Source organism: Lycium barbarum, chromosome 3 (assembly GCF_019175385.1).
Source record: "Lycium barbarum isolate Lr01 chromosome 3, ASM1917538v2, whole genome shotgun sequence".
In the NCBI taxonomy this organism is placed as follows: Eukaryota; Viridiplantae; Streptophyta; class Magnoliopsida; order Solanales; family Solanaceae; genus Lycium; species Lycium barbarum.
This window is the reverse complement of record NC_083339.1, coordinates 139,959,082-140,103,260: the sequence shown is the minus strand read 5'-3', so window position 1 is coordinate 140,103,260 and position 144,179 is coordinate 139,959,082. Positions and strand designations below refer to the sequence as shown.

At 35.5% G+C, this 144,179-nt stretch overlaps 9 protein-coding genes and 1 pseudogene across 17 annotated transcripts; 6 read left to right on the top strand and 4 right to left on the bottom strand.

Moving 5' to 3' along the window:
* The first annotated feature begins 36,304 nt into the window (after positions 1–36,304).
* Positions 36,305–39,807, top strand: LOC132633008 (PX domain-containing protein EREX-like). Of its 4 annotated transcripts, none has more exons than XR_009579522.1 (3): positions 36,305–36,485; positions 37,143–38,531; positions 39,386–39,807. XR_009579522.1 is itself a non-coding variant. In XM_060349184.1 (2 exons), the coding sequence occupies exons 1-2, from the start codon at positions 36,468–36,470 to the stop codon at positions 39,620–39,622; spliced, it is 255 nt and encodes an 84-aa protein (XP_060205167.1). In that variant the 5' UTR covers positions 36,324–36,467; the 3' UTR covers positions 39,623–39,807. The 4 variants fall into 4 exon arrangements, 1 of the variants encoding a protein (XP_060205167.1); XR_009579524.1 differs by having other exon boundaries at positions 36,308–36,485; positions 38,051–38,531; XR_009579523.1 differs by having other exon boundaries at positions 36,308–36,485; positions 37,965–38,531.
* A 413-nt stretch (positions 39,808–40,220) lies between these two features.
* Positions 40,221–45,377, bottom strand: LOC132633006 (signal recognition particle subunit SRP54 1-like). Its single transcript, XM_060349182.1, has 9 exons — positions 45,043–45,377; positions 44,082–44,181; positions 43,747–43,900; positions 42,631–42,781; positions 42,419–42,567; positions 41,528–41,628; positions 41,276–41,433; positions 40,852–40,966; positions 40,221–40,750 (listed from the first exon to the last, which is right to left on the bottom strand). The coding sequence occupies exons 1-9, from the start codon at positions 45,271–45,273 to the stop codon at positions 40,413–40,415; spliced, it is 1,497 nt and encodes a 498-aa protein (XP_060205165.1). The 5' UTR covers positions 45,274–45,377; the 3' UTR covers positions 40,221–40,412.
* Positions 45,378–48,870: 3,493 nt separating this feature from the next.
* LOC132633007 (uncharacterized) lies at positions 48,871–49,754 on the top strand. Its single transcript, XM_060349183.1, has 2 exons — positions 48,871–49,193; positions 49,302–49,754. The coding sequence occupies exons 1-2, from the start codon at positions 48,972–48,974 to the stop codon at positions 49,485–49,487; spliced, it is 408 nt and encodes a 135-aa protein (XP_060205166.1). The 5' UTR covers positions 48,871–48,971; the 3' UTR covers positions 49,488–49,754.
* Positions 49,755–50,177: 423 nt separating this feature from the next.
* LOC132633005 (uncharacterized) lies at positions 50,178–63,679 on the bottom strand. Its single transcript, XM_060349181.1, has 11 exons — positions 63,148–63,679; positions 60,506–60,574; positions 60,014–60,112; positions 58,751–58,869; positions 57,788–57,983; positions 55,157–55,332; positions 53,444–53,573; positions 52,659–52,819; positions 51,973–52,067; positions 50,938–51,043; positions 50,178–50,539 (listed from the first exon to the last, which is right to left on the bottom strand). Exons 1-11 carry the CDS (start codon positions 63,427–63,429, stop codon positions 50,494–50,496), a joined length of 1,479 nt encoding a protein of 492 aa, XP_060205164.1. The 5' UTR covers positions 63,430–63,679; the 3' UTR covers positions 50,178–50,493.
* Positions 63,680–65,473: 1,794 nt separating this feature from the next.
* Positions 65,474–69,575, bottom strand: LOC132633004 (uncharacterized). The gene is made up of 5 exons (XM_060349180.1): positions 69,200–69,575; positions 68,154–68,274; positions 67,173–67,393; positions 66,893–67,066; positions 65,474–65,878 (listed from the first exon to the last, which is right to left on the bottom strand). Exons 1-5 carry the CDS (start codon positions 69,368–69,370, stop codon positions 65,792–65,794), a joined length of 774 nt encoding a protein of 257 aa, XP_060205163.1. The 5' UTR covers positions 69,371–69,575; the 3' UTR covers positions 65,474–65,791.
* Positions 69,576–72,446: 2,871 nt separating this feature from the next.
* Positions 72,447–74,173, bottom strand: LOC132631476 (uncharacterized). Its single transcript, XM_060347052.1, has 3 exons — positions 74,145–74,173; positions 73,890–74,047; positions 72,447–73,350 (listed from the first exon to the last, which is right to left on the bottom strand). Exons 1-3 carry the CDS (start codon positions 74,171–74,173, stop codon positions 72,629–72,631), a joined length of 909 nt encoding a protein of 302 aa, XP_060203035.1. The 3' UTR covers positions 72,447–72,628.
* Positions 74,174–93,561: 19,388 nt separating this feature from the next.
* On the top strand, positions 93,562–98,539 carry LOC132633003 (PTI1-like tyrosine-protein kinase At3g15890). 2 transcript variants are annotated; one of them, XM_060349179.1, is made up of 5 exons: positions 93,562–93,834; positions 93,941–94,032; positions 94,327–94,474; positions 97,318–97,580; positions 97,654–98,539. In XM_060349179.1, the coding sequence occupies exons 2-5, from the start codon at positions 93,989–93,991 to the stop codon at positions 98,294–98,296; spliced, it is 1,098 nt and encodes a 365-aa protein (XP_060205162.1). In that variant the 5' UTR covers positions 93,562–93,834; positions 93,941–93,988; the 3' UTR covers positions 98,297–98,539. The 2 variants fall into 2 exon arrangements, with proteins under 2 accessions (XP_060205162.1, XP_060205161.1); XM_060349178.1 differs by having other exon boundaries at positions 93,562–94,032.
* Positions 98,540–101,002: 2,463 nt separating this feature from the next.
* LOC132633002 (amino acid permease 6-like) lies at positions 101,003–106,317 on the top strand (annotated as a pseudogene).
* Positions 106,318–122,481: 16,164 nt separating this feature from the next.
* On the top strand, positions 122,482–131,828 carry LOC132633000 (topless-related protein 4). 5 transcript variants are annotated; one of them, XM_060349175.1, is made up of 26 exons: positions 122,482–122,638; positions 122,761–122,898; positions 123,027–123,206; positions 123,301–123,414; positions 124,808–124,966; positions 125,121–125,298; positions 125,432–125,552; positions 125,762–125,832; positions 126,079–126,247; positions 126,349–126,458; positions 126,547–126,616; positions 127,028–127,101; positions 127,190–127,285; positions 127,370–127,465; positions 128,022–128,149; positions 128,235–128,469; positions 128,556–128,720; positions 128,791–128,889; positions 129,072–129,215; positions 129,476–129,586; positions 129,717–129,896; positions 129,997–130,125; positions 130,231–130,326; positions 130,599–130,787; positions 131,036–131,196; positions 131,292–131,828. In XM_060349175.1, the coding sequence occupies exons 2-26, from the start codon at positions 122,819–122,821 to the stop codon at positions 131,491–131,493; spliced, it is 3,357 nt and encodes a 1,118-aa protein (XP_060205158.1). In that variant the 5' UTR covers positions 122,482–122,638; positions 122,761–122,818; the 3' UTR covers positions 131,494–131,828. The 5 variants fall into 5 exon arrangements, with proteins under 5 accessions (XP_060205158.1, XP_060205157.1, XP_060205155.1 ...); XM_060349174.1 differs by having other exon boundaries at positions 125,717–125,832; positions 131,298–131,828; XM_060349172.1 differs by having other exon boundaries at positions 125,717–125,832.
* A 3,817-nt stretch (positions 131,829–135,645) lies between these two features.
* Positions 135,646–137,606, top strand: LOC132632999 (phosphatidylcholine:diacylglycerol cholinephosphotransferase 1-like). The gene is made up of 3 exons (XM_060349171.1): positions 135,646–136,154; positions 136,621–136,758; positions 137,009–137,606. The coding sequence occupies exons 1-3, from the start codon at positions 135,822–135,824 to the stop codon at positions 137,366–137,368; spliced, it is 831 nt and encodes a 276-aa protein (XP_060205154.1). The 5' UTR covers positions 135,646–135,821; the 3' UTR covers positions 137,369–137,606.
* The last annotated feature ends 6,573 nt before the right edge of the window (positions 137,607–144,179 follow it).

Here is a 144,179-nt window from a genome sequence, read left to right as displayed (position 1 = left end):
TGACCTTTCTCAGCATCCAACTTCAATGAATGTTGTATCACTTACTCCGAGCATGACAGTTGAAAAGACACAAACACAGCCATGCAACAAAACAAAGACACTAAAGAAGAAGAGGATACAAAATGATACACAAATTTTGACACCTAGTGCATTGATTGATCAAATAGAAGTTGGCGTTTTATTCAAAGACAAATATACCATGAAAAAGTGCATGAATAACATTGCAATTACTCGTCATCAACAGTACAAGGTAGAAAAGTCATGCACGCAACGGTATTACATCAGATGTGTTGACCCAACCTGCATTTGGCGTTTCCACTGTTCAAGGTTCAGATGATCAGAACTTTTCAAAGTAGTTAACTTTGAAAAGAGACATAGTTGTTCAATAAATTTCATCACCTCTGACATGAGGAATGCAACTTCAAAAGTCATAGCGGAATACATTACAGACCTAGTACGCCATGTTGACACCCAATTTTGTCCCGTCTCTCTGCCAAAATACCTATTTTTAAGCTTCTAATATTTTGAAAAAAAATAAAAAAAATACATTCTGGTTACTATAATTATTAGCCTCTTATCAATACCGACATTTTATTATTCTATTATAATAATAATAATAATAATAATTATTATTATTATCATTATTATTATTATTATTATTATTATTTATTAATATTATTATAATTCACAATTCTTATCATTTCGGCATTTTACCAGCTTACGCATTTATCTTTGCATAAATAAATAATAGTATTTATTTAGTGCGGATTTTCAAAGAAAAGTAACATATATTATTACACGGCTATTATAACACCATATGATTTTATTACCCGAGTCTAGTAATCACATATTTTTTGGTATTAAGTAATATTTTGTCACCCTCGGTATGTTCATTAATTAAAATGGGTCTCTTATTCAAATTTAGAAGTCAAACTGTTTCTTGCACTCAGTCCGTGTTTTGACTTACCGGGCTCCAAATCAAATCCCGATTGACTCCTAATATTTTTTGGACTAGTCCATATCTCTTATCTCAATTTTTAGAATAATTCGTGTTTTAATTTATTAGCCTATTCTCTTAATACCCGGTCTAAAAATTGACCCAGTCCACAAATGGACCGGGTCTGACTCGTTTACTCAAAATAAGGGGAACCCTTTTAGGGTTTCCCCTCATTTTTCTCTTCCGCCTCATCATCGCCTCTTCTCCATCATCCTCCGCCTCTCCACCTCTCCACCTTCCCGTCAATTATCACCACCATCACCACCATCACCACCATCGTCACCTCTACACCACCATCTCCCCATCGTTCTCTTCCTCCCCTTTACCCTAAACCCTAGCCGCCGCACACCCCCCCCCACTGATTTTCCCTACCACGTTACATCACACGCCTCCACTACTCTGACACCTCCACTACCTCCATCACACCCCACTCGATCCTGTTCCCTCCACGCTCACTGTCACCCCACTTAATTTTGTCTCCCCCCGCTCCTCTCAAACAAACCCTAGTTCGCCCTATAAATATTTGTTTTTTTTAAGTCAGAAGGGGGGATTTTGGGGGATTCGAATAATTCCCCATACCGGATTGTTTTTTTTAGATTGAAGAAACCCCCAAGAATTGAAACCAGAAAATCAAGAAAATCCCTTGAAAAACGATATCTTGACAGATCGGAAAGAAAATTTCGAAGGAGCAAAACCTTTGGATTCGAAAATCCCCTGAAAATAATAAGTTCTTCAGTAGCAGAAATTCCCTCTTAAAAAATATCATTTCTTTTAACAGTGTTGTTGGTATCGAGTCAAAATCCACATCGTTTTGTTCTGTTCTTCCCTTGATATCTGTTTGGACTCAGTGGTATATAAATTCGGGGTTCGTAGTGTTTCGCAGTATATTTGAAGTGTTCGAGTAGATATCGAGACCTTCGCCTCACTTCGCCGCTCCCGAAAAAGGTCGAGGAACCCTCTTCATTTTATTTATTTATAGTATTTTGCGTATTTTAGTTTAAGTTGTGTTTGTGTGTTAGCTAACATCTGTGTTGGTGGTTGTTTAGTTTTGTTTGAGTTTAGTCTTTGTTAATATGGCACAGCATCAATTAATCATGTATTTAACTTAAGAATCATACATGTCAGATTTGTTCGTTTGTCAACTTGTTCTATGTGTTAGTATGGTCTTAAATCTAGTTAGCAACTGTTAAACGTGGGTTGAGGGAGTTTATCTAGTCATTATCATGTCCATAAAGTGGTTCGTTTGACTATTAACTGATCAGTGTTGGTCCGTGAAATTTAAGTTGTTCATGTGTATTTTGCTCAGACTATCTCGCATCTGCTAGGATGGCTCCTGATTCATTCGAGTATAATACATTTCTCTGTATGTGAATGGTTAGCTATACCCAGTGTATCCCACTAGCTATGATTAGTGTAATATGATTAAGACCATAATCTGCCCGTAATTTTGAACATCAGTAATCTTGCTCGTAAAACAATTTGTGGATGAGATCCCTAACGTTAAGAAAATCTTAACCAAGTCAAATGCTCATTGTTGTTCTAAAAAGGAGAGAGCCAGTATGAAATATAGGGAACACTTGATATTCTCTCAAAATGTTGTAATATTGGGGTCACTGGTGCGAGTAACAACAATTTAGTGAACATTATATGTTGGCTTTGCCTGATTTGATGCCCTTTAAGACATTTAAAATCACTCCTGACATAGTAACTAATGTGAGTGCTGATTTAGCATGAATATGATACTAATGACTGAGATTAGCTAACAGGATAAGTTGGATAATTAAATAAAATTTAGAAGGGAAGGCAAATGACCTATGTACCTCTTCTGGAATAGGCACTGCAATCATAGTTCGGTCCGAAACTGGTCCATCTTTCAATGAGTTAAAGCATGAGTAATGGTAACCATGTGATTCACGGTTGGAATCATCTTTTGATTCTCTTTTGATCCTGTACCTTTTATGATGTGTTTTGATTTTGTAAAGAGGAAGATGGTTACACTTTGAATGTCTAGACCAAAATGGGTTAAATGTTGTCCTGTTTGCTCCTCTATGTGGTTGGATGTACATCGTCTAAATAGATCTGGGTTCTCAGAATGAGATCTCCCTGAGTACTGCTTCCCTAAATACATATGTGATGGGGTTTCCTTCTGTCTCCCATTTAGACCCAGAGTAAAGTATTTATTGAATCTTAACTTGCTTGGATTTTGCACAAATTGGTTCGAGTGTCAAATAGCCCCCTGTACATCATGAAACGTGACCCCATTCCGTCTCTCTTTGATCATTGTTCTGTGTGTATAGATTTATTTAAATACAAACCACTAGAATGTTTAAACATGATACTCTCATTGAGCTGCATTCATAGTTAATTTAAGACCATCCTGTTTTTGAAAAATGACCAGCGATTTATATGTGTGGGACTAGCTATTTTACTGAGTGTTACTTTTGAATTGTAGAGGAGTCTCTTGCCCTTATAAGACAATATATGTGTATATATCCGGTATATTGACATTGAATTGATGTGGAACCCTTCTACTCTCCCTCTCCCTCTTTGCTATTATGCTACTGTTATGTGATATACATAGGATATACACAATATATACAATCTATTGGTCTGTTTTTTTAGATTTACACTTCATATGTTTAACCCTATTCATTGACAATATACTAATTCTTCCTTCCCTTTCATTTTATGCATGAACATCGCATACGAGTCTGAGAGACTCGTTCTTCTTCCATACTCGGTGTTGGGCCAAAAGCCCAACGACATCCGTCATCTCTGTCCAGTTGCGTTCACAGCAGATACAATATTTGGGCCGAAGCCCACATAGCAGGAACAGTGTTCGCAGCAGTGGCCCAAATGGGCCAGATCCATTTAACAGCAGCCCGTTTTTGAAATATGGGCTGAGCCCATTTTTAATTATCTCTCCTTTATTTATTTTATGCATTTAATTTGTATACTAACTATTTTGTTTATTTTTTATTTAGTTCATATAAACCTTAATGAGTTAATAGATTTAGTAATGGGTAGTTAGTTCAAAGAAGACTAATAATTAATCCCATAAGTTTTATTTTCTTCTTTTACATTACAGTTATTTATAGAATTTATAATATTTACTTCTAAAAAATAATTGATAGTATAGATTAATATTTTTTTTAGTTAAAGGAATCATATTTTATCCCTCGTTATCTTAATTTCAAAAACACCACTAAGACGCAATTGTAAATTCAAACATATTTTAAACAACTCTTCGAATTTTGAGTCAATCAGGCATTTTTTTAATTAAGCATAGTAGATAAAGATAATAAAAACGGATAAAAGAATCTATTAACTCTTTCATGTTTTATTCGTATTTCTAAAATTTAAGTTATAATTAATATCTCATTGTTTAGTTCGTTCAAATATTTATCGTGTAAGTAAACATCTTCTTCTATTTTTATGTGAATCATCCCATTTTGCAAATTTCATCTTCATATCACTTCCTTTGAAACTGTTATTAACGATTATAAATTTTATTTAAAATAGCATCCTAAGATTCCCCTTTATACAAATATTAGTCTTGCTTTCAATAGTCTATTATGTAAAGTCTTAATAACCTTTATAAGTCTTATTCTAAAATGGCATTTAAAGTTTCTTTATACAAATTATTATCTCTTTCCTGTAAATATTACTTTAATTAACATGATTTTCTTCTTAAAACTTTAGCAATATTTTAAGGTCATTTCTAAAAAATTTAACCCTACATTTAATTTAATTAATCAACCTAAGTTGGTCGGATAACCGTAAGTTAACGGATTCTAAAGGATGCCTAACCCCTTCCCTTTAGGATAATATAGAGCCCTTACCTAGAATTACACTGGTTAAGCAGACTATTAATTGAGGTTTAGCTTTAACTTTGCCTTAGTTAACCCTTTAGGTGTCCTAATTCACCGTTAAATTAATTAGGTGGCGACTCCTTAAAACAAATAAACAGGAATCACCAATACGTCATACTCCCTAAATCAACCCGGTTAAAATGGGGTGTGACAGCTTGGCGACTCCGCTGGGGATTTTAGGCTCTTAACCATAACAACTTAGGTTAATAAATCATTTGTTGGATGCTTTGTTTATTTTGCTTTATTTTGTCTATATTGTTGCTTTATATGCTTTTAAGTATTTTTATTCCTTATATGTATTTTCTGTGTAATATGTTATTACTGCTTTCCTTAAATTGACATTCCGTTCATATTTCCTCCACTTTTGGAAAATTCACACTATCACACGTACACGCGAGGTGTGCTTAGCGCACCCGCAAATTTCTTCATAGAATCCAAATTTTAAGGGAGTTGGCGCATGCGCGGGGGTGCCCGAATAACGGGGACCGCGTAGCCTTCTCACTCGAGCAGTCCGCTCGGGAACCTTGTGTCTAGCAAACCCATTCTTAGTCTACTTAGGGTAGAGCGAAGCCAAAACCTTGTAAGAACATGCATCATTTTAAACCTAGGAGGCTTAATACCCTTGGTGTATTAAGTTCATTAGTCAATCTTACCAAATGTCCAAAAGAGTCCATGACTCTAAGTGACACTACTCACTATCTATGTGCATTATTTGAAGGATAAATATGTGGAATATGTAGACCTAGTACTCTATAGATAAGTATTTCAAGAAAAACTGACCTTTTGTTGCAGGTTGACGTGGAGCATCTAAAATTAATGTCGGAGGTTGAAGACAATTAAAAGAAATTAGTGGAGATAAAGCGTTAGATATCCTAGATCAACTTTAAATTGTATTATTAAACTGGCATGTAATAAATTTTATTTTCTTGTAAATTAGTTGTAAGAAGAGTTATGGAATGATACATAAAAGACATGTTTGTCCTTCAATGTTCGTTAGGCCTACCTCTGGCATAAAGAGGTCCCTTGCATTATAAAACGCGATGTATTATGTGCAATAATGTGTTTATATGCAATAATATTATCCTTACCGTATACTGACTCATTTTCCTTTTCTTTTTCTTGTTTTTATCTTTTTTCTTTTTAAACTTATTTTCAAAACAAAAAAGGTTGACTTGTGCTAAAAGGGAACTGGCGGAGCATCCATATTTCACACGGTCTAAAGCCAAGAAATCAGATTCTGACTCATCACTAATCACCTGGTTAACTAAAAGGACTCGTTCTAAAATGGAGCAAAGTTTGATCAATGCAACCACTTCATCTGAGCCATCTCTTAGTTTACCAATCACGAGTGATCCCACATCCTCTAATGAACCAGAAACACATTTGGAGACCATTGCTCGTCTGGAGCGACGAGTTGCCGAACTAAGTCATATGGTACTTCATAACCGGTCATTTTCTCAAACACCGCCACATATGACTCCGTCCCAGGGAGTTCGTCAAACTTTGCCTGTGCCACATCCATTCCCAAATTTGGACGAATTTAACCAAGCAAATTATTTCACCACTTCTCAGCCAGTTCGTTCCGAACACCTCACTCAAAATGCTCCCTTTTTATTTACAACCACCTCTTCAAAAGCTCAATTCATACCGCCAGCACATGACACACATCAAGTTCCGCCGGTGTATACTTATACCACAGCTCCACCCATGACACAGATTCAAGGACAATGTCGCACAGATGTTGATCATTATGTCGAAGTTGAAAATGAGGCACGGTCAATTAATGACGAAATGATAAATAGAAAGCTCAAAAGTTTGGAAGATGCCATGAGAAGTTTGCGTGGACTTGGTAGTAACCAAAGCGTGAGATATGAAGAATTATGTGCATTTCCTGAGGTAGAATTGCCACCAGGTTACAAGATTCCAAAATTTGAGAAGTTTGATGGGTCAGGGAACCCTTTCTTCCATTTGAAGGTCTATTGTGAAAAGTTGATTGGTGTGGGGAAGAATGAAGGGATAAGAGTCAAGCTATTCAATCAGAGTTTGAGTGGAAAAGCCTTGGAGTGGTATTCTAAGCAAGATACAACCAAATGGCGTACTTGGGATGATTTGGCAAATGCTTTTGTGGATCACTACAAGTTTCATGTTGAGATCGCTCCTGACAGAATCTCAATTACAAAGTTGAAGAAGAAGTTCACCGAATCATTTCGAGAATATGCTATACGGTGGAGGGAAGAAGCATCTAGGGTACACCCACCCATGGAGGAGACCGAAATGGTTATTTTCTTCATTCAAGCACTAGAACCGGAATACTATGAACGTTTGGTGACAATGGGTGGAAAAACTTTTGCAGAAGTGATCAAAGCTGGGGACATGATCGAAGATGGCATTAAGACAGGGAGAATAACAAGTCTTGCGGCTTTGCAGTCTACTAGTAGGGCTATACAAACAGGTACTCTCGGAAACGGAAAGAAAAAAGAAAAGGAAGCAGCCTCGGTAATGGCTTTGGGAAACACCTCGTACCGCCATCAACGACCCCCACGATACCAGCCTAACGCTCCTCACTCACAATATTTCCAATATTCTCCATATCCATACGACCAAACTTTGTCATCTTACCAACCTCAATCACCACAAATATCCTACCCCGTTTACAACACACAACCAGCATATCGAGCTCCACGACCACCAACATATCCAGCTCCACCATCACAAACTCATCATCCAAACAATGCATCCGCACCTCGCCCAAATAAACCGTTCCGCAATTTCACACCATTGGGAGAACCACTGAGCGTTGTTTTCGAAAGACTGCAAGCTTCAGGCTTAGTATATCCCGTGGAAGGTAGAATTCCAGATCCATTACCCAGAAGCTTTGATCCCACTAAAACATGTGCATATCATTCGGGGGTAAAAGGCCATTCCACTGATCGTTGTTACGCATTGAAGCATAAGGTTGAGGATCTTATTGAAGCAAAACAGATCACGGTCAAACCACCAACACCAAATGTGGTTAACAATCCACTCCCGACCCATGATGGGGCCACGATAAATATGATTGGAATAGATGAAAATGTTGACGACCCAGCCGAATTTATAGTGCATGTGGATCGTGTGGAGGATCATGATTTTGTAGCCGTCGCTTCTCCGGCTGTAGTGATAAGGGGTTGTGTGCCTGTCGAGATATTAGGAGCTTCATCAACGCCTGTGGAAGTAGTTCAAGCACCAAATCAGTTACCAGTGCTCGATACAAAAGCCGTACCATGGAATTATCAACAAACTGTGATGGAATGTCGAGGAAAGGACACGATCACTGACAAGGTTAAGACGTCAGGAATGACAAGGTCTGGAAGATGCTATTCTCCAGAAGAGCTAGTTAGATTGGGGCAAGTTAAGGAAGCCAATGTACCTCCCAAAAGGGTCGTGACTGAAACCGAAGCAGAAGAATTTTTGAGGAAGATCAAGGCTAGTGAGTACTCAGTTGTGGATCAGTTGAAAAAGACCAATGCTCAAATTCCTATTCTCTCTTTGCTTTTGAGTTCAGATATGCACAGGAATGCATTGTTGAAGATCTTGAATGAAGCGTATGTTCCCAGCGAAACAACTAGTGAGGCGTTAGCTGGGATGATTGAGCGCGTACTTGACAGCCATCGAATCAGCTTCGATAATGAAGAACTGCCGCCAGAAGGATGTATGCATAACAAAGCACTCTATATAACCGTCAAGTGTCGTAACATGTTTGTGGCTAAAGTATTGATTGATGGGGGTTCTGGACTCAACATCTGTCCATTAGCAAGTCTGAAGAAGATCGGATATAATGTTAGTGAGCTCAAGACCAGTGATATGAATAATCGAGCATTTGATGGGGCTCAAAGGCGCCCTATTGGGGAAATAGAGTTGAAAGTGTTGATTGGCCCTGTTGAATTCATTATGGATTTTCAAGTACTTGATATTTCCACGACATACAACATGCTGTTAGGTAGACCGTGGATCCATTTGGCTAGGGCCGTACCATCTACTTTGCACCAAACTGTCAAATTCGAGTGGGATCAGCAACAAATATGTATACACGGAGAAGGAGATACGTCTTTCTATCTAGAGCAATCCACCCCATTCGTCGAGGCAGAAGGAGGGTTCGACGGAGCAGCTTACCACGCTTGGGAGGTTGTGAATGTCACTAAGGAGAGTGAAGTATGTCAAACTCAAGAGTTCAAAAGATCATGTGCCGCAATTATGGTTGCAAAAGAAATGGTGAGAAATGGGTACCAGCCTGGATTTGGGCTAGGGAAAACACTAAATGGGCGGGTTGAGCCAGTCGTTCTCCCTACGCAACAATTTACATTCGGTTTGGGATATGAGCCAACTGAGGAAGAAGTGAAGAAAGCACGAAAGAATAAAAGGAAGGAGATTGCATTGCCAAAACCTATTCCTACCATTGATCAAACTTTCTCAAAACCTTCAGATCTGATTGTTGAAGTTGCCTATGATGATATCGTGGAGGGAGTCAAGAACCTGTTCGTGGAAGATGAAAATGATCATGCTGCGATAATCAAAGACTTTGCTGAAATATTGACTTTATAGGCTGCTGAGCCAGGACCTGAGTTGCAAAATTGAACTTCTATCTTAGCCCCGGTTCGCCGGGAGTTTCAGTATTTTAAGTTTAAATTTCCTTTTGTAGTAGGCCGGAGGCATCAACTAGAACATTTAGTTCCTTTTGTCATGTTGCCTCTATGTTTTGTTACGGCCTTTTTAAATTAAGATTCTGTCATTTTGTTTGCAACGAACTACGTTTGGCCTGACTTCCTGTTGGATACGTAGGCAGCCCACATCGGGTTCGGCCACTTTTTCAAAATATTTCAGTGTTTTTGTTGTATGAGTGGAACTACGCATGGCCTGATTTCCTTTTGGATACGTAGGCAACCCACATAGGGTTCGGCCCCTTTATTAAAAAACAAAACAAACTCAAAAATCTTTATGTTCATAACGAACTACGTCTGGCCTGATTCCTTTGGGATACGTAGGCAACCCGAGGCGGGTTCGGCCCTTCTATTTTGAAATTTTTATCTTCGGTTTGGCCAAACATTTTTGGTTCGTATAAAATACATAAGGATTTTTAACAAGATTTTGGTCTTCCCACCATTTAAATTCATGTGTCTTAGTATCTTGAAACTGGGACAAATTTTAGAAATAGCATAAAGTGGTCTTAAATATTTAACCATTTTTTTTTAATAAGAATCTATCCATATTTCTAAAATACAAATAAATTCAAAAATCAAGACATTTTACATATTAGAGCCACTAAGTATTTCCTTTCAAAGTCATCCAAATCTCATTACTTTTATTTTCAAAATACATTTTTTTTATAACTGAAACTCCCCGGCAAAGCAAGATATGTGGTGAGACATCGAAGAACGTGGACGCGACCGAGACAAAAGTCAATTCAAGGGCCAAGTTCCCCGACATGCACAAGTCAACCAATTTTCTTTTAAACTCACAATTTTTCTTTGTTGAGACAGGTCCAATTAACATGAACACGGTGCATGTATTAAATTATGGGCGTGATCAAAAAGTTAACTTTCTTCAAAATGCAAACACTCTTCAGCGTGGATGCAAAGGTAGCTTATGCCGAACGGTGGGCGTCGTTCCACTCATCACGAAATTTCAATTGCAACAGTGGACACGAGTTCATCTTCTCAACCAAGGGCTGTAAGTATAATTCTTTTAGACCCAGCTATTGATTCTTATCACTAACAGTTGTTTTAGCTCGTGACATTCATCGATGGATCGAATACATATAATCATGGATACTGACCTTGATCACCTGTTATTGGTTAGAATTCCTCAATTTCGTCATCACTTCATACATGTTCAAATCATTATCAAATTCTTTTAGAATGAAGTATGTTAATAAGATAACAAGATCGAAATATTGCATCGTGGGGGTTAATTATATATTTAACTTCCGTCACAACGGGACATGGATTAAGATGTGGATATCTTTTTACAATACTATTTCTAAAGTGGACGTGGATTTACATTTACATTGTGGATGCGAGCATGGAAGTGGAAATAGAATTATATTACAAAAAATATACATATAATTGTAGAGAGTGGATACAGATTTATGTTTTTGAAAGTAAAAGTGAATTTATTTTTGCGCCGTATAATGCAGACGTGAAAGTAGATGTAAATTTACTGTTGTACCGTATAATACGGACGTCAAAGTCGACGTGGATTTATATTTTGTACCGTGAAATGCGGACGTAGATTTATATTTTGAACTGTGAAAGTGAACTTGGATTTATTTTTCTGCACCCTGAAAGTGGATGTGGATTTACATTTTTTGCACCATGGGAAGTGGACATGATATAGGCACCCACCTTAAAATGCGGGTATTTCAAAGTTCAAATTAGGCACCCACCTTAGAATGCGGGTATTTCAATGTTCAAATTAGGCACCCACCTTAGAATGCGGGTATTTCAAAACTTAATTCAGGCACCCACCTTAGAATGCGGGTATTTCAATGTTCAATTCAGGCACCCACCTTAGAATGCGGGTATTTCAATGTTCAAATTAGGCACCCACCTTAGAATGCGGGTATGTCAATTTCCAATTCAGGCACCCACCTTAGAATGCGGGTATTTCAATGTTCAATTCAGGCACCCACCTTAGAATGCGGGTATTTCAATGTTCAAATTAGGCACCCACCTTAGAATGCGGGTATGTCAATTTCCAATTTAGGCACCCACCTTAGAATGCGGGTATTTCAATGTTCAATTCAGGCACCCACCTTAGAATGCGGGTATGTCAATTTCAATCCAGGCACCCACCTTAGAATGCGGGTATTTCAATGTTCAATTCAGGCACCCACCTTAGAATGCGGGTATTTCAATGTTCAAATTAGGCGCCCACCTTAGAATGCGGGTATGTCAATTTCAATCTAGGCGCCCACCTTAGAATGCGGGTATGTCAATTTCAATCAAGGCACCCACCTTAGAATGCGGGTATGTCAATTTCAATCCAGGCGCCCACCTTAGAATGCGGGTATGTCAATTTCAATCCAGGCACCCACCTTAGAATGCGGGTATTTCAATGTTCAATTCAGGCACCCACCTTAGAATGCGGGTATTTCAATGTTCAATTTAGGCGCCCACCTTAGAATGCGGGTATTTCGATTTTTAATTTAGGCACCCACCTTAGAATGCGGGTATTTCAAAATTTAATTTAGGCACCCACCTTAGAATGCGGGTATGTCAATTTCAATCCAGGCACCCACCTTAGAATGCGGGTATTTCAATGTTCAATTCAGGCACCCACCTTAGAATGCGGGTATTTCAATGTTCAAATTAGGCACCCACCTTAGAATGCGGGTATGTCAATTTTCAATTTAGGCACCCACCTTAGAATGCGGGTATTTCAATGTTCAGTTCAGGCACCCACCTCCGAATGCGGGTATCTTATATTTCAAATTCAGGCACCCACCTCCGAATGCGGGTATCTCATATTTCAAGTTCAGGCACCCACCTCCGAATGCGGGTATCTTATATTTCAGTTCAGGCGCCCACCTCCGAATGCGGGTATCTTATATTTCAAGTTCAGGCGCCCACCTCCGAATGCGGGTATCTTATATTTCAGTTCAGGCACCCACCTCCGAATGCGGGTATTTTATATTTCAGTTCAGGCGCCCACCTCCGAATGCGGGTATTTTATATTCAAGTTCAGGCACCGACCTCCGAATGCGGGTATTTTATATTTCAATTCGGGCACCCACCTCCGAATGTGGACTCAACTTCCGAAACAGGGGTTGCAAGTGTAACTTCTCCAACTCTGTCTTATTTACACCTATATTTCTTTATTGCTAACAATTGTTTTTAGCTGGTGGCTTTGAACAAATATCGAAGTTGGCATCACACATCAAATCGTGGAACTATTTCTTCTGCAGCGAACTGGGGCAAGTTGTCGGGAAGGATAATCAGACTTCCCGACACGGGTCAAAGATCTACCTCGAACACTCGTCTCTAATTACAAGTATTCTCTTGCGTTCCAACAATTCAATTTTCAGAATTCTCAAGTTTCTATCATAATACCCAGTGTTATCATAATTCAGCACTGGGACAATATTTTGCAAGATTCGCGCTAATCGGGTTCAGGTGTCGTAATTGTTCCAGAACTACACTTGACCTGATTCTCGTGCAGCCCGAGATATGTAGGCAACTCAGAGACCGGAGTTCGGTCATAATCCTCTCAGATTTCCTTTAGCCGGGACAAAATAGGCTATTGAGTCAACGTCTTTGCCCGACAACTCTTTTCATCATTACCGGGCAAAGAGGGACAAGTTGTTGACACCCAATTTTGTCCCGTCTCTCTGCCAAAATACCTATTTTTAAGCTTCTAATATTTTGAAAAAAAATAAAAAAAATACATTCTGGTTACTATAATTATTAGCCTCTTATCAATACCGACATTTTATTATTCTATTATAATAATAATAATTATTATTATTATTATTATCATTATTATTATTATTATTATTATTATTATTATTATTATTATTTATTAATATTATTATAATTCACAATTCTTATCATTTCGGCATTTTACCAGCTTACGCATTTATCTTTGCATAAATAAATAATAGTATTTATTTAGTGCGGATTTTCAAAGAAAAGTAACATATATTATTACACGGCTATTATAACACCATATGATTTTATTACCCGAGTCTAGTAATCACATATTTTTTGGTATTAAGTAATATTTTGTCACCCTCGGTATGTTCATTAATTAAAATGGGTCTCTTATTCAAATTTAGAAGTCAAACTGTTTCTTGCACTCAGTCCGTGTTTTGACTTACCGGGCTCCAAATCAAATCCCGATTGACTCCTAATATTTTTTGGACTAGTCCATATCTCTTATCTCAATTTTTAGAATAATTCGTGTTTTAATTTATTAGCCTATTCTCTTAATACCCGGTCTAAAAATTGACCCAGTCCACAAATGGACCGGGTCTGACTCGTTTACTCAAAATAAGGGGAACCCTTTTAGGGTTTCCCCTCATTTTTCTCTTCCGCCTCATCATCGCCTCTTCTCCATCATCCTCCGCCTCTCCACCTCTCCACCTTCCCGTCAATTATCACCACCATCACCACCATCACCACCATCACCACCATCACCACCATCGTCACCTCTACACCACCATCTCCCCATCGTTCTCTTCCTCCCCTTTACCCTAAACCCTAGCCGCCGCACACCCCCCCCCACTGATTTTCCCTACCACGTTACATCACACGCCTCCACTACTCTGACACCTCCACTACCTCCATCACACCCCACTCGATCCTGTTCCCTCCACGCTCACTGTCACCCCACTTAATTTTGTCTCCCCCCGCTCCTCTCAAACAAACCCTAGTTCGCCCTATAAATATTTGTTTTTTTTAAGTCAGAAGGGGGGATTTTGGGGGATTCGAATAATTCCCCATACCGGATTGTTTTTTTTAGATTGAAGAAACCCCCAAGAATTGAAACCAGAAAATCAAGAAAATCCCTTGAAAAACGATATCTTGACAGATCGGAAAGAAAATTTCGAAGGAGCAAAACCTTTGGATTCGAAAATCCCCTGAAAATAATAAGTTCTTCAGTAGCAGAAATTCCCTCTTAAAAAATATCATTTCTTTTAACAGTGTTGTTGGTATCGAGTCAAAATCCACATCGTTTTGTTCTGTTCTTCCCTTGATATCTGTTTGGACTCAGTGGTATATAAATTCGGGGTTCGTAGTGTTTCGCAGTATATTTGAAGTGTTCGAGTAGATATCGAGACCTTCGCCTCACTTCGCCGCTCCCGAAAAAGGTCGAGGAACCCTCTTCATTTTATTTATTTATAGTATTTTGCGTATTTTAGTTTAAGTTGTGTTTGTGTGTTAGCTAACATCTGTGTTGGTGGTTGTTTAGTTTTGTTTGAGTTTAGTCTTTGTTAATATGGCACAGCATCAATTAATCATGTATTTAACTTAAGAATCATACATGTCAGATTTGTTCGTTTGTCAACTTGTTCTATGTGTTAGTATGGTCTTAAATCTAGTTAGCAACTGTTAAACGTGGGTTGAGGGAGTTTATCTAGTCATTATCATGTCCATAAAGTGGTTCGTTTGACTATTAACTGATCAGTGTTGGTCCGTGAAATTTAAGTTGTTCATGTGTATTTTGCTCAGACTATCTCGCATCTGCTAGGATGGCTCCTGATTCATTCGAGTATAATACATTTCTCTGTATGTGAATGGTTAGCTATACCCAGTGTATCCCACTAGCTATGATTAGTGTAATATGATTAAGACCATAATCTGCCCGTAATTTTGAACATCAGTAATCTTGCTCGTAAAACAATTTGTGGATGAGATCCCTAACGTTAAGAAAATCTTAACCAAGTCAAATGCTCATTGTTGTTCTAAAAAGGAGAGAGCCAGTATGAAATATAGGGAACACTTGATATTCTCTCAAAATGTTGTAATATTGGGGTCACTGGTGCGAGTAACAACAATTTAGTGAACATTATATGTTGGCTTTGCCTGATTTGATGCCCTTTAAGACATTTAAAATCACTCCTGACATAGTAACTAATGTGAGTGCTGATTTAGCATGAATATGATACTAATGACTGAGATTAGCTAACAGGATAAGTTGGATAATTAAATAAAATTTAGAAGGGAAGGCAAATGACCTATGTACCTCTTCTGGAATAGGCACTGCAATCATAGTTCGGTCCGAAACTGGTCCATCTTTCAATGAGTTAAAGCATGAGTAATGGTAACCGTGTGATTCACGGTTGGAATCATCTTTTGATTCTCTTTTGATCATGTACCTTTTATGATGTGTTTTGATTTTGTAAAGAGGAAGATGGTTACACTTTGAATGTCTAGACCAAAATGGGTTAAATGTTGTCCTGTTTGCTCCTCTATGTGGTTGGATGTACATCGTCTAAATAGATCTGGGTTCTCAGAATGAGATCTCCCTGAGTACTGCTTCCCTAAATACATATGTGATGGGGTTTCCTTCTGTCTCCCATTTAGACCCAGAGTAAAGTATTTATTGAATCTTAACTTGCTTGGATTTTGCACAAATTGGTTCGAGTGTCAAATAGCCCCCTGTACATCATGAAACGTGACCCCATTCCGTCTCTCTTTGATCATTGTTCTGTGTGTATAGATTTATTTAAATACAAACCACTAGAATGTTTAAACATGATACTCTCATTGAGCTGCATTCATAGTTAATTTAAGACCATCCTGTTTTTGAAAAATGACCAGCGATTTATATGTGTGGGACTAGCTATTTTACTGAGTGTTACTTTTGAATTGTAGAGGAGTCTCTTGCCCTTATAAGACAATATATGTGTATATATCCGGTATATTGACATTGAATTGATGTGGAACCCTTCTACTCTCCCTCTCCCTCTTTGCTATTATGCTACTGTTATGTGATATACATAGGATATACACAATATATACAATCTATTGGTCTGTTTTTTTAGATTTACACTTCATATGTTTAACCCTATTCATTGACAATATACTAATTCTTCCTTCCCTTTCATTTTATGCATGAACATCGCATACGAGTCTGAGAGACTCGTTCTTCTTCCATACTCGGTGTTGGGCCAAAAGCCCAACGACATCCGTCATCTCTGTCCAGTTGCGTTCACAGCAGATACAATATTTGGGCCGAAGCCCACATAGCAGGAACAGTGTTCGCAGCAGTGGCCCAAATGGGCCAGATCCATTTAACAGCAGCCCGTTTTTGAAATATGGGCTGAGCCCATTTTTAATTATCTCTCCTTTATTTATTTTATGCATTTAATTTGTATACTAACTATTTTGTTTATTTTTTATTTAGTTCATATAAACCTTAATGAGTTAATAGATTTAGTAATGGGTAGTTAGTTCAAAGAAGACTAATAATTAATCCCATAAGTTTTATTTTCTTCTTTTACATTACAGTTATTTATAGAATTTATAATATTTACTTCTAAAAAATAATTGATAGTATAGATTAATATTTTTTTTAGTTAAAGGAATCATATTTTATCCCTCGTTATCTTAATTTCAAAAACACCACTAAGACGCAATTGTAAATTCAAACATATTTTAAACAACTCTTCGAATTTTGAGTCAATCAGGCATTTTTTTAATTAAGCATAGTAGATAAAGATAATAAAAACGGATAAAAGAATCTATTAACTCTTTCATGTTTTATTCGTATTTCTAAAATTTAAGTTATAATTAATATCTCATTGTTTAGTTCGTTCAAATATTTATCGTGTAAGTAAACATCTTCTTCTATTTTTATGTGAATCATCCCATTTTGCAAATTTCATCTTCATATCACTTCCTTTGAAACTGTTATTAACGATTATAAATTTTATTTAAAATAGCATCCTAAGATTCCCCTTTATACAAATATTAGTCTTGCTTTCAATAGTCTATTATGTAAAGTCTTAATAACCTTTATAAGTCTTATTCTAAAATGGCATTTAAAGTTTCTTTATACAAATTATTATCTCTTTCCTGTAAATATTACTTTAATTAACATGATTTTCTTCTTAAAACTTTAGCAATATTTTAAGGTCATTTCTAAAAAATTTAACCCTACATTTAATTTAATTAATCAACCTAAGTTGGTCGGATAACCGTAAGTTAACGGATTCTAAAGGATGCCTAACCCCTTCCCTTTAGGATAATATAGAGCCCTTACCTAGAATTACACTGGTTAAGCAGACTATTAATTGAGGTTTAGCTTTAACTTTGCCTTAGTTAACCCTTTAGGTGTCCTAATTCACCGTTAAATTAATTAGGTGGCGACTCCTTAAAACAAATAAACAGGAATCACCAATACGTCATACTCCCTAAATCAACCCGGTTAAAATGGGGTGTGACACGCCATACACTACAAGAGATAACACCCAAATTTGTCATTGAAGAAATGAGAAGCAGATATGGCTTGCACATTGGTTACCACAAAGCATGGCGTTCCCTCTAACACGTTTATAATGTCATAAGAGGAAGCCCAGAAAATAACTACACACTTCTACCGCAATATCTTCACATGATGAAATTAAGAAATCTTGAAACAGTTGCTAACATCAAATGGACCGCTGACAATAAGTGTAAGTATGCTTTTTTCGCGTATGGAGCATCAATTGAGGGTTGGAAACACTGCAGACCAGTAATGATGGTGGATGCAACCTTCTTGAAATCAAATACCGCGGTGTGCTCATGATAGTAGTAGAAAAAGATGGAAACGACAGCATATTTCCTCTCGCATTTGGTATTGCAGACTCTGAGAATAATGAATCCTACAGGTGGTTCTTCAGACACGTGAAAAAGGTGTTTGGCACGCGCAAAGACCTATCAATTCTTTCCGATCGCCACTCATCAATTGCAACTGTAATCAAAGAACTGTATCCAGATACCCAGCATGGAATATGCATCTACCACATGGAGAAGAACTTGCAGAAATATTTCCCATCCGAAGCGATCCTATCACTGTTCTACAATGCAGCAACTACCTACAAACAGGCAGAGTTTCGTACCTATATGTCACAGATACAACAAATCGACCCAAAAGCTGCAGAATACATAGAGCAAGAACCACCGGAAAGATGGGCACGTTCATTCCACACCAACAGGCGTTACAACATGCCCACACCAAACAATGTCGAGACAATGAATTCTGTATTGAGGAAAGCAAGGGAGTTGCCAATAATGACATGTATTGATTACATCCAGAACAAGCTGCAAAATTAGTTTTACCAGAGAAAATTGGACGCAACAGGACCGTCCCATGACCTGACATGTTGGGATGAAAAGATTCTGCTTGAAAAGATAAGTAGAGGCTTCATAATGAAAGTAAGTACATTTTACCAACACACACTTCAATATTAGTTTGGTGGTGCATAGTTTAATTTTAACCAAACACAAAAGTTATGCTAGATAAAAGAAGAACTATGATCCTATTTTTATACTTCGTTCTGCCGGAAGGGGCGGACTCTTATTTTAACTAGCATAGAATTATGCCGGTAAGGGCATAACTATGACACTGTTTTTATGCTCACAATGAAAGTAAGTAAATTTTACCAACACACACTTCAATCTTAGTTTTATGAGAAATGTATAGTTTAAAATTAACCAAACACAAAAGTTATGCTGGACAAAGGAATAACTATGACCCTATTTTATACTTAGTTCTGCCGGAAGGGGCAGACTCTTATTTTCACTGTACAGGAAGTATGCCGGAAAGGGCATAACTCTCATATAATCTGAAAATTGCCACAAAAAATATCACTCATTTATATTGTCAATTTCCACAGACCACAGGTAGAAAACATAACTCCCGTCAAATTTGTTGTGAAAGATGAAGGATATAAATACAATGTAGACCTGTAGAATATGACTTGTGAGTGCTTGGAGTTCCAAACTGACGAGTTACCGTGCACACATTCCATGGCAGTTATAGACAAAAGAAGTTTGTCAAAATCTACATATTGTGCGGACTGGTTCAAGAAACAAGCCTGCCAAGAGACATACAAAGGTGAAATACTATCAGTTGGAAATCAAGACTCATGGATTATTCCACAAAACATTATGGATATTAAAATAACGTCGCCTGATGTTAAAATAAGACCTGGAAGAAAACAAACAAAAAGATATCTCCCAAGAAGAGAATCGACAAAGTACACATACAGATGTGGTAGATGCAAGTTCTTTGGACACACTATGGCAACCTGTAACCACAGTCTAGCTCTCAATCCATATTCAAGAAGATACAGGAAGAGGAAATTGTCATCCTAACATCACACTCTTATATATGGTTTATATGAATTTATCTTATGATTTTTGACGCATAATGCACACTCTGCCTGAAAGAAATGGCAAAACTTTGGTATTACTAAGACTGAAACTTCAAGCATCTTATCACTCATTTATTCTTCTATCCATTCTTTCTTTTATTATTTTCTTTTATTAAGTTGTTATCTTCTTGTTGCTGATAATAAAAGACTATTTAATAGCAACAGATAAATGTCCCAACATGAAATCTACAATTCTCTACCATAAAACATTGAGGAAAAAGAAAAAAAATCATCAACTTTAATTATCCAGTTTTATAATTTATGCCTCCTGTGGCAGGTATAACAGTTTTTGCCGGGAAAACAAAATTGGTATCTCAAAGACTACATCCTGGAAAGTTTAATAGATGTATGCCTTGGGACATAACAATATTGTTTCTGTCTGATGTTTTCAAGTTTTACATTTATGCCGGAATCGGCAGGTCTTCCGCTTACAAAATAAATAAGTATGTCGTTAGGGGCATACTTATGTGCTTTGTTATTTATACAATATTTTAAAATGCTGGAAAATTGGATAAAACATTCAGCACAATACAATTAACACTAAGTAAAATATTTCATTCATTAATACTAAAATTTCATTCATACAAATTTTGGATTGGAAAAAAACAACAACAACAACATAGACTAAAAATAAAAATTCATTCATACTAAAATAACAATTATGGGGTCTCAACTAATCCCAATAAACTGCGTTCTGACTGGTGAAAAAAGTTAAATGGTTTTGTCTTTGTTGCTGGTTGTGGCAAGTTCTCTGAACTTAATTTCTGCCGGAAAGGGTGGAACTTCTATTCATAAAATGACAAACTATGCCGACCCCGACAAACTCCTATTACATAACCACCATAAAGTTGTGATGCAAAGGGCATAACTTTGGTTTTCAACAAAATAACAACTTTCCGTCACAAATAATCCCAATAAATGCATTTTGGCTACTCAATAACTTCAAAGGGTTTGTCTTTGTTGCTGGTTTTGGCAAGTTTTCTGAACTTAAATTATGCCGGAATGGGCAGAACTTATATTTACATAATGAGAAACTATGCCGATCCCGGCAAAATTCTATTACACAACAACCATGAAGTTGTGATGGAAAGGGCATAACTTGGATTTTCAACAAAATAACAACTTTTATGAACAGAGAAGTTGAGATTAAAAATGAACACCATCAAATTACAAAGGGGCTTAAAGTTGAAATTTATAACACAAACAAACTATACAATCTTATAACATTTACAAAAAACACAAGGACACACGAAAAAAAAAATTACATCGTGCAAAAATAACTAAAACAAACTATTTTTTCCCCTTTCTTCACAGATCTAGCTCAACTAAAACAAACTATTTTTTTGCTTTCTTCACAGATCTTGCTCTCTTTTTCAGCTCATACTCACACTCCATATCGTTATGCTCATGATAATCACTTCCAGCTGTATCTGGTGGCGTGTCATAACCCTTTTTCAGCTTATCTTTCCCATGACAAACCAAATTGATTGACCACTCTTTCATGTAGTCCATCAAACCAGAACCATCCCAATCAGCAGGATTTTCACCACTAATCAGCATATCAGCAAACTTGATAAAAAAACGACCACAATTATAATCTCTGAAAGTCATAAAAGAGAGATGTTATAGAACAACCGAAAAGCAAAAACAATAAAAAAAAATCAACAAAAAACAATGGAAAAAGCTAAAAAAGATAAGAATGAAACGTACGATCCTTGCTTTGGACAGGCAGCCCAGGTATATGCCAGATTACTGAAGTTATTGTATGATGGCCTGAATAATTGAAAATCATTGACCATCAACAACTTAGGGATCATACCACAGTAGGCCTCGACAATGCGAACCAAGCGATTATCATTATGATTGAGTGAGTTATAAACTACCAATTTAACGCTCATCAATCATGAAAACAGCAAGTACATAGTGAGAAATTGCTTTAGGATCATCAGATCCTGGGCGAATAGGAATTAATACCCTGTCGACATTCTCCCATGATATACCACATTTTCCTCTTTGCCCATACACAATATTACTCAGCAAAAATGTATCATCACTGCCGCCAGCAAGCCAGTGGTAATTAACCGGGTCTTCGTAGTATCTATTGATGTCAAATTGCACAAGCTGATCAAACATCATATCTACGGTTGTGTACTTAACAGCATTGGCAGCTGGAGGATGATACATCATTTTCTTCCTCAAATAATATAACATCACATCAATATGCTGTGTTAAGGAAAAAAAATAGCGATTCAACAATAAAGAAAAAAAAGAAGCAAGAAGCAATAACTAATAGAAAAATAAGAAAAGAAAAAGTAAAAGACAATCACGAACCTCATCATTAAGCACATAGACATCATGGTACAGCTCCAAAAAAAACATCCTATATTTTGGCTCAACATCACCCAACTTATAAACTTCACTGAGTTGGTTCAACTTTCCAGGATACATTACCTCGTCTTTTTCCCTGATTAAAGAAAAGGGAACAAAAATTACAAAAATACAAGCAGAAGTTTGATTCACAGAAAGGAAATTTTATGAATAAGGTTTGCCGGAAGAGGCAAACCTTATGCTTGAAAAAGGGAAAGTATGCCGGAAAGGGCAAGATTTAGGTTTCAAAAAGTAAAAGTATGCCGGAGTGGGCAGAAAATAACTTTCCAAAAGAGATGAGTATGCCGGAGGAGGCAGAACATGAGTTTGCAATAAAATGTGAAAGTATCCCGGAAGGAGCAAGAGCTAAGTTTCAAAAAGTAAAAGTATACCGGTTTAGGCAGAAATATAACTTTGCGAAAAAAGGTAGTATGCCGGAGTAGGCAGAACAAGAGTTTGGAATAAAAGGGGGGATTATGCCAGGAGGGACAAAAATACAGAGATTGTACTTAAAAGACTGAAAAGAAAAAAATATAAACCCAAAATAAGGAAGAAAAATGCAAGAAAGCACACAATAACTAAAAACTTACCCAGTAGGTCGAAAGCTACTTGGTGGAAGATTTCGAGGATTGATAAATTTTTTCCAAAAGGTCACGGCAAGATTGCTTTTGAAGTAATGGAATGGGCACATCCTTCTATACTGTTCATCCCAGTCACTTTCGTCCTTCCGTGACCCAAAAGGAAGATCGTTTCGTCCAGAATATAGCATCCATCCAGGTGCCGGGGTATCACCCACTACTTTCCTTTTCCTCTGGCGTCTTGTTTTCGAGGAAGATAGCACTTCCGCCACTTCAACAACAGGTTCTTCTTCAGCAATAGGAGGGGTTTGACTAACAGTACTCTCTTTGACAGCGGAAGAAGCGATATTTACAATATCTTCAAAGGACACATATCGAAAATTGTCCTCCATTCCTTGAGAGTTCTCACCCTTTCCATTAACAACAGCAGACTCCCTTGGAGTACTGACTTGAACTGGGTCTGCATTGGCTGGTTCGTTCCTCAATGGCTTAACCGCATTAATAGGCTCGGGCAGGTCTGTATTGGCTGGTTCGCTCCTCAATGGCTCAACCGCATTAATAGGCTCGGGCAGGTCTGCATTGGCTGGTTCGCTCCTCAATGGCTCAACCGCATTTATAGGCTCGGGCATAACACTAATATGAGGAACAACAGCGCGTTCATCACCCTCGTTAGAAACTTGAGCTTCCAGTGTTTCACATCTTATATGCTCAAGATTTTCAAGTGTTGTTTGCTCAAGATTTTGAGCCATATCTCCTTTTGGTGGAGATACAATTTATTTTTTGCAATTGGCGTCACCAAACTGTTCACCGCCCAATTGTTCCTCCACAACAACCTACATAAAGTAACAAATTAAGAAACATAACATCCGTCATCAAAGCAAAAATATTAAAATAAAAATTAACAAATTCTGCAAGTGCTAAAAGATTTAAAATTATGTCGAAACAAGCAGAAATTAGGTTCACAAAAAAGAAAGTTTACGAAAAAGTTTCGAAAAATATGCCGGAAGGGGAAAACCTTATGCTTGAAAAAGGGAAAAGTATGCCGGAAGGGAAAGATTTAAGTTTCAGAAAGTAAAAGTATGCCGGAGTGGGCAGAAAATAACTTTCCAAAAGAGATGAGTATGTCGGAGAAGGCAGAACATGAGTTTGCATATAAAATGTGAAAGTATGCCGGAAGGGGCAAGAGCTAAGTTCAAAAACTAAAAGTATGTCAGTGTAGGCAGAAATATAACCTCAACATTTCCAGGTGCATTTCCTTCAGCTTGAGATACAATGGATTCATCATGATGAGGCGACACCAACGTATCACCCTCTTCTATCCTATCATCTCTGGCAGGAGATAAATCTCGTTCGAGATGATCAGAAATCACCACAGCGTCATCTTAAATTTGCTCAAGATTTTCAGGCATATGTCCTTTCGGTGGAGATACGTTGGATTCTTCACGATTGGCGTCACCAAACTGTTCACTGGCAAATTGTTCCTCCACAACAACCAACATAAAGTAACAAATTAAGAAACACAACATCCATCATCGAAGCAAAAATATTAAAATAAAAAATTAACAAATTCTGCAAGTGCTAAAAGATTGAAAATTATGTCGAAACAAGCAGAAGTTAGGTTCACAAAAAGGAAAATTTATGAACAAGTTTTGAAAAATATGCCGGAAGGGGCAAACCTTATGCTTGAAAAAGGGAAAAGTATGTCGGAAGGGGCAAGATTTAAGTTTCAGAAAGTAAAAGTATGCCGGAGTGGGCAGAAAATAACTTTCCAAAAGAGATGAGTATGCCGGACGGGGCAGAACATGACTTTGCATATAAAATGTGAAAGTATGCCTGAAGGGGCAAGAGCTAAGTTTCAAAAAGTAAAAGTATGCCAGTGTAGGCAGAAATATAACTTTGCGAAAAAGGTAGTATGCCGGAGTAGGCAGAACATGAGTTTGAAATAAAAAAAGGGATTATGCCAGGAGGGGCAAAACTATGATTTGCATATAGGAAAACAAAAAAGAGCACACAAAGTGTCAACTACCAGAAAAGTGTACCAGGCGACTTAGGTTTAGAAAACAACAAAGTATAAATGTAAATTTACCGAAGGCAATTCAGCCTCAACATATTCGATTGTATTTAGAGATTAAACTTGTTCAACATCTGTCTCCATGGGACATGTCACATTTGCTTGGACTTCTCCAAAAACATCTTCAAATGCCAAATTTAGAGAAACATTTGCATATTGTAATGTTTTGCGTAATTTTCTTCTCTTGTAAAACTGGATTTTGCCTCCCAACTCTGTCTCATCAACGGTTCTTTCACTAGAACCGGCTTGCACATCTTCCATATGAATTTCTTGATTACTTTCACCCTCAACATTAGACAAATCAACACCGTTGCCCCCTCGTCTCCGGTGGCAGTTTCAGATTCCCAAAATGCATGTTCAAGATCAGCAATATCTTCCCCAACATAAGACTGCACCGATCTTCTTCGTTGCCCAACGGAAGATTGCTCAACATTTTTAGGAGACATGGCTTGTTTAGTTTTCCTTTTAGCAGCAGCACTTTTACGAACAGATCTTGTGCTCTTGCGCCTACCCTTTTCAACATGACGAGGAGAATCAACATGTCGACGAACATTTTCAGCATCAGAAGCAATTTGGGATTCAAAATTTAACCCTGCTTTTTGCAAAGCAGAAATCAGCTGATCCATCCAGGCCTTCTCCTTCTGTTGATTATTCAAAATCCTATCCAATTTAACATCACAAACATTTTCCAAGAACTGTGAAAATAAACAAATACAGCAAAGTGTTAAACTCAAGAGAAAAAAAAAGGAACAAAACTTTTACAGGAAAAACAGAGAGGACCCATGAGAAATACCTCAATGCGACGCTCTAGAGAAGAGCTTTCAGTGGATTTGCCAGCAATATTGACATCTTCAGATTCACTTCCATCACCACTTGAATTGTCCGAAGATTCATCAACCACCCCTTTACCTCGAAATAAAATCCATACAACAATAAAATAAATAATGACATCAAAACAGAAAAAGAAAAACCACATTAAAAGTTGACACGAAAAGTAAAGGGCAATAAACACCATTACCTTTCCACTCGTGTACTCTTCGGATACAAGCAATTTCTTCACATCATTAAAATGTGGAGATTTATTGCTGACATACGACAACATCAGAGGTTCACGAAAATCGCCAATAATATCAACATATTGTTTGCGATAGTCATTGAACCTAGACCAAACCCAAACGCTAAAGCCAAAAACAAAGCCAACAACACCATAATCAATGTTATGTCTGTTTATCCCTTGCTTATATATTGATTTGAAACACCTCAGGAGTTCAGCAAAACACAAAGACCCCCAATTAAACTGCTCAAACAATTCACTGTCCTGTATGTATACAATATGCTGCCACAATACCTTTTTATCAATTCTACCGCCCAATAAAACACGACCAAGAATGTATACCTCTGCTAGCATCACTGCATCAAGGTCATCTTCAAAATCTACATTTTCAGCACTCATCACATTCTTCAAATCCCTCATTTCCAAATTCCTTTTACCATCTTCAACACCAAAATATCTTCTCAAAAGACGACTGCCATTGGTTTTGTTATATTTTGCATAGAAAGATTTAGGAGGTTCAATAATTGATAATCCAGTGAATCTCTTAAATGATTGGTCTGTAAATGTCACAAGTTTATCTTGTATATTAAAATGCATTTCATTTGTTTCAGAACACTGAACTTCCGACAACAACATAAAATTCACCAAGATACCCGACATTTTTATATTATGTAATTCCATAAATTTCCCAAAAGGACGATTCTTCAAAATTACCAACTGTTCTTTTGTAAGAAATTTCTCAACAAATTTAACAAACTTTTCATCCCCTCGCCATACAACACTGATGCGTGTGTCTATCCACTCTTCCGGAGGAATATAATAGTCAGCAACTTGTCCAAATTGTCGTCTCATGATTTAGCACACTGACATGAGCAAAACATAAAATTCAATCAGAAAAAAAAGGGAAAAAAACACATAAAAAACATTACCAACAAAAATACATTACCACAATGCATTAACAAAAACGTAAAAGGAAAAAAATAATAGAAAACCCTATTCAAATAAAATACAGACACAAACAATTGAAGGAAATAACTTATCAACAAGTAATAAAATAGTAACTAATAACTTACAGATGAAATTGAAACCCCACTAAGAGAAATCAATGAAAAATTTGATAAAGATGATATAGGAAACGTGACAAAGCAACTGCCTTCTTCAGCTTTAAAGTGAACAAACGAAAATAAAAAGTAAATTACAGGAAGAGCGAGAAAATATATATTGAACAATAAAAAAATTTTAAAACTGCACACGTGCTAACCACGTGACAAAACTTATGCCGAAAGCGGCATAATGTAAGTGTGTTAGGAATAAAAGTTTGTCGTTGTAGGCATAACTGTGTGGCTTTATATAGAAGTTCAAATTAGTCCATTTTAAATTGGAATAACTGTTGAAACGATTGGATTTCAATTGAATGAGGATACAGGGAGTTTTGCAGTTTTTTTTTTTTTTTAAAACCAAAACAGTTAGTGAAATTTGAATTGAAGTAACTGTTACAATTATTGACAAAAATACAAAGAGTTTTTCAGTTTTTTCTTTTTTCTTTTTAAAAAGAATTAATACATTTTCCATTGGAAGTAAATGTAGCAATACCTATTAGAGGTATTGGGAATAAGAGTCACTTTTTCATTATCTTTTTTTTATTTATTTCTAGCGAAAAAAAAAACTGTTACTACGAATTTAGAAGTATGCCAGAAGGGGCATAACTTCTGTTCCCAACGGGCAAACTTATGCCGGAGGCGGCAAGATTATTTGGCTTGACTTTTGCAAATTAAGCTCTTTGGATTTCAATTGGATGAGGATACGACAAGTTTTGTAAACCAAAAACAGTTACTCAAATTTAAATTGGAGTAACTGTCGCAACTATTGACAAAAATACAAAGAATTTTTCAGTTTTTCTTTCCATTTTTTTTAAAACAAAACAATTAATACATTAATTGGAAGTAACTGTCGCACTTATTCGAGATGTTTTGGAACAAGAGTCACTTTTTAATTATCTTTTTTATTTTTAGGAAAAACAGTTAGTTTCATCTTAGAAGTATGCCGGAAGGGGCAGAACATCTGTTCACAAAAATGGCAAAAGTATGCCGGTTAAGGCAGACTACAGAGCACAGTTTGAAAAAGTGAAACTTCATTATATGTACAGAAATGAAAGACCAATTTACATATACATCATTCGAAAAAGGGAGAAACACAATAACATAACACTTGACGTAAATAACAACAAAAAAATCAATTCACTTTCCTAACTCTTCTGCAGTACAGTATATATCTTCAACAGCAGAACTCAACCGTTTCTCAACTGGAGTACTGCTCGGTGTAAGCAAATACCAATTAGGATAACCATCATCTTCTTTGTTTCCATTTTCGCATCTCAGACGTTTTCTACTATCTTCAACAGCAGCTGCTACTTCATTTACATTTTGTGATGCTTCATTAGAAGAAAACACATAATCTCCGCATTGAAAAGCATTATTAATTGCAGCAATTTATTTAACGCGGTCTTCATTTTCTTTCACAAATTCCTTTTCAAACTGAGAAAGAGTTTGAGTTTTATCAGACAGTTGACTTGATGAAGAAACAGCAGCATCACAGAGCATATCGAGCATGGGAGACGTCTCATTTTTTGTAGACCTTGCTTTACAAAGCATATTCTCCTCTTTTCCAAGATGTGCATCTAACTTCACCTCATCATTCACTGAATAACCCAAATCAGGTTGTCTTTTACCAGATGCACAAGCTTTACAAGATTTGTTTTCGCTATACAGTCGAACTAAACTTTCAACACAATGCATCACATAATCAAATTTACTTTCAAAACTGTCAAGTCTACTTTCTAAACAAGTTCTTTTAGCACTTTCAGAAGCTGCTACACATGACTTTGTTTCATCATGTACACGAACTAAGTTATCCACATCATTAATCGCGCCAACAAAAATTTTATCCAATTCTTCGAAACGGCTATCCAAAGACTACAAAAAAACGAAAAAAAAAATTAAACAAAGAAGAAAAGAAAATGAGAATAAACAAAAACAACGAATGCAGCATGCAAAGTATACATATCATATTAACAAACTCAAAAATAAAAAAAAAAAAAAAAAAAAAAGCCATACCTTTACTTGATTGACAATTGTAGATCGTTCATCATCAAGTTGCTTCTTCACACTAGACAAAACACCCTGTATAACAGATCAATAAAACAACACATTACTTTTGGTGTCACTAAATTAATGTTGAACAAGTATGCCGGAACCGGCAGAACTGAAGTCTGAAAATGAAAACAGTTTGCCGATAGGGGCAGAATTCAAATATGAAAGGAGAAATGTATGCCGGTAGGGGCAGAATTCAAATATGAAAGGAGAAATGTATACTGGAAGGGGCAGATTTTAAGTTTGCAAAATCAAAAAATATGCTTCAAAGGGCATAAACTTTCATTTCCAAAACCAAAACAGAGAAGACTGCAAAATGTGTTACCTACTAAAATTAGTCTCAAAATGAGAACAGTAAGCCGGTAGGGGCAGAACTGAAATATGAAAGGAGAAATGTATGCCGGAAGGGGCAGATTCTACGTTTGTAAAACCAAAAAATATGCCTCAAGGGGCATAAACTTTAATTTCCATAACCAAAACAGAAAAGACTACAAAAATGTCTCCTACTAAAATACTATACCACAAGGCCTCTAACTCAGAATTCAGTTAAACAGCCAAAAACACAAAAAGCAAAGTACAACTTACATCAACTATCTGAGAAGTAACTTCAGATGGCAAAACCGCACGGGAAGAACAAGGGCCTGAATCATCAGGAAATTTAAGTGCAACTGGATAATCCAGCATCTCTTGTTCCGTACCAACAACAACAGCATGGACAATAAATTTCTTGAATCTCTATAACACAATATAAACACATCAAAATTAGACAAAAACACAAAAAATAATAAGAGGGAAAAATAACCAAGAAAAAGAAGCATCAACAAAAGGGAAACACATACTTTTTCAGCATGGAAGAAATTATCAGTAATAACTTTATAATCAACTTGCTTTGAAGGACCCCAAGACAACATACGAGGAGACTTCAGACCATGAAAACTTGAAACCCTCGAAAGATAGGGAAAACCTCCAACAGCCATACATTTAAAGCGTAAGGGAAACCACTAATCATATAACGTGTAGATGGCATGCTCTTGAAAGTCTTCACACAACCACGAATCGACCGTACCAACCAATTAAAACTAAGAGAACCCCAAGGATAAGACACTCGAAGACTGTCATCGTCAATTATCTTCATTAGATGACCTTTAACAACACATTTCTCGTTACGACCCAACAAAACCCTCTCCATTATATATACCTCAGCAAGTCTAAAAGGATCACTAGATCTTTCCCAAAAACCACCAGTACGATTACTTGACTTGATCTGTAAGAAACTCTTAAGATCACACAACCTTATTCTATCCTGATTTGAAAAATAAAGTCTCAACAATTTATTTGGTCTGCTAGACAAAACACTAAAATCGCCAACACAAGAATCCAACCCAGTAATAAGATGGAAAGACTCGGAATCAAATACACACACGCGATCAAAAATCTTAAACTTTAATGCACTATCATTACTAGATGAAAGTTGCGATAAGATTAAGCAATGAAAAATACTATCACTCAGGCGAACATCAACCAAATCCATAAACTGTCCAAACACACCCTTTTTCAACAACTCCAATTGAGAGACACTCAAAAAGGACAAAATCAAACTCCGAAAATGAAAATCACCACTCCACATGCCACCTCCTTCAACCCAGTGTTCAAACTTAACCAAGGGATGTTCCTCCTATAAAAGAAAAATTAATGTCAACAGAAACCAAGAGTTTACATAAGAATAAACCAAAAATGAGAATGAAAATAACTAACATATACCATAATAAAAAATCAACCCCTAGACTGGTACACAAATAACTGCATAATAGAAGAAAGAACCAAAACACATAAGATTGCATAAAAAACCAACATTATTAACAAAACAACACCAAAACACATAAAGATTGCATAAAAACCAAAATTATTAACAAGACAACACCAAAAAACCAAGACACACATAAATTAACTTAATTCATGAAGTTATGCCGGAACAGACATAACTTTATGCCGGAACCGGCATAACTTCAGTTTCAAAAACCAAGAACTCTGCCGGACCCGGCATATGTTGCCTCAGGCAAACACATTCTTCACAAAAATCAGATTATTAAACAAAAAACAACAACAACAACATAAAACAGTTGTTCACATGCAAAACTTCAAAGATTCAACAAAGAGAAAACCAAAACGCATATCAAAATCAACTAAAACATATTACGACATTCATAATATGACATTCAAAAAACCAGAAAAACAAAACACTATAATTTTAAATAAAAAAGGATCAATTAAATATAAAAAACGACAAAGATATCAATTCAACAAACAAAAATTTAACATAAAAACAAATATTGAAATGAGCAAAATATCCAAATTCGTACCTAAATTTTAGAACAGATAAGACAACACAAAACATAGGAGGAACGAAGAAGCAAAAAAAGAAAAGAAAAGGGCAACTGACGAAATAGAAAGGGTTTTAATGGGGTAAGGGTAATTTCATCAAAAAACTTTCATTAAACAGGCGGCAGGGGCAAAAATTAAAGAAGGCATAAATGAGGAGCAAAATATAAAGACCAGCCCAAAAGAAGGGCACTCCGTGCAAAAAAAAGAAATCGAACCCGACCCTCGTTTTTCATGGGCCAGAAATAAAAAGGCAATTAAGAGCCCGTTTGGATTGGCTTATAAGTTGCTGAAAACAGCTTTTTTGGTTGATCAGCTTATAAGTTATTTTGTGCTTAAAATAAGCCCAAAAAAATAATTGAGCCCGTTTGGCTTAGCTTATCTAAATCAACTTATAAGCCGCTTTTTTTAAGCCCATCCAAACAGGCTCTAAAAAAAGAAGAAATAAACTAAAGGCTTATAGCTTGTTTGGCTAAGCTTCAAAAAATAACTTATTTTAAAAAGTATTTTTTTCAAAAGTACTTTTCAAAAAAGCATTTTTGGCTAAAAACATTTTGTGTTTGACCAATTAATTTAAAAAGTACTTTTGAGCAGCAATTAGTGTTTGACCAAGCTTTTAAAAAGTGCTTCTATGTGTATTTTTATCAAAAGTATTTTTTAAAAAAGTGTTTTTGGGCAAAAGCTATTTTTTTTTAGCTTCTGAAAAATTGCTTCTGTTACTTCCCAAAAACACTTATTTTCTCTCAAAAGCTTGGCCAAACACCTCACTTTTTTTAAAATAAGCACTTATTAAAAAAATAAGTACTTTTGGGGAGAAAATAAGCTTGGCCAAACAGGCTATTAATGCATATGCGCCCCTAAACTTGTCCCTTTTTTTCATTTTGACACCTCAACTAAGCGTTGTTTCTATTAAACCTCTGAACTTGGCCTCAAGTATATCTATCAAACACAATCCAACTTATATAGTAATATGTATGGTGAGGTTCATTTTCTTCTCGGCTTTACAGTTTTCTTAATTTGAAATTTCTTTTACACTTGAAATACTGAACTTAGAAATTTCTTAATTTGAAATTTCTTTTTTTAAGGATTTTTATTGGTTAAAGTTATTGTTTTTTAATTATTCAAGTGTAAAAAAAAATCCGATTAATTGAAAGCTGCAAAATTGCGATTAGCGAGTATTTATTGGTTTAAGTGCACATTTATAGTCTCATGTATATGCGTTTGCCTTATTTTTGCATTTTAAAAAAAATATTATGTGATATATTTAGGGCTTGTTTGGCCATGAAAATTGTGAGTGTTTGAAAAATATAGTTTTTGTTTTCAAAACAACTGAAAAACTTGAAAAATACACTTTGAGTAAGTTTAAGTGTCTATCTGGTCACCTTATAAGTTTATATGCCTATCTTACAAAACATGTCAAGTTTAAGGGTCCATCTAGGTATTAAGCCTTTTTTAAAATAAGCACTTATTAAAAAAATAAGTACTTTTGGGGAGAAAATAAGCTTGACCAAACAGGCTATTAATGCATATGCGTCCCTAAACTTGTCCCTTTTTTTCATTTTGACACCTCAACTAAGCGTTGTTTCTATTAAACCCCTGAATTTGGCCTCAAGTATATCTATCAAACACAATCCAACTTATATAGTAATATATATTGTGAGTTTCATTTTTTTTTAGCTTTGCGTGTGAAGGTCAATAGCATCCTACGTGAAAAATTGAACCAAATAAAACACCACATTCATTTTAATTATACACATCAAATAGGAAAAAGTGTGCTACTATGTTATACAAGTAAAGAAGCACCACTTAAACCAATCAAATAACAAAACTGAAAAATAAGAAATCAAAATTGGAAACTAAAACTGAAAACTGAAAAATAAAAAACCAAAACTGGAAAATTAAATAAGAAGCCAAAAATATTAAGCAACACCAGATACTATTATGGTATTCCAGTATCCCAAAAAAGCTTCAAAATCAATCTCAAAAGGCCGGTCTTCAATTCCTGGTTGGTTGAATTGCTTGGTTCTTGAAAAAAGGTCGTTATACACATATGTTAATGATGTGTATAATTAAAATGCGTGGGGGGTTTTAATTGATTGAATTTTTCATGTAGGATGCGATTGACGTTCACGCACAAGGCTAAAAAAAATGAAACTCACCATATATGTTATGTAAGTTGGATTGTGTTTGATTTACACACTTTGAGGCCAAGTTTAGGGATTCAATAGAAACAATACTTAGTTGAGGTGTCAAAATGAAAAAAAGGGACAAATTTAAGAGTTGAATATGCATTAAGCCTAAACTAAATATCCCGAGATTCAAAATCAAATCATTTAAGTATTTCATATTGTGAAATCCTATATGATTGAGGAATTCACGTGTACTCTGATATTATAAAAATTTAAAAGAAAAATAAGAACATTTTATCATGGACATAATGTTGTGATGTTAATTTATGTGCTTTACTTTCCTTATCAATTGTTTTCAGAACAAATGTTACTTTCTATATTTACTTAATTACCCGACATACCACATGACGCATTTTAAATCACAAATTTTTAGAGTATTTTTGTACGTTATACACATCTTTAGTTTAAAATCATAAGATTCAAAAGTCTTTCTATTTGTTTTTAAACTTTATGCTCAATTAAACTAAAACACATAAAATGAAACGCTGAGATTAATACTTGATTTAGTTCATGCGAAAATCCCTGATATTTCATGTTTAAGAGATCTCAAAAGTGGATACATCAAAAACATAATTCTTTTCTTTAATAAAGTTGTAGATAAAAAGAAAATTCTATTCATAAAATTTAGGTGCCGTTTGGCCATAAAAATTATTCACTTTTTTCCGGATTTTTTTTTCACTTTTGGGCGTTTGGCCATTAATAATCCGAGTAGCATTTGAAGTTGTATTCCGGAATATCAAAAACTCAAAAAATTTGTTTTTCAAAAAAAATTCACTTTTTTCACTTTTTTACAACTAAATTTCACCAAAAACTACAATTTCAAAAACTATGGCCAAACACAACTCCAACTTTGAAATTCCAAAAAAAGTGAATTTGTTTTTGGTATCTATGGCCAAACGCCTACTTACTTGTTATGTGATATTTTTTATTTTAATTTACTTTAAAGAGAACGAGCTCCTCCCATATTTGAAATGTTTTAATTTTAATTTTTTTATTTCACTTACGGACATGATTAGCCACACAAATGTCATGACAAATTTATGATGATAAGGTTAAGAAACTTATTGTTTTTCTTAAATTTCGTGTCTAATCAGATAGCTACCAACAAGGAAGCAACAATTGCACAATACAGAGTTGACAATGCTTGGAGCCCAATCTTCAGAAGGAACCTGAATGATTGGGAAATTAATGAACTTCTTCTTCTACTACAGACACTTGAAGAATGCAACTTAGATACACAAATCTCAGATAGATTACTTTGGGGCAGCACCAAGCAAAGGGTCTACACTGTGAAAGAAAGTTACAAATTTGGGTGTGCCCAGAATGGCATCCTTGAAGATTTTCCCTGGAAACATATTTGGAGGACAAGACAACCTCTTAGGGTCTCCTGTTTTACCTGGACAGCCCTTCATAAGGCTTGCCTTACTCAAGACAATCTCAGGAAAAGTGGCATCATTCTCATCAATAGATGTTTTTTCTGCAAACAAGACAATGAGAGTGTCAATCATTTTTTTTTTGCATTGCCCCATAACAGCTAACATATGGCATTTCTTCTTCTCTTTGTTTGGCCTCCAATGGGTGATTCCCTTTTCCATCAAAGATGCTTATGTTAGCTGGATATGCTGGAGAGTTGACAAGACTATCAAAAGGATCTGGAGGATGATCCCAGCAGCAATCTTTTGGAGTATTTGGAAAGAGAGAAACTGCAGATGTTTTGATGGAATATCAACTTCCATAAGTTTCATTAAGGCTAGATGTTTAGTTACTCTTTTCAGTTGGCACTTTTTCTCCCCTGTAAACAGTGTGGATAATTTTTTGAATTTTGTTAGCTCCCTAACTCTAGCACAGTAGGGTCTTAGGGGATATCTTTTTGGATCTTTTGACTGGTTTAAAGATTTTTGCTCAGCTAGCTTCATGTTAATTCTTGTTTGAAGCAGCTCTATGCTTAGTTGTAACCTCTGCATCTTCTTGATGCCATTCTAATACATTTTAATTACTTCACCAAAAAAAATAAAAAAAAATAAGAGGTAACAGTTATTTGGAAGGATATATCCACTTCTGTTTGATAAGATAAGTAAATATTTGGAAGTATATATCCATTAAAATCAGCCAAACAAGTGACAGATCATTCTCTTCTACTCTCTGTCTCTGGACCTCATCGTGTTTCACTAATGTCACAACCCATTGTCATTATTGCTATAATTCATGTATCGAGAATTGAGAAAACGATGAATCAAGAAGTAATCATATACCAGTTTGCTGAACCGTCGGGCGAGTTTTTGTTCCGGGAGTGCTTGATGCCTTATTTAGAGAAGGTCTTCAAGCAATTCACGCTCCTTCACACTCAGGGGCGGAGCTACAGGGGTGCGAGGGGTGGCAACCGAACCCCCTTCGCCGAAAAATTGCACTAAATATATATGGTGAATTTTTTTATTCATGTACAAATATTAATTTTGCATCCCCTTAACAAATGGAGATTCTGGATCAGTGGATGAGGCGCCTGTGATTGAGCCTGTGGTCGCGGGTTCGAGTCTCGGCAATGACACCTTTTTTAACATTTTCCATCCAGTCCTTTTAAAAAAAAAAAGATTAACAAAAACGACGTCGTTTGCTGGACTCTTTTTTTTTTTTTAAAGCAACCACTAAGGAAACTTAAAAAACGGTGGGCGAATATAAAAAAGAAAAAACAAAAAAAGGAAACTTAGTGGAAGGATATTATTAAAATATAATAGTCAACAAAAGTAAAAACCAAGACAAAAGCAAAAGAATAGCTGGAACAAATCCAGCCCAAATGAAGTTCTGCAAAAACAACTAGAAACGTGAGCCATTGGGGATAAAAGAATCCTAATTTCAAAAGTGTTAACATTGTTCTTCACTTCTTTGTCAACTCAATTGTGCTGCTGCCTTCGCCCATGGCTTCCAATTCCAAGGTTTTTTTTTTTTTTTTACCATACTCAAAATCACAACAAACCCATTATTGTTTCTTGTTAGTTGTTAATCAACCCATTTTGTGAAATGGGTAGCTGACCTATTTTCCATCCATGAACCCCAAGCCTTGATTGTTTTAATTCTTAAATGTTGTTTATTTGTAAAATTGGTCTTCTAGATATTTATTTTTAGCTAATAAAAGAATCAAAGTGTAGATTTTTATTTAGTAATCAATTCCCTTTTATGTGTGCTGGAATCTGGATTGTGGATTTGTGGTTAAGTTGTTTTCTTGCTTATTGAGACATTTGGTAGAGTTTTTCTAAATATAGGATCATCTGTAGCCTAAGCAAAAACATTTCCTCAAAACTTTGAACAAGTGAACCACTAGGAACATAGTTCTTCCAGTTTTCCTGTGGCTTTAGTCTTTGATTCGATAACTTTTGATGTTTATACTCATAAATCAGTGTTAAAGTAGGTTATGATCCTATATTATAATATGGGATATGCTTAAGGTTACTAATTATTTTTTGTTGTATTGCTATATACAAGATTGAGTTTTTATTCTCACAGTTAGATGTCCTTAAATAGGCTTTATTTTATTGGCTTTTAAGATTAACATTGTGCCTTTAATTCTAACTAATTTTTTTATGATAATTCAGTCTCAAAAGTCAGTGAAGAATTATTTTACCAAAGTTCCAAAATCAAGTTTGGACTCTCATGATCAACCTAATCTAGAAGAAAATGCCAACCACTCAGAAGTATCATTGCTTTCTTCTCAGGAATTTAATTTGAATTCTTTAAAGCATGATCCGGGTGAAAGAACTCAAATCTTGGACTTTCATCCAAATCATCGTGATGTCATTCGAAGAGAATACCTTAGGAGAGATCCTTGTCAACCTCGGCTTAAAGAGTATCCTAAAATAAAAGTTTCTAGAGACATGCGTCATTTTAATCCTCAGTGATTTAGTGAATATTCTAATTGGTTGGAGTATAGTGAAAGTAAAGATGCAGTCTTTTGTTTGAAGAAATGAAACCTCGTCGTGTACAGTTGTAGTAATATACTTGCACTTTCAATAGAGAATTGTGTTTGTTTTGATTTCTTCGCGTGTTTATTTTTTAATTTTCTTGAACCCCCTTGTCAAATGTTCTGGTTCCGCCCCTGTTCACACTGCAAAATAAAGAACCATGCATGAAGTTCTGACCATGCATAGACAGAAGCAATTATGAGAGCACTTACTTACAAGCCCTAAATTCTCGTGTTAAAAGATCAGATGTGTTTTATATGTGAAAATCATTTCCTATGTTCATTTTAAAAGCACCATTTCAGAAGCCCAGAGGGAATAGTTTGCTCCATAGGCATTTGTATGCAGAGGATACTAATAAACAAAATCAGATGGGTATACTGATGAGTTGTATATGGATGTTTCACCAGTCCTGAGTAACAGTTCCCTTCCCTTTTATTTTTTAACTCCTGGAATCAGGACATATGACCACTAGGCTGGCTGGCAAACGAGCTATAAGAGTGAAAGAAACTCAGCTTCAATTTTGACTCCTGGTTCTTTTCTAGATTAAATCAGCAAGGACAATCTCCATTTTATCATGAGAAAAACTATAAGCTAAGCCTGAAGTTATCCACGAAATTAGTTCCCAAACGTGTCCGGCATACTCCTCAGGAATGTGATTAGGCAGAGTGACACAAGTGGATATGAAAACAGACATGTATAATTAGTTCATCATCTACAACTTAACACTTGCGCACCTGATGCGTTTTGGTATGCCAACTTTAATTGTGAACAAGTGATCACCACGTATTGATGGCCTATTCAGCTTCGGTGCACCTTTCCTTCCCAAGACAAGCACATCCCCAGGTTGGGTGCCTGGAGGAATCTGGAGATCGGCCATCCCTTCCACTGTTTTAACCTGAGGAGAACATCAGGGAGAAGGAAACGCACTAAGAAAATAAGCTGGTCCTGGATGCTTCTAGCCCTGCTGATGCCACTGATATACTTTCAACATCTGATAATCGAATAGGTCTACTTCTTGCAGAGGTGTGTCTCTTTACTTTGTGAGCTTACATTTGGGCTGCTCTTGGCTGCTTTTCCTAATTGCTCTGAATTACTTATAATTTTCTCTAACAGAAATACTCTATATGCAATATACGTTCTACTCAGATGTTTGAATCGACATCTTTTCTTAGGGTCAAGTTTCCAGTCTTTTGTACAACACCCAAAAGGAAATAAATAAATATACCAAACATCTTAGCAAAAGGGAAACAATGGGAAGAATATGAAGAAATCGATATCCTGACCTAAAGAATATTGGTTTGACAATTGGAGTAGGTTAAAAACATTTCTTTTGCAGCTGTGTGGACTCTGATTATCAGTAGAGAACGCTTTGATTGTATTAAGGTATTATTGTCTCTCATTGTGTTCGTCGTGCTTGGGAATCAAGAACTAAAGTAGATAAAAAGGTTGAAAAGAAAATAGCTACCGTCTGGGAACCAAGAAGTAAAGTAGTTGAAATGTGTAAATAAGGAAGAAAGCTACCACCATTACTGACTTGCCAATTTACGTCATGTACTCTTCTCCAATTATCATCTGTTGCTAAGCAGATAAAGGATTGACAAGCAACCCAGCTTTTCATAACTGGGTAGTATTATATGATGTGCTAGTGTGCAATTGCCATTTCTAACTTACACCTACCAAACTAGTAATATGATTGTCTGATATCCAGCCCTACGTAAATTGACGAGTCTATACTTTTCTTGCAATGTCGTTTGTTTTGAATCCTGTTACGTTTTGCACTTGTAATTTCTGTTGATTGGCCGAGTCATTATGATAATGATGGGCAATGTTGTATGAACGCTCAATCTTTCTCATTTCTCTTTTGGTGTCGTAAACAGGCTCAGCTGCTAGCACAAGATGTTGAAACTACTAGTGCTAGTAGAAATCTTGATGGAGGCCATTCAAGGACAGCAGTGGATGACTTGAGGAAACAGCTAGCTGACATTTGCGTTGACAATGCCATATTGAGGAAACAGATGAACGCTGTCATTCGCTATGCACTCCAAACAGCTAATAGATCGGAGGATTATGAGGAAGAGGTCCTCCAACAAAGACAGCAACTACGAAGCCTTTAGCTGGATAAATTATAAAACGCAAGACACGTATCTACAATAATATGTACAAGCTTGTATTATGTCTCCTTTCTTTTGTACTTCTCAAATGACCTTGTATATATGGCTTATTCCATCCCATTATATAAGTGACTAGTTGGAAAAATTGTCATAGAAGACGTAAGTTTGAAATAAAGCAACCTTGTATATACGGCTTATTCCACCCCATCATGTAAATGAATAGTTGGAAAATTGTCATTGAAGATGTAAGCTTGAAATAAAGCTTTCATATGTGCTGATATAACCTGAGACAGACTGAGAAGCACCAGTACTGGTGAAAGACCAGCGACTTCTAACGCAACATATAATGGTAACTGTATAAGTGGTCATTGAAATGTTTCACCAAGCTCTGCAATAGAAAATTTCTGCTATCCTCAGAAATTTGAGAGGCTTCTCCACCAGCTGCAGCTATATATACAAGTACGCCAATCAATGACGAATGTCATCCAGCATACTGATAATTTTCAAGGAGAGCTCTAGAAGGATGCAGACTATGTCATCCTTCACAAGAAAGTACTTTCAAAGATAGCAAGTTGCAACTCTAAAAGTGGAGCATATCAAGTTGTTCCAGCAAAATCATACCACGTTTCATTTCTAAATCAACTAAATTCACCACATGCATCTGATTCCAAAAATTTGAAAGATAGGGAATGACAGAGATCTGGTTATATGCTTTTTCCAGCACCTATAGATTGATAATGTAACTAGCCTTTACATTTAACCCATAAAGTGTACTTTGATTGTGATTACGTTATTACTCTCCTCCACCACCAAACATACCCATCATGTCCTTGGCGGAACCCATGCCACCCATCTGCTTCATTATGTTCTGCAAACCACCCATGCCACCCATCTGCTTCAAAAAGTGAGGGGGAAGGACTTTGCCCATGTTTTGTGCATTCATGTTTCTGGACAGGGAGCTCATATCTCCCTTCTTTGGAATCCTAAGACCCTTCATCTTGCTGAATATCTTGGCAAGTCGTTTGTATTCTTCCAACATCTCCATCACCTCATGCACTAGGCGGCCAGATCCCCTAGCTATACGCATGATTCGAGATTCAGTCATAATCTTTGGGTTGGTACTGTCCAATTCTGCAACAATGTTATCAATTTAGATCAAAGGTCACACTATATTATAAATAAGGTGTACAAATAGCTAAAACTACACTTCCATATAACGGTAGGTCACTTGCCTTCATCAGTCATGGAGTCCATCATTGTCATATACCGTTTAAATTTTGCCTGACTTTCCTTTTCACGACCTTGTGGCATCATCTCTGAACTAAATCCCGGAAGCATTGAGAAGACCTATACTGCAACAAAAGAACATCAACGATGTGCAACAAGAACGATATCGATCAACCTCTAGAAGGGAAAGCAAACAGGCACTCTGTAAAAGAGATAAAGAGAGAGAGTGTGTGTGTGTGGGGGGGGGGGGGGGGGGGGGGGTCTCCCATCCAATTAAACTAATATTCATGCATTAAAAATACTTTTGGAACAAAAAAAATTAATGCTTCAAGTGATTTGAAATCCATAAATCTATTATGACCAAAATGCATTAAGATGCTTGAAATGTTTACACGAGTAGGATCAGATTAACGAATGCGAGTGGCAAACCTGCCCAAGGGGACCCATTTTAAGCATGTTCTGAAATTGCTCGTACATAATCCTCAAGGTAAACTGTCCTTCGGATAGCTTCTGAAGAAGCTCAGGCTGTTGATCCATTGGGACCACATCCTGTATCTTGTTCACCAATCCAGACAAGTCACCCATGCCTGGTAGATAGTTCAGGAGAACAAAGTCAACGGCAGTGGAAAGAGGAACATAGGTCAAAGCAAAGTTGACAATATTAACAGAAGAGATGCAAACCTAAAAGACGACTGACAAATGGTTTAACATCAAAAACTTCAAACTCGTCCATGTGTTCACCAGTTCCAATAAATATGACCGGACTTTTAGTTGCAGCAACTCTGCAGATGGAAAGAGCAAATAAATCTTTTTCTAATCCAAAGAAACAGGCCAAAAATATTCATCAGAATGTTTGGAGAAAACTTGATCCAACTTATAACTTGTGAATATCAATAACAAAATCCTTGTGAAGTCCCCAAGGGGTGTCCTAGTGGTTGTAACATAGAGTAACAATCTGAAGATCCCAAGTCTTTATCTCGGTTACAACGCAAGATGGAGCTCATTTTCTCCAGCCTTTGCGAGCAAGACTACCTCGGCAACCTGTGCCCGCAAGACCGCACTTGGCCCGGACACCACCAATATAAAAAGATCCTTGTAAACAAACGATGGATATGTCCGCTATAGAGGCAGTTAAAAGTTTTTTATCTTTTTGGATCCAAGAAGCCATAAAAGTTGCACTTTTACTGCTTTTTGAACCATAAAGCAACTTTAAAATTTCAAGGCTTCAAGAAAAATTATATTATCAATACCGATGTACAAACCAAATATTCAAGGCTTAAGCAGCAGCATCAATTTCTATGTCTTGTTTGATAAAGAAATAATCATTTCCGGCAGGAATATACAAACAGAGATTCCCTCTTAACCAGTAAAAAGCAGACTAACAGCATGTATCACCAAAAAAAGAAAAGAAACAACAGCAGCGGCCTGCAACTTTGGGCTACCATCGCTTGAAGTTCAAATCTAAAAAAACTGACAACATGAGCTTAACATATGTTCTGCAGTTAAATGAGAATACCCAGAACTATAAGAAGAAACATTTTTAAGCCTACAGCCAAACCATTAAAAACTTACGCACTTAGGGCGCCACCTCCTTTAGCATGGCCATCCATCTTAGTAATAATCACGGCTCCAACTGCAACACTTTGTCGAAATGCTTGAGCTTGATCAAAAGCAGCTTGTCCGATACTACTATCCATAACAAATATCACGAGATCCGGTTTCTGCGGAAAACAATAAGATGAGCATCTAATGAAAGGAAAAATATAGAGCATAGTAAACCATACCGTTGCTTCAGAAACTTGTCGCATTTCTTCAAAAAGAGCTGCTTCTTGTTTGTGGCGCCCACTGGTGTCCACAATTATTAGATCACAATTTTCCTTCTTAAATGTTTCCACACCGTCCACAGCTATTTTCACTGGGTCTGATTCTGTATAGCTGTTACAGAAACATTCATTCAATTAAAACAAAATGCCCTATAGTGTTGATTAGAACAGTGATACAGTTCAAAATGACCTGATTGCTAATTACAGGTTCAGTCCTATTCATATGACACGCAACAACAGTAAGTTCCATTTAAAGCCAGTAAACTGTATATTCCTATAACCTAGCAACAATAAGAATAGCTTTATTTTTATTCCCCTCATTTTCCCTTATGGAGGAAAATTTGGTTTAAAAGGATTTTAAGGAAAAAGTTGAAAAGCATAATGCAAAAAGTAGGCAATCTTCTGCCAAATTAGGAGAGGCAATTTGATGACCAGAAAATCAACAGTTAATTATGTACTATACTTTTTTGTTCCCTTCTACCATTCAAAGTACCATATCATTAGCTCATGGGGCACACTCGACACAGTAGCAATCTTTTAAATATTTTGATCAATTTAGATATAAATACCTAAAAGTTTAGATATAAAATATTTTACAGAGTTCTTTTGAAAAAGGATCTATAAATAAGAGATGGTGGACTAAGAAGTAGGATGCTGAAAGTGTAGGAGAGAAACTAATTAGGAGAGACTGAGGTAACTTATAGAGAATTCAAGCTAGTTACTCTAAAGGATAGGCCTTTACTAATATGATGACTCATGGGCAGCTGTCAGCTAATTAACTCTAATCTTGTGATTCTCCTTAGCCAAGTACAAGTCACTTTTCACATGCATCAGGCAATGCTTGTCAGATTCCATTCTCCGCTTTCCTTATCGAAATGCACTTTAAATTTGGCAATGCTTATGGACCTATGACATTGTTTATTGATTGAATTAGCTAATAAAAATGACGAGTTTCAGCTTCTTCTGTCAGGAAGAAGAAAAGAGGGATATTGATCATCATTAGATAGTAGAATGAGCATCACGAGTCTAAAGATGTTTAAATAAGAATGAAACTAATAGATTCAGAAGAGGATATGCCTTCCATAAAAAGGAATTTTGGCTTTAGTTGCATTCTGCTTCAATTGATCGAAAGCGCCAGCTCTGAAGGTATCTGCGCACACTAGAGCCGGCTTCCAACCCTTTTTCTGGTGGTGATAAGCATATTTTGTACATGTTGTAGTCTTTCCAGACCCTGCGCGAATTATAAAAGAAATAAGGATTACCATCTTTTAATTGAAAAGGAAAAAGCTTTTGGTGTGCATTACAATTATTGCACCAAATAATACTTACTGCTCAGAAAGTTAATACTTACTGCTCACATATAAGCTTTGTTACATAACATACACCTAAAGCAGAAGATTAAATGAACACACCTTGCAAACCAACAAACATTACAACACTAGGTTTCCCCTTTTTCAGTGTAAATGCAGGCTTCCCAGGATCCAATATCTTGCACAGCTCATTAAACACAGCCTACACAAATGAAAAAAAAAAACTATCTTGAGTTGATAAAAGAAGGTGGTGTGGGAAAAAGAAATATAAAATTGATAAGAAACAGAAAAATCAATGGACTCCAACTAGACACAACAAAAAACAAGTTAAGCATCATAAAAAGGAAGCAACAAATGAAAAGGGATATCATGAAAGACGTCCTATAAGTTCATTTGCTCGTCTTCTTTTCTTCTTCACTAGAAACAAAATTTATAATGATAAGCGAGCCAATTCATGATGAATACTTGCTTCTTCAACCAAATTTGAAATTGCGCTGTTCTTTATTGGGGAAAAGTAAACTTGCATCTCTCATACCGTAAATTATCTGAATGTCTTGGTGAAATACCCATTAAACACTGATTTCCCATTTGCAACCCAAGAGGAACTTCATATAAACAGTCACTAACAACAAGGGTAAGCAACATTGGATGAGATAACGCAAAGAAAGGGAGCAAGCACTCCTGACAAAAGACTGAAAATCGAGAAATCTCAAAATAAACTCCTACAGGTAAGGAAAATCTACCAAATTCGGAAGCAACCAGAGAGTAGCAAAACAAAGAATCACATTTTGATATAAAAAAGGTCCAATTTGTATCAAAAAGTTAATTTCACTTTTTTCACTCACAAAAATTCAAAAACAACTCCAATTGTAGTATTCATGGCCAAACACAACTCCAATTTCCAAATTACCATTTTTCACTTTAAATTTTCATGGCCAAAGACAATCATTACCTGAATATCAACTTCACAACTAAGGAAATTTTACCAAATTCGGAAGCAATTAACAAAGAATCACATTGATATAAAAAAAAGGCCAAATTTTTCGCTGAAAGAAAATTAAACCTGTTGGATGATCCTACGCTTGTTATGTCCAGCAGCAAGATCGTCAAGATTAACAATCTTCTTGATATTGGTTGTCATATCACGGACAAGTTTGAATTGAACATCGGCCTGAAGAAGAGCACGTGTGATTTCATTGAGGCATTCGTTGAGGACTTTTTCATCAATGATTGTGGCATTGCTCATCTGCTGGAGAGCACGCGAGATGCTCCCCCCTAATTGTGCTAACACCATCTTGATCGAGATCGACACGCGAATTTTGGAGCAACTTAAGACTTTGTGAATTTAGGTTTACGGGTTTGGGAAGGAAAATTTGTCTTATAAGGGATGAGGATACTTCTTTGGCGACAAGGAAGAGGAGCGCCGGTCTTTGCTGGTGGACCGGGTCAGGAAATCGAACCCGGCCCTCGTTTTTCGTGGGCCACAAAGCAATAAGAGCCCGTTTGGATTGGGCTTATAAGTTGCTCAAAACAGCTTCTTTGGTTGACCAGTTTATAAGTTATTTTGTGCTTAACATAAGCCCAAAAAAATAATTGGGCCCATTTAGCTTAGCTTATCTAAAGCAGCTTATAATCCGTTTTTTTTAAGTCCATCCAAACAAGCTCTAAAAAAAGAAGAAACATTTTTTTGCACGGATTGCCCTTCTTTTAGGTGGTCTTTAAATTTTGCCCCTCATATTTGTGGTCTTTAAGTTTTGCCTTTTGTTTGGAAAGGTGGGCGAATACATGAAGTTGGGTTCGAACCCCCGCTCAGGCATAAAATAAAAAAATAATTTCGCCCGGCAGGACTGGGGGAGTGTATGTCAGATCCAGCATACAATCTTTAAGGAAAAGCTAAAGTTATGCCGGATCCGGCATAACTAAAAGTCTGCCCCATAAGGTAGAATTTTTCCTAAGACATGATTTAGTTATGCCTTATGGGGCAGAATTTTAGTTAAGGCATAACAAAATTATGCCCCATAAGGCAAGAACTTTTCTTAAGGCATAGACTTTGCCTTATAAGGTAAAGTTTAAGTTATGCCTTAAGGAAAAGTTCCGCCTTATGGGCATACTTTTAGTTATGTCTTTGGGGCACACTTTTTAGTTAAGGCATAACTAAAAGTTTACCATGAAAAGTAAAAAAAATATATATATATGCTTCAAGGCAAAGTCTGCCGGAGGGGGCAGACTTCTAGTTAAACACAACTAAAAGTCTGCCGGAGGGGACATAGCAAAATTTAAACTTTGCCTTATAAGGCAAATTTTTAGTTATGCCTTAAAGAAAACTTACGTCTTATGGGGCATACTTTTAGTTATGTTTTATGGGGCACACTTTTAGTTAAGGCATTACTAAAAGTTTACCTTGAAAAGTTTTTAAAAAAATACGTATATATGCTTCAAGGCAAAGTCTGCCCCCTCCGAAAGACTTTTAGTTAAACATGACTAAAAGTCTGCCGGAGGGGGCATAGCGAAATTTAAACTCTGCTTTGCAATTTTTTTTAAAATTTTTGACTGAGCGAAGGTTCGAACCCGGAACCTATGAGTTTTAGCCGAAGGGCAAAATTTAAATACCACCCCAAAAAAAGGGCAATTCTGCGAATTGCCCAAGAAGAAATAAACTAAAGGCTTATAGCTTGTTTGACCAATCTTCTAAAAACAACTTATTTTAAAAAGTACTTTTTAAAAAAACACTTTTGGCTAAAAGCAGTTTGTGTTTGGCCAATTAATTTAAAAAGTACTTTTGAGCAGCAATTAGTGTTTGGCCAAGCTTTTAAAAATTGCTTCTATGTATATTTTTCTCAAAAGTACTTTTTAAAAAAGTGCTTTTGGGCAAAAGCTATTTTTTTAGCTTCTGAAAAATTACTTCTGCTACTCCCCAAAAGCACTTATTTTCTCCCAAAAGCTTGGTCAAACACCTCACTTTTTTTAAAATAAGCACTTATTAAAAAATAATACTTTTGGGGAGAAAATAAGCTTGGCCAAACAGGCTATTAATGCATATGCGCCCCTAAACTTGTCCCTTTTTTTCATTTTGACACCTCAACTAAGCATTGTTCCTATTAAACCCCTGAACTTGGTATCAAGTATGTCTATCAAACACAATCCAACTTATATAGTAATATATATGGTGAGTTTAATTTTTTTTAGCCTTGCGTGTGAAGGTCAATAGCATCATACGTGAAAAATTGAACTAAATAAAACACCACACTCATTTTAATTATACACATCAAATAGGAACAAGTGTGCTACTATGTTATACAAGTGAAGAAGCACCACTTAAACCAATCAAATAACAAAACTGAAAAATAAGAAATAAAAATTGGAAACTAAAACTGAAAACTGAAAAATAAAAAACCAAAACTGGAAAATTAAATAAGAAGCCAAAAATATTAAGCAACACCAGATCCTATTATGTTATTCCAGTATCTCAAAAAAGCTTCAAAATCAATCTCAAAAGGTCGGTCTTCAATTCCTGGTTGGCTGAATTGCTTGGTTCTTGAAAAAAGATTGTTATACACATATTTTAATGATGTGTATAATTAAAATGAGTGGGGGGTTTTAATTGGTTGAATTTTTCACGTAAGATGCGATTGACGTTCACACACAAGGCTAAAAAAAATGAAACTCACCATATATGTTATATAAGTTGGATTGTGTTTGATTGACACACTTTGAGGCCAAGTTCAGGGATTCAATAGAAACAACACTTAGTTGAGATGTCAAAATGAAAAAAGGGGCAAGTTTAAGAGTTGAATATGCATTAAGCCTAAACTAAATATCCCGAGATTCAAAATCAAATCATTTAAGTATTTCATATTGTGAAATCCTATATGATTGAGGAATTCACGTGTACTCTGATATTATAAAAATTTAAAAGAAAAATAAGAACATTTTATCACGTACATAATGTTGTGATGTTAATTTATGTGCTTTACTTTCCTTATCAATTGTTTTCAAAACAAATGTTACTTTCTATATTTACTTAATTACCCGACATACCACATGACGCATTTTAAATCACAAATTTTTAGAGTATTTTTGTACGTTATACACATCTTTAGTTTAAAATCATAAGATTCAAAAGTCTCTCTAATTATTTTTAAACTTTATGCTCAATTAAACTAAAACACATAAAATGAAACGCTGAGATTAATACTTGATTTAGTTCATGCGAAAATCCCTGATATTTCATGTTTAAGAGATCTCAAAAGTGGATACATCAAAAACATAATTCTTTTCTTTAATAAAGTTGTAGATAAAAAGAAAATTCTATTCATAAAATTTAGGTGCCGTTTGGCCATAAAAATTATTCACTTTTTTTCGGATTTTTTTTTTCACTTTTGGGCGTTTGGCCATTAATATTCCGAGTACAACTTGAAGTTGTATTCCGGAATACCAAAAACTCAAAAAACTTGTTTTAAAAAAAAAATTCACTTTTTTCACATTTTTGCAACTACATTTCACCAAAAACTACAATTTCAAAAACTATGGCCAAACACAACTCCAACTTCAAAAATTCCAAATAAAGTGAATTTGTTTTGGTATATATGGCCAAACGCCTACTTACTTGTATGTGATATTTTTTATTTTAATTTACTTTAAAGAGAACGAGCTCCTCCCATATTTGAAATGTTTTAATTTTAAATTTTTTATTTCACTTACGGACATGATTAGCCACACAAATGTCATGACAAATTTATGATGATAAGGTTAAGAAATTTATTGTTTTTCTTAAATTTCGTGTCTAATCAAATATGTCAGGCATAAAATGAGATGAAAAATATAGTAGGAACTTTCAATTTGTCAATTTCATTTTTTAAGTCCCTTAATTTTATTGATAGAAAAAGAAGTAGCCAGCTCTTTCGCCAATTGGATGAGGAGGGGTTTAAAAAGTTTGTGGCTATTATGTACGCAAACTGACCAGTGTTCTTCTCTAGTTGCCATTTTGGAGACATGGAAGCTACCGCAATGCGACCAAACGCTATCAAATTGCTGGCAACCTCAACCTCAACCTCAATTTCGTCTCTTCAGCCAACAAATGCTGCCGGCGTTAGCTTCCTCGTACCAAAATCTGTCCAACTGACTAAGACGCCCATGATTGCCCGAGCTTCCGACCCCAGAAATGACCAAGCAAATCCCAGCACTGATGAACCTGGCCTTCCTTTCCTACCCCAGGTTACTCTCTCGCTCCCTTTATCTTTAAGAGACCATCAAAGTTTTGTCTGATGACGAGTAATTTATTGAGAACACACCTCAACTATTACTTTTTTGCTAATTTCACAGGAGGATTTGAACTTCTTGGTGAAACTGGGAGTGGGTTCAGTTGCGGGAGGAGCAGTTATAAAATATGGAAGTGTGATTTTACCGGAGATAACAACACCAAATTTTTCATTGGCTCTGTTTATGATATCAGCTCCAATGGTTGTTGCGGTTGTGCTCTTATTTTTGCAAAGTCGTGCAGATTCATGAGTGTAACAATCACGAACATTTTCTGGGTGAACAAGCTCTGTAGCAATCTGTTGGACTGTAGTCATGCTTTGTTCATGATGCCTTTTGATTTTGACCGCCAAAAATATCATGCTTTATTCATGATGGTTTATTCGAGTTTTACCTTGTATTTTCTGTATGTATGCACCGGAGATGAATGCTTGGGGGTCGTAATACAAACTAGTGTAGTTGTGACGTGAATAATGTGCAACTATGCGGAGATTATAACATAATTTTTTGTTGATTGCTCCTTTTTGAGACAGTTGTTTAATAATTTGTTGTTTCTTTTATAACTTAGAAATTTTTTAGACCACAATCCAAAGGTTTATGTGAGCAAACATAAAATTTTATTAAAAAAACTTCAATTACGGTCTTAAATTTTTTAGTTTAAGCCAGAGTCTAATATTTTATTGGTCTCGAGGACTAACTAGGGGCAAAATCTAACTAATGGCCTAAATAGGGAATAAATCTACCATCTGGTAGTTTAGATTTATGCGACCTTTGATCGATCCAGTTACATACTTATTAAGGAAAATCCAAATATTTTTAACATTTGCACCCATCAAAGGAGTTCTTGTTTTCCCCTCTCCGTTTGATGGGCGTGACATTGGACACCCGCAAATTATTTCAGGTAGACAAAGATGGAAGTAATCTACCTAGAGACAAAGAAAATACCAAATGTTCGGATATTTGTCGGTTTCTGTTATAAATGCTTGATGACATACAAAATTTCTTACATAAAAATAGCTGTTAGAATCCAACTCATGGACTTCTTTGAGGTGGAGACAACGTATTGCCAGAATTTACAAGGATTAGATTTCCTAAAAGAATAGGGTGGCTGGATTCAACTTCTCAAGTAGAATAAACAAAAAATCATTCTAAGAAATGAAAGGCCGCAGATCCTGTAATGGCTGTTTTGAAGCACATAAAATTCAACGCCATTGTCCTATAAAAGAGGATTGTTGAGGCAGTATCCCATCACTGAGGATTACAAATTGTCTCTTAACCATTTTAGTGCACCATTTACGACAGACCTGCAATCACAAACCTTTACTTAGAAGCAAGAAATATTCGCAACAGACAGTAAAATTTAATTAGAGCACTTGAACTTTCAAGAAAACCAAAGAAAACGTAGTTAAGTTCAATTATTGCAGAATTATGGCAATGCTAATTAGAAGTGTCAGCGTGATACCATTGGTGAAAATTTTATTGGGAATGTAAGTACATCTATTTTCTGGCAAGGTTGCTGAATTCATACAGCAAAACTACTTAAATGGTTTATGATCATGGGATCTACCCATGGTTTTAGACCGAAAATAGGTGAACTACGTGTGGTAACAACATAAGCATCTTTCAAGTGGAAGACTAATTACCAAGAACTAAATACTTCCAAGAAAATTCCTAGTTAAAGAATAACAATCAAGAAATTTACCCAGCAAAATCTGTTAACTTCTTCAATGGATCATCTTGATCTTCTGGTGACTCATCAGTTTGTGCTGCAGTTGAATCTGAACTTACTGGAGTTTCTGTAGTTTTAGCTGCAAAGCAGAAACAAGATGAGTAAAATTTTATGCCAAAGGATTGTACTGACTGTAAATGAGATATTCATTTCAACGCCTAAGTGCCATGACTTTTGGCTTACTTAACCTGATCCCCTTTTGAGCAAGCAGAAATTCTAACCTTCGATAGTCGATACTGTGAGTGATTCAGAGCATATTTTTCCTATCCTCAGTGTGGTAACTGGTACGTGTTTTCGGTTTTGGGACAATTGTATAGAGGAGGGATCCTAAGACTTGACTGTAGTTCCTATAATCATGTGCTCTAATTCTCTGAGCTGCATGCCTCATCCAAACTGCATTGGATATATTTCCAAGAGCACCCTTTTAAAAGGATTTCCTCTTCCCGAATATTCTAGGTGAAGAAACATAAAGGAGCTTTCATATAGTAGGGGGTATAATCAATTACTTCATTTCTCAATTCATAAGTAATACTATATTCCTCAGATTCTCTCACATTTGGCATCCGTTTTAACTTCCTGAGGCATCACCAAATTTCCAACTCAAACTTAGTGGTTGATCTTGGGGTGTTTAAGTAACTATCCAACTACCCACGCTTCCTGTTGTTGCCGTTAAAAGTAGCCAAAACCTATCAGTGAACTCGCAAATGGTTCATTTTCATATTTATCAATAGCATCTCTTACAGAACAGATGAGCCCAGGTCTTAGTTCCAAAAAAGATAAGAGGTAACAGTTATTTGGAAGGATATATCCACTTCTGTTTGATAAGATAAGTAAATATTTGGAAGTATATATCCATTAAAATCAGCCAAACAAGTGACAGATCATTCTCTTCTACTCTCTGTCTCTGGACCTCATCGTGTTTCACTAATGTCACAACCCATTGTCATTATTGCTATAATTCATGTATTGAGAATTGAGAAAACGATGAATCAAGAAGTAATCATATACCAGTTTGCTGAACCGTCGGGCGAGTTTTTGTACGGGGAGTGCTTGATGCCTTATTTAGAGAAGCAAGGTCTTCAAGCAATTCACGCTCCTTCACACTGCAAAATAAAGAACCATGCATGAAGTTCTGACCATGCATAGACAGAAGCAATTATGAGAGCACTTACTTACAAGCCCTAAATTCTCGTGTTAAAAGATCAGATCTGTTTTATATGTGAAAATCATTTCCTATGTTCATTTTAAAAGCACCATTTCAGAAGCCCAGAGGGAATAGTTTGCTCCATAGGCATTTGTATGCAGAGGATACTAATAAACAAAATTAGATGGGTATACTGATGAGTTGTATATGGATGTTTCACCAGTCCTGAGTAACAGTTCCCTTCCCTTTTATTTTTTAACTCCTGGAATCAGGACATATGACCACTAGGCTGGCTGGCAAACGAGCTATAAGAGTGAAAGAAACTCAGCTTCAATTTTGACTCCTGGTTCTTTTCTAGATCAAATCAGCAAGGACAATCTCCATTTTATCATGAGAAAAACTATAAGCTAAGCCTAAAGTTATCCACGAAATTAGTTCCCAAACGTGTCCGGCATACTCCTCAGGAATGTGATTAGGCAGAGTGACACAAGTGGATATGAAAACAGACATGTATAATTAGTTCGTCATCTACAACTTAACACTTGCGCACCTGATGCGTTTTGGTATGCCAACTTTAATTGTGAACAAGTGATCACCACGTATTGATGGCCTATTCAGCTTCGGTGCACCTTTCCTTGCCAAGACAAGCACATCCCCAGGTTGAGTGCCTGGAGGAATCTGGAGATCGGCCATCCCTTCCACTGTTTTAACCTGAGGAGAACATCAGGGAGAAGGAAACACACTAAGAATAATGATATCAAGAAAGGCAATTGAAGGAGGGCAAAATGAGGTGGCCTTGTAAAGATGCCAGGCTTTGGTTCTTTCTCTCACACCCCACTTTCTTTCTTCACCTAGGAAGAAAGACAAATCTTCCAAGCGGACAAACATAGAATATAGAAGGATCTCGTCATATGGCACGAGAATTACAGTACTATCATGCATCTGTTGTCTGAGGAAATTTAAAAACTTGTGAAGTTTTCAGAATCTTGTATTCGTTTGTCTCTTTTTCAAGTAGATGTACCTTGCCCCTGGATCTGATAGGGGCAATATCTTGAAAGATGCTCATTTGGAAGGAGCAAGCACCAATTTCTATGAGAACCAATTTGAACTCTTACTGATAAATCTCCATTTCTATTTTCCTGACTCACCAATAACATATGAAACTAGGCTCTTAAACAATACTTCTAGACATGCTTTATCTTGAGAGTAACATTGTTTACACTGATACAATAAGAACAGCGTTACAGCAATATACAGATTATTGGGGTTCACGATCTTATTTCACATTCTTATCAGAATATGACAGGAGTCCAGGCAAAGTTCGTGTAGAATTACCTTAACAACAGCCCCAAGTATAGCATCTAGATAACCAACTGAAACTGTTGAAATTAGATTTATGCCATCTCTTTGGATCTCAGGTATCTCTTCAATGTCAAGATAGACAAAGAGATCTCCAGGCGGGGCCCTGCAAAACATCGTAAAAAATCAACTAAGAACCTGAGCTATATGTTCTCAATCTCAATTTGTATATGAACATCTAATATGTGATGGATTCAGGGTCTCAGAAATCACATTAAGGGTTTATATCTTTCCCTTTTCTACCATACAATTAAGCATTTGACAATGTAAAGGCCAGCAAAAGAGTACTGAGACATTGCATAAAAGTATAGGACAGATCATTTAGGCGATTGGCTCTCTTGGAAAATTATCACATCCGACAAAAGGTACAAATAACACATAGAAGATAAAATGAAATGGCTGCCTGAGATGGTTATCATATCCTCTTTAGACCTCCAAATCCACCAGCCCGGAGGTTTCCCACCATGATGATTCAAGATGTTAGAAGGAAACGAGGTAAACCAAAATCACATATAAGAGATCTTCTCAAAGATCTAGAACCTCTACCCATCCATGCAGACTTAGAGAATAACAAAACATAATGGAAGGAAAAGGTTCATACAGGAAATTCAAACCAGTTCGTCATGTTTGTACACTTACTTTAGGTCCAACAATTGTTAGGAGTCTATTTAAACTGATTAAAGATTTATATATTAGAGCCAAGACGGAATTCAGGACTACGGAGTATTTTTCTTTTTACCAAGGACCTATGTTGCTCGAATCCTCTAAAATGTTGTTGCACCCGCGTTGGATCCTCCAAAATAATGCATTTTTTGAGGATCCGATATGGGTGTTGTGAAATTTTTTGAGGATATGAGCAACATAGCCAGGGACTAAGGAGTATTTGTTGACCACTCATCCAAACGTGCTAGTTTTAACTTTTAATCAAAAATGTCACTTGCATTCCTCATATGTCCGAAACAGCAAGAGGGAACCCCTATATTTCCTAAGATCGCGACATCACTTCGCTAGAAAAGTCCCACTGATTGTGTAGAATAAATAAAATTAAACACACTCTTAATCCGAAATAATCTTAATAGAAATGAAAAGCCTCATACTATCTTCATTTCTATCTTCTCCTAGCCCAACTTGAACCAATCATTTTTTAAACCAACCTGGCATTTGACAGATGAAATTTGGAAAATAATGAGCATGGTTAATGGATGAACATGGAAATCTTGGGAATAAGTTTAAGGATAGCTTGAACTTTTCAACTCGTATTTCATTTTTTAAGGTGTTGTCATGGGTCTAATTGTTTATAGGTAAGGTAACAACATGTTTCTGTAAAGGAGGCAAGGCAGCATCTTTTCCTTTTACTCTCTCTCTCTCTCTCTACAGAGTGAGTAAAGTATATTTTGAAGACAACACTCAAAATTGACTTAGTTAATAAGCTACAGTTGGCTGAAAGATTATCACACTGTAGGTGTGTGTACGTGGGTCCTGCCCCCTGCATATACACACACCAGCAGGGATAATTATGAAGAACCATTATAGGGACCCCCACCAAAAGAATAAAAAAGAGAAATTTATGCATGCAATTGTCAACACATTGTTTTACTGAACATGCAAGAATCCCAGGGATGTTCTACTGAACCACGATGTATGCAGACTATTGTTACAGATATGCAACTGTATAACTTGAATACATACCCCCTAGGACCTGCATCACCCTCACCAGCAACTCTGAGGATACTGCCCTTGCTCACTCCAGGGGGTATCTTGACTTTTATATCTTTCTTCACTCGTATCCGCCCCTCGCCTGAGCATTTACGACAATATTCAGAGATCATTTCACCATCCCCACCACACTTTGGGCAGACAGAAACCTACACTTAATCCGAATAGATGGAAAATGTAAAAATGAGTATGAATATATAGTTTTCGTGTGACAAAGATAAGAAAGCCAAGCAATGTCAGAATCAAGAGATCAAACAACCAATCAGCAAAACAAAAAGAAACACTCAGCAAAAAGATTAAAACAAAATAAATATGTCATATCAGTTAATAAACCGGAAGGATAACAGCATCCAGGCAAACAAGTAATTTTTAACTAGAGATTCTTTCAACCATTAGCACCTCTTTGTGCATGGACAGACTGAATTGGGCACTCATCATTTATCTGTAGTAGTCATGCCATTATGCATATCATTTTGCTACATGATTTTAGATTATATTTGATTATTTTTCCAATTAACTAAAAATGCAAAGTAAGGCCTTACCCTTGATTTCTTTAATAATGAAAACTTTCACCACATCCTAGATGCTATCTCTCTGAAAAGCAAGCTAAATAATTTTAGTTCATTTCAGCCAAAATTATTTCTATTAAGTACGACGTATTTAATTTCAATTATAGAAAAAGATATATACTTAATTTTAATCACAGATTCAGCAGCATCAGTTCAGAAGCACTTCGTCTTGCCTACCTAATTATTCCATAGGAGTTGGAAAGACGTTATTAGCTCAAACTGCCAAAGGAATTCGAACCTCTTTGAATAATCCCTTCAATGTAAATCTTTCTAAGAACTTTCTGAGCCTCTTTGAACACTACCCAGAAGCCACCTGATCTTCTAGAACATGTATAGTCAGTCTCACAGTTAATTATAGGCAATATTGATGGTGTTCAAGTAAAACCCAGTGTTCCAAAAATGACGCTGTTAGCAGTAGGAGTGGCAAATTGGTCAGGTGGGCCAAATTATGCCGAGTTAAAACAGGTTGAGTTAGTATATGGATCATAACTAAACCACTCACCCTAAAAGAAGCAGTTGCAAGTTGGAGTCCATGGAAAGTGGATAGATCCATCAAGAAAATCTGGCAAATGGTACCAGCCTGTATATTTTGGTGTATATGGATTGAAAGAAACAACAGGTGTTTTGATGGGATTTCAACTCCTAACTGCTCCTTGAGATCTAAAAGCTTACTGAATCTTTTTAGTTGGAGCAATCTTTCCCCTGTAAACGAAGCAATTTCCCTTTTAGATTTCATTAGTTCCCTCTCAATGGCTTAACAGCCTTGAGTTTGTGCTATAGGCTTTAACTCCCAGATCTTACTTATTTTTTAATTTTCTGGAGTTATCACCTACTTTTTCTTTGTAACTTTCTTGCATCTACTTGATGCTTTTCAATACAACCACTGACTTCATCAGAAAAAGAAAAAAAGAAAAAAAAGCCTAAACCACCCAGAGTTGGTCAATTTGGGCTAAACATTCAATCATAACCTGACCCGCCTAATCCAATATCATGTTCCTTCCATTTGACACAAAAAAAAAAAAAAAAAAAAAAAAAAAAGGTAACACTTGTATATTTATCCAAAAATCAGACCTGCCACAAACAGTTACAGGTTCCATAGTTACGAAGGATTATTCAGAAGATCTTCAATCCTACAACAAAAACTTGTATAGAACCTAAGACATCCATAAATAATTCTAGATCTTCCATATACTCCAGTTTACACCAAAAGTAGAATGAAGCAAGACAGTTCATTTTCATCTTCTGTAAAGAATTACACTTATTTATAAAACATCTAAGGTTCCTTTCGCTCCACATAGACCACCAGATGCAGGCTGGTATAATTCTCCATCTCTCTTTGTGGCCAGAAAGGCTGCCATAACTATTCCAAATCTCCAGGACTTGTACAATTTTCTCAGGCACTTGATAACCCTTTCAAATTGATGAATAAACTCCATGTCTGAAAGGTAATCTTGCAGTGAATAAAGAGGTGACTAAAGTTCTCTGCTTCTTCTCCACAAAAGAAGCACGTTGGACAAAGAGGTGACTAACAGTCTCTGCTTCATCTGTTTATTTGTTTGTCTTATAATTTGTTTAGTTACCAAATCAAGCTAAAAAGGTTCTTTACTTAGTAGAGAAAGAAAGTGGATGAACACAAACTGACAAACATAATCAATGAAAAAGAACTCTTTTTTTTTTTTTTAACAGATGATTTAATTTGGGTTGTGACAAATTGACCCATTAAAGGATTTATTCCCAACCCAAACTAGACATGTTGGGAAAGGATATACTTGTATGGGCCAAAATTGATACCCCTAGTTAGCAGCTGATCCTCTTTACATGCAATAGCAACAGATTGGTTTTCTTAAAAATGACCCGGGACTCCTGAAAATAGACTCATTTTCTAATACCAAATAAGGCTGCTCTAGACTCTAGAGGATAATGGTCCAATGACCATTGAAAGTGATAAAGAAAAAAAATAAATCCGAACAAATTCATATAAAAATGTAACCTCAATTATTGAGACCACCAAAAGAATAGATTTATACGCTATTACCTGTGAAAACATGCCAAAAGGTGTTTGTTCGGTCCTCATAACTTGACCTCGGCCACCACAGGTTGAACATACCCTCATTTTGGAGCCTACCTTTGCCCCAGTTCCCGCACAAACTTCACAAGTTTCAAGATGTGAAAGCTCGAATTCTTTTTCAGCTCCAAAGATAGCCGCTGAAAATTCTAATGTCATGTCGTAACTGAAAGGCATTGAAGTGTAAATAAACTCTATTAGGCTTGCCATTATATCATTTAATCTGCAAACTCATAGTCTATATGAAATAATGTCTATCTATTTCTACTTTTATGCTTCTAAAGTAAACAATGTTCCTAGAATAATATTTATGCTTTATTTGTGCAAGTATACACAATTAGCCCGTCCAGTTTGAACTTGGCATACTTCTTTATCTCAGGGATTGACATGTTAAAGAAACGCATACCTGCAATTCATGTAAAGACCATTTCAAGCACAAAAGTATGCTGATATTATACTCAGCTTTTTCTTCAGGTTATAAATATAGATCAATAACATGAATATACATGATATCTAATAACAACTGATTCCTAATGAAGACTCCAGCTTTACTTTGAAATGGAGTTAGAGACTCCTCTGTACCTAAGTTTTACTAGTGGTCCAATCATACAACGGTAGCCTATCAAGTTGTCAGAATAAGAATTCTCCTCATGGTTAGCAATAATTGTGACCATGATTTCGAGAAGTTCCTTGATTGTACAAATTCTCGTTCTAAGGGAACTATGTTCTACCAGTGCTATAATATCAGTTCGAGGCTATATTCTTCCTAAGTTTACCTGTCCTACTATGCTAGCATATTACTTATCAGGAACAGCTTTCTCCTCATGGTTAACGAAGTATACTTGTGACCAAAACCTTTTTGTTATAAGTACACCCGTGAATTCTAATGAAGTTGTTTAAGTGTCAACTTATTCCAATCAGCTCCTGACTCACCGTAGATCTTCACCCTTGGTAACAGTACTGCGGCGGCGCGTTCCAAATCCAGATCCATCCATTCCAAAACTACTCATAGAAGGGCCAAAGAATGTCTCAAATAGATCAAAAGGATTTGTCTGCAGTAGAATTCACCAAAAAAGAAACAGATTAGGGTTAAAGATAATTTCCATATAACCATGCAACTATTATGTATCTTCCCACTTTCTTCTACAACCTCATTTTACCCTTTTTTGGAGAAGTAAATAAAATAGAAGATTAGCATCTGCGAACGCAACCTTTACACATTGATGCATTTACTTAGACTCAAGTCCAACTCACACTCCTACATCAAACAAAACCCAATCGTTCCGCTAGCATGCAAAAAACAGAAAGTAAACAGATATTAACGTTCGATTCAACTTATTTCATTTGGCGTTCTATTTGCAAATTGATATACACTTATCTACATAGGTATTCATAATCTTATTAAACTAATACCTTTTCTCCTTTTTAAGTGGTGCGAGGAGAAATGGCAAAGTTTCTGATATTAACCATGGCATGCCACTCAACAGAAGTGAAAATCACTCTTTTCCTATTTGAAAATTGCATGACAGAGAATTCTATGAACCTTCTCAATTCACAATTTAATACATTTTCCTCTTCAATTGGGATGGGAAGAAGAAAAATCAAAAAATTAGCACTTACAGTGGGGGGAGGGACAAATACCGGCAACTATATTTCCCAAAACTCGCAGATATTGCGTATGTAAGCTATAGTACAAGAACATAATTGAACTGCCTGCTAAAATAGATGGCACACCTAAAAGTCACCAAGGAAATAACTGCTTCCAAACCCTTGCATAATTAGAGAAATGCCTAAACTAAACATACGATATGAGCAAAAGCAAATGTCAACACTTCCCATCAGAGGGAGCAAAGTTAGTATGTGACAAACTTTAAGATCATGATATTTGGAACTTTATTCAGTACTTCCTCAGTCACAATTTCTTAATCCTACTTGCAATTGGCAAGGAAAATAAGAAAAAGTTGATAAATGAGTTGTTTAGAGGTAACATGCTGGGCTATAAAAGTTTCAACGAATAGAATAAAAGTTGCATAAGAGGAGTAAAAGTAGGTCATACAATGTGCGTTCGAGATGACTTAAAAGGTTAAAGAACGCGGATATTAATTTGGGAAGGACTAAAAGGAAATTAAGATTATCTTTTTGGAATGACAGCAGCAGTATCACGCTGAAAACATAAAATAAGAATTTATGGCATACCGTGTAAGCACCAGCACCGCCTTGGGTCCCTACAGAACTTTTCACCCCCGCTTCACCATATTGATCATATAATGCTCTTTTCTTGTCATCTGATAGTACCTGGACAGTTAAACTTCAGAGTCGATTCAAAAGAGTCAAAAACAAAAGAGAAATACGTCAAAATACTAATACCAGGATTCCAAACCTTTAAATAGTATGAAAGCTAAAACATGACACTTCTACCTTAGTTAAAAGCAGACAATTTTCAGAATATATGAGGAAATGGATCAGTTCGGGTTTAGTGGTCAGACAACCAATGCAGTTTCCAAGGTAGATAAATGAAGAAATAGATTGAATAAGTGGATAAATAGTAATTCCATCATGCAAAGGGGAGAGGGGGGAACATAAAGATGGCAATGCCAAAATCTGTATAAATTCCACATATACCTGAAGATCAATAGTTTCAGAAGGAAATAAGAAGAACTGCCTGGGATCAGATGTTAAAAATAGTACCTCATAGGCATCTTTAATCTCCTTAAACTTTTCTGGTGCGTTAGGTTCCTTGTTGACATCAGGGTGATACTGTAAAACAATATCAAAAGTCAAGAGACAGATTATTGGAAAATAGAATAACGTGTTGCTGTGGAACTATCTTAATTGTGAAGGCCCAAGGAACTGGGTAAAGTGTAGCATGTAGTTGTAAGATTAGCATAAGATTCCTCATCCTACTAGAGTATGTATGTTATGGACACGCACAGAAATAAACAATCAAAAAATACAAAGAAAAAGATAGCATATGCAGACCAATGATTCATAATGCATCAGCATCTTTTCAGTCTAAGCTACTTCACGAATAGAGGCAGTCCCGATCATACAAAAAACAGATTAAAGAGTAGCATAACATAATTGAAGTAAGAACAGAAACTGATAATTAACAAAGGCATATAATATATGGTCAGCCACAAGGTTACTTTTCTGTTGTAGCTTGGAGCTCAAATGCACAAACAACCTAAGTCACAATTTGAAGAAGTATCATTTAGTGTCATCAGTAATAAATACATGGGTGCAAATAGAAAAAGTGGTTTGAATGAAGGCCTCAAATACGTTCTCTTAGAAGTTGTCAGCAACCAGCAATGCCCAAACAATCTCATGTGTTTCTTGGCGGGGCCAACCCAATCGGCACTTTCCAACAAGTCATTCTAAATTGGAAGAATAAGAAATGAACTAGAAAAACTTTCTCAGCCACCTATATATAGCTTCAAAATGGCATGGATCCCGATTGAGCCCATTTGGTCCATTCTTGTAAAATCCATTATTGAACCACTAACACCATACATTAACTCTTGCAATGTTATGCAACTGACGCCAAGCATCAACTCATGCGTCATTAATGCACAAAATTATTGTCTCTCAGTTTCCTTTTCCAAGCACCAAACATCACCAGAGAAAGAAAAGAAAGACACGATTGCTTGCAAAAGGAATCTCATCTTCCAGATTTGGACTTCTTGAATTCTCTATCTTTATATTTTAAGCAAAATATACTATGAATTAGCAGCAGATAAGCCAAGCAAACCCACTATCCTTCTTTATCGCCAAGTAGCAATTATACTTTGCTTAAATCTGGTTGTGATAACACAATAGTTTTTCCTGAAAACAAGAGGCTTGTGCAATAACTGTACTAATGAGATCCCATTGTTTTTGTAAATTAAAAAAAGAGAGAGAAGAGATTTTTTGAGAATGAATTGCTTTATTATTCCGCCAAACATGTTCGGTTTAAACAATGTTTACAGGTTCAGAAAAAGGTAAATAAAGGATCTCTACTCCTAAATACACAATTACAGAAATTCTAAACGTATTCATATTTACAAGGTAATGAATTCGTGCCGTATTTACAACTTCCAAACATTAACATTCTTAACACTGCTCCTCAAATTGGATACATATCGTATGCTCCTAACTTGTCGCAAATATTCTCAATTCTAGAGCTATGACATTTTTTTTTCCGAAAGATTTATAAGAACATCTTATATGTGATTACTCAAATTAACAAAACATGTCAAATGCACCCTATTTAAATCTTTTGTCGAATAAAATGACAATCTACTTTGGTATCTTCTGTTCTTCCATTAAACTGGGTTTGAAGCAAGGTGTGTTTGGGCACAATGGCTTATTTTCTCTCCCTTGGGAAACGTGTGACCTTTCATTCCCCTCCCTCCGTTAGGGTTCTCCGGCAGTTATCAACCCCATTCTGATAATTTTTCTTCTCTTTTCCCTCCTACATTCCATTTTGCTACTCCCTACTCTATTTCTTTCTCTTCCCAATTTTTCCTTGTGATTTCTTAATCCATCAATCCTCTCTTATCTCGTCCCTACTCTGTGTCTCTCTACCTTGTTTAACTAAACTAAATTCACTTAACTAATACTACTCTACGGCAAAAGTAAGTATTGAAGGTGTCAACTATCATCAAATAAGGGTTCATTGAAGACTAAAAATGAAACATTCTGCTATTCACGTTCCTACTATCAACCACATCTTGGTTACAACCACAACCAGAGGCGAATCTACGATTTCTAGAATAGGGTGCACCAGTAAAAAAGAAGGAAAAATGTATTAAGTGGGAATTTATCCCTAATCCTTTAGGCAAATAACTCAACCTTCAACCAAGTGCACCATTTAGGCTTCTTGTAGCATGGGTTCCAGCAGTTAATATTATACCAATTTTAAAAAACAAATACATAAAATACCTAGTTTTACGGAGAGACCATGGGTTCGCGTGACCCAAAATTACTACATAAAATCACCCCTGCGCACAACTACATCTTGGTTGAATAAACAAAAAGCAGCTTATCTATTAATGTCTATTAAACCCTCACCAGAAACTTTGCTAAATAAACATAATATTGTTCCAATCTAACTTTAAACTGACTTCCAAATTATCAAAAAGTTGAGAAAATTAACCAGTTTTTGTTCATGTTAGCTATCTCAATTCACAATGACAGTCAGTCAGAAAGAAGTAGAATTCATGAATAGTCTTAAGCCAAGATAGTAGTAATACTTATGGCCTAGGAATAAAATAAAGAGGAAAATACATAAGCAAATTAAATGGCAATATCTTGGAACAACTAAAAGAAAGCGCTAAAAAAGGATACAGTACCTGTCGAGCTAACCTTCGATAAGCAGCCTTGATTTCTTTATTGTTAGCAGATTTTGGGACCCCAAGTGTGGAGTAATAATCAGCTGCAGCAGCAACCACCAATCGTCGTGCTGAAATCTTCTTATTAAATTGAGAGGACGAAGAAGAAAAGGAAACGGATATAAACTTGTTGTGGGACCAACCACCGGAGAAGAAAGTAGAAGAAGAGGAACAAGGAGGAAGAGAGGGACAATGGGGGCGGAGAGATAGAGAAGTAGTGCTGGCCATTGCCGTAGAGTTCATTGGGACTAGACTGGAGAGAGTAGTAGTAGTAGTTAACTGTTTTGATGCTTGTTTTTTACGACAAGAAGATGAGCGAGAGAGAGAAGCTTTTGATTTTGCTCATTTCGTTTGTCAGTATACACTATTGGATTACTTATTATTAGTAATAAGTACCGTTTTGGTATTTGGGAATTGGGGGAAATAGAAAAGGAAATTAGAGAGAGATGAATGGCTTTCCTATGGACAGGAGGGGGTGGAGAACTAAAAGATGTGGTGCCACAAACCGACGCGCTTCATTTCCCATATGTGCTTCAATTATACAAACACGTTTCTTGTGAAATGCAGTACAAATTTCTCACTTTTTTTTTTTTATTATTTATATAACCCCTCCCCAGGAGCTCCTCCTCGCTCCCTTGGTGACTCGAACTCGCAACCTTCGGGTTGAAAGTGAAGGCGCTTACCATGTGAGCAACCCTCTCTTGTCAATCACTTTTTATCTTCTAGTTACGTTTTTATTTTTATTTTTTATATAGTCGAGGTATTAGGACCAACTTATGCGGAAATAAATTTATGTCCACTAAAATTTAAACATACTGAAAAATTCACCTAGAGCCTGTTTGAATTGGCTTATTTTAGGTGATTTTAAGTCAAATAACTTTCAAGCACTTTTGTTATGTTTAGATAAGATAAAAAAAAAAATACTTTTGAACACTTATTTTTAAACTAAAATAATAAAAATAAGCCAAAAATCATAAGTTAGAATTCCTAACTCAATGACTTGTTTACCTCTACTAAATTTGAACCTAACAAGTTACATTTTCTAACACACCAAAAGTCAGATAATTCTTTGACCTTTTTTAATAAGAAAAGCATTTACTTGAATTAACATCTTTCAATGGTTACCAAAAAACTTTTCAAGCTTTGTGGGCTATATTATAAAACTATTAAATATTCATACCTCTAGTTTCTAATTGGCGAAATCATTACACTAGTAGTTTTTAGGCAATTACAACGCTAAATATTTGAGAATCACCGTAAAGCCACCAATTATTTTATTGTATACTAGTCAAAACTTGAAGCTGCGTAAAGTGCGGGAAATCATAAATTGCAATTTTAAAAGCAAATATTACAGCCAAACTTTTTAGGTTCTAACATAGTAAGATATTGCCACATAGATAACGTAATGTTGGAAGTCAAGAGAAACTCGAAGGAGAGGATGAATTGAGTCTCAAATTTATAGAATGCTTTAAGAGCCCGTTTGGATTGGCTTATAAGTTAGCTTATAAGCTGTTTTCAGCTTTTTTGAGTGTTTGGATGGCCAGCTTAAAGTCATTTTGTGCTTAAAATAAGCTCAAAAAAATAATTGGGCCCATTTGACTTAGCTTATCTAAAACAGCTTATAAGCTGCAAACAGCTTATAGGCATAAGCCCATCCAAACAGGCTCTAAGTAATTTCAACATGTTTTGAAGGAATCTTACCATATTTATTTGTTTTTCTCCGCGCTTTTAAGTTGCCAAAAAGTTTTTTTTTTTTTTTTTGGTTGATTTTAGATTCAAAAAAGACCTGCTGTTAGGTAAAAGAGGCACTCTTTTTCAATCTAAATATGTCAAAGTAATCAAACTTACTGCAACCTCTATCTCTCTACGTAACTTTAACACCTAATAGAACCAGAATCAGTGTGCAATTTGCTCTGTTATCAATTCTCTATCAAATCTATTCTTGCTAAAGAATTCAATCAGAACGCACACCGCTGCCTTATTGCCAGAAAAGATTAAACATAAGTAGAGAGTTATCACCATAGAACTATATGAGGGTAATAATTCTCATCTCACATTGGTCCAACACCATGAAGAGGAAAACCCGTTCCCTTCAGCTAGCACCGACTGCCAGAGCTGGAGGACTAAAACCCAGCTGAACCAGCAAAACCTCATCAACCCAATGGCGCCTCAATATCTGTGTATCATCAAGACACCCTCCTCAGACACAGGAAAACAACTACAGATAGAATGCAACTCATCCATCGCCCAAAATTGTATAACAAACTGGGCCTATTAATAAAGAACAGGTCATCAAGTGGGTGATTTTGCATTGGAATATGAATAGCAGATAGCGAAATTAGCATATATCATCTCCAGTTTCCTGATATCACTTTAATACTAGCATATTTGAGGCCTTCACCATTTGGATGATGCCCATTCCAACACTACTTAATCAGGGTCATCAACCAAAGTGGCCTCAACTCAACACGCAAACCTTTTCTCAGTCTAATAAAAACAATATTAGTATAGAATTTGCTTAATACATCCTATATCACAGCTGACAAGATGCCAACAGGCTTGTTTCTTTGTATGTTCCACAGCTTCAATTGAACTAGCCTCAACACTAGAAGATGTCTGGATGGAAGCGTCCCGGAATAGAGTTGCTTTGCTGAGCCTGGCGCAAGTGCATTGTCAAAGCATAATTATTCACCTGCAACAATGAACATTGAATTAGGAATTCTGAGTAGACAATCTTGTTTGCATTCATTCCAGAAAAAGGGAACATAAGAATAATTTATTCTCTTCTCTGCATACGGATGGGGCGCTATCCAGTGGTTCACAAAATTACTGAAGTACACTGAGTCTAAAGAACAAGGAGGAAAGTATAGTAGACGTGCACTGCAGAATAGCAGTAATGCAAGATCTTTATGCCAATATTCTCTTTTACCTAAAAATACAGGTGCTACTAGCTTGCAGTAATGACCATAGAATATTTCACCAAACAATATAGAAGTACATTCTCCACAGTTACAATCATTTTTGTTAAGTAAAATCTTGCACTTCCCTCTATTATCTCTTCTGCTTCCAACATTAACAAGTATAGCAGAAATTCTCAAAGTAGAATTATTACTCCGAATGTCTAACGTATATAACACATATCATACTCCTCTATCCCATTTTATAATACTCTTTGCATTTTGGTACGATAAGAATATTTGCAATCCTTTTTATGAGGTAAAATTCATTAAAAGCATCAAGGAGATGCAAAGTTTGCAAAACAGAGACTAAGTCAGCCTAATACAAAGAGAGACTATACTGAGACCATGGAGCTGACAAAATAAACATTTGCAATTATATAATATCAATCAATACAACTTTCACAAAATTGAAAAAATTAAATTCATTTAGTTATCAAAATTAAACACCATATTCCCTCTATCAAACTAACTATTAAACGATTTTCAACCACTTAAAATATAACACAAAATTCAATTTAACTTAGACCCTGTGCCCATGTTCATGACATCCGACCGAGGAAGTATATTGCTGCAATGCAGACTCAGTCTTACAAACTAAAATGATCAGAATAAGTGTTCATTAAATAATATGAAAACCAAGATGCAATAAGACCACCGCCAGTAAACATCAGCAATAAACTACAAAGGTCGGATAAAAAAGATGAGCCACGTCAGTAACAGTTAGCCTCTAAAACCCCAGTTTTTACCTCAAGAGTTTTTATTTGTTCCTGATATTGAGCGATTATCTGCTTCAATTGCTGCACTTCCTGGTTTCTATCATCATACTCTTTTTGCCGTTCATGTTGAATGGCAACAGCACGTTTGAGAATGGAATTTTCTCTAAGAAACGCTTCAATTTGCTCCTTCAGCATCATATTTTCCTGAAAAAGAAGCAATATGGTCAACATCCAAAAGAATTGTAGGTGAACATCAGTAAATTAGAAGGTCAACACGGTAAATTACCCAACACGAGTATCCAATACCAACCTTGTGAACATTTTGAGCTGCTTCTGCACCAGCATGCACACTAATTGATTGCTCCAGGCTCTCCAACACTCCTGCGGCACGAGCCCTAGCATCATCTACGCTAGTAGCACTCATCATTTCCCGGACAAGCAACTCCACCCATTCTGCACCATCAGCTGGAAGATTATTCTGGAGAGGAGGACCTTCAGATCGAACATCTGGCCCATTAGTCGGTTTTTCTCCTGCAAGAGGCTTGGTTGTTTAGGTTTGTGATTCACGAGAAATAGCATGGTAATCAATAAGGACCAAAAAGTGGTGGACACACAAAGGTGGTCTTAACATTTTGATACAAATAGATATACATCAGAGGGCTACTTATCTAGAACACCTGAGAGCTCACATAAGTAGTTTCATACAACTCCATAGAAACGCATACAGGTAAAGACATGCAGTTATGGAGATTAGAAAAAAACACTTGCTATCTCATTTTAGTTTATTGCTACCTTCTTGCTCATGTGTTGGCATGAAATGGGCTCAAATACAGCTGAATAGATATAGAGTATTCTTATAGCCAACCCCAACTAGTTTCGATTCGAGGCTTCATCTACTGGTTGTTGAAGATTAGAATTTTTTCCTGAAGATGTCTCTTTCAGTGACCATAAAGCACCACAAAATCCAATGTCAACGTCCATATAAGCCAGCAGCAAAACGCCATTTTAGGAATATTAATGTTGACTCAACATCATCTGTAATTGGCAAAAGTTTGATGATCCAACCATATACTTCTGCTGATGCAAAGCATAGAGTCGTACTTTCCCCAAGAATTATGCAACACCATTAAATTAATAAGAGAATCAACACATTCTCGTAAACATATCTCTTTCCAACCTCAGAAATGGGTATCGATGTATAATGCAAGGAATAATAAGCAAGAGCAACAACTAAAAATCAAGAACATCAAACGGATCAGCCAAATAGGGGAAATAATTATTGGATACATACCATTATCCATCTCTCCATCAGTAACTGTCTTTGCATCGGCATACACAAGGTTAAGCTCATGTAACCTCTTAATAGCAGCATCCAAGTCATTGCCGCACTCTTCCAAAGCATTCCCAATAAGCTGAACAATACATTGGAAATTGTTATATAAAGAAAACAGCAAAACAATCAATCGGGTCTCTTTTTTTTTTTTTGGTAACTAAATACTCCCTCTGTTTCAATTTGTTTGAACCTATTTCCTTTTTAGTCCGTGCCAAAATGAATGACCTCTTTCCTAATTTGGAAACAAATTCACTTTATGAATGATTTACAGCCACACAAATTTTCAAGACTTATTTTGAACCACAAGGTTCAAAAGTCTTCCCTCTTTCTTAAATGTCGTGCCCAGTCAAATGGGTTCATATAAATTGAAACGGAGGGAGTATATTATTATTGTCAACGTCCCACATCGATATTAAAAATGATGGGTGGTCTCTTTATATGGTTTGAGCAATCCTCTCACCTCTTGAGCTAGCTTTAGAGTTGAGTTAGACCCAAAATCCATTTCTTTACATGGTATCAAAGCAGGACTCATCCTAATTCTCATTCCCCGATGTTGGGCCCCATATTAAAAAATATGTTCACGCTCCAGATGTCAAGTCCCGGGCGTGAGGGGGCATCAAGAGTCCCACATCGGTATTAAAAGGGATGGGTGATCTCCTTATATGGTTTCGGCTCTTGAGCTAGCTTTTTGGGGTTGAGTTAGGCCCAAAACTCATTTCTTTACAATTATCAATTGGGTCTCTGCACACCTAGTAATTAGTACTATCAAAATCAATGGCATACTTACCATTGTTTGTAGTTAACATAACCGACTATAAGCCTTTGAAGATTCCAAATCATTTCATATTTTACTTTGGAAGTGAAGGTTAAAAGATAGGCGTTTAAGCATCAAATAGCAAAATGACCACAGAATTGATAACTGAAGATAAACAGATTTAAGAAAACTACTGTAAACAATTTGCTCCTCATCAAAATACTAAAACAAGATGAAAAAAGGGGGAAACCTGATTGTCCATATCAGGAAACAAAGCTCTGAGCTGATCGATGAAACTCGACGGCGGCGGCGAAGACGAGAAACGGCGAAGCTTCTTAGAAACAGGCGGCGATGCTGACGTGGGCGACGGCGATTGTAAATCTTCGAAGAAAGATCTCTTGCCGCACACAATTGCAGACATTGTTTATCTGCTCCTTAGTAAATCAAAACAAAACAATTTCCCCCCCTACAATTGAGAGAAGATCGATTATATTAGGGTTGGGGATTAGGGTTTTGTGAGTTGTTGCATGTGATGTTAGGTTTTGAGATTCCAAGCTTTTTCTTGAGGTCTACTCCTCTTCAGCTTGGTGGATTTGGTTTTGCTTTGTTGGGGTGATGCCTTCTTTTTATATAGTGGACATTTGTTGTGGATTAATTAAAAAAAAAAAAAAAAAGGAAAAAAGAAATAGAAGAGGATGAAGGACCGCGTGGGGAAGAGGATTCAGAACACGCGCTAAAAAGAGAGTGTTTGAATGTCTTCCGGATATTCATGTTGGAGGCTGTGTTACCGCAAGTAATATTATTTGTCTCTAATTGCGAAATATAAGGATTTATTATTTTTTTATAATTTAATTTGATGATAATATCTTTCTTTCAGGGTAAGGAGAAAATGATCAAAATGGTATGGGCTTCAATTCCATTTGATTCTTAATGTATAAACATACAATGAAAATGATCTTTAGGGCCTGTTTGGAAAGTCACCCAAGTAATTGTAATTGGGTGTAATTATATAGTTTGTCATGTTTGTTTGATTAAGTAATTACACAGTTAGGTTGGAATTGGGTGTAATTACACTCTCTAATTCTCGGGGAGGGAGGGTGAGAATTGGGTATCTGTAATTACAAAGTTACTTTTTAGTTTGTTTATTTTAATTTATTTTTTATTTCTATTATTTTAATTTCTTTTGATTTTTAATTTATTTTTTATTTCTATTATTTCAATTTCTTTTTTCTTTTTACTTTTAAATTGTTTTTTAAACTGTATTTTTTTATATTATTTATTTTTCAATTTCTTTCTTCTCATTCCAATCTTTACTTTTTGTGGTTCCATGTAATTGCTCGTATTTTTTATTTTTTATTTTATTCATTTAACATAATCGTGTTATTATTTTAATTTTCGAAACTATACCTCTTAATATGGGAAAAAATGAGTCATTAACAAACTTGACATATAACGAGTAACGTTATAAGAATAGGATTTATTATTTTTCTATAATTTAATTTGATGATAATATTTTTCTTTGAGGATAAGGAGAAAATGATCAAAATGGTATGGGCTTCAATTCCATTTGATTTTTAATGTATAAACATACAATGGAAACGATCTTTAATGTAGTTCAAAAGGGGGAAAATTATGTCGAGTGTCTCTTTAGGCATCTAATTTATCAAAATTAGCCCAATAATCAACTTATTACTTCCATGTACTATTCGGCCATCTTATTTGCCTCAATTTTATCCGAGCTTCCATCCACGTCCTTTTCACCTTCTTCAACACTGTTGTTCAGAAACTCCGGCGGCGGTGTAGTTTCAAACTGCACTTCACATACTACTATGAAAAAAGATAATGCTTTCTTTTTGCCCTATCCAATTCATAAGTAGAAAAAATGATAATAAAAGTAAATGAAGGAAATTTAATTCAGAAAAGGCGTCTTGAGGGGAGGGAAGTGAGGAAGATGAAGAAGGGTAGGGTCAAAGAAGGGTTTGTAACGATTTTGTGACCCGAATTATAGACCCAAACTCGACGTTCTGAGTTCGGAACTGAATTTCAACCGACGTCGATCTCAAGAACCTTTGAGATTTGGAACTTGTATGTTGGCAAACGGACGGGGAATAGGTATTGAATTGAGTTGGTTTCATGTGTTTATACAAAGTATATACATTACATGTACAAGGTATATTAATGTAAATGTAAAGCTATACTTTGTATATAATATAATTTTAGTTGATTTTTTGTGTTTATACAAAGCATATATATATATATATATATATATATATATATATATATATATATATATATTACATATACACTGATGATATAATAATGGGCTAGATTGGTTGTAAACTAAAAGCCCGTTCGCCCATAAGAATTATTTACTTTTTCTGGAATTTTTTTTCACTTTTTTCCGGAATCAGCGTTTGGTCATGAAAATTCCAAATACAACTTGAAGTTGTATTCCGGAATTACAAAAACAAGAAAAACTTGTTTTTCAAAAAAATTCACTATTTTCACAACCAAAACAACTACATTTCAACAAAAAATACAATTTCAAAAATTATGGCCAAACACAACTCCAACTCCAATTCCAAAATTCCAAAAAAAGTAAATTTTTTTTTGGTTTCTACGGCCAAACGCCTACTAAATGTGTGAGCGGCATAAATGGGTTATTTCCCCTTCAAAAAGTATAAATCGCGGATTTTTGCTATAAAAACAAATGGAGGTCGTAGGCATAAGCGTTGCATGTGAACTATCAAATTACTTAACAAAGTTACCTTCTTATATCATTCAATCTTATTGCAGACATACCTCAAAATTCTAACCCTAACTTGGAAGAGTCATTGGAAAACTCTCGATGCAGGAGTAGGGCTTGAAGAAAATTGTAATTTTATTGTGAAAATATTCAATGAAGTGTGGAAGAGAGTTTATAATGTATTTGATTGAGCTAAGTAGATCGTGTGTGGAGGAAGATGTCGATGCATCAATTTATTTTGACAGCAAAAGTAGTGATTTTCTTTACTTTATGATTTAAGGTCAAATAAATTACTTTTTAGAATACATTAAGGACCGCTTCTATTGTGTTTATTCATTCGGAATCAAATGGAACCAAAATCCATACCTAAAGGACCATTTAGATTATTCTCTAGAGAATTTAGCAGCAACTTATTTACCAAGTTAGAGTGTCAAATCTTTCCATAACATCCTCATTTATTTGGATTTTTTCCTACTTAATTATTATCCATTTAGCTATTACAAACCTATAATAATATTTGATATTTATGTCTTTTTTGATTGCCATAAATAAAATTACCTAAAAGATTATTTCTTTCAAAATAATAATACATAGATATGTGAGCAAGACAATTTTAGAGAGAATCTACGAAGATCTACTATGATGGATGATATTGTTATGTTATAAACAATCAGCTTCAAATGAAACATGTTTGTTAATACTAGTATATCATTTTTACACAACAAAAATCTTGAAGTGTTAGAATTTAAAATATAAGGAGTATATATGCAATTACACAAGACTCTTTACAGAAAGCTCAAAAGTTTCTGCCCATAAAAGGCTAATGCTAAAGTTGAGGCGCCATTCCAAAAGAAACAATGAAAATTCTAAACGTACAACGGGTACCTAATTGCAATTTGAATGTCATACGATTATCCTTATACTCAAATGGGCCTATTTCAGTGGGCTACCAGACTTCAGGGCTTTAGTACGTATAGAAACTGGGCCTGTACGCAATTTGTGTTGTGTAGCCCATTGGTGAACCAAGTCTTGAATTCCAGCAAAAGCAACCAAGAATTCTGCTGCATCTGTTCTGCTTAACACTTTCTTCACTGCCATTTCTATTGCCTTTAGCCTCAAATTTTGGGCCTTAGTAATAACCCTATGGATCTTCTTAAACTCAGATTGGATACAAGCCATTGCATTCTCACCCTTTTGGGCCTTCATCTTTGGGCCAAATGGAAGATGCAATATACAATTGGACTGGATCTCAGCCATTTCCTCATCAATCACCGCCTCTTCGATACGTAATTCATTTATCAATTGTGGTAATGCCACTTCAATAGCAACTGAATCTGGTAAAGATTTTGAAAATGCAAATGAGTGGGCCAAGTGTTGAAGAAGGTCCAAGATTGTTGAAGGCCGCCAATCGCCTAACCAAGTTAATGTGGCTAGTTCTGGTGAAGGAGTCCATTTAGGCATGATTAATTGGGCCACATCTTTGAGCTTTGTTGGGACTATGGACCTGTTATATTGAGCCCGAAAACGATAGAGTTCTTCTTCAATGAGTCCATCAACGGCCCGTCTTGTTTTTAGCTGTTTTTCTAGCTTGGCTGCTCTGTTGCTCTGCTCACGCCTCCATAGCCCATGTTTTTCACAAGAAATCTCTTTGCATGCTGAAAATACGTTCAATCAAGCTTCGAAAATTAAGGGAAAGTTACACATTTGGCCTGGCAGCCAAACGTAATTACATTTTCTCGCCAAATGTTTAAAAAATATACAAATATTTATACAAAATGATGTATATTTTTTGTATATTAAGTAATTTCCATATACAAAAATATACATTTGCGTTTGCCGGTTAGGATGGCAAAAAATAATCTGAAGTATAATGAATTTAAGAACAAGTGCAATTAATCACAATCTGCCAATGAGATGAATCCAGAGAAAATTTCAGGTAATGAGAACCAAGAACTTCAAACAATAACTGAAAATCTTTGATGGGTTCCAGAAAATTTCCAAGAAGTAGAAAATCCCCTCAATCCTCATTCTATATGACAGTTTAAAATTCTGTGTTTCCATACGAAAAGCTCGATTAGTATTAACCCAAATGGCCAAATGCGAATTTCTAGATCCATACTTGATAGAACAGTTGATAAAAAAGAAGAGAAAAGATAGAGAAAAACAGAGAAACAGAATTGGGAATGTGTTCTACCTCGTGAAGTGGGTTCCCATTTTTGTATAGTCTTGCAAATCACAGGAGTGCTAATTCTCTCGAAGTCAATGATCTCATCGCCATCGGATTCATCTTTAAGTACTGCTTTCCCTTTGTTATAATTGGCATTTACGTGATGAGTTCCTTCGGATTGTTTCCTGTCATTGTAACAGAATGGTGGACAAGAAAGAGGAAGAATTAGTGTAAAGCAAAAGAACTTTGTCAGGAAAAGGGAAAGAATTATCAAGAACGTACAGTATGGGCAGAGACGAAGGCCGCTTCATTGTTTATTCCGTTTGCTTGCTTCGTTTTTCCTCTCTGAATCTTGCTTCTTGTTTTTTTCAGGAGTAGGAATTGTGAATATTTATATTACATGGAGCCAACAACAGAAGAGTATATATACTTGTTTGGGAAGTAAAGATCGGGTTGTAAACGAGAAATGAGCTATGCTGCAATGTCAACTATGATCCTTTATGGAGGAGCGCGTGTACAATAAGAGAAGGAGTACCTCTTTCAAGCATTCGAGCTAATAAAGCATATCCCTCAAACTTCTTACTATAAATTTGTTAGCTTTCAACATATTCTGACGTAAACTCAGTATTGGAAATATTTATTGGCTCTTGGTCCATCCATAAGGGGCGCTTATTAGCCGGTTAGTCCTAAATACACTATTATGAGTGTTGAAAAAGGATAATTTTCCACATTAAATCACGGCTAGGGTTTACAACAGAGTAAAAGCTCTGCAGGATGTCTAGGCTGTTGAAACCAAGCAATTCTTCCGCTTATGTGATAATTCCTACCGACTCGTAACTCAAATTGTGATTGCTATAGATCCACTTCCTCTCAAAAAAAAAAAAAACTGTAAATCTCTTAACTAGTTTTACTTCACTCAGAAACTTGAGAAAAGAATTTGGTAGTCTTTTAAGATTATGCATGTATCCGCTCCATGGTGTATTGTGTATGTTGGAATTATTAGAGCAATTAATTAGCAAAACATAAAATCTAACTCCAATGAAAATGAGGTGCCTTATTGTAGAGGCGGATTTCCGCCTACTGGCAGTTTTGACCTAAATTCTGTATTCGTCATGAATTCATTAAATATGAACACAATGACTCAAAAAAAATTAATGTAAAATGTATAAGCTTCAAATTCTGAATTCACCAATGCAATTACTCTAGCTGGTTGATATGGATAATGCTAAGTTTGTATTGTGTCTAGAGGTGACAATTTGAGCCCATATTTAGAAAATTAGCCCATTTTACACACATGTTAGTAAGTTAGGTCCCTCATATTTTAGGTGGGTAAATATGGGCTTCAAGTCTCTCTTTAACCCATAAAAATATGGGCAAATATGAGTAAAATATGGGTATCCATATAAGAACACACTAAACCCAATAACAACTCATTTTAAAAAATGAGAAATTTCTTTTTTACCTCCCACCCCAACCCTTACCCCCACCACCCACTCCGCCATCCCCCCCCCCCCACCCCCACAAAAAAAAATCAATTTCATAGATTTTACCTTTATAAAATTTTATAAAAAATGGAAAAAAAAATTCTTAACCCCCACCCCACAAATTTCAATTTCAAATATTTTACTTTTATAAAAAATGAAAAAAAATTCTTACCCCCACCCCACCCCTCTCCGACCCCCCCCCCCCCAAAAAAAATCAATTTCAAATATTTTACTTTTATAATTTTTTTATAAAAAATGGCAAAAAATAAATTCTTGCCCCCGCCCCACCCCCTCCACGACCCCCCCTCCCCCCCAAAATTTCAATTTTCATATATATTACTTCTATAAAAAATTTATAAATAATGGAAAAGAATTTTTGGTCCCCCACTCCACCCCCTCCCCTACCTCCACCACCCCCCTCCCCCCCAAAAAAAATCAATTTCATATATTTTACTTTTATAAAAAAATTATAAAAAATGAAAAAAAAAATTCTTACCCAAAAATTCTTACCCCCACCCCCACCCCTCAGCCCTGAAATTTATATGAAAAAATTAATTTAACTTGACAAAAGAAAAAAATTATAAACATACACTTGAAATAATATTACACTTGTATAATATGGGTTAACTCATAACCAACCCAGCCATTTATCACCCAACCCATATTTACCCACATAAAATATGGGCGGTTTGAAACCCAACTCATTTTTGTTCAAACCATTTTCAACCAAACCAAATCCAATCAAACCCACCCATTTGTCATCCCTAGTTGTGTCTAATTAGGATATTGGACAACACAAATGTCCTCCAGTAGGAAGGAGTATGTCTGTTTTTTTATGAGATTATGCCTGTCTTTACATAATTCAGCCCCACGGTCCTTTTTCCATCTTGGAACCGGAGCAATTAATTAGCAAATCACAAATCTACCTCAGATGAAATTGAGGTCCTGTTTTTAGCTAGTTGATGTCGATAATGCTAAGCTTTATGTATCCTAACTAGGATAGATAGGATAATAACAAGTTGCAATAAGATACATAGAAGTACTTTTTTCCTCAAGGGTAATGGTCGAAGATCATGGCCAAATGATATATATTAATTCCAGGGGATGTCAATTAATATATTGAGGAAATACATAGCTGCTATGAGCTTTTGTCCAATAACAGAGATATTCTCCTAATTATATTGTGACCACTTATGGTTACTACACACAATTGTAGTGTAGTCTTCAACCACCTTTTTGCTTTGGAGCGCTTCAATTTTCACAGTATGAGATTCGAGTAAAGCCGACTAAACAAATTAAATCCGTCCAGCTAAACTAAAATCTGAGTAAGAGTACACTTGAGAAGATGCTTCAGACGTCTACCACACCAAGTTATCTAACACATTTGAATATAATAGCTAAATCATGATCATAGAATTAGTCCATGAAAATATGATAAATCCAACCCGCTCAAATTTTGACAATCAATGGCTTGCCCATATATTAGCTCATCCAATTTTAGCCTAGCTCATTTCGGCTCATCTAAAAATTGCGCGGATATGTAGTCCGAATTCACCATAGAAACCTTGTCAATTTTTTTTTTTTGTTAAAAGATAATTTTATTAGATATTTAAAAAATTATAAAAGAACAAACAAAGAATAATCCAACCCATTTTGCTCCACCCATATCCAACTCAACTCGCTCATTTGACACCCCCATTTGATACAATAAACGTGGTTCTTGCTTAATTACTCAACTATGAAGAATTATATCGCAAAGTCATTAAACTTTATTTTGTATTAATAAAATCACTCAACTTAGAGTTTTTAATATTATAAAATCACTCGGCCAAGTTTGTCAAAACAAAAAAAATATGACATGATAAAATAATTTAATTTTTTATATCATGTAGACATAGACCCCACAAATAAAATAAAATTAAAGAAGACTCATATCTTATACAGATAACAAGAACTCGTCTAATTCTTTTATTAGTTTGTTTCCCAATAACCCGTCTAATTCTTGCATCCTGTATGTTATTGTGATGGTGCGTGGAGTTAATTAAATTCAATGAAGTTTTTGTTACAATTATGCTCAAATAGTAAAGGACTTGAATAATATGGGCTGATTGGCAATATACTTTGCAGCTCATCTATACTGAGATACTACACCTCTGGCAAAACTCACTGCTTTTTCTGTAGAAAATCAATACAAAATTTGGTTATTTGTTTGTTGGTGATATTTTCTGTTTGAATATAGAGTCCAAATTGTTTGTTTTATTTTATTTTGTGGGTGGGCAGGTCGGGTATAAGCTATGAGTCTTTTCCAATTTTGTTTTATTTGTGGGTCTTGTCTACGTGATATAAAAATTAATTTAATTTATTTGGTCATGTCATTTTTTTTTTTATGACAAACCTTATCTAAGTGATTTTATAAGAAAAAAGACCTAAATTCATTGATTTTATTGATATAAAGTAAAGTTCAATGATATGATTGCTCATAATCGATTGATCTGTTGAGATATTTATTCTTTCGGCATGCTAGCTATGTGTCGTACTAGATTATGTGTGGTGCCGTTTTAGTAAGACTCATTATCTGGAATTTAGGCCTCTGACTCCCTTAAAAGTTTAATTTTGCTGGTCGATGAAAATCTAGTTAAATTTAATTGGCTCACCATTCATATGCAGAGGACATCTTATCATGGGTGAAGTAACATATCACCAATTCACCATCACGATTAAACATGTAAGAGTATATTTTCAACTAGTATCTGGCAACTTGATTTGATTGTTCATAAGAATGACAGGTGTTGGGTTAATCCTAAAGGTGTCAACCGGTTCATTGTAACCGGAACCGGTATAACCGGTTAACCGGTTCCGGTTAACCGGATATTAGTTTACCGGTCCGGTTCCAAAAAATTTTTAACCGGAACCGGACCGGTTAAAATTAAAAAAAAAAAAAAAAAAAAAAAAAGAAAGAGCCGTTGGGCCTCGGTAATGGACCGTTGGCAACGGTCCATTTGCAAAAATGGCCGTTGCCAAACGGTCATTTTCTTAATATTTGGCCCCCAATTTTTTTTTTTTAACACTTTAACCCCTCCCCCACCCCTATATAAACCCTTCTTCATTTTCATTTCAATTCACTCTTCTTCATCTTTCTCTCAAATCTCAATCTCTCAATTATAGTTACTTTGCAATAATTAGCCACAAAGTCTTATTATAGTTTCAACTTTCAATTATTAATTTTGCAATTATAATATTGTTGGTGGAATTGGTGATTTTGCAACAATCCGAAGTAGCTTTGGTGGATTTGCAATTCTAGCCGCCTTCGCTTTGTTGGAAATTAATTCGGCAATTTGGTACCTTCGTTCCAACTCTATCTTTAATTTTCGCAATTTAATTCTAGCAATTTATTTTTCGAAATTTAATTCTAGCAATTTAATTCTAGCAAATTTAATTTGTTGTAATTTATTTTCTTGTGATTTATTTGATTGTGATTTAAATTATTTCTATTTAATAATGTCAAATAGATTAAGACGTGGTGCCGGTAGTAATAGTCGTACTGTTAGGGGTGCGCTTAATGAGGAAACATTTGTGGAAGAAACACCTAATTTAGGTATTGATGTTGGTGGAAATAATCCACTTTTAGGTCATGAGGCAATGCAACAACATTTTACCGACACTTTTAATGAAGACTTAGATGATGATGATGATGAAACACAACCCCCCCCGAAAATCCCATAGAAGATACAGGTCCTGCACAATCACATACACAAGACAAACCGCCTAGAACTCGTAAGTCAACAGCTAAAGTTTGGAAATTTATGACTAAGGATAGGGAAAACCAATCAGTTACATGTACCCTATGTGCACAAGTATTTAGTTTTAAGCAAGGAACTGGTAAGGATGGTGGAACGGGTACACTAAATGCTCATATGAGAACCAAACATATGGATATTTGGGGAGAACAAACGGGTTCAAATGTGGGGGGGGATTCAAATGACGATAGACCCACGAACCGGTAGAAAATTTAAGTATGACAAGAAAAAAGAACGCGTAGAAATAGCTAAAATGGTAGCTTATGATTGTTTACCATTTTCCTTTCCCTCGGGTTTGGGGTTTGTTACTTACATTCAACGTTGTTATAACCCGTTATTTGAGGGTATTCCTAGTGTTGACACCCAATTTTGTCCCTCCTTTATTTAATCGGGCGTCTAAATTTATTGACGAGCTAAATACTTTATTTTCACTACTATTATTTTCGCTACTTTTATTTTTAACATTACGAGTATTACTTTACCACAAATGTTTAATGATTCGTCATCATTTCATTTTTTCGGGTTTGGACTCGTTAAATTAATTACAAGACAACACTTTGCAAAATATTTTTTTTTACATTATCGATTATTTATCATCTTTACCAGTTATTAAATTAGCGGCCCAAGAATTATTAAATGAAGGAGGAAGGATCAACAATTTTTAGCCAAATTAATGGCCCAAACAACAAACAACCAGCCCATTACCCACACGAACAGTCCACTATCATTTTAATTCAGACCAGCCCACTACCATTTCCATTCGGTCCAGCCCACACCGTATGACCCGACCAGCCCAACCCCTTATTTCCTCCTTTACCCTAATCATTCCCTTCCCTCTTTCTCTTTCTCTCACCCGCCGCCTCCCTCTCTCGTCTCTTTCTCCTTTCATCTTCTCGCCTCCACGTGCTCCCTGCCACCTCCACTGCTGTTCCCCACGCCTGCTCTGCCATTCCCCACGCCCACGTTCTTCTCTACTCATCTCACTTCCCCGCTCCTCTCTCTCCTCATCCATAAAAGGAGAGGGGCTTACAACTTGAAAGGGGGGACTGGACATCGTTTGATAAAGGGGAACTGGATTGAGCGAGAAACCAACAATCAAAATCGACAAAAGAGGATTTTGGAACTCAAAAATCCCCTACACAACATCAATTTTTATCAACAAAACGACCAACAATCACTATATTTGCCTTTCCTTTTTTTTGTTTCAAAACCACAGTCACTTTAATCGGGTTCAGATTCGGTTTCTTCGTTGTTCGAGCGTAGATTCGACGCCGTCGACGCCCACTCGCAAAAAAGGTGAACCCTGACACATTCATCGATTTAGTCTTCAATCTCTGTTTTAGTCAGAATCTTAGCTTAGTTCTGTTATTTTTTGTGTTAATTATGTAATTTCTTTGTCTGACCAATTATTTGTTTGATGTTCGGGAATCTGTTAGGATAGAATAGTAATCGCTAAAAGAAATTCGAACGATGTGCCGTAGTCTAGATGCTTTAGACTGAATTCTTAGGATTTAGAACCTATCTAGAACAGAATATACATAGTATATACAATGGTCGTCGAGATAAGAAAAGATATACGCTCGATATACATCTGATATACATACCGGGACGTGTATATCTTAGGTATATTTTGTATGCGATTGAAAAGACCGGCACTGAACCATCCATATAACTGTCTGTCACCTCGAAAATAAATTTTCTGTTTGATTAATGCTAATATGGAGGCAGTGATAGTGAGTATCGATCATTTGTTCTTCTGTGATTTAGAGGATTACGTCGTATATGTTTTATACCAATCAAATTCTAAGATTGCATCGAATCACTGAAAGTTTAATTCAGCCCTGCCATCTAAAATCTTGAATATGTTGATCTTATTTAGCTAAGAGTACTTATCCTTTCAACTTTTGATTTGTTTGCTGCAAAACATAATGCCTGGGTCTTGAGAATTGTTGTATCTTTATATTGTGGATCGATGTTTGTTGCTTTGATTCTAATCTGTTGTGGCCTGAGGTCATCAATACACATGCATATGATGGTTCATAGCTGTTGTTCGCAGCAATAACTCGCTGCCATTAGTTTCCATGTTTAATAGAGGTCTCTGGTTACATTCTGTTGAAGGACTACACTATGTTTAGCTTGATTTGTCTTAATAAAGATGATATGCTTTACTTCGATTTGGTTGCTGAAATTGGGATTGTTGTCGAAGGAGGTTGGTATAGGTAAAAGGATTAGAAAAATAAATGTTCGGGTTCGGTGCTGCTCATTCTGAAAGTCTAAAAAAATAGATTAAGATAGACTGACCTTCTATGTGCCATATGGCTTACCCCCTGCTGCCTTCTCTCCCTGCTTTCATATTTGCTTTGTTTCAAACTGTGCCTGAATTTGCAGTATCTCCTTCTTTGGACACTCACTGTTTCTGCGTATTCACCTCTGTTCCTTAACGCGGTTGTATAACTTTTTTCCTTTAATTGTCTGTTGTTCCTTGCTTGCGTTCCTTTGTTATTCATCACTGTTCATACTGTCACTTTGCCTCTTTGTGGTTGCTTCTGTTTGCCTCCTGCTTTAGTCATCCCCACTTGAATGTGGCAAATCTTCAAATGTGTTAAGATACACCTAGCCGCAGCCAGATGATGCCACGAACAACTGTGCATTTTGGTCCCTTCTATTGCCATTTACCGCTGTTAATTTGCTGCTGCATTAAGGCTGTCACTATGGTGTATCTTTTCTTTATATAGTAACAGTGTGTATTCCATTTTTACCTATTGTTTTGCATACACCTAACTTTGCCTATTTATTAGCGTTACATTAACACCTGTTTCATATGCTAATTCCTTCATTTTTCTTCCTTCTTTGTTGCATTTGGCTGCTACAATTTGATGTCAAAACCATGCCAAGTGAACCACTGGTTTTAAAAGGAAGCAGATGCTTCATTTGATGAGAATTCAATGTTAAGCCCAACTGTTACTGTTTGAAATATCTATAAATTGAGTTTTTTTTTTCTCTCTCTGTGTTCAGCCTAATTAGCTGGTTAGAATATTTTCAGTACAATTGCTTCGATTCTGTTAAGGTACTGAGGTTGTATATCTACGTATATATAAGATATATTTCAAATATACCAAAATATACGCAGTATGTATACAGTCTGTTGATTTGTTCGAGTTTGTACCTCACATGTTTGACTTTGTTTATTGATTGTACACTAATCCTTTCTTTCCATTCTTATGCATGAACATCGCATACGAGTCCAAACGACCCGTCATCTCCCACATTTTGGCGTCGGGCTAAAACCCCAACACAACTCTCCTCTTCAAGTCAGCCAAACCAGGAAATAAAATTTGGGCCAAAGCCCAATCGGTGTGAACAACAACAGTAGTGGACGACAACATTCTTTAATGGGCTGAGCCCATTTGCATCATTCTATTCTTTTTTTATGTGCATTTAAAGTGTATTTTATGATTAACATTGTGTTTGCTAATTGAGGTAGACTTTAGTAACATTAAGGATTTTATTTTAGTTGTGGGTAGTTAATTCAAAGAGAAAATTAACAATTAGCGTCATTAGTTTATGTCGAAATTATTTATTATCCATAATATTTATCTTTTAGAATAATTGATTTTCAAAGTATCATGACTATATATTTTTGACTAAGGAAACCAAATTACACTTACTATTTTAGAAGTTTTTTTTTAGAATGCCCCAAATTTTACACTAATTCAGCTTATTCTAAGAAATAAAGGCAAAATTAGTTTCTAACGGAATAACTTTCCACTTTAGTTCCTTCCAACACTTAAAATACATATTTGTCTAAGATAGCTTTTAAAACTTTTTATTAAATAACTCTTTTAAATTTTAGTCACCTTTTTTTCAAATACATATAAACATCACATATCCTGTTTCTTTAAATTTATTTTAACTAAAACTTTCCTTATTTTTTATGAAAATTATTATGTTTCTATAAATATTATTTCAAACAACACTATTACACTTTCATTTTAAAACAGTAACAACATTTATAAGTCATATTTCAAAACAGCATTAAGAATACTCTTTTATACAAATTATTATTATTATTTTACAGGTTTTATTTTAAATAGCATTCTTACATATCTATCTATAACTTTAGCCATACTTACAAAACTGCTTTCCTTTTTTCTATAATACTATAGTTATATTTAGCGTAATTAATTTTAAGTCCGGTCGGTTAACCATTGTTAATGGGTCTTAAAGGGCGCCTAATACCTTCCCTTTAGACTAATTGAACTCTTACCTAGAATCTTAAGTTTCGCAGACCTTAAACAGAGCTAACTTTAGAAAATAACTTTAATAAACTTTAGGTGTCCTAATTCACCATAAATAATTAGGTGGCGACTCCTTGAAAACAACAAAAAAACAGGAATCTCCAATACGTCATACTTCTACTTTAACCTTCGGGTTAAAAATGGGGTGTGACACCTAGAAGTACTTGTAGAGCCGATGTTATAGATTTGTTTAAAAAATATAGATTTTATTTGCGCCATGTATTTAATTCTTTAAATTGTAATGTTTGTCTTACCGCTGATTTGGGTCTTAGTATTAACCATTTAGATTTTTTTGCTATTACATTTCATTGGGTTGATGACAACTGGGTTATGCAAAAAAGAATTATAGCTTTTTTATACGACGAAGGAAAAGGTCGTCACGATGGAAAATTTTTAGTCGATTCAATGTCTACTATAATGAGATTTTTTAACATTTATAGAAAAACACTTTGTATTGCTTTAGATAATGCTTCTAATAATACAAAGGCAATTGGTCTTTTAAAAAGAGAAATAAACCCTCCTCTAAGAAATATTTTTCATGTAAGATGTAGTTGTCACATTTTAAATTTAATTGTTAAAGATGGTCTTATGCATTTTGATGATTCTGTTCAAAAAGTTAGAAATGCTGTTGCGTTTCTTTTTTGTAATGCTAATAGGGGAAGAATTAGAGATTTTAAGAATGCTTGTGTGGAAAATAACCTTAGACCTAGGAAAATTCAAGTAGAAATTGAGACTAGGTGGAACTACACTTACATTATGCTACAACAAACATATGAGTATAGGATTCTCATACAACAAGTTCACAACAAGTATAATATTGATAGTGAGGATTGGTTAACTTTTAGGCATTGGGAAGATGTTAAAGAATGTATTGAACTCTTAGAAAATTTTTATAATGCAACTCTTGCTTTTTCTAGACAATTCTATCCCACGGTAAACGGAATTTTAGCCTACTTAGCGGAAATAGCTAGAGTTTTACAAGAGTATAAATATAAACCCGATTATCAAGTGACTATTTTTGAAATGATAATCAAATTTAAGAAGTATTTTTTTCCCATCCCAACTTTATTTATATTGGGTTCCCTTTTAAATCCTTGTTTAAAAGTGTCTTGTACTAAAAATTTGGTTAGTCAAATTTATACATTTTTAGAAATTGAAGAGGGAGTTCAACCATCTTTAGCTGAAGCCGATCTCGCTATTGATGATGAGTTTAGAAGAGTTTTTACTCATTATTCTAGTTTGGAAGAACGTGCTACATCCGTTGCTCCACGCCCTACTACTTCTCAGAGTAGCAAAAAGGGCTTGTCGGGTTTAAAAGTTTTACATTCACAGCCAACGTCTTCTTCTACTGCAAACTTTGATGAATTTAACTTTTATTTGATGCAGCCAAATGTGGATATCAAGGATGACTTGGACGTCTTAGCATGGTGGAAGAAGTACAAGGCAAGCTATCCGGTACTTTCAAGAATGGCTCGAGATATCCTTACGGTTCAAGTATCAACCGTGGCTTCGGAGAGCGCATTTAGCCAAGGAAGACAACAAATTGGAGACCATAGACATTCATTATCCGGCTTTAGCTTGCAAGTACTAGTGTGCATTCGAGATTGGATTAGATCGGAGCGACGCAACCAAAACTCAGAAGCGGAGCAAGGCGAAGAGGAAGAAATTGAAGATTTGATAGCTAGTGGACCGGACCAAATGGAAGACTTTGAAGATATTTCCATGACCGAATATGATGTGGGGGAAATTAACGAAATGGTTCAAAATTGGTGATTTTATTATTCTACTATTTTTGTATAACTCATGTATTATTTGCAAGTTAAAAAAAAATACAACTTGCAAATAAATGTTATCCAAGAATGAATAAAATATATGGCTCATTGAACTTTCTTCTATTTACTTGTGTTCATATTTTTACTTTTATTAAGTTAGGAATATAAGTATATATAGTATATAAGTAAGTATATATAGTATATAGTACATATATACAAGTATATATAAGTAAGTATATATACTATATATATTAAGTTATACACATATATAAGTATATATAGTATATAAGTATATATATTATACTAGTTCAAGCAGGCCCGTGCTTAGCCCGGGCCCAAACTTAAAATTTAAAAGTTCTAAATTCAGTTATTGTATAATTTGAATCATACTTTTATTTCTGATATTAGATTTATGGTAGTAGTGCGTTAATCATGTTTTGTCGATAAGTTCTCATAAGAATCAAAGTTTTTTAATCACATAATTGGATAATCTTTAAAAGTGATATTTTTTTAGTAAGAAGCAAGTTTGGAAGAGAATTAGTAAATAATAAAGGGACACACGTGATTCGATATACTACAAAGTAAAAAGATTTACAAGTAAATAATTATAACTGATCGAAGATCATAAATTGGGAACATTTGGCATTTCTATAAATTTGTGAGCATATAATTTCTTTAGCTATGGAAGAAATAGATTTCTTTTAAACTATGTAATATTTAAGTACACATGTATTAAAAAAAAAAATTAAAAAATTATGATACCTCAAACAACGTCAGAAAAAAGTAAGTTAATTTTGTTAAACGTGAGATAAATAACTCATCAATTATATACCAACACAATTTCCCAATAAAAAGATTTGAATCCCAAGGTTCTTATAAAAAATGAATAATAAATAAGTTAGCCAATGATATTTAATATAAAGATCAAATTTCTTGTTAAATTCTAAAAGCCTCACGTTAAACAATTGAAGATTCTATAAGTTGTTAAGCAGAGAACTTTCATTGTTCTTCGGTGCAATACTGTACATGCTTTACTTAGGGTAACACCAAATATGCATATTGTATTATCCCTTTTTAAATAGTTACAACATGTTAAAAAAAAGGTAGCTAATTATATTGTCTGTTTCTGCTTCTCATTTTTCGGGAACATCAATTTAGAACATCATACCTTATTTGATATTTTCAAAATTAAAAAAATACTACACAAAAACAAGATGCGGAGAATTTAAAAATAATTTCATAATGCACTGGGTGAAATGTATCATCTACAGAGTAATGTTAAAAATTTTGTATAGTGACGTGTGGAATCTTCACAATTCACAAATTATAAGTATTTCTAAAGGGCCCGAAAGTTTTTAAACTTTTATCAAATTGAATAATGGCAATTAAGTAATAAATAACCAAAGTTGGGGTAATATTGAGGCATATAAAGATGCACTATAGCGCATAGCCGCATATGACTTCACCTGGAAACCATTAGTTTGAGGGATTTGGTATTATCGAAAAAGGGCTTCAAAATGCCTCTATTTACACCAACACACCTTAGTAGTTTGAAGCAATAAAAGGGAGAGATAGGGGTAAATTTAGAAGAGGGAACTTTTTCTGTTGGGGAGCCTAGTTACAATCTAACTTGAGGACGACAAAAATTGTTCGATCATCCCTTATTACATATAGTAATATAGTATATAAGTAAGTAAGTGTATATAGTATATAAGTAAGTATATATAGTATATAGTACATATATATAAGTATATATACTATATATATTAAGTTATACACATATATAAGTATAAATAGTATATAAGTATATATATTATATAAATATATATAGTATATATATTAAGTATATATTGTATATATAGTAGATATGTATATATATAGATATTAAGCTATACCTACATATATTTAGTATATATATTAAGTTATACATATATATAGTATATATATTAAGTTATACATATATATAAGTATATATATTAAGTTATACATATATATAACTATATAAGTATATAGAGTATAGTATGTAAGTTATACATATATATGTGTACGAAAAACACTATTCTGTATTGCTGACTTGCTGTTAGGCTGTTAGTCAGTAAATATTTAAACTTTAATTATAAAGTTGTATAACATATGTAAATATACCTATAATATACAAATAAATACTATAATATATATATATATATATATATATATATATATATATATATATATATATATATATATATATATATATATATATATATATATATATATATATAATACAAAAAACAATTTTTTTTTTTTTTAACCAATCCAAACCGGACCGGTTCCGGTTTGGACTTTAAAACCGGTTAACCGGAACCGGTTAGGCGGTTCCGGTTTTGGAACCGAAACCGGCCGGTTTCCTAACCGGTTCCCGGTTCCGGTTCCGGTTGGAACCGGTTGACAGGTCTAGTTAATCCTTACAGTCTGGCACATTTGTATGCATATACTCACGAATTTTATGATCGGTGACTTTCCTAACTGCTTTTTAGTGCAGATCAAATGTTTTATGGACCGATGGATCACGATAATGCCAACATTTGAGGGCCAATAGGAAATACAGATGATTTGTGATTTTAAAGACGGGGAAACAATTTTTGCATACGATGTCTGCACCAAATCAATGAATGTATGATATTTTATTTTCATACATACATTTGTTGCTTAATCGTAGTCAAGTGATATGTATCCAGGGGCAAATTTGTGTGTAAATTTTGGGTCACGTGAACACATAGTCACTCAACTAATCTCGATATATTATGTGTATATTTATGAAAATATATCTAATATTAACTAAGTGAACACATGGTCATAATAGGCTGATTGGAGCACTGGTCAAAGGTTTTCATTGTATTCTCAAGGTCACGAGTTCAATCCAGAGCTCGGGCAGCTTTTTAAATTTTTGCTATTATTTTCTAAAGCTACCTTTTTACCTTCCTTTTTATATTATTACTCAAGTAAAAAAGTGTTTTTACTTCATATTGCATCATATACTTGTCTTTCCTTTATTTCTAATTATACCAAGTCCCAAAAAGTATAAAAATAAAAATAAAAATAAAAACTCCATGGCTCCACTGCAACGATGAACTCATGAGTCATGACAATCAAGAAACTTAAAAACCCATAGTTGATAGCTAAGCTGCAAGTCAGCACTCAGCAATGAAGCCACCAAAATCCATCAAGTAAAATTAAAGTTCCAAGTTTCAAAAGACAAAATATATTCTCCATTATAATATTATTCTCTAATCCCAAAATAAAATATCTCATAACAACAAGGTATCCGGTAAGTCTTGAATTCGAATTTCGAACACCCTTTTGGTCTTTTTATTGATTTTGAATTTGAGTTTCTGAATTTTATTGTTTTTTTTTTTAGTTTTTGACTTTTGGGGTTTATGGGTTTTGACTTTTGAAAGCTTATTTTCTTGGTTCTTTTGAATTTTGGGGTTTATGAGTTTTAAGGAATTTGAAAAAAATTCATTTTTAGTTGGAGTCATCATATTGTTTCGAAGGAGAAGTACCATTTGCACTGCGGCGGTAAAGTTTTGGACCTCTTGGATCGTATTTGCACTAAATTTCGAGCTCGATAGACGGTAATGAACACTTCTCTATAATTTTGAATGCGAAAGGAGTGTGATTCCTCTAATTTATTATAAATGTGGAAGGGTGTGATTCCCTTATATTTGAATGCGAAAGAGGTGTGATTCCTCTATTTTATTACAAATTTGGAAGGATATGATTCCCTTATTTTTGAATGCGAAAGGGGTGTGATTCCTCTATGTTATTACAAATTTGGAAAGGTGCGATACCCTTATATTTTAATGTGAAAGGGGTGTGATCCCCCTATTTTATTATGAATTTGCAAGAGATAAATTTGTGACTAAGTTGAATAGTTATTTAAATTTGTAGGAATCAAAATGAATAAATACGTGACTAAGTTGTACATTGGACAACCAAGTTCTAGTAGCCGTCCATCTGTTAGTTAGCATATAGCTCTGGAAATTCATTTCGTGGCGAACCCATCCTCATGAAATCCTAGATTTGCCTCTATATGTATCATCACCTTAATCTTTAATGCTAAAGTTAAATTGTTTGATTTGGTGTAGAATTCCCGACCGGTAAGTGTGTGGTTACTCAAAAGAATTTAGCTGATGACTCTCTTTGCAAAACCTTTCAGACATTAATTGGCAATTAAAGGACAGGGGAAAAGAGCTCAACCAGTAAATTCTTAGGGGTCGTTTGGCAGATAGTTGAAATTATTCGGGAATTATAATCCCGGGACTAATTTATCCCATCTATTGGGATTATTTTATACCATCTAAAAGATTGTATAAAATAATCTGAGTATAAGTGGGATAAGAAGGTATAAGAAGGTATAAGCTGGGATATCCCAGCACTAATTTTTATATCATGTTTGGTACAAGGTATAAATTTATCCCAGGATAAATTTATATCTTCACCAAATATAATATAAAAATTAGTGTTGGAATATCCCAGCTTATACCTTCTACCAAACGACCCCTTACAGTAATAGAATGTTACCCTACACGTTAAACGCTAGCTTAATGTTAGGGGCCACAATTTCCAGCAAATTGCTGGGATGGAGGGCCAGGTACAAAAAGAGGCATTGTTTTTTTTTTTTCTTTTTTTTTCCGTAGTAGAATTTTCACAATGGTGTTCAAATTGATTTTCTAATTATAATAACGGAAAAGGGCCAAATATATACCCTTTCTTATACTTTGAGTCCAAATATATTTCTGTCGTTATACTATTGGTTCAAATATACCCTTCCACTGTTAAAGTTTTTCAAAGTGGACATCTAATTCTACGTGGCATTAACATTTGATGAAGTGGATGCCATGTGACATGTCACCTCAGCACTCCTAACCCATTTTACCCCACCCCTCCATTTCTTCTTCCACCACTGAAATTCCATTCCGCTTCACCATTATTGTCACCATCATTGCCAGTTGCCACCAATTGGACCTTAAAAATTGGAAAAGCAGTCGTTTTGCATAGATGCAATATTTTCTCAGCTAATCTGTCCGCTTTCCTCTCTGCTCCCCTTTTTACCAGCTATACTTAACCTCCAATTTTCCAGATTTTTTTTTTTTATTTCATTCATAGCCGATATAGATAGTGTGAATACTGATGACAAAAAGAACAGAGATGGTGTAATTGTTGTTACTGTATTTTAACCATCTTAATTTCCCAACTGTTATGCCACTGTCATGAATTTCAAATAAGCTACAGTAATGTCAATACTTTTCCACCAAAAAGTAGCTAGTCAGCTAAGTGAACAAGAATAAGAAAACTATGGCTAACATCTCTAGCAAACTAGTTGGCTCTATTTACTGCCTTCCCATTCTGCCAGTGGCTTGGTGGCAATGATGTCACTAGTGGCAAAAATGGTGGAGGAGAATGGAATTTTAGTGGTGGAAGGACAAATGGAGGGGAGGGGTAAAATGAGTTAGGGGTGCTGAGGTGACATGCCACGTGGTATCCACCTCATCAAATGTTAGTGTCACGTAGAATTAGATGTCCACTTTGGACAACTTTAACGGTGGAAGGGTATATTTGAACCAATATAACGGCAGGAGTATATTTAGACCCAAAATATAACGAAGGATATATTTGACCCTTTTCCAATAGTATAGGGTTATATTTGGCCCTTTTCAGTTATAATAAACTAAGTACGAAGGGAGTCGGTGTCAGGAGAGAATAAAATTTGTCTTCCCTAACAACTCGTGGATGCAGGTAATATGGAGTAGTATTTCATTTCTGACATCAATGATTAGTAGGCATACCAACTACAGTAGTAATGACCATAAAATGGGAAAGAATGAATGAACTCACTCAATATTATTGAGGAGCTGTATTTTGCCTTGGTGTCGGCTAATCATATGTTCTTTCCTTGGTATAATATCTTCTTATTGGATATGGTGGACCCACTAAGGTTAATGCTCACAGAAGATAAAATTTAACTCCCAAGACTGAAGCATAATTATATCTGAATAAAATTTTTAATACTGTATTCGAATTTCAAATGTTGATATACAAAACCTGCCAAACTGGGGGTATTAAACTGCATTTTACCAAGTAAAAGATGTTATAATACATTATCTCTCATTGCATAGGGCCCAAGTTGGCGCACTCACGTGATTGTCGCCAAGTTGCATAGAGTTTGTGTTCTTCAATAATTTGTTTAGCATCCCAAAACGTAATTATATTTTTTTCTACTTTCAAAATCTTTGCCGTTTTCTTGTTATTCTGTAGTGTTACTAGAATATTGACTACCTAAAAGACATACATGCGATGCCATTCAAATCCTTGATATCACCTAGCAGGAAAAGCAGCAAATATTAATAGTATAACACAATGTTTCTTCTTCATTAATATTTTTGCTTCTATCAATTGCGACTTCTCAAGATAGTCGATTATTGCATCAAAGGTATAGTGCTGACACATCTGAGGTCTGATTAATTAATTGTAAATAGTCATACGATATAAAACAAAAGGATTATGCACCGTATATTATTTTTAATTTATCTATGCAAATATAGAACTTGATGTTGCTTGGAGATATTGGACTACCTAAAGGACAAAATTATTCACACCCCATTTTTTACCAAATCAATTATAGCATGGCATATACTATTTGTTTAGTATTGCTATATTTTAATTGATATGAATTTTCATTTATTTAATAATTATAAAAGATTTGACAATTGACATCAAGATTGAATGTCGATAAGTCTTTCGCCTATGTCCCGATTTTATTGTTTCAGCGAATGTAGTTTAATTATCAATAGACCATTGCAATCCACAACTAAGGGTATCGCTTTGTTTGAAAGGGTCATGATATCTTTTTTTAATGTATAAAATTGTTCCAAAAGTTGCCACTTTTCTTAATCAAATAGAAGATGCCACTCAATTATTTAACTTTGATTAATGGAGACACGGTGGCTGGATTCAACCAATGAATCGACGGTGCTGAGGGTGATGTTAATTTGTCACATAAAATTGAACTGTTTGATGTACTAAAGAAGATTGACAGTTCAACCAATACAAACAAAGGTTAACTTGCCCTTTAAGCTATATGGGCTCCTCTAGATTAGAACTCTTTTTCGAAAAATTTCTAGAAATTTGAAAGAGTCTACAATTGGACCTTTTTTGATCATTTTTGAGCATTCACACATAGTTCAACCACTTGTGATAGATAATAATTTTGTAACTTTACCACTACGGTGAGTAAAAACTCAATAATTTATTATATCAAAAAAAAAATTATCATTTTATTTTATATCGAATAAAATTTAGTAATCACACATAACTTTTACATATTACAGTAATGTCTTGTCTCACCAGACAAAGAAAAAAGGAAATCACTTCTGTTTTGTGCATGCAATTACTTGTTTGGAATTATAATTATTGTTATTTTTCTTTACTCGCAAGTCTCAACCTAAAGACAAGAAGGGTTGCTCAATGGTTAGCACACTCCAACTACAATCACGGACTATGGGTTCGGAAGCAATAATTCTAAAAAAGGTAATCATAGGGGAATTTTAAAAAAAAGGGGAAAAGAGTCAAAAATAGCCCTCTACTTTGAAAAAAACGTTAAAAATATCCTCCGAACTTATTTTGGATAAAAAATACCCCTCTCGTCCTTAAAGTTTTCAAATATACTCCTGTCTTGACGAAAATTATGCCCCAAATAACCCAAAATTATTTTTTAAATCCGCTCCATCATTTAAACCCGACCCAACTAAATAATAACCCATAAGATCTCCTTATTCCCCCGATACGTATATATGAAGTTTGAGGGAATTGGGGAAATAAGGGGATCTTATGGGTTATTATTTAGTTGAGTCGAGTTTAAATGATGGAGCGGATTTCAAAAATGATTTCAAGTTATTTTGGGGATAATTCCTTAGAGATATATTTGAAAAAAATTTAAGGACGAGAGGGATATTTTTAACCCAAAATAAGTTTAAAATATATTTTTAGCCTTTTTTTTCAAAGTAGAAAGGTATTTTTTGACCCTTTTCTCTGGAAAAAAAAAAGTCTTAACCTAGACCCAATTTTTCGAAGTTCATATTTTTGTCCAAATACTACCAGAGTCTATCATAACCACATTTGAAAGTGTAAGAAGTCACTACGGGAAAGTACGCTGATAAGGTCGTAGCCTGCCTAAAAGGAAGCGTAGTTAATGCCAAATAGGCCCCTTTTCTTGGGCCCAGGCTAAGAGCAGGTTTGAAAATATAGAGCGCTATGTAATAAAAGCAGTAACCAATCAAAACAAAAAACATAGTCCAAGGTAAAACGGTGACTTAACCCTGCCATCATATCCTCCTTTTGCACGACATTCCATATCTCCTCTCTCTCTCTCTCTCCCCTTTCAGTTTCAACAGAAAGTAAAATAGAAAAAAAAGCATTCACATTTGGAATCTCCTTCTCTGTCTCTCTCTGTATCCTTTTTTTTTAAACAATCTTTCGGTTTTGAAATTGCTTTTATTGGAAGGAAGTTAACAGAAATGGGCAAGCTTTATTTTTTGTTGAGTTGTTAGAGACAGAGTGTAACACATAAATAGTCAGATAAAGTAATAGCTGAGTGCAGTTCACGGTTTTTCTTCTTTTGTGCTATGGGGTTTTAAAGATTGATTCTTGATTGACGCGCTTATTTTTTGAATTTGATTTGATATATAGTTGTGTTAAGAAAAGGGAAGTTGAGTTGGTGTTTCAAAATTCAAAGCTATGGCTTTTTCCTCCATATTTTGCTGCTTCAAGGGTTCAGATCGGTATGTTTATTAAATTCCTTCAAAGTTATTACCTTTATGACTGTATTGTTCTAATTAAGCTTTATGTTAAGCTGTTTTTACAAGTTTTCTACTAGAATGTTCTAATTAGACACTGTTGCATTTGTTGGAATGATATATTGAACTGAGAGCCTCTAGTTTTATTTGAATTATTTCTTGCTGTGTAGTCTTCTTGTTGTGTTAATTTGGGAAATACTGCTAATGGAAGTGCAAGAACCTCTTTCTTTCTCTTTCCCCCCTTTTTTCTGAATTGATTTTTGATTTGAAATAATACAGAACGGGCCAAGCAAAGAAGCAGCCAACATGGAGGGTTTTCTCTCTGAAGGAGTTGCACTCTGCTACAAATAATTTTAACTATGATAACAAGCTTGGAGAAGGTGGTTTTGGAAGCGTTTATTGGGGCCAGCTCTGGGATGGATCTCAGGTAATTAACTACTATAATAGACCCGCAAGGGTGGCTCAGTTGGTTGAGCATCAGGCTTCCATAATGGAGGTCTCCGGTTCGAAACCCCCTGCCTACAACAGGAGGGGATTTGCCTTTTGGATTGAGCTCGTCGCACTGGGCTTGCCGAGTGCAGGTTATCTCTTCTGTGTGGTTTGCGGGCAATTGCACAGGAGCGGGGTTTACCATGTTCATACCCGAAGCTCGCGGCTGCGGGTTCCCTTGTCATAAAAAATAGACTAATAGTGAATGCCTTCTTGCTTATTGATTTAGGAAAAAACAAGTACTATATGTTTTCTCCTTGTTAACTGATTGGAGCAATTATATGGAACATTACGTAGAGTTGCTTGAACAATATTGGTACACTTGAGTCTATTCCTATAGCTTTAATTTAAAACCACGGTTAGTTTCCCATACAAAGAGTTGGATCGTGGTCATTCACTTGGATTTACGGATCTCAGAGGAAGCTTTTCGAGGTAGTTGGTCGTGAGTTTTTGGTAGTAATTATGACTGTTAATGATATAACAGGTTCCAGGCACTAGCTGGTAAATAGATGAATCTTGAAGATCATTCGGATTTTCTTTGAGAGGTTGCTTAAGTCTCTGATATAGACACTTCGAAAGGAGGTTTAGATAAACACTTAACAGTTTTTTCAATAGGAAAGTTCTTTAATTTTTGTATGGTTAGGTTAAATCCAGCAACAAGCTTTTTCGGAATGGGGATCCTTCAAGGTTATTGATGGCCTTTTGAGCCCGTCCCAAATGGACAGGAAGAAGAGACTAGACAGGAATTAAAAAATTTCACTTGGCGAAAACTGGATAATAGAAAAAAATAATTTCCCCTCTCCCTTCACAATACTAGATATAAGATAAAGGACCTATGACTATGGAGGAACACTGTTTAATGTCACCAGCAAACACCATATGATGTTACCATTCTTCTCTCAAATGTATGTTTGCTACTTGAGTCACAACTAAGATCACAACAATATCAAAGAGGATATCAGAGTTAGTTCACAATTTATCAATTTATTCTCAAACGGCAGCGGCATACTGGCATTAGTAGTCAAAAATTCCTCTTTTAAAAAATGTTTGTTCTTTTCCTTTCCTCTTTTCTACAATCCATCCACTCTGTTTTAATGTTTATTTGAACCACGCATTTTTCAAATCATAAGCGATACATCAAGTAAAGGAAAATGTAAAGATTTGTTGTCTATCATCTAATGCAATGCTAAAAACGGTATGCATGCAGTAGGTCTGGTATTCGGACAATGAAAAGAAATTCAGACATGGTTAAATAGGTTCGGAGACATTCCTAGATTGTCTGATCTACAATTTGTACACATTATGGTGATTTTTCTGGGTTCGATATTCTTAACTTAGAAATATAAACTAAAAGAATTATATAGGAGCATCTTTCCTCTTATAACCAATTCAGAATCTTTTATGTTCAATAATTTGGTGCTTACGAGTACACGAGCATAGCCTCCATAGGATTCACACCACATTTTGGTTGGAGGCTGTAGGTAAGCTATATGCTGACCTTTCATTGCAGTGTGAAAAGTTATATGAAGGATCTCTTCATTTTTCCTTTTTCACCTCAACCCAAAAGGGAAAGGATCTCTTCTTTGTTTGATTCACTGGCCTTCTCTCATCAGATAGGGGAAATCAGTATCAAGGTTGCTTAAAGAGATAATAAAATACATCTAACTGTGTCTTTGAAATGTAGATCCTTTTTTTGGGATCCAATTAATTTGGATTGAGCAGTGATTAGTTGATTGACAGTTTGGTGCGAACTGGATTTGTTTGGAACTAGAAGTCCAATTCAGCCAAAGGTAGGTTTTGCTTATGTGAAACGTGGGATACCATCGTTCACATCCCAATAATGGAGAGATTAGTTGAATTTTCACCACATACCTGAGCTGGGTCGGGGGCAGTAGGTGCCCGAGGATCAGTCAAGGTTTGCCTAGTTTAGTTTACCTCTCTTGTGTGCTTTGCATTACACAGCGGGGTTTACCCAGTGCGCACCCTAAGGTAGCGGATGCGGGTTCCCTTGTCATTACAAAGAAATTACTTTATGGTTTTAAATCCGTTAGCACTAATCGTTCCTAAAACTTAGATTTACAGGATAACTGTCTTCACTGCCTGATTCTCCCTTCCGTAAACCTTATACTCGACCAGTTTGTTAGGTTAAGATACTCTTTTTAATTTTAAAGTAGGCTTTAGATCTGTTGATTCTTTTATGCTGTAGTTTGACAAATATATTGCAATTCTGAATGGGATATTAATATATCACTTTGCCATATACTCCTCATTTTAATGCTATTAATTCTTTAGATTTCTCTGCAATAGTCCATCACTGTTTCACCTCTCTCCTATCTCACTATTTCTCTTATCTGATTTACTGGTTTTCTTGTTGGTACTGATTTTGGTCAGATTCTTCTAAGGCTAATATCTATCTATCAGCAAGTTGTAATCTCAAAACTGAATCAAGCTTCTGCTGAAAAGGAAGGAGGACAGAGTGGTATAGGCACATTTAGAAGAAAGTTGACAGTGGCCGTGACTAGGAACATGTGCAAGTTATATGTCAATTTGTGTGCGTGTGTTTGCTTGTCTTCGAAAGATACATTTCTTGAACTAACATATTTTCCTGAGGAACTATAATAAAAAGGAGTTTGAGAGACTGGCAAAACATATTTAAATTGAAAAGACATCACGTGTTCTGAAGTTTGATTTCTTCCATGTGATGTGTGTATGGAATGAGTCATAGAACTTCACCTACTGATCATGACACTAGAGTTTTTCTTGATGGATGCATATTTTCAGATAGCGGTCAAAAGGCTAAAAGTGTGGAGCAACAAAGCCGAGATGGAATTTGCTGTTGAAGTTGAAATTCTGGCTCGAGTACGACACAAAAATCTGCTAAGTTTACGGGGTTACTGTGCTGAAGGCCAGGAACGTCTGATTGTATACGATTACATGCCTAATTTAAGCTTACTTTCTCATCTTCACGGGCAGCATTCTGCCGAAAGCCTTCTTGATTGGAAGCGACGAATGAACGTCGCAATTGGGTCTGCTGAGGGAATTGCGTAAGTATATAACATCCTTGATCCTTCTTTCTTACTTTTCTCTTCATTTGTTTAACTCTGATGTGCATGACAGCTATCTACACCACCATGCGACCCCACATATCATCCACAGAGATATCAAAGCGAGCAATGTACTGCTCGATTCTGATTTCCAAGCCCAAGTTGCTGATTTTGGATTTGCAAAATTCATCCCAGATGGTGCCACACATGTAACCACACGAGTAAAAGGCACTCTAGGCTATCTTGCACCAGAATATGCGATGTTAGGGAAGGCATCCGAGAGCTGTGATGTCTACAGCTTTGGTATTCTTTTGCTAGAGCTTGCTAGCGGCAAGAAACCGATTGAGAAGCTCAATGTAACTGTGAAACGCACGATCACTGATTGGGCCCTACCGCTTGCATGCGAAGGGAAGTTCAGTGAACTTGCAGACCCAAGATTGAACGGAAACTATGTGGAGGAAGAATTGAAAAGAGTGGTTCTTGTTGCACTCGTTTGTGCTCAGAATCGATCTGAAAAGAGACCAACGATGCTTGAAGTTATTGAGCTGCTAAAAGGAGAATCAAAAGAGAAATTTACAGCTTTGGAAAATGATGACATGTTCAAGATTCCTCCAGCTGTGGATGACGATGTTTTGTCAGGAGCAGAAGGCAATGCAGACTCTGTTGCGTCGGAGGAAAAAGAACCAAAACCAGAAATTGAGAAGGTAGAGGTATAGGCTTGAGAGAATGTGGGTAATTGATTGTGGCTTGTTCATATTGAATTTGTGTAGGACTAAATGTATTTTTCGGGGAAGACATACTGATATCCATTACATGGAACGAAAGTTACTTTTTTTTTTAAGTGAAAGTATCATTTCATTGGGTTGTGCAAGTGTGGATGTTACTGTTTTGCTCGTCTTTCGTGTGATTTCTCGTGTAATACGTTGAACACAAGAAATGAAAACTGTTTATATGCTGAATGGTGTTTCTAGGTCTTCATCAGGTTGGAAATTGATTTGGCTTGGACTTTGTACCCTGGGCTCGGTCCAAATATGTACACTGTTGCAATGACACTACTGTTATGTTAGGCCATAAGTTATGGTAAATATACCTTTGAGCATAAAAAATTCTTATCTTCGTGGTTTCCATAAATAACAGTGCTTACAGAAACAAAAGAATAACAAAAGTTGTAGTATCCCATATTAATGAAGCAAGTCTAGTTTTTTCCTATTGATAACGTTCACATTTGACCAGGCTTTTTGGACATTCCACTATTAAAACAAGTAGCGGCACATTCGGGGGGTCCACCTTGAAATTTAAAAACAAAAAAGAGTATATTTCCAATTCCATTTGACTTGGTATGTTAGGGACCCTCCAACAAAAGCCCTCACCCTTTTTTGTCCCTCAGTGCCCTGCTATTCATAAGAAACACCGATTTAAGAGAGTCCTTTAATGTTCATATTGGATAATCCTAAAACCATCATATGCCTTATCCCGCACTAGGGGTGGACGTTCGGGCCGTCGGATTGGATATGAAAATTTCTGTTTGGATCTTCGGTTTTTGAATTGAAGAAATTACAATCTAAATCCAAATAAACTCGGATTTGATTGGATTTTTAAAGTTCAGTATCAGATTAATCGGTTTGGATATTTCGGGTTCTCGGTTTTGACTTTTGAGCATTTAAAGTAGACTTATTAGAAACAAACTCATGTGCCCCAGTCGCCAAGTTACAGGTCTTAGCATAATGTGAAACTAAATATGTGAAATCAACAAAGCGTTGTTACCACTAAACCAAAAGATATCAAATCAGCTAGTTCAATTATACATTATTCCCTCTATTTTATTGGAAGCTGCTTATTCTAAAAGTAATGAAGTTAACTCCAACTTTGCAAGCTATATCAAATTTAATTTACTAGAAAATTACATATTACTCTTAGTATTATAATGGGTAGAGCCGTAGGGTACTAATCTATTGGAACTTAGGACTAATTAATATTGGGTAATATGAGTAAGGCTAAATAGAAGGTATAAAATTTCGGATTTTCGGATATCCGAAAATCCGATATCCAATCTGAAAATTCAAAAATTTAAAAGTAAAATTCGAAGTGCAATCCAAATAATCTAAATATCCAAACCAAATATTTCCAAAAAGTTCGAATTTTGATTTGAATTTCGGGTTGGCCCAAACTATGGTCGCCCCTATCCTGCAATACTCCATTGGATTACCATTGGGAACTAAATCTTGGAGAAAATTCAAATTCTTGTGGGAAGAAGAAAATTGCTAGTAGTGACGAAGTGTATTTTTTTAATAAGAAAAGCCATATGGGGAGGAAGTGATATTTGGAACATAAATAAAGCTGCTGAGATCTTTAGAAGGAATTTTCCCCTAAAATGCGATTTACAGATTGCATTTCAGAAATTCAATATTTGTTTTTCCACTTTTTTAAGACGTGTTTCAAATTATCAAATACTCCCATCTTTATTTCTTATCATACTAAGTTTTCCATTTTTCTTATGTTTCTTTAAGTGGCTTATTTTATCCAACCATTAATGTTGTTTTGCTTGAAAACAATTTTGATCATAATTGTTAGTATATTATAGATTAGGGGTATTTTTGATCTTATAGGTTAAAACATGGGATTCAAAAATCATGTAGCGAAATATCTTCAAACCTACAAGTCTAAGAAATTGTATAAAATTCTTAAGGGTAAATTAGAAATAGGAGCATTAGCATATATCGTGATCGTGGTGTTTTTTCAGATCATCTTCACGTAACTAAAAAGGAAAGGGGCCAAAAATACCCTTAACATATGGAAAATGACTGATAAATACCCTTCATCCACCTATTGGTCTAATGATAACCCTCAAACTAACACAGAGACATTTACAGTACACCTAGTGAATTCGTAATACCCTTCTTCGATGAAATTGATTTTAGCTTTGTCACGCTTTCCACTAATTTTTTTTCTATATTTGTTTGTGTCGCATCCTATACTTGGGCCTAAGCGGCGGTCCAGTTGCACTAAAAATATCATTTGTCTAGAGCTGAAGGTCCATTTAGAGAAATCTAATGGGACTAATACTTGGCACGAATAGCCTTTTTTGGTTTGAACATAAAAATATTGAAGGTTAAAGACTCGTTTGGTTGGGAAACAACTCATCCCTATTCCACCCTCGAGGTGGGATAAAATAAGGCTACAATCCCAGGATAACTAATCCCGGGATTGGTTATCCCGGATTTTTTTATCCAACCAAACATGAAATAAGGAGACACTAAAATTTTATCCCGAGAGTATTTTTGCTTATCCTTCACACCAAACGACAGGACAACACAACTTAGCCGTAATTGAATGATTAACAAAGCAAGTCCATAAAAGGACTTGTGCTACTCACGGTAATCAAGCATATACCCAATTAGATTGGGATTTGCTATTTTCCATAGGAAAATTTCCATAAAGTTTATTTTTGGAATTAAACTCCTACCCCAATTAGTAATCTAATCCTTAACCAAATAGGAAAAGGTTTATAGGTGATGTTATATAAAGGGTTCTATAGTAAGCATTATGAGTACTACATCAAACCAAAAAAAAACAAAAACGCATAGAGTGATAAATTCTGAATTACCATACACAAACTTGGAAAAACACTTGGAATATGGCACCTGAGTTTCAGAAGAACACCATGTACGTGCCAATGGATCTCGAAAGTGGAGACGTTCAAGAAAACTTCGATGATGATGGACGCGAAAAAAGAACAGGGACTTTGTTGACCGCGAGTGCACATATTATTACTGTCGTGATTGGTTCTGGAGTGCTATCTCTAGCATGAGCAATAGCTCAATTAGGATGGGTGGCTGGTCCTGCAGTTCTCTTTGCTTTTTCTTTCATCACTTACTTCACTTCTGCACTTCTTGCAGACTGTTACCGTTCTCCAGGACCTGTTTCCGGCGAAAGAAACTATACTTACATGGACGTCGTCCGCTCTCACTTAGGAGGTGTGAAGGTGACACTGTGTGGAATTGCACAATATGCTAACCTCGTCGGAGTTACCATTGGATACACAATAATAGCATCTATTAGTATGGTGGCTGTACAGAGGTCAAATTGTTTTCACAAAAATGGCCACGAAGCTAGCTGCTTAATTGACAGCTACCCATATATGATCATATTTGCAGTGATTCAAATTATTCTTAGCCAAATATCAAACTTCCACAAGCTCTCATGGCTATCAATTCTTGCTGCTGTTATGTCTTTTGCTTACGCTTCTATTGGTCTTGGACTGTCCGTAGCCAAAGCTGTAGGTGTGGGCACCATGTTAATACAAGCCTAACATGGGTGGTAGTTAGGGTGGATGTATGTGGATCAGAGAAAGTATGGAAGAGCTTCCAAGCCATTGGAGATATTGCATTTGCCTATGCATATTCTGCCGTTCTCATTGAAATACAGGACACACTGAGATCATCACCTCCAGAAAACAAGGTAATGAAGAGAGCATCACTAGTTGGAGTTTCCAGTACAACCTTGTTCTATATACTATATGGTACCATTGGCTATGCAGCCTTTGGAAGCGAAGCTCCAGGAAATTTCCTCACTGGTTTGGTTTCTATGAACCCTTTTGGCTTATTGACTTGGCCAACGTTTGCATTGCCATCCACCTTATCGGAGCTTACCAGGTTTTCTGTCAACCTTTATATGGGTTTGTGGAGGCTCGATGCAGCCAGAGATGACCAGACAGCAAATTCATCAACTCTGAACACGCTGTGCAAGTTCCATGTTGTGGCGCTAATTACAATATCAACTTGTTCAGGTTGGTGTGGAGAACAAATGTTGTTGTGACAGCCGTGATTGCCATGATATTTCCCTTCTTCAATGACTTCTTGGGTTTGATTGGGGCAGCATCATTCTATCCATTAACCGTCTACTTCCCAATAGAGATGTATATTGCCCAGAGAAAGATACCAAAGTATTCTTTCACATGGGTATGGCTGAAAACACTGAGCTGGACTTGCATGATCATATCACTTGTTGCAGCTGCTGGTAGGGCTGTACAGGGCAAACCGATAAACCGCACCAAACCGACAAACCGAACCAAACCGGAAATAAAACCCGACTAGTGGTTTGGTGTTTGGAAAAAAACCCGACCATTATAGGGTTGGTTTGGTTTTAACTAAAAAAAATCAAACCGAACCCAAACCAACCCGATTATAGATATACTACTTTTAAATTATGTTATGCATAAAAATATTTATTAAAATGTAATTTATAAATATTTTTTTAAATTTTTTCATAATTTTTGTTTTCTTTCTTACATTTAGATTTGAATTTAAGAAGCCCATCTAAATAATATACAAAAAAAAAAAAAAAAAAAAAAAACCCATAAGGAAATGAACACCACAAGTCCACAAGTCCAAAAGACCAAAACATAATGCAAATTTAGCCCCAATTCGGCTACAGAAACAGAACCTTCTCCCAATACTAGGTCTAGCACACAAAAGTTATATGCAGATCCCTCTTTTGTGCAAAACTGCAAATACTTTCTCCTTTTCTCATTTCAGATCCCTTTCTCCTTTTCTCTTTTGCTTTCCTCTCAAATCAAAGAAATAATATGACACTCAGTAGCTTGTGATCTTAATTCTTAGCCATCGTTCGCCTTTTCTCATTTCAGATCCTTTTCTCATTTCAGATTAATCACAGAGCACTCGGATCTTATGATCTTAGGCTACAGGCTACAAGACTCAACTTTACACTGTAAGCCTTTTGTTTTTCCTAATTAGCTTTAACGTTTTACAAATTTATTTATATTGCTATCAATTTGTTGATTTGTTACAAATTACAACTTTTTTATTATATACAGAAATTGTCTTTCGCGATAGAAGCGACAACTTCTGGAACTAAATCGCTAGTGATTGACAACAACCCTCCGATTGTGCCAACAGAATCTCAACAACAACAAGGTAAGAACATTCCTCATCGACGCACTACTCCTAAAAAGCAAAAAAGAACAACTCCTAAAGAACCTTCTAAATCTGGGAATAGTGGTAGAGAGACTTCCGAGATTTGGGATCACTTCTCCAAATTTAAAGCTAAAAGAGGTAAAATTAGGGCGAAATGCAATTACTGTCCAAAAACGTTTGCTGCCGAAAGCAAGAATGGGACTACTACATTATGGTCACATCTAACTGTTAAATGTAACAAATCTCCCTTTAGAATCGTTGATAAGAGACAAACAACATTAAAACCTATTAAAGAAGGGTGGACAGAAGGTCTTTCGGGTTCTAATGAAAGGGTAGTGTATAATGCGAATGAAATTAGGAGGGCCATTGCGAAATTTGTAATTATTGATGAGCAGCCATTTAGAGTTGTAGAGGGAGAAGGCTTTAGGAAATTGATGGCTAAAGCCTTACCAAATTTTGAACTACCTTCTCGTGTTACTGTTGCAAGGCATTGCTTGAGGATTTATCAAGAAGAGAAAGATAAGCTTAAATATCTTATCAAGGACCAACGTGTTTGCCTTACTAGTGACACGTGGACATCACTCCAAAATTTGAGTTATATGGTTGTCACCGCACATTGGATTGATGACCGATGGAATTTAAAAAAGAAAATTCTGAACTTTTTTCCAACACCAGATCACAAAGGTGAGACTATTGCTAAGGGAATTGAGGAATGCTTATTGGGTTGGGGAATTGATAACTTGTTTACAGTAACCTTAGACAATGCGACTGCCAATGATGCTACCATTAAGCATTTGAAGGTGCTAATGGATGATTGGAATGGGGTAATACTTGGAAATGAATTTTTACATGTTAGGTGTAGTGCTCACATATTGAACTTGATTGTAAAATAAGGGTAAGATGAACAAATTGAACCCATTTCTCGTGTAAGGAATGCGGTAAAATATGTTAGATCTTCTCCTTCAGGGTTTGCTTCTTTTAAGTCATTTGTTGAAAAAACTAAGATAGACACTCATGGTCTTGTGAGTCTTGATGTTGAAACTAGATGGAACTCGACATATACAATGTTAGATACAACTATAAAATTTGAAAAAGCCTTTACAAGAATGTATCTGGATGACCATAAATACCAAAAGTATTGTCGAGAAATAAGTGCATTAAGAGGAAATCCATCAGCAAATGACTGGAAGAATGTGAGAGCTTTTGTCAAGTTTCTTGATCTTTTCTACCAGACCACTTTAAAATTTTCAGGGACTTTGTATGTTACTTCCAACTGTTTCTTCCGTGAATTTTTTACTCTTCGAAGTTCTATTAAAAAGTATTCTACATGCGAAGATCTTATTTTGGTTGATATGGCAGACATGATGAAAAGTAAATTTGAGAAGTATTGGGGAAATTTTGAGAATATGAATATGTTATTGCTTGTTGTTGTTGTGTTAGATCCCAGATATAAGATGAAGTATGTAAACTTCACTCTTTCCAAAGCATATGGTCCTTTGTTAGGAAGATTAAAGTCGGAAGATGTGGCAAGTGTTTTAACGCGTTTGTATGATTCTTACAATAACTTTGTCGTTGATGCTTCTTCTAATGACAATATTGGAGGTGATACTAGCATAAGTGAAACCGATGATTTGTTGGAATCTGAATGGGAGAAACATTTGGCAAACGAGGGAAATATTGCAAAAAAACTGATCTTCAGATATACTTGTTGGAATTTGCACTGCTTTTTCTAGCTGGCAAAATATTGAATCTGCTGTTCTTATGAGTTATGACCTTTGTTTTCATGTTATCCGTGGTTCATGCTTTGAGTTTCTTTGGTAATTGAGACTTGCAGAACTAGGACCAAAAGACATAGTACTCAAGGTTGAAGTAGACAATTTGCTTCCCTTTTGTTTTTTAATATTTGGTACTTAATAGCATAAAAGGCTGGAGTTGTGGGGACTCTCATATATTTTAATGTTAGTATTTCCAATCAGAGGTAGTAACTTATATGATGAAAAAGAAAACTTTAGATAAATCAATTATTAATGTTTTGTTATGCATCTGAGATCGGATTTACCATTTAAGGAATGCTAAAACATGAAATACTTATTCATACTTTGAAGACCATCTGAAGAATGACATTACCCCCCCCCCCCCCCCTTTACTTTTCAGTGCTATATTTTAATTACTTGGTCCATGGGGAATGGTTTTGCACTGCAATATCCAGTATACTGCACTGCTTTTTCTAGCTGGTGTAAACAGCAGTACTTGCTCAATCAAGCTGCAGTGATTCCTTTCAGTTGCTGACTGCTGTATGTATCTTGCAGGCTGCAGCCTTTGTTTATTTTTGCCCAGTTGCTGTAGTATATTGCACTGATTTGGATTTTTGCCCAATCTTCAAGCTGCAGTGATTCCTTTCAGTTGTTGTAGTATATTGCACTGATTTGGATTTTTGTTTTTGCTACATCTGACAATTTATTGCCATTTGACATTTTAGTTATATTATAAAGTTAAAACTTCAAACAGTGTTTTGCCTCCATCTTATATGTTGATATTTTGTACTAGAACTCTTTTTAAGAAGCACTGCTGTGTACTTTTCATTAGATACTATGAAAAACCCGAAAAAACCCGAGAAAAATTGATATCGAAAAACCCGACTTTTATTGGTTTGGTTTGGTTTATAGATTTAATAACCCGACATAAATGGTTTGGTTTGGTTTGTAAAAAATCCGAACCAACCCGGCCCATGTACACCCCTAGCTGCTGGATCTATCAAGGGTCTTGCTACTGATGTCAAGCATTATAAGCCTTTCTCAACTTAACAATAAGTCCTCACACCTGTTCAAATTAAATATGTAATGTTTTCAATAACAAGTGTAACTCAAGTTGATTGGATGTGTGTTATTCTTACAAATTTAATACAGTATGCCTTTTTAAGGACAATGCAGCTTAGTTCAGGTCATATTATTTGAATGATATATTAATATCGTGGTTCATTTACGTAATTGAAGTAACAAGTGTCAACATTTAACTCCAACGAATTAATTTTATCTAAGAAGATTGAATGCCCTTCCAGTAAGTAATATTTTTCATTATGATCATTCAACTTAAGATTTTTTTTTCAAATCGCCACCCCCTACTTATGACAAGAAATTGTTTTTCTCGTCTACCTTTGAACCAACAACTCCAGCAAATCATTATGAATCTTTTGTTTCCAAACTCAAATATCTTGACAGCTATACGTTTGACAGCAAGCGATTGTTTTATAGAAAAATATTGTGTTACATGTCTTTACGTGGGCTATTTAAGCTTGATATTAGTCGGAATTAACTATAGAAATTCACAGCGCTTTACAGCTTGTTTCGTAAACCAAGCTAGTTTGCTTGTTCCAAGGGCCAACACTCTCTCCTGATTGATGATTCTAACTAGCGGTGCTACCAACAACCTGTTTTTCTTATACACCTTAGCTCTTAGAAGATCAAGCTTGTACATAAGCCTGTAACTGACCCTTAATCATCTAATAATCTATGAAGCTTTGAAAGTCTAATTTGCAGACTTGCACACATAGAGGATAAAATAAGAGAAAGTTATATGAGATGGTTTGGCCATGTCTTGCACTGGTCCACAGATGCCATCATGTGATGATTGAGAAGAATAGACCTAAAATCATATAGAAGAAAATATGATCTACATGATCGTGGTGCACATCAGAAACCTGTGAGAAGAATCCAAAGGCAACATCTATTTTTGAATTGGGATATGGTATGAAGATCAAATTTTGGCAGGATAAATGGTTTAGTTACATCCCTCCTAAGGAGGAATTTCCAGGCTTATTCAGCGTCAGATCACATCCTCATTATAGAGTAGTCTAAGTTAGAGAAAATAATAAGTGGAGTATCACATCAAGAGGAGATGTCATGACTGGAATTTGGAGAGTTTTACCTTTTTGTTGACAACTATATTTTAAATCCTGGATTATTGAAACAGAAGATTTACTGAGAGACAAAAGAGGTTTACTTTAAAGGGGTGTTATCGTATGCTACAAATGGAGGAACGGATTGTGGAATTTGACCTTGGCAATTAATCTGAAAAAGTAAGGCTCCTCTAAAAGTCTCTTGTTTTAATTGGATAGCACAAAATGAAGCATGTGTCACTCATGATAACCTGGGAAGAGAGAAACAATCTTGTGTAATAGGTGATAAATGTGAGAGAAGGATATGTTGGACAAAATCTCCTTATCCTACACTGTGATGTGACTACTGACATATCGAATATGTTTGTAAATCTACCTGGGATCCAATGGAGATGCCGAAATCCCTTAGAAATATATATTGTAGTTGAACAGGGAAAAAGCCACAGAACTCTCTATGAAAGGTTTGTTACATCGTATAATGCATTGTTTTGGCCCTTATGGAGTGAATGGATCTGGAGGTGTTCTAATGGAGTTTCTGACGCTAATCACATTTTGAATCTTGTTGTTTGAATACTGTAAATGCTTTGTTGGACTTCATATGCTCCCTAGAACTTTTAGGGGCTTCTTTTATACAGTTATTTTGTCTACAAGTATCTCCTTGGTTCTGGAATTCTAATAAAATTATTTACTTTAGTAGCAGTTTCTTTTCTTCAATGTGTATTACTATTTGTTGCCTCATTTGTTTTTTATCTTGATATTTTGTTGTCATATTTTTCTTTGACACCATGCTTCACGTCCTTGTCTTATTCTTTCGAGCCGAGGGTCTATCGGAAACATCCTCTCTACCCCACAAAGGTAGGGGTAAGATCTGTATACATCCTACCCTCCCCGGTGTTGGACTAAAACGGTCCAAAGATACTCTTAACATGATGCGGTATTGTCCGTTTTGGGCCAAACACGCACGGTTTTCCCCAAAAGGCCTCACATCATTAAGCGTATCCAACACCTTATAAGTAACTCTTTTTTTCTTTTCAGCTACCAATGTGATACTTTATTCACACACCCAAGATCCAGACCCCACTTGTGGAACTACACTGTATTTATTGTTGTTGTTTTTATCCCCAAAAAAATCATTGTCCTAGTTCAACATAGAGTTCCACTGTGCAGAAACAAATTCAAATAACACCATTATGACTAGCTTTACACCTCCTGTTCCCTACTCCAGATTTCAGTTCGTCAAAATGAAAAAGAAAAATCAATAACTAAGCTGCCCCTATTTTAACAGCAAACTTAGCAGCAAGAAGCACAATGAAGTAAAGGAGACTTACCTAGAGGAAATAACACAGACCCATTGTAGAATTCTAAGAGCAAGAGCAGAAGCAACTCCACTTCAATTGAAACTCTGAAAACAAGAATAATTACAACTGATGAAGTACATCCAACATTGGGTGAAAACATCAAATTTGGAAAATCCATCACCAAAAAAGGATAAAAGACCAAATATTAGAAAACACATTAAAGGAAAAACACCAAAAATGAAGGTAAAAGACCATAAAATTGAGATGGGTTTCTCATTCAAATAGTAAATGACAATTAACTTAACTGAGAGGATTATAACCAAGAAAACTGGAGCTTGCTGATAAATCCTATTGTAGGAAGTGAAATGATGGTGTGTAGGAAAAGAGAGAGAGAAAGGCACGTCATTTTATAAAGGCAAAAGCGCTTGGGACCCCGAACTTGCAACTTTTTATAGAGTGCAACCTAAATTATGCGGAGGCTTAACCCCCCGAACTTGCAACTTTTTATAGAGTGCAACCTAAATTATGCGGAGGCTTAACCCCCCGAACTTGCAACTTTAAGTGTCCACACCCCTCAGCCGTGTAAACACGCGTATTACACGGTGTAAAAAATGCTCATGTGTTTGTCCACGTAGATAATAATTACAACCCGACCCAAGTTACCCATTTATTTTAACTTTAAATTAAACATAGGCATTTAAACCCCATTTTACTCTTTATCTGTCAAAATTTTTAACCCTAACCGATGGTTTGTCTCCAACATATGTTCTTCCCCAAAAATCAGAGTTAAGGGTTTACTTGTAAGTGAGCAATTTCTAGTGATTCCGATCAGTTGCTTAATTCCGATTAGTTGCTGATGTTGCTTCGATTTTCAACATTTTGGCTGAAATTCTTACAAGGTAAGTGATTATCCACTGTTAAAATGTGTTTTGCGTTTGTTTTCATCATGTTTAAGCTTGTTTCTTTGTAGGGTTTTTGTTTATTATTCCGACTAGGGTTCAGTCGTGGGTTTCATCTAGTGTTTCGATTAGGTTTTGATTTGTGGTAAGACTATGATGATAATGAGTTTGTGTTCTTATAAATTGATTGTATTGTGTTGAAATTTTCAATTTTGTGCATGCATGGCTGTTAGGGTTTTCTTGTAATTTCTTCCAAAAATTAGGGCATTTCTGTAAAACCCTTTTTCTATTATCTTAATTATTAGATTATGTTTAGTATTGTTAAAAATTGGGGTTTTTTGTAAATAATTGATGCATAGTTGTATGTTTGTGTCTAATTGAACATTTGATGTCTGTTTGTAAAGTAGTTGTTTATTTGTATGTTTATGTCTTAATTTTCTGGTTATTATTCATTGTTGATAGGTTGACACATGGCTTCTAAGTATCGTAACTTAAGGTTCAAAGTTGGGGGTATGTTGGTTAGTGAGGTAGGGCCAATCTACATTGGGGGTAAAACTGAACATGTGTTCAATGTTGATGAAGATCACATGTCTATTCCTGAAATAATAGATTATTGTAAGTCATTTGGGGTAACTAAGTTAGGGAAAACATATGCTGTTCCATCTCAAGGGGGTGATTTGGTTGAATTGCAAAAAGACAGGGACATTTATGACATTACACTCTTCTTACATAATGGGGACACAATAGACATTTATGTGTGTGATGCCTCAGTTATGGAGGATGTGGGTCACACTGGAGGGCAAAGTAGTCAAGTTACAAGTGTAGGTGTAAATTTAAGTCAAGTAGATGAGTCTTTTAATGCACCTGTGGCTGGCAACAGGGAATCTGATTCGCTTTTTGTTCCCTGTGGTGGTTCTCAAGATCTAGGGTTAAATCCTTCTTCTTCTACTATTTCAAGTATTGAAAGGGTTGCTAATGAAGGGGTAGCAGATGGTTATTCTTCAATAGATTGGACAGATTATGAAGAAGAAGAGGCTGCACCAATTGTCCAAGAAGAAGAGGTTGCACCAATTGTCCAAGAAGAAGAGGCTGCACCAATTGTCCAAGAAGAAGATGCACCTACTTTTCTAGAAGAAGATGCACCAGCTGAAGATGAACAGAATGTAAACAATGATGATGATTTTGAGTCTGACCATTCTGTTGATTATGGGTCAGATGTACACGAGGAGTTGAGGATTGTGAAGCACGATCTGAAGAAGTTTAACAGAGAAAATAGGAGGAACAAGAAAAAGGAAAAGCCAAAAGGTTTTCTAGGTGAAGTTGGAGTGGACGAAGGGTATAATGATATTGATAAAGGTAAGAAAAGCTTTAATGGTAAACTGACAGGAGATGAGCCATATTATGATAGTTTTGATTGTGAAAGTTTTGAATCTGATGATGAATTATGTCCTGTTTCTGACGATGAACTTGAAGGAGGGGAGTTACGGAGAAGAAAAAAGAGTAATAAAGTGGTCTATGATCCAACTTGTGAGGTTGTAATTTGGCAGTGTGGTTTGGTTTTTGAAAGCGTTAAAGAACTTAGAGAAGCAATCACAAAATATGCAATAAAAACTGGGGTTGAGTTAGAAAAGTTTGTGAATGAACCTACTAGAGTAAGGGTGAGGTGTAAAAGAGATTGTCCATGGTTATTTTATGCTAGCAAAGAAGGGAGGAGTGAAAATTTCACTATCAAGACATATAACCCAAGGCACAAATGCACCAGAACCAACACAAATTTTCTCTGTAATTCTAAATTTTTATCCAAGTATTTGAAAGATAGGATTGTGTCACAACCTACTATCAAAGGGTGGGAAATTCAAGATTGGGTTAGAAAAGAGTTAGGTGTTTGTGTTAGCAAGGCAGTGTGTTTAAAGACGAGGAAAATGGTGTTGCAAGAGGTAATAGGGGACCATGTGGCTGAATTTAACAGAATCTTAGACTACAGGGATGTATTGCTTCAAACAAATCCTGGCAGCACTTGTCTTATTAAGTTGACACATACAGAAAATGGCATCAAACAATTTCTTTCTTTTTATATATGCTTTGATGCTATGAAAAAGGGATTCAGAGATGGGTGTAGGAAGTGTATAGGGCTGGATGGGTGCTTTTTGAAAGGGATTTGTAAAGGTCAGTTGCTGGTAGCAGTTGCTAATGATGGAAACAATCAAATGTTTCCAATAGCATGGGCAGTAGTTGGTGTTGAGAACAAGGATACTTGGAGATGGTTCTTAATGATTTTGAGAGAGGATCTGAACTTAGGAGGAGGTTCCCAGCTTACTATTCTCAGTGACATGCAAAAGGTAACTCAAAACAATCAAATATTTCTTTCTTGTTTTTATTTTAGACTAACCCTAATAAAGTATTATGCTTTGTTTTGAAACTACAGGGACTTATAGCTGTTGTTGAAGAAATATTACATGAATGTGAGCACAGGATGTGTGCTAGACATATCTTAGCAAATTGGTCACAAAACTGGAGAGGCATAGAGAGAAAGAAGAAATTTTGGGCTTGTGCTAGAGCAACATTTGAAGCAGATTTTAAGTATAAGCTTGATGGTCTAGCTAGGTTGGGTAGAGGTATTGTGGAAGACCTCATCAAGTAAAACAAAAAAAGATAGTGCAAAGCATACTTCCAAACTTTCTCCAAATGTGACAGTGTGGATAATAACATGGCAGAAAGTTTCAATGCATGGATCTTGGGACCAAGGCATAAGACTATTGTTTCTATGTTGGAAGAAATCAGAATTAAGGTGATGAATAGGATTCCTAAGTCAAGAACATTTGCTGAAAGCTGGATGGAGGATGTATCTCCAATGGCAATGATGGTGTTTAATGTCAATGTAGAGAGATCGATGCAATGCAACATTGATTGGAATGGTGATGAAGGGTTTGAAGTGCTAGAAGGGTCATATAGGCATACTGTGAATTTGGGTCAACAAAAGTGTAGCTGCATATTATGGGAATTGAAGGGGATCCCATGTGCTCATGCTATTGCAGCTATGAACCATTTGAATATGGATGCATCACAAGCAATTTCAAGCTGGTATAGAAAAGACAAATATTTGAAGGCTTATTCTAACTTCATTCAGTCAGTTCCAAACATGAAAATGTGGCCAGACAGTACCAATCCAATTGTTGAGCCACCTAAAGTGAGAAATATGCCTGGTAGACCAACTAAGAACAGAAAAAAAGAAATTGGAGAAGTGAGAAAATCAGGGAAGTTGCCAAAGTATGGGATAACAATGACTTGTTCAATTTGCAGAGGAGCCAATCATAACAAAAGGGGTTGTCCAAAGAATCCTATGGCTAAGACAAAATCAAGAACCACACCACGGGTATACTTGCTTACATTGCTTACTATTTCGTATTGCTTAAATTACTTAGTATACTTGCTTACATTGCTTAATCTGATTTGTACTATTCTAGTGTGCTGCACCCTCACAACAGTCCTCTAATGGAACTAAGAGAGGTAGAGGTCAATATGAAAGGGGAAGTACTAGCAGTAGAGGTGAAGGACCAAGTACTGGCACTAGAGGTAGAAGAACAGGTGCAGGAAGTGGTTACAAGAGGCCAAGGGTTGTGGGACAAGGTGTATTTGTTTCTGGAACTCAATATACTGCAATTAATGTAAGTGTCGTCTTCTTAAATTGTTAGCCTTGTGTTTTCAAAAGTGAGCCCAAAAAATAACCAAGTATTCTTTATGTTGCAGCAAGGTTTACCAAGCAAAACGAGGTTCAGTACTGGTGTGACGAGTTCTGCACATGTGACTGGTGAAATTGGTTATCAACCTACCAAAGGACTAAAGTGGAAAGGCAAACAAGCTGTAACTCAAAGAGAACTTGGAGTCCAAAGTGTTGTGCATCACATTCAAACCAGATCAAAAGCTGCTGGGATTCAAACAAGGGCACAAGCCAAGGCTAAGTCGCCCTCAAAAGCTGCTAAAGACAAAGTTCCCTCTAAGAGTGCAAAGACAAGGGCAAAAGCTAAGGGAAAATCTCCTGCAAAGAAAGCTTTTTAGTTCATGTGTGGCTGGTGAATGTTACTTAGACTTCGACTAATGGTATTTTAGGTGTTTGTGGTTGTTGTTGAACAAAACTTAAACTTATGTGTTTTTATGTTGTTGTGAATTTTGCTGTTTTAAGTGGTTGTGTATGCAACTGTTTTTGGTTGAAACAATTAAGCACTTTGGTGTTGTTATGTTCATGAAACAATTAGGCACTTTGGTGCTGTTATGAAATGCATCTATTTATGTAGTAGCCAACGTGTAAATGTGTGTGTTTTACAGTTTGATTTCTTTGTGAAATACAATGTTGATGTACTGTTATTGGTAGTAATTCTCGGATAAAATACCAACTGATTCAAGACATGTTAGAAGTAGCACATATATTGCTTTAATCAGCAAAAACATACACTTACATCCGTCAAATATATCCCCGTCGTCTAACTTAACCAAAATTTACACAAAATGTTCCTTTAAGTCAGCCAAAATGTGCCCCCTTCCATCTAAGTCAAGCTTAAACTAACTACATCCGACATACTTAGTCTTAAATCATCGGGAAATTAGGATAAAGTACATAATCACATTACATATCAAACTTAAGCACAAGACTATCTTCAATGTCCTTCTCCACTTCAGTTGTTGTTGTTGTTGTTTGTTAGTCTTCTTCAACAACCCCGAAATCACAATATTTGCTTGAATTGGTAACTCCGGATCATACCACTTGAAATACTTACAAGGAGTTCGAAATAGGGACAACATTTGTATAAAAAACAGCATAATCAGTGTTAAGAAATTTTACTAATACAAATTAGATTAAAAAGTATGAATATTACATACCCCATAATGCGTACATCCGAGAAATCTACGTTCGGGATTGTCATCCGACCATGAAATTCTTGTGACTGGAGGACACCCATATGCACAAACAAGCCTAGTATTATAAATCATGGGTTCAAAGATTAATGGAAAGAAATAAAATTGATGGCAAAGAGAAGAAATTTAATGGAAGAATTCTTGAAATTTCTAATATATGGTGGAGGAGAAGGGGTTATGGTGTATAAATAGGAAGAAAAGAGAGAGAGAGAGAGAGAGAGATGTTGGGGAAGGAAAATGTTTATTTTAAGTTTTTAACCGTTGGGGGGTCTGATGTGGACAAAAAATATGTTACACCCCGGAAAAATTTTGAGTTACCGAAAACTGTAGACGGCTTAGTATGGGCCAAAGGGCCATTACAACGCGAACGCGCTGAACAAAATTCGATAATCAAGTATGGAATGAAGGTTGTGTTATAAGAAGTTAATAATAACATATATATGACATTGGGAGACCATATGGTGTAAATTAGTTTATATGTTATTTGACGAAAAGCCCTCGTTGCTGCAAGCTAAGTGGGGCCCACATGTCGGAGTTTTGTGAAAGACGTGAGAAGGGACACGTGAGTAGTATATGGAAAGTTGAGTAGGTCCTAAGAAGGACCCATAAGCTAAAAATGAGTGTAGACCCTCCAAAAGGACGATTTAAGAAAACATGTTTGGGTGATCCGACTTGGAGGGGAAAAAACGGCATTATAAGTTTGGAATTTTGGAAAACCCCAGAAATAAAAGTTGTAGATAATTGAATTATCTTTCCAACCATAGGTCGTGGGCCCTCATACGATATCGGGATCAAACGTTATGACCGTTTTACTGAACGAACATCCAGTCAGAAAATTTAACCCTGCGCGACCGCGCCCAAAGGGACGCGAACGCGCAGAAGGAGTTTATATTACCCTCCGCGATCGCGCCAGAAGGCAGCGCGAACGCGATGAGCAATTTTCCAGTAGTTTCTGGCAGCTTCCAAACGTCATAAAAAGGGGGAAACCCCCCTCATTTTCAGATCAACACACGAAAAACACACCCCAAAACTCTCCAAAAATCTGGAGAGTTCTCCCAAACTCCCCAACCAAAATTTTGCCCAAAACCGGGTATAAGTTCCCAATTCCAGTCCGGGTAGTGTATAATTATTGGTGCAGAATCATATAACAGTGTGTGGTGGCCTAAATTTAGCATGGAAAAGTGGAGACTAAGAAATATTAAAGGGAGAAAGGTATGAATCTCTTTCTATTTGTGCTAATACTAGTTTATTTACGAAGAATACGCGATTAAATAATTGTATACTGAGTTAATTAGTTATGAAAATTGGAAAACAGCGTGTGGGCTGTTTTATGAGATATTTTGGAGTTGAAAACATTATAATCGATGTTGGTATTGTTGTTGTTGTTGTTGTTGGCTGCTGAATTAAAAATTTGGGCTAGGCATATAAACAGGGGAGATGCTGCCCGATTTTCGGCAGAATATAAAATAGCATAATTTGAATTATGGTACAAGTGTAAGATGAAAAGGCTAACATTAGTGTGAATTATCTTAAATGTAGACTTACAAGCTCGGACACATAAGCGTAGCTAATAGGACGTGGAACAGGTATGTTAAGGCTCGTCCCTTTTATTTCAAAGGCATGATCCCGATATTATGAATTTAAAATTTGTCTCCATATCTTACTTGTTTTTAAAAGTTAGATGTCTATGATTCTAAGGTATGATTACTTTCCCGATAACCCGTCAACGTTTTTCAAATGTTCGTATTTTTCCAAAACAAAGGTTTATGATATTGTAAGCTTTTATGACAAAAATGATGGATATGTATTACAATGACATCGATGACGTTAAATATGAGGAAATGTCTATGACAGATATGTTGACGATATGTTCCTACCATTAATATGACAATATGAAAATGTTAAGTTATTTCTTGATTTCTCAACTCTATTATGATAATGACTATTTTAAAGGTTTCAAGTATATGAAATGACGCCTTATGATCTGATTCTATGTTTTATTATGATTACACTCTCCATTGATAGTCTCGCCTTATATTAATTGTCCCTTCAAGGTGAGACACGATGCCCATGGCTATTCCATAATATAATCGGAGGTTACCGACCTTACGTCACTCCGAAGAAGATATGATTTTCTCTGGGCTCTCATGCATGCTATGTATATGTTATCAGTATATGTATACGTATATGAGGAAGATGGGGAAAGGAAAGGCGCTATAGACGCACAGCCACCTGATCAGTTGGAGTATGATACATGATATCGTCCCGGACGCGGGATATATGGTTAAATGGATCGGAGCCGACGCCTCGGCAATATGATGTATTTTATTTTCTATATATATGAAAAGAAATGTTTTCCGAGAAAGCAGAGTAATATATGCACATATGGATCGGGCTGCACGTTCCGCAGCAATATGATATAGTATATGCACGTATGGATCGGGCTGCACGTTCCGCAGCATTAAGCATGCATGGCATCCGTCCTAAAAGGGCACTCATATGTACAGGTTACTCTCTTATCTACTGTATGCTCTATAAACTCATTATATTATTATTCATACTGTATGTTCTCGTTATGTTACTATTCATGCCTTACATACTCAGTACATTGCTCGTACTGACCCCCTCTTCTTCGGGGGCTGCGTTTCATGCCGCGCAGGTACACCCAGATGAGTTGAAGCTAATATAGAAGATATTCCAGCAGAGTTGGCAAGCTCCACTTGTTCCTGGAGTGCTACCGAGTCAGAGTACATGTGCTACGATGTCTGATAAATGTTAGAGACTTTGCAGACAGAGTCATGGGTATAAGATGTCGGTATTGTGAATGGCTCCACTAACCTATGTGTCATTTTATGTTATGTTATAAAGTCAATATGATCAAAGATTATATTGATTCGAGTACGATGAAAAAAAAAATTGAAAGCTTTACTATGTTTTCCACTCCTTATTAATGCAAGAGTCTAAGGAAATTAAGTACGTAATAAGAGTCAGCGGGTTCGCTCGGCTCCGAGTATGGGGTCGGGTGCCCATCACACCCTAGTATAGTCGGGGTGTGACAAAATAACACCCTCACGCGCCATTGGACGTTTGAAGCCACTTTCTATGCCATGTGGACACTTAAGGGGGACGCGACGCGTAAAGTTGCAAGTTCAGGCGGGTTTTTAAGCCTCCGCATAGTTTAGGTGTGCACTGTATAAAAGGTTGCAAGTTCGGGGGGGTCCCAAGTGCTTTTGCCTTTTATAAATCTTTGTTTTAAATCCTCTCCTGTTTAGCTTATTTTGCTTTTCAAGAAACGGCGTGCCATTTGTCAAATGGTGAGCCTTCTTAGTTGGACAACTCGAGATACTCCTCAGTCTCAAAGACTCAAACTTTTTATCTTGATATTAAAAATAGTTATCTCAAATTACTTATCATTTTAGAAGTTTAAAGCACAATTAATTCTATTTTTTTCATTTTACTCTTAGTAGAAATTTTGATATTAATGAAGATGACGCATAAATAGAGCAAATATTTAATGAAAATAGATTATAACTTAAATATAAATAAAAATAAAAGTAGTCAAATATCTCTCTTAATTAATCTTTCTTGAGGGGCATGTAAAACAACAACAAAAACGACAGATAATCTGAGATAATGGGAGTATTTGACAAGTGTGCTTCGTTTGGATTATTGAATGATTGAGTTTGCAAATTGTTCTTTGCTAGTTCAATCAAACCTCTCTATAACAGCATGGTTGGGTCTGAAATTTTTCAGCTGTTATAGAGAATGACTATTATACACCTATAACAACATTGCCATTTAAATAATACTTCGTTGTTATAGGACAAAAAGATGCATAAAATCTAATTTTCATTATAATTGTCAATTTCTAAGCTTAATCACATTTTGTCTAACGAAGGAAAATCGTTTAATGATGAAAAAATATATATTCATATGATATTTTTGTCATAAATAGTGTATTAAATGATCAAATATTTGGTCAAAATTTTCACTCTTATTATTGGTAATCATAGATATTCTATTTTTATAAATATGGTTAATTATTATATTACCAAAAAAATAAGATAGCTGTTATATGGAGGTAATTTTTATAAAGAGCGTACTGCTATAAAGTTGGTTGTTACTGTTATAGGTGAAATGTTGTTATAGAGAAGTAAAAATATAACATAAAAAATCGGTTCCGAAAAATCTTAGCTGTTATAGAGAGGTGCTGTTATATGCGGGTAGAGGTCTGACCGTAGTAGCATTATTTCTAGGAGTTTTTTTTTTATTAAAAGTCCAAAAGTGAGATTTATAAAACTTAACATTTGTTTGATTTTGACAGTTATCTTATATAATATAATATGATATAAGTACAACTCTCTCAGATTATTTTATATAAGGAAAAGGATTAAAAAAAATGTGTTTGGTGTTTATGATTTATCGTATATAAACTCTTCATTAATCTATCTGCTCATTGAAATTTACAATGTTATCTTCTATTTTGAATACACCCTGAACAATTGAAAAATGTCAAATTATGTTGCGTTGTGGCAAGTAATAAATATTAATTAAGAAAATTATACTTGAGCATAATACATATTTGAGCCTCCATTGTCAATTAAGAAAAGAGAAAAAACAAAAAACAAAAAATAATCAAAAAATAAATAATAACGAGTTTGTTAGTTATGAGGGCAAAAATGAGCTAAAAAGGTGAGTGAAAATATTTTTAGCAAAATAGGCGGATGAACTTATATTTAAACCTTTTGAGATATTCCAGTAACAACCCTTTTTCGTAAATAAAATTTTCAATGTAAATCATTTTGGACCTTTTCTAAATTTACTTTATTTTATTTTATTTTATTTTATTTTTATGTTAGAGACAACAACCCGTGTAGTGGTGTAATATGTTTGTCACGGGTTTGACTTAAAAGTTACATTAATTTTTAGAGGGACAGAGTTTTTGCTTTTTAATTATGTTTGAAATACAAAGCATGTAAACTTTATAAAAATATTTTTTAATTAGCAGACCTGAAAAGTCAATTATTGCTTTGACCGCTTCTTGTATTTTGTATTAAGTTACTATCAATTAATGCTGTTAACAAGGAGCAGCATATACTCTATATCTCTCTTTGGACAGGGGTGTCATTTGTGGATAATCGCATTGCATTAATGCAGTCACTTTGCTTAAATTCCCACGCTCTAATCAAAATTCAAACAAGAAATAGTACTCTCCCGGTTTCATTTGACTTGAACCATGTCAACTTGATATTCACTTTAAAAAACTATTCCTTCTGTTTCAAAATAAGCGTCATTTTAGGAAAAAAAAAATTATCCCAACATAAGTGTCACGTTAGGAATTCAAGACAATAATTGACAAGTGTTTCCAACTATACCCTTAGCATTAAAGAAACAATCCTCTTTAATATTGCTCAATTTTTAAAAAAATCAATAAATAGGAGTAGTTTAATAAATTCTACATTGTATTTATTGATTTCTTAATGAACGTGATTTTTGCTAAGGAAATATCAAATATATCCTTATTAATTATATTTTGGTAATCTAAGTTTTATATAATTACTTAATAATAAGGGTAATGTGGGAATAAAATAATAATCTCTCTTGATTTGCTAAAATAAACAAGTAAAAAAAAGCATTTTTGATATAAAGGCCAAGTAATGAAAAGAGGAGTACAAAAATAAGAAGTGTACACTCGTTGGAATTTAAAAAGTAAAGTTTTGTGTGTAATCCAGCACTTTTTTTTTGGGAAAACAAAGTTCATAAAATATACTCTCTGGTGTTCATATTATATGGTGTTTAACTTTTATATTTAATTTAAAATAAATATTTTTTTACATAATATAAAAAAAATTATTGTTTCTTTTCAAATTTACCCTTATCTGAATAAGTGGAGATTTTACATAATCAAGAAATTATATTAAACAGACATGGTTTAATTAAGTGCAATTAAGTAAAAACACCTCTTATTTTTCAGGTGTGAGCACATTTTTTAAGGGGTGTACCCCAGGCAAGCTAAATCACCATATAATATGAACTCAAAAGGGTATGGGCTTTGTTGATATATCCTGTTACTTGGTTGTGCATGTTGGAACTAATTTTGTCAACATATATATAAGAATTTAAAGGCATGTTGACAACTCTTCTATTGTACGAGCACTTATTTTATTTTTAATAAAAGATAACACGGGGAAATTTATAAAATTAGCTGATGTTGTTGAAAGAATCATTACTCATTTAGATATATACAAAAGGACAAAAATGAACTAGAATTGTTTATACGAGAATTATTAAGTTAGTTAGGTGATTTAATCATTAAGTTAGAGTAGTTAGTCATTAAGTTAGAGTAGTTAGTAAGTTGGATCGATAAGACACAGATACATTATTAGTTATATGAGTACAAATATTGTATATATTTTCTCATATTGAGAAGTTCACTTAAACTCCGGTCTCTGTCTATTCTCCTCGGAACTCATGTTAGTTTATGATTTGAGTTTCTTATGGTGACACAAATAATTTAAACTTTGTTTCCAAAAATAGACAAAATATGGTAAGACAACTTGATAGTCTAATCTTAACTAAGATCAGTTAAATTTTTACATCTAATTACTGATAGTTTCATTATATTTAATTATTTATAACACATCATGACATTAAAAAATCCGTGCCAAATGGATTTCAATTCGGCATTTGATTGTTTTACATTTTCGCTTACTCTTCATAGAATATAATGTAGCAAACGACGTCCTTCAAATCTTCTACATTAATGCTAAAATATTCGGTTAGAAGCCCAATCTTAAATAAGTTAGGATCCACTATATGAATTCACTAACCATATTTTTTCTTGTAAGTTAGATTCATATCATCATCATATCAAATAATAATAAAAATGAATACTCCTTTGTTTTAAATTATCTGTCGTGGTTATTAAAAATAATTGTCTCAAATTATTTGTCGTTCTAGACGTTCAAGGCACAATTAGTCATTTTTCCCCATTTTACTCATAGTAGAATTTTGTCATTAATGGAGATGATACATAAATAGATTAAACATTTAATGGCGAGAGATTACAACACAGACACAAATAAGGATAAAGTTAGTCAATATCCCTCCTAATTAATATTTTTAAAGGGCGTGGTAAAAAAAAAAAAAAATTTGAGACTTAGGGAGTGTAATAATAATAAAACATTTAAAAAAAATCTATTTTCACAGACATTTAAATCTATGATATCAAAGTATATCAGAAAAGCAATCTGTCCAAAATCAACTTAATAATTAGACGAAACTTGCTCTCTAGACCCCGATACCAGTAAATATAAATAATATAGATCTTTTTTCTTTAAATATGTCATATATTTAGCCAAATATGTATTAATTCCAAGATATTTATAAATTTCTTGAAATACCTTTATCCAACATAATTTTAAATCTACCTCTTTGGCTTTTTAACACGTTCACCTACCATAACGTTAAAACATTCATTTGTGGAAAAATTCAAGTAGTCGTATCTTAATTCATGCGTAGTAAATCATCCTTAAATAGAAGCTACTAATAATTAAGGAAAGCGGGGACCACCAACCAATTTTATTAGATGGAATTATTAAAGCACATTCAAGAATGGTCCTTTGGTCGCTGTATGTTCCTTCTCTCCTTGCCCATTGAACCTCACAAAAATTAACACTGATAAGTCACATAACGTATCATCATCTATTCACTTATCTTATACGTAAATGGAATCCAATCTTAATAAGGTACTCTAGTTATCACCTCTCATTTCACACCATTTTTAATAGATAATGACTTGTCTATTTATCACCACCTTCATAATGCGACGTGGCGATCTGTAGCATTGTTTAAAAGTCGACGCGTTTGGTGGACCAAAAATTCTAGTGCTATCGTTAATGTCACGCATATGTAGGCGCGTGATGAACATTCTCGTCACGCTTTTTCCATTTTTTTGGGTATAAATAAAGGCAGTAGAGAGAGTGAAAGAAGCAGCACAAAATTAGATTAGAAAGACGGTGGCCCACTGCAAAAGCCCAAAAAACCTCACCTTCGTTGTTGTTTGTTTATGAAATTCTGCAAATCCGGATCTATAAATACGTGTTTATCGTTGAGTTTTAAGGTATAATTTTGATACTTTTTTTTTTTTTTGTGTTGTGCTTGTTTAATTTGTTGTGTTTTTAGTTGTGTTGGTGCATGTGTTTTTTGATTTGAATTGATCGGTTGTGAAAACCCTAAATTAAGGTCGGTGATTGAAGGATTGTGGCGGATCTGGGAGGTTTAGTTTGATCAGTCAAGGTTGATGACTTCGTTGAGTAGGGAATTGGTGTTTCTTATACTTCAGTTCTTAGATGAAGAGAAGTTCAAGGAAACAGTACACAAGTAAAGACTGAATCTTTTTGCTCTTTTTGTCTTAATAGTTTTTATTTGATGATAATTTTTATGTTAGTGGTTTTAAAATAAGGGATTTTTGGTGGTTTAATGTTGTTTGTGTTTGATAAATGATCAAGGTTGGAGAAGGAGTCGGGTTTCTTCTTCAACATGAGGTATTTTGAGGATTCGGTTACGAATGGAGAGTGGGATGAGGTGGAAAAGTATCTATCTGGTTTTACTAAGGTAGATGATAACAGGTATTCCATGAAAATCTTCTTTGAGATCCGAAAACAGAAGTATTTGGAAGCACTTGATAGGTACTACAGTCACTTACAATCTCCGTGATTAGCGATGTTGGTTTTTAGCCGTTTAGGTTGTTGAGTTGATTTGTGTGCTTTTTTGTTGTTGCAGGAATGATCAAGCAAAGGCTGTGGAGATTCTAGTGAAAGATCTGAAAGTATTTTCCACATTTAATGAAGATTTGTTCAAGGAAATAACGCTCCTCTTGACATTGCAGAATTTTAGGTATAGAATTTTTATGTTGGTGTAATTTAGAGGGTAGTGGTTGTTACAGTGAACATGCTAGCATTTATGATCTGGTGTATTGTTTTCTTTGGTTGAGAAATTTAGAAGTATTTGGGCAAAAATGTTTAATTCAGCATGAGTTCAGAACTGGCAGTTTTCCGTGTGGTCTGTTGTTTGTTTTTTTGGTATTTTAATAGCTATAGGAAAGCAAGTTTGTTGTGAAGTGGTCAATTCTCTGCACCAGTAGTTTTTCACTTGCAGCAGAAAACTCTAGAAGTCGGCACTCGATATGAATGCGGATCTAGAAGTCTGTATGTCATCACCTAAATTGTAGGATTCTAGATATGTAAAGGAGTACAAGTATGGGCTTCGAGATAGGGCTATAAATGTATGGTATGGCATAGATAAGTCATATTTGATTATTAGTGAAGTCATTGAACTAAAAGTAGTATAACGACATTCTTCTTGAGTACCTATTAGGATATCTCTTGTAATAGCAAAGTTTTCTGATACTTATGTGAATATATATATATATATATATATATATATATATATATGCGCACACATGCACACAAGTTTAACCAAAAAATGGAAACCAAAAGGCCAACAAACCTATACTTCTTGGCCATTATCGAACTCAAAGCACCCAAGATATGTTGACCAAGTTCAGTGGTTATCCCACACCCACACCAAAATCATGTTGGATCGACAAGGTGCTGCAAGGGAATCTGAAGGATCTGTGCGGCATAATTTAGAAGATCTTGATGATCTGGCTTTGAATTGGAAGGATCTGTGCAACATAGATTTAGAAGATCTTGATGATCTGGCTTTGGTTTCGTTTATTTTGGCCCCCATTGTGTTAAAGGAAAAGGTTGTCCCTTTTTATTTTTGAATTTGGAAAGAGATCTTTAAGAAGTTAGTTATAATCTGATTGCTACTATTCAACTACTAGCGAAGATTACACAAGTAGTTTATTTCTTGTTTTGCGCGGGACATCTGCTTTTGGCATTGATTACGTCCTACTTGAGATGAAAGGTTGTCAGGTTCATTCCTGTTAAGTGATTTTTCTTTGTTGTCTGAATGGGTTGTCAAAATTTTAACATTGTTACTTGTGGTATATATGCTGACTTTCTTGGGGCTTGCACTTTTGGTCGACAAAGTTGTGTATAAATAAAGAATGATGCCTAACTAGGAAGAAAAAAAATTCCTTCGTTCTCTTAATTGTAGGGTTTCCATATTAATATGCTAGTATCTCTCCGCCTTTAGTTTTGTTACCTGTGGTGCAGGAAAATTATCTCTGGGTGAGCAGTTGGTTACATTCTTTTCCTTCCAGTCTATCTTTCACTGCTCATTTCGTGATAAAATATTTATGTTGGAAAATTTGTAATGCTAGGGAGAATGAACAGCTTTCGAAGTATGGAGATACCAAGTCTGCTAGGGCTATAATGCTTGTTGAGCTAAAAAAATTGATTGAGGCCAATCCTCTTTTCCGCGAGAAGCTTCAGTTTCCTAGCTTAAAGAACTCAAGGCTGCGGACATTGATAAACCAAAGGTGACCAAGGAACACATTTATTAATACCCTTTTAATCTGTGTTTCTCGTGAACAGAAGTGTGTTTCTTTAAGTTAACAACTACTTATGAATCCTTTTTTATTGGTTTACAACATTATATGTTTATCATTATTATTCCTTTCTATTATCTGGCAGTTTAAATTGGCAGCACCAGCTATGCAAGAATCCGAAGCCCAATCCTGATATAAAAACTCTGTTTGTTGACCATGCTTGTGGGCAACCAAATGGTGCTCGGGCTCCTTCGCCAGTTGCTAATCCAATAATTGGTTCTATGCCTAAAGTAGGTGGTTTTCCACCTATAGGTGCCCATGGAGTATGTGTTCCTTGCAACAACTACCTCATTTCTTTCTTTCTTAGTTTCTCCCTTTTTAACAATGAATGTAAACTCACTGAAGCTATTATTTAAATTTTTTGTTGAAACTAGTCTTGTTTCTTTGTCTTAAAAGCCATTCCAGCCAGCACCAGGACCTATTGCTTCTCTTGGAGGATGGATGGCCAATCCACCCTCTATGCCACACCAAGCTATTTCAGGAGGACCAATAGGCTTGAGCCCTCCTACTAATGCTGGTAATTTTTCTTTTCCTACTAATGAATGTCATCTGACTGTTATCTGTTTCCTATTGCTATATCAGTGTTAACAGTTCAATCCCCCCCCCCCCCCCCCCCCCCCGGGTGCGTTTTTTTCCTTTGGCTAATTTGTTGGCTTGTTTCGTGTGTGCGCAATACAATAGCATCCATGCTAAAGCATCCTAGGACTCCTCCTGCTAATAATGCAGCATTGGACTACCAAACTGCTGATTCTGAGCACGTGCTGAAGAGGCCAAGACCCTTTGGGATGTCAGAGGAGGTACATAATAAGCAATTTACACTCTTTCTCTCTCTTTTCTTTGTGTGGGTGGGGTATTGTCGTTCTATTACTTGGGTTAGTTTAGGAGTTCTGCACTCTTGAGATATTTTTGTTGGGGTTAAGGGAATCATTAATTCCCGCTCGTCTTTAGGTTACCTTCTTATGTCATCTTGTCTTAATATGTGAAGCTGTGCTTTATCCTGGGATATCAGGTATTCATTTCTTGATCTAAATGGACTTCTGCAGGTCAATAATCTCCCCGTCAACATCTTCCCTGTCACATATCCTGGACAGAGCCATTCTCATAGTTTGCATTCTTCTGATGACTTGCCCAAGACTGTTGTGGTGAACTTGAATCAGGGGTCTGCTGTTAAGAGCATGGATTTCCATCCTGTGCAACACACCCTTCTTCTTGGTCAGCTTTTCGTGTTACTTAATTATATTAGAGACACATAGCTTTTCACTCTAAGCACGTGATGTTCTCTTTCTGAAGATTGCGATGGTCTACTTTTTCAGTTGGAACAAACATTGGTGACATTGCTATATGGGAGATTGGTGGCAGGGAGAGGCTTGCATTTAAAAATTTCAAAGTTTGGGAGATAGGCAACTGTTCAATGACTCTGCAGGTTAGAGTATCTCTACAAAGAGTATTTAACCTTTTATGGGCCACCTTCCAGTTTTGGTAGGTTTTAATTTCCTCTTTCTTACTTATAGGCTTCTTTAGCGAATGAATATACTGCAACAGTCAACCGTGTGATGTGGAGTCCTGATGGGAACCTTCTTGGTATGTATTAATCATCCCTCTTGTCATTTTGAGTGAGGATCTTTGCTGGGGTGGAGGCATTTTGATAAAGAGTGCTGCTATGGAGAGAGTACTTGTAGAATTTTTTATTGATTTTGCTCATTTTAAATATTAAAAATTCTCTGCTATTTCATTTTGGTTTTTAGGTGCTAAGAGGAAATTATAGATGATTGACATTTGGTAGTTTTAAGCATGGTCGTTTTTTTTTCCAAACCACTAATCTGTTTTTTTCCGGTGTGACTCGGTTTATCGGTTTTCTTAGTACACCCCTAGTGATAAGTATTGTTTCCACTCTTTTCTCTTTTATTATGTGATATAGCAAATGAAATTTATAAGGCCAGTGGTTTCTGTTATTCAATCATGCTATTTTCTTGATTCTCAATGTTGATCCAGGTGTTGCGTATTCTAAGCACATAGTTCATCTATACTCCTACCATGGTGGTGATGATCTGAGGAACCACCTTGAGGTGTGTGTTTGCATTAAGCTATATTTGTCTGATATCTTGTCACTATTATAGAAGAAACTATGACCCGATCTTCTTTAATTTGTTCTAGATTGATGCTCATATTGGCAATGTTAGTGATCTTGCTTTCTCTCATCCAAATAAACAATTATGCATCATAACTTGTGGAGAGGACAAGGCTATCAGGGTATGCATTGTTGTCAATTGTCAGTCTTCAGCTGAATTTAAATTATCAAAGGGTCTAATTTTGGTGCCTTTTGTGTCCACTCAGGTGTGGGATGCTGCCACTGGCTCTAAGCAGTATACGTTTGAGGGCCATGAAGCGCCTGTCTATTCTGTGTGTCCTCACTATAAGGAAAACATTCAGGTACCATCTAATTTGTGAATCTCTAGAATCAGAACGATGAGATATGTATGGATTATTGGTTGCATTTTCTGAGTTTTGTCAATTGATTTAAGAGTATGTAAAAGTGATATGTGGACAACCAATGCAAGTTTACCCCCCTCCCCAAAAAATTGTGGACAACCATTACAAGACAAAAGTGCTATGTCAACAAAATTTCCTATTTTGGCTAAGATATGCTTTTGGCCATCGCTATTTACCCTTTAGGCCACTGTATATTTTCACACTCGCATTAATCAATGCTGAATATGGATGTGTTTTTTATTCTAATCTTGTCTTTCTGCTTACTGTTTAAGCATCCTTGTAGTTATCTCCTGACAACATTTATTGGACAGAAAACTTTGTGTAGCTTCAACTATCTGATATGTTCTGTTAATAAGCATTGTTAGACAAAAAGACAAGGACATTTTACATATTAATCTTTTGATTTTTGTTTCGAAAGAGTTCCTTTATTGATTTTCTTTATCTTAGTCTTGAAATCTTTTTTTCTTTCTAACCAAGGTCTTCTTTTCTGCATTAGTTCATTTTTGCCACAGCTGTTGATGGGAAAATCAAGGCTTGGCTGTATGACAACATGGGATCCAGGGTCGATTATGATGCTCCAGGCCACTCATGTACTACAATGGCTTATAGTGCTGATGGAGCTAGGTAGAAGTCTAGTTAACGGCCTTTGTTCTTGAAAATAGTGAAAGATTAAAGTTGCTAAATATTTTAATTTTTCAAAAAACTGTAGGCTCTTTTCTTGTGGCACTAGTAAAGATGGTGAATCATACCTTGTGGAATGGAATGAAAGTGAAGGTGCTGTTAAACGTACTTATATTGGTCTTGGGAAGAGATCTGTCGGGGTGGTGCAATTTGATACTACAAAAAACAAAATCTTGGCTGCTGGGGATGAGTTCATAATCAAATTTTGGGACATGGACAATACAAACCTCTTGACGACCGCAGATGCTGAGGGCGGATTACCAGTATGTAGTTAAAATCTTATTACTGCTTTGAAGGTTATTGTTGTAAAATGTTGAGCATTTCTAAAAAGATACAAATTCACCTTTAGGCGTCTCCATGCATCCGGTTTAGTAAAGAGGGGACACTGTTGGCCGTATCAACCAGTGAAAATGGGGTTAAAATATTGGCAAATGTTGATGGTGTTCGGCTGATCCGTTCTATTGAAAGCCGTGGTCTTGATCCCTCCAGAGTTCCTCCTGGTGCTGTTGCGAAGGTATATTTGTTTGGAGGCTTCATTATTAGCCTAAGACCATTATTTCATTTTATTTTTTAACTCTTGGCAGGCACCAATGATCAGCGCATATGGTGCTTCTAGTTCAACTGCTGGAACTAGTATTAGTATTGCAGATAGAACTGCACCAGTGACAGCCATTGGTCAACTGGTAGGTTTTTCTGCTTAGATCATGCGGTTGGATGATTCAGTTTCAAAGCTGCATGGGTTTCGCTGAATAACATTCCTTAACACTTCTAAAATTAATATTTTGCATGTGCATGATATTGTATGTTTGTCAAGTTGAATTCTTGACAGAATATTTTGTTAACTATTTTTAAGACTACCTTTCAGAATGGAGATAACCGCAGTCTTCAAGATATCAAGCCTAGGATTTCTGATGAGCTGGAGAAGTCCAAAATTTGGAAATTGACTGAAATTAATGAAACTGCTCAAGTTCGTTCCTTGAGGCTTCCAGATAGTCTACTGTCCGTGAGGGTACGGATGTGATACCTTTCTTTCTGTTGCTTATTTCTCTAATTTCTTCTGCTTGTGGGGGTGAGAAGTCCAGGAATTCTCCATTAGCTAGTTGTTCCATGACAAGTTTTTGTCTGGTCTATTCATTTACTGGAAAGGAAAATAGGCTATTTCACAGTGGTTTTGTAAATTAGGGTTCACAATCACTCTCTGCATTTTGTTTCAGATATCTTACCAAACTTGACGTATTCTGAATCAACTTTTGTATTTGATATATTCAGATTATTAGATTAATGTATACAAATTCTGGAGGTGCAATTCTGGCCTTGGCTTACAATGCTGTGCACAAACTCTGGAAATGGCCACGGAATGAGAAGAACGTTACAGGAAAGGTACTGGTACTTCTTGTTTGAGGTTCTTTTTCTCTTCCCATATGCCATAGTGAATCATCTTTCTGTTTCCCCTTTTACCTTGATCTTTAATGTTTCTTTTCTGATGACTTTTCCCTATATCTCTCTCCAGGCATCTACTGCTTTCCTGCCTCAATTATGGCAACCTTCCAGTGGAATTCTGATGACAAATGATATAAGTGACACAAACCCCGAAGAAGCTGTTCCATGCTTTGCACTTTCCAAGAATGACTCATATGTTATGTCAGCATCTGGTGGAAAAATTTCTTTGTTTAATATGATGACTTTCAAGGTATTTATAAACCAATTTTTCTGGCTTGGTTAGGATAGCTTGTGCATCAGTGTGATTGGTGGTGCTTAATTAGGATTAACATACTCTTCATGCCTTGCAGACAATGACAACTTTCATGCCCCCTCCACCTGCAGCAACTTTTCTTGCCTTCCATCCACAGGATAATAACATTATTGCCATCGGAATGGAGGACTGTTCGATACAAATCTACAATGTTCGCGTTGATGAGGTCCTGAATAAATTAACACTAGAATATCATACAGACATGTGACGATTTAGTTACTTTTTGATTTTTATGTGACAATTTACTTATATGAGTGATTGAAATCTACAGGTGAAAAGCAAACTTAAAGGTCATCAGAAGAGAGTAACTGGCTTGGCCTTCTCTAGTGTTTTGAATGTTCTGGTATCATCGGGAGCTGATGCTCAGGTAAATCCGAGGTTATACTTAGAAAATCTGCAGGACCCAGACTTGCTGTTGGGACTTCAGGGACTTGCTTGATGCTTTTTTGATAGATGCTTAAGAAATTTCAGTGGGTGACAAGAGTGTAGAATTTCTTATAAATAGCAAAGAAGCTTTCTAAATTGTTTCTCTTGCTTTCTCCAGAAAATTTCCATCCTGTAATTTTGTTTGAGTGCAACATCTGTAATGTGGCATCATGTCGCTCTTTATCTGTGTTTCTTACCTTTTACATTCTTCAGCTATGTGTTTGGAGCATGGATGGATGGGAGAAGAAAACCAGCAAGTTTTTGCAGATTCCCTCTGGTAGAGCAATAAATCCTCTTTCTCAGACACGGGTTCAGTTTCATCAAGATCAGACACACATGTTGGTTGTTCATGAAACACAGATAGCTATATACGAGGCATCAAAGCTTGAATGCGTGAAGCAGGTTTGTAAAAGATATACATCTGGTTTGTGCTTTGCTCTTGGTGGGTTATGATAATGTTATGTCCTATTTTATTTGGCAAACATTATCTTATTGCATGGTGGGAGATAGTACTATGGTTTTTCTTATAAATAGAACTCAAATAACGCAAACTTGGGAACTATCGTCAAAACTAGTCGGTATGTTTGTCTGATCTGATCAACCCAAGGAAAGGAGGCTGCTGAACTCACAGAAAGTTTGGTTTCTTGCAGTGGGTTTCACCAAATGTTGCAGTTACTGATGCGACGTACTCGTGTGATAGCCAGTCAATTTTTGCAAGTTTTGATGATGGAAGTGTGAGTATCTTTACTGCTGCAGCACTCAAACTGAGGTGTCGGGTGAATCCTGCCGCCTATTTGCCTTCTAACCCAAGGTATAAATCATTTCAGGGACTACAGACTAAAACTAGGTGTAGTTTCATACTCTTGTCATGTTTGTCCTCTAGTTATCTGATGATGTTCTTGGCAGCTCCAGAGTATATCCACTAGTCGTTGCTGCTCATCCATCTGAAGCAAACCAATGTGCAGTAGGACTTACTGATGGCGGAGTTTATGTGCTTGAGCCTCTAGAGTCTGAAGGTAAATGGGGTACGCCTCCTCCAAATGAAAATGGTGTTGCCCCTGGTGGTATGAGCTCTGCTGCCACTGGTCTTGATCAAGCATCAAGGTAGCGGTCCGCAGTGGGCACTCTGATGTAAATCTGTTGCCCAGCAAATGCTCCTGTGCTATACTTTCGGGGGGGGGGGGGGGGGGGGGGAGCTGTAGATTTTCAGATCTGGGATACACCTCTGACTCCAGTGATGAGAAGATTGGCGGTGTCTCCAGTTGGAAGCTGAGACAGTACGGAAAATCAGGATTCTGTTAAGGAAGGATTCAAAGAAAGTCAAAATGTTGATAATTATAGGTAGAGTAGGGATTCAGTTCAACCTCTGAGAAATTTTGCCTGTAAGTTGTTTCTTTTCAAGCACTAAACTATGGCAGTGTAATTATCAAGAGCTTCACCAAATCAGTCTCTCTCTCTCTCTCTCTCTCTCTCTCACGCGAGCGCGCTCATGCATTAGACAGAATTCTGAGGAACATTAGAAAAAGGAGGAAAATGAGGCGTCATGAACAAATATGCAACAAGAGCTAATGGGAGACGGATTTATGTTATTCTGGGACTCAATTCATATTGCTAATGAACCTTAAGGTCTACACGTGTATGTTTCGAGTTGGGCAAATGCATTAATCAATTAAAGCAAATCAGCGTGTAGAATTTAAGAAGGCGTACATGACTTTTCTCAGGCTTATTTATTGCTTGATGAACGTGTACATTTCGTCAATAAATTTCGCGTGAGAAGTGTCTTCTAACGTTTTGTAACTTCTGTGTCCCCTTTTTCTTGAACTACTTGTGGTTTTTTTTTTGAACTTGAGATCTTTTCTGTTAGCCACAATGTCCAAACCAACGTAGAATCAATGACTTGGAAGGATGTTTGACTTGTTGAAGATGTAAAGAGCTCTTTGTTCATCTCTCGTCTCACATATTCTGTGTTATTTCCTAAGGTTATTTGCCGGCACAATAGTCAGTTGCAGGCCTCAAATTTTCGATCTTGCTAAGCTGCTTTGCTTCCCTATTTTCTTATGAATTAGCATATTCCCATTGTGACAGAGTAAACAAACTTAAAATGGATATTCCAAATATCTCAAATGAATTATTTTGCAGTTTGAGAATTAACTTTGTTGAACACTTCAGGTTTAATAGACGGGATCATATTTGGTACTAGCTTTTTTTGTCAAATTTGGTTCAAAGCAAATGCCAAAAGAATAAAAACACAAAGATCGTAGAATGGGAGATGATTGAGGGAATAACGTAATATGATGAGGATGTCTTGCAATTGACTACAGTCGATGTGATATACCATGTAGAAATTTCATAGTCTCCTACCGGCATTATCATGCATGACTTTTAGACAGGGAACTAAATCAGGTTAAAGAACGCATTTTTGTCGAATGATTTTAAAAGTAACTAATTTATAAATGGAGGTAGGAGTATAGATTAAGGACAAAGTAGGGTAGTGACTAGCGGTATATAAGGTACTTTTGTACCCCTTTTTTTTTTGGGTATTTTGGTTCAATTTTTTTTTTTTTTTTAAAATTTTAAAGTCATTTTGGTTCCGGACTCATATATAAGTGGTATGGAAAATCCCATTTTTTCTTTAAAAAAAATGTTTTTATTTAAGCTGTGTGACTAAACGTATAATTTTAAAGTTCAAATTGGTAAAAGCGAAAAGAAAAACCTTATCATTTTAACTGCATCAGTTACACTATTTTTACGGTTTCTTATAGGAGTTACCATCCAAACAATTTAAAAGGAAATAGCTTCTCGGCCGAGCACATTCGTCACACTTCATAGTTCATACATAGCAGATCAACTAATCTTTTTCTTTTGCTTTTAATTTTTCTTTTTGGGTTTTAGTAATTATCATCAGGTATGATTTGAATCCTCAAACTTCTGAGTTGGAAAAATCTCTGGTTCACTTTATGAGGTGCATAAAAACAGGAAAACAGCACATGAGAGAAGAAAAAAGAGAGCTAATGCAGGTGGACAAATGACGAAATCTCGTAACATAGTGCCAACAGTAACAGCTATCAGAATAAGACAGGAGACAAAAATGAAGAAACAAATAATGGCAATTAACTATTAAGGTGGAGTGTATTTTAATATATGTACTATACAGTATTAATAGCAGCTAGCGACTTCAGTGTCTAATGTCTAGATCAATATATCCCATAAAACATTAGTACTTCCTCGAGTCCGAAGTAATTGCTGTTGGGAACTTATTTATCATTTTTCTCTAATCCACATTTATAGTGAGACGTTGAAAGAATTAAATAAGAATGGTACATACAAATGTTTTTAGGATTAAAACTATTAAATATCTTTTTTTTTTAAAAGTACTCTCTTCATCTGTACCATTTTTAGCCAGTTTAATTATATATATATATTTAATTACAATTTAAATTTAAATTTCATATTTTACCTTTAATGAGATTGCAACTCAAACACTATTTCATAAATTGGGACGGTGGGGATATTTAAAAAAAAAAAAAACTTTAAAAATAGATTATATGGACCACAGAGAGTAGCATTTAATTTTCCCTAATGCTTAGATATATATTTTGTGTATAATATTGGTCTGAATTAAATTTAATTGGATAAATATAATCAGCGATAATTTATATAGCCGATTCTAACAGCGATAATTTATATAGCCGATTCTAACTTATTTGGATTGAGGCGTAATCATAATGTGTTTTTGAATGTATTTCCAACTTTTAAAAAGGTGTTTATGAATCTTAAATAATTAAAGATAAGAACTTATTTACGCGAATATTTATACTAAGCTAATAAATATTTATATAATATATACACACACTAGGGTCATTTGGCCCGGGCTTACAGACGTTAAAAATTAATTTTTGCACGGATTGCCCTTCTTTTGGGGTGGTCTTTAATTTTGTTCGTCAAATTGCTGATCTTTAATTTTTGGCCTTCGCTTAAATAGGTGGCCGAAAATACCCCGAGGTTCTGAGTTCGAACCTCCCACTCAGTCAGAAAAAAAAAATCGCAACGCAAGGCAAGGCTTTGCAAAAAGTCTGTCTTATGCGGCAGACTTTGCCTTAAGGCATAACTAAAGATGTGGTGCAGCGGAAGGGGCTACTCCTCTCTTAATCAGAGGTCTCGGGTTCTGGCCTTCGGTATGGAAAAATCCTTGTTAGGGAGCACTTTTCCTGAATGGGCCTTACGCGACGCGAATTTGAATTTAGTAGGGCTTCAATACGGATACCGAACACTGAATGAAAACCTATATATATATATATATATATATATATATATATATATATATATATATATATATATATATATATATATATATAAGGGGACAACTGTTGTTTTTTATGAAAAGGACAGAGGAGGAAATACACAATAATGATTTCCTTAGTAAATACACGTGTTTATTTAGAAGCTAATGGTGATGGTATGAGATAAGACCAAGTACAATGTACTATTTACATAGCTCATTATAAAAATCTTCTCAGCTTAAGTTATCTTTTTAAGATAACATCACAATCTAGACTTTGGGATATATTAGAAATTTCTTTTAAGAGGCCCCACCAAAGATTTGTGAGGACGACAAAAAGTAAAGATTCACCTTTATATTAAGTAGTAAATATATATATATATATATATATATATTTCTTTTCTTAATACTTAATCATGATTATTAAGTATAAATATTCTTACTTTAATTTGTTGATTCTATGGATTTTGTTATAATTTACAAAAAAGAACGTAAGACTAAATAGGTGATGGGGAGCGCTTCACGAATGATTTTACGCGGCGCGAATTCGAATATAAAGTCAATTTTGATGGGCTTATTTTAGATGATTTTAATCCAAAATAATCTTTAAGTACTTTTACAGTGTGTGTATAATGAAAGAATATTTTTAAACACTTATTTTTAAGTTAAAATAACAAAAATAACTCAAAAAGCATAAGTAAGAATTTCTAGCTTATTAGTCGACAACACTGAGCCAACTCAAACAGACTCATAATCGGGTTCGGTTCCAAATACCGGAAAAAAAGAAAAGGAAATTTCAATTTTGTGATAATTGGAAAGGAAAGTGCGGGTGAAGGTATCGCGGTGTAAAGTTCCTCCTTTGGTTTGTGATGTAACGTGTGTGTCACCCCCACGCTCTATTGCAACAGCGCACCACTCTTTATTCGACGCGCTAAGAGAGCGTGTTGGGCCTTAAAGTATTTGGCGTTAGTCGACAAGTAGGTATCCTTTATGGTCCTGCATTTCCAACACTTGTGATGAAAACTCTGTAACTTAAGAAGATCTAGTACAAAATATCCTACCAAGGCAACGATCTCGTAAACTCCGTCACTCCCATATAAATACATTCAGGAGATCCACATTATTCACCATGCTTTTCTCCGTCTCTAACGGCACCGATGAACGGACACATACGTTATAGGCATAACACTAACGGAAAGGTTGACGAAATGAAGAAGAAATTGGGCTCGGATAACGGCGGTTATGGGTGGCTAAGTAATGCGTATTTTATGAAGTGGACGATGGAGGATGTATTGGGTGTGGTGAAGTACCATCCGTTACCGTGTGTGTTTGCTGCTTTAATGTTGCTTTTCATGGGAGTTGAATACACTCTTCGTATGATCCCAGCTTCTTCTCCACCGTTCGATCTGGGATTCATTGTTACCATTCCTCTTCATCGTTTGCTTGCTGAAAGACCTGCTCTCAACACTCTTTTTGCTGGACTAAACACCGTAAGCTTACCCACATCAATCCCTGCATGTTTGTGTTTTCGATCTTGTTATTTACTGGATCTACATTGTCTGCATTGAAAAAATAGGAATTACCGATATATGAATTATGTAGTTAAACATCAAATTCTAGTCATTAATTCTATTTAGTGACAAATTATCAAAAAAATAATGTTAGCTATGACCAATTTAGCGAGGATTGTAATTAATTTCAACTTTTTTAAAGTCTTTTTCGAGAATATTTTTTTTGCATTAATCAAAATTTTGTTGGTTAGAGCCGAGTCTTTCAGAAACAATCTCCCAAACCCACATATAGGATGTATGTTGTAGTAAAATTCATTCATTTTTTTCTGATTTTTCTTAGTGCAAGGATCTTTTTTTTTTTTTTTTTTTTTTAAAAAAAAAGCATTTTGTAGGGATAGATTATTTATTTACTTTTTTTGACAAATCTATTTTGGGTTTTATTTAGATCTTCGTGGCGATGCAAACGGCGTACATTTTGGAGACTTTTCTAATTGAAGGACGGCCTCGAGCGACAATATCGGCGATATTCATGTTCACCTTCAGAGGCATTCTTGGGTATGCTACACAGTTGCCTTTGCCAGAGGTACTTTTCTTATCCACCACTGTGCAAACTCTTTGTTTACAGCTAGATAGATGTCTTTTGCTTTATAACTTTAAAGAGAGTTTAAATTATAGTATACTATATCCCATCGGCCATCACCTTTATATTTAAAATTTTTACGACCACTAGGCAACACCCACACCCACTCGATGTGCTAGCTTACTTTAATCTACGATGAATTTATTATATAAAAATGCACTGATAGATCGCTTTCTTTTTTTTCCAATTGTAGGATTTCTTGGGGTCAGGGGCCGATTTCCCAGTAGGGAATGTGTCGTTTTTCTTGTTTTATTCAGGGCATGTGGCGGCCTCCGTGATTGCTTCGCTGGATATGAAACGGATGCAGAGATGGGAATTGGCTCGAGTATTTGACGCCTTGAATATATTGCAAGTGGTGAGGTTGCTGAGCACTAGGGGCCATTACACTATTGATTTGGCTGTTGGCATTGGCGCTGGTATTTTGTTTGATTATATGGCCGGAATCTATGTGGAGACTAGGACAAAACTATGTATTGCTAATGGTAGTAATGGCACTACTTATGGTGCCAAGCAAGAAAATGGTGTCAAATATCAAAGTTTATCTTCAAATTGAAAGGCATCCACTCAAATGTGGGGTAGACTTTATCTTGAAGTGTAAAGATAACTTTGGCTTATTCCAATTGCAGGGTCTTAGTGTACCTCTATTCCAATTAGGTCCACCGCCCACCCAAAAAAAAAAAAAGGAAGAGCAACGGACCTTTCCATGCTAATTTTAATTTTGTTTTGTTAATATTAGTAGCTTGCTGTACCTGTAGATGGTACTAATGGAACTACGTATGGTGCTTTTCAAACCTCCTCCCCTAATGCCCGAAAATAGGGTCAAATGTCAAAATGTAACTTCAAATTAAAACGTATCCACCCAAATGCAGGGTGGATTTTATCTCGACATGTAAATACAACTCTTGGCTTAGTGATATTGTAGGCTATGACTGCACCTACATCCAATTAAGTTCTTCACCCACGCCCACCTTTAAAAAAGGAAACGACTTCCATGTTTTTCTTGTTTTTTAAAATCACGTTAGAATCCTGTATGAAGTGATGAAAGCCTTCGGACTTGGGCCTCTCTTTGGGTTTTCTCAGAAAGTGAACGAAATAATTTAAACTCTTAGCCGCATTAATACTGGATGTATATCATAATCAAGGCTTTTCAAGGGCATCGCCATCACCACATTTTGTTATTTAAAGCCATTCTAAAGTTAAATGATTTAAATCTTGACGGGACAATATATTCTAAAGCTATTTTTAAGGTCTTATAAATTCCCAAAAAGTGCAAAAGAAAAGAAAAATGTCTAATGATTTAAATCTTGACGGGACAATATATTCTAAGTGGTCGTTTGGGATACGGTATTAGCTGGAATATCCCAGCACTAACTGTGGGATAATTTTGTATCATGTTTGGTAGAAGGTATTTATATCTTGTACCAAACACAGTATAAAGTGCATCCCAAACTTAAAAATGGGATATCTCATCTTATTTCATTAATCCTGAGATTATTTAATCTCATCTTCTAGATGAGATAAATTAGTCCCGAGAGATGAAATAAATTAGTTCCAAGATTATAATTCTAGAATAATTTTGTCTACGTACCAAATGACCACTAAAGATACTATTAAGGTCTTACGAATTCCCAAAAAGTACAAAAGAAAAGAAAAAAAGTCTAGTACAAAATGATGTAAGCATAATATCATCAAAATCTAGAAATGGATGAGAAAATAACATATTTTAGAAAAAAGGGATACAATCTACAAGTAATAAAACAAGCAGTTAGTCAACTCAAGTAATCTACTAAGGGAATTTTTTCATCAACAACTTCGTTCAATAACTGAGGTAGAATTGAAGACCTAAACCTATTCATACCTAATTCTATTTTGGGTGTACTAAGACTATTTTCACGGTTCGAACCCGTGACCTCCTAGTCACATGATAGTAACTTTATTGTTATGCTAAGGTTTCCCTTCTTATACCTATTCTAATTAGGATTACAAATATCCCCCCCAAAAAAAGGCTTGCGGTCTAAATCTGTCAGCCCTTCTTTGCTTCGTTGTGCTCCTGGATGCGTTGAGTCTTGGTCTTCTCTTTGTAACATCCATTTTATTCTATTATATTTTTAAGTCTTCTTTTCATACTCCTTTAAAGCACTTCAAAATCTTATTGTTGGAATAAAGATTTTCAAGTACTCCATGACGATCAGCTTGAATCATACTCCCTATGTTCATTTTTACTCGTTCATGTTTGACTTGACACACTCTTTAAGAAATAATTAATACTAAAATGATAAGTTTAATATATCACCCTTTGAATATAAGAAATTCAATATTTTGAGAAATGATTATAGTTAATAATAAAGGTAACTTAAAAACTAAGTGATAAATGATGTCTTGATTTTCTAAACTGAACAAGTATAAGTGACCATCTATTTTTAATATAGCGGATAAGTAAAAATGAACAACAGAGTAATAATTAAGGTCGAATTAGTTGTGGGACGGTAGCACACACAATATGAAGACCACATTATTAGCATGGGTTTAAGGTCTTCTCCGTCCATGAACAGAATCAACTCTTACATTCGAACATTGAATGGAAAACATAGATAAACCATTAAACATGGAGCTAAATCTAAAAAACGTGTAAGAGTTAAATGGGAAAGCAAATAAGTGCGGTCTAATCCAATATTTGGACAATGTTTTTTCCAAGTCGTTCACTCATCACTAACATTTGCAATTCTTCCTGCTTTTCTCTCGTCTTCTTTACTTATAAATCACCGACCTGTACGTCAAGCATAACAACTTCCCAACTACTTTTATTTTCCTAACTAAGAAAAAATTTCCAACCTACAATTGTCGTGATGTGCTCACTAACCACCTAGCCACGTCGCCGGGTCACCAATAAAGGAAAAAGTACGAGTATTAGGCTAAACTCGAGAATCATTTTTCGGTAGCTTTAAGTTTAATTTGTTGACTTTGGGTTTAATTGATAGGTTGAATGGGAAATCGAGGGAAAAGAAGTGGAGGGAAAAATGAGTTGTTCCCTCTTGCTTTATGAAATAAGCATTTGTCTCTCATAGGTAGTGAAAAAAAAAGTTCTCCTACTTAAAAGTAGAAGCACTCTTTTGTGTTGCTAAAGGGTCAAGAAGAGGGTCTACCCTCGCGTCGTCGTTGTCGCTCAACTTCGGCTTATTAGAGTATCATTAGGTATCACCTAGAATATTCTATAAGATTTTTCTTATTTATAAATACGATGAATTTGGATATATATGAATTTAAATTCACATTTTCTTTACATAGAATATTCTATAAGATTTTTCTTATTTAAATACGATGAATTTGGATATATATGAATTTAAATATCATTAGGTATCACCTAGAATATTCTATAAGATTTTTCTTATTTATAAATACGATGAATTTGGATATATATGAATTTAAATTCACATTTTCTTTACATAGAATATTCTATAAGATTTTTCTTATTTAAATACGATGAATCTGGATATATATGAATTTAAATTCACATTCACTGATCTAACACATAATAACAACGTTAGATTTGGATTTTTTCTGAAAGGATGCAAACCTTTCTGAAAAGTTGCAAACCTTTTCCCAAACAGGTTATATATTTCTGTTGATCCTCAGAATTTTTACTTATGAAATTTTCTGATATTCTTCTTCTTTCTTCTCTGCACTTCGTAAAAATTTTCGTGTGATATACTACCTTTGAGTGGTTCATAGTCATCAGAATTTGCTGTACCGCTATTTTGGTGAGTAAATCGTTCTATCCTGGGAGGAAAGATTCCAATACCTCGGGTACATTGAGGGGAATAATTTCCTTAAGGATACACTGTGAATTCAATGGGCTCGATTTCATTTTTCCATACAATTAACATACTGTTCATAGTATTTTCAATTTCTGCTAATTTCGTTTTTTTCAGTTTGAAGAATCTGTGCAGTTTCTGTTTTTCCTGTTACTGTTTCAAAGTATTTGTTGCAATACAGATTTACTAACAATCTTAAGGAAATTACTGCTTATATATTTTAATCTGTATTCTGTTTTGGAGACTAAAACCTTCTGGTTTTCTACTCCGTTGGAATTTTTCTAGTCCAACTTGAAGAACATAAAAACTTCATTAGATTATTAAAGTTCATAACAGTGACGCGATTTGAAGAACATAAAAACTTCATCGTGAAACAGATTCTGGAAAAAAGACAAAAAAAATATATATCTTCTCTGTTTTATTGATTTGTTTCATTTGCCATTTATTAAACAATTTGTCAATTATTGACAGTAAAAAATGGAAACAAAAAGTGATGTTAATGCTCCTAATGGAACTGCAACTGTTGGTGCGACTGTTGGTACTACTGTTGGCGCGACTGTTAGGCCGACAAATGTTGCATCGTCAAGCCGTCCAACTGCTGCACACGCGATGGCACCGGTAGAGAAACCAGGGAAGTTTTATGGTATCAACTTCAAAGGATGGCAGCAAAGAATGTTCTTCTGCGTGACTACTCTAGGCATGTAGAAGTTCACAAATGAAAATCCTCCTGCTACTGAAGAAGGAGTGCCTGAAAACCAGCGCTTTATGATTACTGAGGCTTGGAAGAATGCAGATTTTTTGTGCAAAGGATACATCCTTAGTGCACTAGATGATGATCTGTATAATGTCTACAGTTCTGCCAAAACTTCAAAAGAATTATGGCTTGCACTCGAAAAGAAGTATAAAACTGAAGATGCATGCTTGAAAAAATTTGTGGTTGCCAAGTTTCTTGACTACAAGATGACATACAGTAAAACTGTTGGAACCCAAGTTCAAGAACTCCAAGTCCTTATCCATGACCTTATTGCTGAAGGTATGGTGATCAACGAGGCATTTCAAGTTGCTGTTGTGATTGAGAAGATGCCTCCTTCATGGAGAGACTTCAAGAACTATCTGAAACACAAGCGTAAGGAAATGTCGCTGGAATATCTTGTGATTCACTTGAAAATTGAGGAAGATAATAAAGTTGCTGAAAAGAAGTCGCGTGGAAATTCAACAATTATGGGAGCGAACATCCTTGAAGAAGCTTCTCCAAAGAATAAGAAAAGGAAGAAACCTTTTGGAAAGAGTAAGGAGCAGAACAAGAAAAAATTCAAGGGCAATTGCTATAATTTTGGGAAAGCTGGCCACAAAGCCCCAGATTGTCGTCTCCCGAAAAAGGACAAGGGAAAGGGACAAGCCAATATGGTGGAGAAGAATGATGACATGGATGATTTGTGTGCAATGCTATCGGAGTGCAATTTAGTTGGAAACCCAAATGAGTGGTGGCTTGATTCTGGTGCCACTCGACATGTTTGCGCTGTAAAAGAAGCATTTGCAACTTATGCTTCCGCTGGACTCGAAGAGGAACTGTTTATGGGAAATACTGCAATAGCCAAGGTTGAAGGATATGGGAAGATACTTCTGAAGAGGACTTCCAGCAAGGTGCTGACTCTCAATAACGTTCTGCACGTTCCAACAATTAGGAAGAATTTAGTTTCAGCCGGACTACTCGTCAAAAACGGGTTTAAGTGCGTGCTGGTTAGTGAGAAAATTGTAATAAGTAAGAATGATATGTTCATAGAAATGGGCTACCTCACCGAGGGCCTTTTAAAACTCAATGTAATGGTTGTTGACAGTATTAATAAGAATTCAGCTTCGTCTTACTTATTGGAGTCAAATGATTTATGGCATGTTCGTTTAGGACATGCCAACTACAAAACCTTGCGAAAATTGATTAATTTAGAAGTATTGCCTAAATTCGAGTGTAATAAATCAAAATGTGAAGTCTTTGTTGAATCTAAGTTTGTTAAACATCCATATAAGTCTATTGATAGGAGTTCAAATCCTTTAGACTTAATCCACACAGATATATGTGATATGAAGTCAATACCATCTCGTGGTAGGAAAAAGTATTTTATAACTTTTATTGACGATTGCACTCGATATTGTTATGTGTATTTGCTTAATAGTAAGGATGAAGCAATTGATGCATTTAAGCAATACAAGAACGAAGTGGAAAATCAATTGAATAAAAAGATAAAAATGATTAGCAGTGATAGGGGTGGAGAATACGAATCTCCTTTTGCAGAGATATATTTAGAATATGGAATTATTCATCAAACTACTGCCCCTACACACCACAATCAAATGGAATTGCGGAAAGGAAAAACCGAAACATTAAAGGAAATGATGAATGCTTTATTAATAAGTTCCGATTTACCGCAGAGCTTGTGAGAGGAAGCTATCCTTACAGCTAATCGAATACTCAACAGGGTACGCCACAGCAAAACACAATCTATTCCATATGAACTATGGAAAGGAAGAAAATCCAACTTGAAATATTTCAAAGTGTGGGGGTGTTTAGCAAAGGTCCAAGTTCCTTTGCAATCGGGCCAAAAACTGTGGATTGTGTTTTTATCGGCTATGCTACAAACAACAAAGCTTGTCGGTTTTTGGTTCACAAATCGGACAATCCCGAAATTCATGTTAATACGGTTATTGAATCAGATAATACTGAATTCTTTGAAAACATTTATCTGTATAAAGCTGAATGTGAGTCATTAAGTGAAAGATCTAAACGGCCGCGGGAAGAACTAAAGGAAAGTAAATCAAGTGAAGAGGATCCAAGGCGTAGCAAATGTCAAAAGACATCTACTTCATTTGGACCAAATTTTGTGACATTCTTGCTTGAAAATGAGCCTCAAACATTTAAAGCAGAATGTCTTCTTCTGATTTAGCATTTTGAAAAGAGGCAGTCAATAGTGAGATTGAATCAATTTTAAACAACCATACTTGGGAATTGGTTGATCTTCCTCCTGGAAATAAACCTTTAGGATCAAAATGGATCTTTAAAAGGAAAATGAAAGCCGATGGCACTATTGACAAATCTAAGGCAAGACTTGTGGTCAAAGGTTATAGACAAAAAGAAGGCCTTGATTACTTTGACACATATTCACCGGTAACAAGGATAACATCTATTCGGATGTAAGTGGCATTAATAGCCGTATATGGTCTTGAAGTCCATCAAATGGATGTCAAGACAACTTTCTTAAATGGAGAATTGGAGGAAGAAATTCACATGGAACAACCTGAGGGTTTTGTGGTTCCTGGTAAAGAAAGGAAAGTGTGCAAACTTGTTAAGTCAACTTTATGGACTTAAACAAGCACCCAAACAATGGCATGCGAAATTTGACCAAACAATGTTGGCAAATGGATTCAAGATTAATGAGTGTGACAAATGTGTTTACATTAAAAATACTCCAAATCATGAAGTCATTATTTGTTTATATGTTGATGACATGTTGATAATGAGCAGAGATATTGCTGATGTAAATGCTACGAAGTGTATGC

Excerpts from the sequence above, each read along its gene's own strand:
- LOC132633006 (XM_060349182.1), bottom strand. The coding sequence starts at position 45,273 with ATGGTGTTAGCACAATTAGGGGGGAGCATCTCGCGTGCTCTCCAGCAG. Across the intron at positions 44,182-45,042 it reads AGCGTAGGATCATCCAACAG|GCTGTGTTTAATGAGCTGTG; the intron begins GTTTAATTTTCT and ends TCATTTGTGTAG. Across the intron at positions 42,782-43,746 it reads AAAATTCCTTTTTATGGAAG|CTATACAGAATCAGACCCAG; the intron begins GCATATCCTCTT and ends TTTCTGTAACAG.
- LOC132633007 (XM_060349183.1), top strand. The coding sequence starts at position 48,972 with ATGGAAGCTACCGCAATGCGACCAAACGCTATCAAATTGCTGGCAACC. Across the intron at positions 49,194-49,301 it reads GCCTTCCTTTCCTACCCCAG|GAGGATTTGAACTTCTTGGT; the intron begins GTTACTCTCTCG and ends CTAATTTCACAG.
- LOC132633005 (XM_060349181.1), bottom strand. The coding sequence starts at position 63,429 with ATGAACTCTACGGCAATGGCCAGCACTACTTCTCTATCTCTCCGCCCC. Across the intron at positions 58,870-60,013 it reads GCGGTGCTGGTGCTTACACG|ACAAATCCTTTTGATCTATT; the intron begins GTATGCCATAAA and ends ATTCTACTGCAG. Across the intron at positions 57,984-58,750 it reads ACCAAGGGTGAAGATCTACG|TTACGACATGACATTAGAAT; the intron begins GTGAGTCAGGAG and ends AATGCCTTTCAG.
- LOC132633004 (XM_060349180.1), bottom strand. The coding sequence starts at position 69,370 with ATGTCTGCAATTGTGTGCGGCAAGAGATCTTTCTTCGAAGATTTACAA. Across the intron at positions 68,275-69,199 it reads TTCCTGATATGGACAATCAG|CTTATTGGGAATGCTTTGGA; the intron begins GTTTCCCCCTTT and ends TGTATTGTTCAG. Across the intron at positions 65,879-66,892 it reads AACAAATAAAAACTCTTGAG|GTGAATAATTATGCTTTGAC; the intron begins GTAAAAACTGGG and ends TCATTGTTGCAG.
- LOC132631476 (XM_060347052.1), bottom strand. The coding sequence starts at position 74,173 with ATGAAGCGGCCTTCGTCTCTGCCCATACT. Across the intron at positions 74,048-74,144 it reads CCTTCGTCTCTGCCCATACT|GAAACAATCCGAAGGAACTC; the intron begins GTACGTTCTTGA and ends TTACAATGACAG. Across the intron at positions 73,351-73,889 it reads ATGGGAACCCACTTCACGAG|CATGCAAAGAGATTTCTTGT; the intron begins GTAGAACACATT and ends ACGTATTTTCAG.
- LOC132633003 (XM_060349179.1), top strand. The coding sequence starts at position 93,989 with ATGGCTTTTTCCTCCATATTTTGCTGCTTCAAGGGTTCAGATCG. Across the intron at positions 94,033-94,326 it reads TGCTTCAAGGGTTCAGATCG|AACGGGCCAAGCAAAGAAGC; the intron begins GTATGTTTATTA and ends GAAATAATACAG. Across the intron at positions 97,581-97,653 it reads GGGTCTGCTGAGGGAATTGC|CTATCTACACCACCATGCGA; the intron begins GTAAGTATATAA and ends TGTGCATGACAG.
- LOC132633000 (XM_060349172.1), top strand. The coding sequence starts at position 122,819 with ATGACTTCGTTGAGTAGGGAATTGGTGTTTCTTATACTTCAGTTCTTA. Across the intron at positions 122,899-123,026 it reads TTCAAGGAAACAGTACACAA|GTTGGAGAAGGAGTCGGGTT; the intron begins GTAAAGACTGAA and ends TAAATGATCAAG. Across the intron at positions 129,897-129,996 it reads TTAATATGATGACTTTCAAG|ACAATGACAACTTTCATGCC; the intron begins GTATTTATAAAC and ends CATGCCTTGCAG.
- LOC132632999 (XM_060349171.1), top strand. The coding sequence starts at position 135,822 with ATGAACGGACACATACGTTATAGGCATAACACTAACGGAAAGGTTGAC. Across the intron at positions 136,155-136,620 it reads TTTTTGCTGGACTAAACACC|ATCTTCGTGGCGATGCAAAC; the intron begins GTAAGCTTACCC and ends GGTTTTATTTAG. Across the intron at positions 136,759-137,008 it reads CACAGTTGCCTTTGCCAGAG|GATTTCTTGGGGTCAGGGGC; the intron begins GTACTTTTCTTA and ends TTCCAATTGTAG.